Genomic DNA, 134,601 nt, shown 5'->3' with positions numbered 1-134,601 from the left:
TTATGCACTTACATAAACTATTTCTTGCCCAAAGGACACACAAGCAATTTCAGATGGAAAAGGAAACAACAAGGACAATCCCAACCTTTAAAATGATGAAGAAGCACAGCAAGGCAAACAGAAAATACCACCAGATTTTCACTGTGCACAGGGACCAGATCAACACCCAGTTGAAAAAGACTCCTTGCTCTACTTACTGTCTCCATCCGACCACCAGTAAGGGGCCGGTATGTCCAGTCTATTGTTAGACTCTCAGTGATGGGAAAACTGGACTTGAATGAGCATTTCAGCACTACTTGTTCACCCACATAACCTCGCACCTCCGGACTGGTTTTAATATCCAGAGAAAGAGCACCACAGATACCTGATGGAAGAAACCCAAAAGACAAGGATTACATTATTGTTATTTGTGATGCATGGAAGAGATGATGCCCCAGCATACTGATGCATACGCAGTATAAAGATCTAAGTCCAGCAGTGACTACCATCACTACAATGAAATTTAAAAAAAAATAGCTGATTCCCCTAACTTATATTCTCTGTGGGATTGCATCTTATCCCAAAAGGCTTTTATCTGGAAAATACCACCAAAAGTCTACAGATGTTTACAAATCGAGGTTGGTGGCCCTGCCAATGGCAAGGGCATTGGAGATTCATGATCCTTATGGTTCCTTCCAACCCAGGCCATTCTGTGATTCTGAGGTAGAAGAGGTTTTAGAGCCAAGAAATTGTATCAGCTAACTCAGAGGAATCGCACCATGCTAGCCTTAGACTGCTGCCAGGTGGTTCTGATGCTTTGCCCCAAAGTGACGGAGCTGGTGACTGGGTTCAGAGTCAACCACACTGGCAAACAATCTTCACTTAGAATTTTCAGGATGCCATGCAATTCCTGCTCTGTTTCCTTACTGCAGTGCTCCAGCCAACGAGGAAACCTGCCTCAACAACCCGAGCACTCCTTTAGTAAGAACGGATTAAGTTAGCAGGAGACTTACAGCCAGTTCTAACCCCTACTGTGGGCTGGCTGCCCCCCCCCCAGCTCAGGCTGCCCAGGGCCCCATCCCACCTGGCCTTGAGTGCCTGCAGGGATGGGGCACCCACAGCTCTGGGCAGCAGTGCCAGCGCCTCACCGCCCTCTGACAAAGGATTGCTTCCTCCTAACATCTAACCTCACCCCCAGCCCCTCCTTATAGCTTAAAGCCCCCCGCACCCCGGACACACAGCGCTCAGGAGCGAAGCCCGCCGGCAGCGCCCAGCAGACGGGCCTCCTCCCACCGCCCCACCCCGGTGCCTGCAGCGTGCGGCCGCCCAACCCCCGCAGCGGCCTTGCCGACCGCCGCCACCCCCCGTTCGCTAGTTACCGAGCAGAAGCAGAGCCCCCCGAGGAACGAGAAAGCCGATTTCGGCCGCCCGCACCGCCTCGCTGCCCCGCATCCCGGCCGCGGCGGCTCCTCTCAGGAGCGCAACATGGCGGCACACCTGCGGGCAGCGCAGGTGAGGGCGGGGGCGGCGCCAAGATGGCCGCCGCGTGTCGCCATGGCAACGAGGCCGCGCCTCTCACCTGGGCCGCCCTGCAGCGCTGGCCGGTAGGCCGAGGTCTGCGCCTCGGGACGGAGCCCGGCATGCGATGTGAATTTCTCCATAACGTTGTCACTTCTACCCACGAACCGCGTTTATTTACGATGGACACGATAGAAAACAAAACTGTACAAACAGATAACGCGGTCAGCACGTTACACGCAGAGTTATGAAGCCATAAAGTTACCCTTTAAATAAACAGGCTGACATTTTGACTTAGTGTTGGTTAAACGCCGGAATAGCTCAGCGGTTTTAGTGACCTGGGGTTCCATTTGCTTGAGGTTGGATGGGAATACAGTGTTAAACGGATGGATTTACAGGAGTACGATGTGCTGGTTGGTACGTGGGGCTTTGAGCAGCATCCAGAGAAACGGTGCTGTGCCAGTGGGAGGATGTTTTGTCAGCTACCCCATGGACAAAGCCTACTGGAGTGAAAAACACACCCACCGGTCCAGTTATCCCTAACAAGAAACAGCAGACGTTCGTTATCTGTAACACTTTCCATTTAAAGTAGCAACGACATTAAAGTACGCCGTAGCAGCTCCTCGGATCCCTCACCTAATGGTCTTCCTTTAGGTGACCCCAGACAGGGCACAATAACCTGGCAGCCCGAATGTACCTTTGGATTTTTAAGGTGCACGAGTGTGTGCCTGCTCAGACACAGCAAATATCTATCCAGTCACTCATCTCGGTGCTTTGTTCAAATCGGCTGACATTTCATCCTCACAACCAATTTGCTCACATTTGGCAGCTGTGGAGATTAAGGACAGTTCCTTGTTCACGGGGCAAGGGCCTCCTGTTGTTCTCCGGTGAAGGAAATAACACTTTACAACTTATGTTGAGGCCACTCTCTTTTCTTGCAAGAATTTCAGGTTGAGCAGGGATGCCACACTTCCAGCATCAGGCGTCTGTAATTCAGCTTTGTTCTAAGATCCAAAATTACAAGCTTTCACCATCTGCTTTAGAAGTACCTGAGAAGGAGGATTAAAAGAAAAACAAAACAGATTCATTACTCATGATTATTGTTGAAAACAAACATAGGGGAAGCATCTGTTGACCTCAGAAATTGAATGGGAGAAAATTGCGCTTGAAATATTTCAGCAAAGCCAGCAAATCTGGGAAGAGTTTCAGTCTTCCTGTAGCAATTATAAGGAAATAAATATTAAATTAATCAAAAAGCATATTCAAAACTAATGAAAGGGAATTAATTCCTCTCTCCACAAAGCAAGCACAACATGGAAAGCAGCAATAATGGCTTTCCTGCAATGATCCCCATTGATAAGGTGGAGAAATCTCTCTTATGGTTAAGAGGGAGCTCTGTCACCACTGCCTTTCAGTTGTCAGTCTTTCTCTGGCAGTTCCTCAAGAGCAACGTGTGGTCTTTTTTGCTCATATTTATGGCTACTGTGGCCTGCTGACTGCAGAATGGAAGTGAAATACATAAATAAAACTGTCTAGAAAGTCTGCAGTAACACCAAGACATTGATTAGAGAATGTTTGATTAGATACCTGCATTGTATATACTATCAGAGACCTCTAGTCTTCTAATGGAGTGATTTCCTTCTCTTCTATATTCCTCAGCTTCTCCTTTTCTCTACTTTTATGAAAAAAGTAAAAAAGAAAAAAAAAAAAAAAAAAAAGAAAATCAGCATCAGATATCCTGAGCAGCAGTGAGGTTCTGAGTTACATACAACATACATAATATATAACAGGAATTCATATGGGCTTCTACTCTCTATAAGGAGCCAACTTGAAGTACAAGAGCAAAATGAGGACTCCAAAGTTCATTCGTCCCTGGGGCTCTGTTCCGACTGCAAGTAAGCAGCCAATTATTGCTAATTATGTTGGCAGCTTTGCATTGTAGATGCTTAATATAGGGCCCAAGCCAATGATTCAGAATGTCCATGAAGATATATTTGACAAGCCTTCCCAGAAGCCTTTCTCCCTCTCCCCTCTTGTGCTTACAGTTCAGTGTCTGCCACCTCGATCGTCTTCTCTTGCTGTTTCTTCCGACGATGTCGACAGATAATCACAACTGTCACCACAATGATCATCAAACCACAGGCAGACCCAATGGCTATGGCAAGGAAGTGGATTTCGGAGAAATTCACTGCATGGAGAGAAATAGGTGAATGAACAAGAGGGACTCGCTGAGGGCTGTTGGTATGAAGCTGGATACTTATTCCCACAAATATAACCTTTTCTTAAGCACTTTTTTCCATTATATCCAGTACACTTCCTCATGCTTTCACTTTATAATCCTTTTTCTTCCATGCATTTTTCCATGTGTGGAGGAAGACCCGTCCCTGTTTTGCACTATTTTCACATGGCTTCTTGTGGTGTTCTTGGCCTCTCACCTTTCTGCACAACTCTGAGTCGCACTTCTCCAATGGTGCCATCGATGTCTCGTGGGTTCTTCACTTGGCAGGTGAATGTTCCATTGTCAGTGGGCTGTAAATTCCAGATAACGATGGAAACATCGTAACGCTCAATATTCCCATCCCAAGTGACTCGCCCTTTGAACCGTCCAGCAGATGGTGTGTAGGGCTCCTTGAGATAATAAAATACCTGGAAGAAAGAGAGGAAACTGTAACTCCTGCAGCTTATGAAGTGAAAGTGGGGTAGCACTAGCTAAGAAAGATTGCCTGAGCTGAGGAGAGCTGTTTTGGCGCTGTCTCTCCCAGATGAACCTAAAACAATTTCAAAATGCTCCAGCAGCCATGCGACCTCAGTCCTCTCAGGTCTAAGGCTTTGTTAGGCTGTTCAACAGCCTTTCAGTTATGCTACAATACATGTTGAGCTGCCTGTCCTGACATGTTGGCCAAAGAAAATCGTAAGTCATCACGTGCAGGATGTTAGCTAAGGTATGGGATTCAGTTGTCAGCAGGTGAAATTTCCTGCTACCCTGCTTACCCTAAACTAAGCAGAAAGGGGCTTTCTTGAACAAGGTTATCCAAACAAAACCTCTTGCTTAGAGTAATCCTCATGAACAGCAGAGGAAGGCTCGAGATGTCCGTACTTGTGTGTTTCAGCTGTGCATGCCCAGACCCACACCTGGCATTGTTACCCAGCCAGTGCTGGGCCCTGGGAGTGGTGTATGTGAGCAAAGCGTGCATCAATGAAACGGAGCGTAAGGGTCTCACTCACTGGCTCATGAGAGCTCAGGTCCTCGGACTGGAAGTTCCAGGTCACTGACAGCAGTGGGCTAATAGGGCTGCTGCTGGAGAAGGTGCATTTGAGCCGTACGTTAGTTCCATTCACAGCATCCACCTCCTTATAAGTATAAACTTCTATGGCTGCGACAGGCCACAGTGCTGCAGGGAAAACAGGAAGGGGTTAGAAATAAACAAAACTACTGTCCTGGAGTAATCTCATCACTTATCTCTGCTTGTTCTAGGCAGGAGCCTGCCCTGTCTGTCCCTATTAACGTTTAACCTAACAATTACAAGCATGCCGGTTTAATTACTGAGTGTGGTAGTCCTGTGTATGCAGAATCCAAAAGATCTCATGTGCTTCATGGCTTTTGTAGGTGATATGCGAGCTGCACCCTGCTGCTTTCACCGGAGTTTGCTTTCATCCGCACTGCTAGGACAATGGTTCCTTTGTAGTTTTGTGACTGCGGTTAGATACTGACAGATCTAATAACGAGTTGAGAAGGGACCTCTGAGAGGGACTCGCCTGCAGGAAAAGACACTGGTTTGTTTTAGTAAGGAATCGTCTCTTTTCAGGCGTGAGCAAACGACACCTAGGAGGTGCAGTGCTGCTGTAAATGCCAGCCCTCTCGCTGCATAAGCTTATATCTGACAGGCACAAAAGATGTCACATAACTTCATGTGTTTGTCCCGGTCACATTATCACAGGTGATTACGCCTTATTGTACTCGGTTCCCCAGGCAGATTTCTTCAGAAAAGCAGCTCTGTTCCTTAAAGTAGCACTGCTAAGCACCTATGAACAGTTACCACCTCCCACCCCTGAACTTTCTTCTATCCTCTTTGTGTTTTTCCTTTGAGTGTCTTGCACACTGCGGTGAAAACTGCTTTTACTCATGTAAGAGCTGTCTGTCGAGGAGGTTAATAACACCGCCAGACAATTATAGGCAAAGCAGGTTGAGAATCTACACAGGAAATCCTCAAGGTAAATCTGCAAACATTTGTTTGTCAAACAAACATCCTCTGTTATGAAAACCACCACGGCTGCTGCTTAAAAATAAGTTCACATCAAGGCAGAGGACATAAAGAAGAGCAGCAAAAGTGACCACAAAAGACTCAGAAAGAAGATGCTCTCATTTCCCTCTTTTTCCCCCTGTGATCACATTATTGCTTCCCTCACTGCTTCAGACCTCTGAACCGGCCAGCACAGTCCTCTGGTTAATGAGTTAATTTCCACTGGTAAAAGGAAAGAAAGAAAAAATCCTTACAGAGCAGAAAAAGAAAACACGAGTGATTTTCTATCACAGCAGGAAACTGATATAACCCACTCAGTATGACTCAAGGAAAAAGAGCTTATCAGGGGTTGTCGTAGCAAAGACAATCAATACTCCTGTATTTGAATGTAATTTATAGCTAAAGAATTTATTTCCTTAGAGGAGAAAATATTTGAAATACCAAAACAGCAAAGGAGATTGTATTTCAAAACTTCACTGGCAGAGATGATGACTCTCTCCCAAAGATCCCACATTGAATTTTCCTGTTTTCACTTCAAACTTCTTTAAAAGAACAACTGTGGGAACTAAGGGTAAAAAATACATTTTTTTATAAGACAGATTATTGAGAGTATCTGCTTTCCAATACTTCTCTTGAGGAGGAGGTGGTGTCCCCAGATTGAATTTTGATTCTGGTTACATTGTTATCAACCACTGACAATTCAAGTGACTTTTTTGCCATAGTTATTTATTGCTGTGTAAAGGACCTAAACAGCTGCTAACAAACTGTGATTGTCTGGTAACAAAGACGGAGAAAAAACACCTAAGTCCGGATTCCTGGCAAGATCAAAGAGTGAGGCAGGAGGGGAAAGGATGTGTAACCAGAGCTCAGAATTAGATCAGTGTTCTTCCTCCACCCGAACAACCTGAGCCTGTTTGTCGCAGAAATTCAATCGTGTCACTCGCAAGCGAACCCGGGACCAAAAGAATCACAGCAATCATCCACAACCAATATCTGAGACTCCTGTAAAGTCGCTGCCTTACTGAGGATGATAATTAAGGGATGAGAAGAGGAAAGTCAAGACGGCAACAGAGGCCAGACAATGGCAGGTTTCCTTACCTCGGAGCTGTGCCCCAAGGATGAGCACAGCCCCCAGCCAGGTGTGGCTAGGCATCGGGAAAACAAGTCCGTGCTCTGCGGGCTGAGCAGCACAGGGAGAAGTTTGTTTCAGGCTCTTGATAACTGGATAAAAGATGAGTTTCTCAAAGCCTTCCTGGGACGGTTGAGCAAATTCTTTTCTCTCAGCTTGGCCTGGAAGGCAATGTGAACACGTCTTCTTGCTTGAGTCACTGCCCTGCACTGAAGGAGAGGTGCGGCAGCCAGACAGCTCACTGCTGTGCGTAAAGCAGGCAGATTTTCAAGGTAAGATTAATTTCTTCTGCCTCCCATATTCCCTTGCTCTTTTGTGTTGCAATCATCCCTCCTCCCAGCTTCCACTTGAAACCACTCCCCTCTTGTGGGACGGCATTTTACACCTAAACATCGATTTGCCTTGAGGTGTTTAGAGATAGCCTGAAGGAATGAAGTCTATTTGTTTGATTGAAAAGTTGCAAACAGTACCAAAAAAAAAAAAAAAAGATAACAGATCAGCCAGCCTGTGACAGCACTGTGGGCATGCACTCAGATCGTGGAAGGGTCCTGCTGAAGCACAGGTACCTGTAATGAAGAGAGGCGATCACTCTGCTTTTTGTTGCAGCTGCCCTGTGGAAGAATTGGGAAACAGCATTATCTAATGCTGGTGAAGTTCTTGGAAAAGTCAGAAGACAACAGCCTCAGATATGAGTCAAAGCTAGTGCTAGTCCAGGCACTGCTTGGAAAGCCCCAGCATGCTTAACAACGTGATGGCACGAGGAGCTGGAGAAACTCAGTGAGACACAAAACGTTTTCCCAGTGGCACGTGAGACATGAAATTGAGTTGTGCATGTGCGTTAGCAATAGCAGGCTGTTTGCTAACCATAAGTTAGACCATAAATCATGTAAAAGCATTTAAGTTGTACCGGCTGCGACTGGGCTTGTGTCTGATCCTTGGCCAGCTTCCAAAGCAGCCATCCCAGGTTATGAACTTTCATTGTGACTGGTGCTAATTGCCTTTGCGGTGGTGCCAAAGCAGGAATGAGGTGTTTTAGCACCTGTAAGATTGATGTATCTCAGATGCATTGAGCTCACAGTGCATGCACCATCTGAGCACATTATATTCAGTGCATTCAAGTAGGGTATGCTGGAAGGATAAGCTCTTGCCATGGTTGATAGTTCTGTAGAATTGCCTGGCTTGCAGGTCTCTTACAGTCCTGGGAGAGGTAATTGCTACTCACTTACATTGTCTCAGGTCTGAACTTGAAGAGTGTTGGCACAGGCTCTTATTTTTAACCACTGGATTCTTTCCTCAGGTGAGATACAGGTCCAGTCTTTCTCGATTTGGAAGAAGCTGAACTGCTGTCATTGCAGTGGTTTCAGAGTGAGTGTTTGGGTCTCACCTGGCTCTCCTCAGTGCAGAGGAACTCCAAATACGCCCTGCTTCCAGGACATATAACTTGCAGCTCACACTTAGAAGGCACCAAAATGTTCAACATTAACTCATGTTTTCCAGACAATCAAGCCGGATTTCCTCTTTAGATTTTCAGATCCAAGTGGATCCAGGTACGCAGCTTTCCCTCACACATGTTCAGGCAGAAGCACGATTGTGTGGTTAGAGCAGCAAGACTCCACAGCTCCTTTCTCAGCCTGCCATTTGGTTTTGGCTCGCAGAGGCTTGCTGGGCTGGTTTCTGAAAGGTGTTCATGGCTTTCCCTGCAATAAGATGTCACCGATTCCATCCCCAGCAGCACAAGGATCAGTGCATCTATGTTACAGGTAATCCAGAAGTCAAGCTGTAGGAATTTCCAGTTTAAGACTTTGGTGCTTTGTTGTGCCTCATGACAACAAGGCGTCACATCAGCTCCATGTCTTCCCACAGACCAGGCTGGCAACTCTTAACTCTGTCCTGCACAGCAGCAACTTATCTTCAGGCAACCCATGCAGATTCCAATTGGACAAGTTGTATTTCCTCCTTTCACTGCCTTTGGCCACTCAGCAACAATACCGGCTTTCATGGCCACATCTGTGTAATGCACAGCACTGGGGAGGAGGGTCTGTGCCAGTCTTTATTTGCAATCTTCTACTAACCTTCAACTTCTTGTTTCAAAACATTCTGACTCCAACTGTTATGAGAACCAAGTTCAAGGCACCATTATTAGTAATGCAAATTTTTCATTTTGAAACAGAAATTAGTAAAAGAAAGGGCTGACAGCTAACGGGAGCAGCTCAATAAATTGAAAAAAGCCCCCAGCGTTGCGATTAGCCATGTAAATAAATAAGCTCTTTGCAAGGAGCACGAAGCCAGCTTCACACATCCAGAAAGGAGAGCTTTGAGATCTGAACGGCAGACTCAGGAACAAAGTGCACCCTTGTGGAGGGAGGAAGCTTTGTTTTTGCAATGCCTGTTTTGGACAGGTACCCTAAAAAATCCCCAGCATCTTTGTGCCTTTGTATGAGCAGCTCTGCCATATTTCAAGCACAGGAAAACAGAAAGATGGTGCGTTCTGCGTGTCTGCATCCCTGCTGAGAGCAATACTTGGGACGGCCCCAACCCTATGGGAATCTCTGGGTGGTTGGGAAGGAGAAAGTTCCCTTCTGCTGTGTTCCGCAGCGAGGGCAGGGGAGAGCTGGGGTGAGAGCAGGGTGCGTCGGAGGGGCTGGAGCCCCCTCTAGTGGAGTCCAGCCACTTTTACTCGGGTACTTAATCCCCAGAGTCGTAGAAAGCCTTTCAAAAGTCAACACGCTTTTTATGAGTGTAGTAACAGGGCAAGGGGTAATGGCTTTAAGTAGAAGAGGGTAGATTTAGACAGGATATTAGTTAGAAATTCTCCATGATGAGGGCGGTGAGGCTCTGGCACTGCTGCCCAGAAAGGCTGCGGGTGCCCCATCCCTGGAGGTGCCCAAGGCCACGGATGGGGCTGTGGGCAACCCGGACTGGTGGGAGATGTTCCTGCCCACAGCAAGGGGTTGGAATTAGGAGATCTTTAGGGTCCCTTCCAACCCAAATCATTTTCTGATTCCTGGTTCCTTCTCTTTGTTCCCTCAGTACGTTAGGCTGCTTGCAGAAATTTGAACTTCAGTAATACATTGAAAAATTCGTAAGGTCCTGAAGGTAAATCTAACACAGGCTTGTGTGTGCCTCCTGCTGCTGAGTGACAGCAGGTCTCCAATGGGCTGGTGCAGAGCAGCCACCCCTTGCTGTCAATGACGTTATTTGAAGACATGTTGAGCCTCCGCATTTCCTGAGAAGTTTTTCTTATCACGTGTGCTCTGTGTCTTTCTGGGCTGCTTGCAGGTTTCACTGGAAACAGTGAGTCTCCTTGGCACTGCTCCATTCGCTGCCATACACAGTTCTGCGAAAAACTCTTGGGCCTCTTTCTTGTAAGCAAGAACTTGAAGAGCAAATGTGTTCTTTCTTCCTTCGCAGCCAGCTGCAGTGATGCCAATCTGATCGGGAACGGTAGAAAAGAGCGAGAGAAGGAGGAGCACAAGGATGAGGTGTGAGGTGCCCCTGCCCCTCCTGGGCCTCCTGCTGTGTGTGGGTGAGTGGAGCTGGATGGACTCCTGCAGGGATGGGGAGGGCTCCAGGGGCTGCAGTGCACGATGCATGGCAGCACGGCTGCTTTGGTACCCGCAGCCACATCTTCTGAAACTGGTGTATACAGCTGCCACCTTCCAAAGTGAGCGTTCCTCTCAGAGGGCAAAATGAGGATCCAACCCTTTCAGGCTTGGCTCCTCACTCAGTTTCTGCTTGCTCACTGATCCGCTAAAGGATGCGGTCTCCAAAATTTAGGCAGCAGAGTGGGTGAAGCTATGAGCTGGAGGATGGGGCACTACCTCCTGCAGCAGTGTGAACTGTAAGGGTCCAAGCTTCAAATCCTTATTTCATTTTTACACTCTATCCATGCACATTTCTTAAGCATTTTGTGATCGTGGTGTATAGCTTCTACTCTGTGTACTGATCCACTGCTATCTTGGGAACAGCAGCATTTTCCATGTTACTGGTTTGAACTGAGCAGCATTTCTTTGATCCATGGCAATAAAGCAGAATTGCAGAATTCCTTGCAAGAAACTGTTTTCTAAGCGGGCTCGAAAAATCATTCCAACCTCTGTTCAGTCGTAGTCTGTTTAAAATGGCTTCCAAAGAAAGGGGCTTCATTTCAAAACAACATCCTGTCTTAGCCAACAGAATCTAATTTAGCACAAATATGAGTGTGAAGATCTTCCTCAAGCAGCTGAATTCAGGAGATCCTTGAAGTAGGAAAGGCATATAATATCAAGATCTAATTTGATTAACACATGTTATTCTTTCTTTTGTAGTTGGTGCAGCAGCTCAGGGGGGTAAGTGTATTTTACTAGTATTCATGACTAATTAAAAAAATTAAAGTAGCAGTGGTGTGTGGCCACACTGTCTGACATAGAGTTGAATATTTTGTGATGACATCTTGTGATGATTTCTGCTTAGCATTGCAAAGTGGTCAGTATGAAAACTTAAAGAAAATAGGCTTGCGTGCACAGGGAATTTACATTCTACAATTAGATTAAAGATAGAGCAGAACAAATTGGGTGGGATCATGGAGGGGGAGGGAAGCGTGCCAGAATCTCCTTGTAATTATGGTTTCTCTTCTCATTGGCCCTAAATCCAAGCTGAATTCACAGTGGAGATTTCTGGAACCACAGTGACAATCACATGTCCCTCCTCTGGAAGCAACATAAAAGTGATGCCAAAAAATGATGGGAAAACAATAAACTACAATAAGTACATGATAGAGAATCATAACAGCTCTCCTCTCAATGTGACTTGTGAAGAAAATAATGAAAAGCATGAAATGTACCTGAATGCCAAAGGTGAGTGAAAAAGCACTCAGTCTGTGAGAACCTGCCTGGGCTAAAGATAAAGCCAACACCTTTCAGAGGTGGATGTTGAGATGGGCTGAGTGAATGCTGTTCTGCAGAGGCATTTTGGGCAGCTGCTCTACATTCACTGTGTAGAATTCAGCATAGTTAGGGAGAGGATAAAGTCAGATCAGCATGAGAAGAACAGTAATGATCTAGGAGATGATTTACATTGCAGGCAATGCAGAACAGCAAAGTATAGATGGTACTCACATCAGCCCCTAGGACTGTTTGAAGACTGAAATGGAGTGGGGATAGAACGGCCCATGCCTTCCTCTTTCCTTTCTGTTTGCTCTTTGCTCCTTCTCACCCCAAGCTGTATCTTTTCTGCAAGCATTAAGTGCATGAGTAACAACCACGAACATGATGAGCAGAAAGCATTTTACTGATGTTTTGGATACGTGGCCTTTCCCTTTCACCACTGCTGCAAAGGCAGCGTGCCTGGCTAAGAGCACTTTTGTATTCCCTCCTGGCAGTGTGCACAAACTGTGAGGAGCTGGATACCTTGACTGTGACAGGGATCATCATTGCGGATCTTCTCATCACCTTGGGGGTACTGATTTTGGTCCATTACTTCAGCAAAAACAAGAAGGGGCAATCGAGAGCTGCTGCTGGCAGTCGGCCACGAGGTAAGAGCCATTTCAGATGTCTGCTCTCCGCGGTGTGCGCTACGTGCTAAACTAAGCAGTCATCCTTGCTGATGGATGGAGCACCCTCTGTCTCCCACAAAGCCCCCAGAGCCTTGCCAAACCCCACTCCTGATGCCACATGTGATGCTCTGGACTGAATTCTGTATGGGCTGCATGTGATAGAGGCTTCCTGCTCATAGGAAACCATTTCACAGGCTGCTGTGAAGCAGCATTGAGACTGTGATGAAGCAAACACTGCATCCGTCTCAGGCATTCAAAGATCCAGAATCAGGAACACGTGCAGTAGATGCATCACAATTTACTGAAACACTGAATTCAAATTTCTGGCTTCTGAGGCCTTGTTTTGGTGGCCCAGTGGGTCCAGCAGTGGGGCTGATGGATAATAATGGGATCCTGCTTTGGCAGGGGGGTTGGACTCGATGATCTCTGGAGGACCCTTCCAACCCCTACGATTCTGTGATTCTGTGATAATAAATGCTGGGGTAAAGTGATGAGGGGTTGTGACCTCATGATGCCACTTTGGAATTGTTCAAGTGTCAATGGTGATATTTGTATCAGGGGGCTGCCTGTGGGTCAAATGGGTGCTCGCCATTCTGGGTTTGTGCAGATCAGATGTTGCCACTTCCAATAGTGCCCAAAAAGCTGACACAAATCTATCAGCAGATTGAAATCCCCTGCTGTGTGCTCATCACACCTGCTGAGTGATGGGTTCAAATGCAATGCAATGTGTTCTCATCTATTCAGCTTCCTAGGCCAGAGGGGTATAGATCTGATATCCATCTGTGGGGCAGATGTCTGTGGTCACAGGGCCCTCATGTTTTCTTCTTGAAAAAGAAAGCTGATTTCCTCCTAAATGATTGTAAGATCTCACAGCTGCAGCAGTTGGATCTTTAAAAGCTCTGAGTTCACAACGAAATCACATGAGTTTACCCATGGTATGTGTTACCCTGGGATCATCTCTGTGAAAGCCCCTCACGCTGTGTTAGAAGAACCATCACCATGGATGACTCCTTTTTGCCTCTGTTGCAGCTCAGAAGATGCAGCGTCCTCCCCCTGTTCCAAACCCCGACTACGAGGTAAGGACAACCTGCGCTTTTTCCACTTTTCTTTGCTGGTTGGGGAGGGATAGGCAGAGCTGGGGATCTGTAGCATTTGTTCTGTTTTTCTCCTTTGATGTAACATCCAGTCCACCTCCAAGCTCTGCAGGGTGTGGAGGAAAATGGTGGGGAGGGTGGAGGCCCTTTTCTCTGATGACACAGGGAGTCAGAAGCAGAAATGCAGTTTCCTGCAGACTGCTCGTTGCCAAAGCATCACTCTGATCCTAGTCTCTCTGTTGTGGTTTTCTCTGAGTACTGTATGGACTAAGAGCCTGGAGTCTTGGAAGATGTATTAAGAAGGATTCCTGAACAAGCATCTCTTCTGTTCCCACAGCCCATCAGGAAAGGCCAGCGAGAAGTGTATGCAGGCCTGGAACACAGGGGCTTCTGAAATTCTCCCAGATACCAGGCTGGATGGAAAACAGAGGCAGAAGAACTGAGTGCTTCTGGCTAGCTTGCTGCTGGCTCTCTGCAGACCCACTGTGACCCAGGTGCCTTGAGGTCAGCCGAGCAGCTGGACAGGACAGGCGTCCTGCTGCCCTATGCTGTTCCACCCCATGGTGTTCCTTCAGTCTGACATTAGGGCTAAGAAATCTCTGAGCCTATTGGCAGAGAAGTTTTCCTTCTCACTAAAAGCCTGGAGCCTCACTCATGGTTTCTAACCTCCTTTCCCCTCTCTCTTCTCTCTCTGCTTCAATTGCATGCTCTGTCTTTCCCTCCAATTTCATTTTCTGTCCCAAGTGCCTGCACTTGCTTCCCTTTCCTCCCTACGTAGCTAGTGCATGAAATGAGGATTCTTCTCAGAGGGATTGGCCTCTAATGCTGTCCTTCTCCAAAAGAAGAGACAAATTGCTACCAGTACGTGCAGATAGGGCCATCCAACCCATAGCCCTTCTTCTGTGGGAAATGAGTAGGGCTGAGTGCCCTTTGCATCGGGGTACCTTTATGTCTCACATCTTCATTAAAACATCCTTTAAGGTTTAGATGAGAATTTGGCACTTACCCAAGTCACCTGAAAGCCTATTAGGAAATTTAAGTGGTTGGCTGAGTGTGAGATTTTCGTTACTATTAAATTAAGAGGCTCTTAGACCTTTCAGATTAGATTTGACCCCCACTTAGAAATGAACATCACATTTTCAGTCTGACTGAGACAGCACAGCAGGGATTTTTGTGTTTCCCAGATTGAAACTTGGACCCTTGGGTTCAGCCCCAGCACCAGCACTCCGTTCTGCAACAGCTGGAATTGAAAAGAATGTGGTGGGGCCATAGAGATACAAATTCAGGACAGCATCTAGCTCTTTTGTGAAGCTGTCCTTCAATTTTTACTGATATGTCATGTTGTCATGTAAGATAAAAACATCTATTTGAGTGGCTGCACCTTAAAGGCTGCCCAAGTGCATTTGCTGGTGCTGTTTCACTTACCTGAGCTATTGCTGCATAGAGCTTCTTGTGATCTGTCCTTTATTGCTTACCTTTCCCTCTCCATTTCAGTCTGGCACTTGAGCTCTGCTTGGGTTCTATTAGAAAGATGTCAGGCTACTTTGCCATTGGTAAAAGTCTGTTTCAGCTTTTTTTTTCAATATACATTTTCAAAATTGTAATATATTAATAAAATGAGAGCCAACATCCCCAGATATGCAGCAGAAAGGATTTTCTTGTGCTTTTTTTTTTTTTTACTTCTATTAAAGAAAAAGATTTTGTGTTGAGTTCCCAGCTCAGGAATAGACTGAGACTGTGCTTCTGTGGCTCTGGGGGAAGAGACCTACACACACAGAAATGCACTGCCATGCCCTGGAGAGCTGAGCCTCAGAGCTGGGCAGGGATGAAGAGGAGCTGGGAGTGGGATCAGGTGTGCTTTTGGGGGACAAGATAAATAGCTGGGGCCCCAAACACTGAACATAGCAATTCTCAACTGAGTGATCTGAAAAGCAGCACGGTGGGACTGGTAGTAACAAAAGGAGAAAGGCCCAAGAGGTGCTTTGATGTGTGGAAACATTTCTGGCTTAAGACTGGCTCAGAGCCACATTTCTGTTGCTCTGCAAAGCAACAGATCTGAAGAGAGGAAACAGCAGCAGTGGTGGGGGTTGTGGGTGGTTTAGCTTGAGTTTCAGCACAAGGGGTTGAACACTCGAGCAAGGACTGTGCTTCAGACTGCTGTACATACCCTGCAGGATGTGGTTTTAAAAGCAGTACAGCGGGCTTTACCATACAAAGCTCTAAATATCTAAGAGGGAGATTGCAAGACCCAACCAGCACCAACCCCCAGCTGCTCTGAAACCACTCTGGGTCACGTTCTTATCCCCAACATATCAGCACTGCCCCAAGGAAGCTTACCTGGCCCAGCCATATGGACCACAGCCACAGATGGGACATGAGAAGCACATTTTGCTTCAAGCTGTGCCCTGGTGCATCTACCATCTATGGGGCTGCATGTTTGCCTAGTGTTTGCCTCAACTAGTGCCACCCCACTTTCTCCTTACCTCAATGGAATCAGCATAAATCTGGTGACAACATCTCTCCGTGCTTAGCAGTGCTACAGAAACATTTCTGCTTCTTCCCAAGGTGAGGTGCTAAGGAGCCTCCCACAGACTAGATGGAAATGCTGTTCCTGCTCTCCCTCTGATTTGTGCAGAGCATGCCCACCATGCCATGAGTTTCTCCTGCTGTTTGGGTGTGGATAGAAACCTTTGTTACATCTGAAATCTGATGGGGATGAAAGCATTGTGAACCAGTCAATCTGCCAGTCACTTTTTTTGATAAGGCTCACCCTGATGGCTTTGTAGATGTAAGGAGGACATTGACATATTCTACCTGTGATTGCCATATCAGTCTCACCCTTCACCAGAGCAGTTGGGAGGGGAAAAGCCACCAAGATGTGAAGAGCAAAATATTGCACAAACAGCTGACATCAAAGGAAAACGGGTCACTTTGTTGTTCACTGTCTGTAAGGCTGCACCCACAGCTTTGCATGGCCTGTAAGTTGTTATCTGTGCCACAAATGCCAGATTGGAGGCCAGCTCTCACTGACTATGTAACTGTGAGTTGAGCGTGAACCCTTTTGGTACTTGCATTAAACCATTGAGTCACAAATCAGTTTGCAGCCTACTGCTCTGTAAAGCCTTAGATTCTTAGCACACAGATTCTTAGAAAAGGAGAAAAACAAATCTACAGGTGTGTGCAACTGGCATATGGAAGATGACCTGGTTTCTGAGGTTTCAAACTGCTACCTGGTGCTGGTTATAATCAGCCTCCAATTTTGGCCAGCCATTCTACAAGTCAGCTCTGCTGAGTGTTGTTATGAACCATACTGTTGGCCATGATCCCCAGCGTGGAGCTAAATGAGTCAGGAGCAGCAAGCTTCTCCCTTCACAAGGTCCCCACACTTCAGCTTCAGCAGTGGATCTGGATGCCATTTGGATCCAGGCACAGCCTTGGATGCCTGCCTGCACTGGCAGAACAGCGTCCTATCAGACAGGTAGAAACCTCACAGCTCTGCAGGGATCCAGTAGATCACAGCCAGTGCACACCTTCTCCAGTGACTGCATGGCTCCCCAGACCTTAACACAACTGATACAACAGAGGGGCCATAGAATAAGATTATCTTTAATGAGAGGAATACAGAAATGCAATGCATCACGGAGAGAGCAGATTGCTACAAGCAGCCCATCCTGGCAGGGAGCTGGAGGGCTCTCCAGGCAAAAACCCACAGTGCCTTCTGCCAGCAGCTAGTTCACAAAGCAGCACCAGGGCAGGGTGCTGGTGCTCTTTGGCACTGGCTATGGTTTCATTGTGTGAAGGAGTCACTGGCCCCAGTGCCTTCCCACTTCACTTGCGGGCCTTGGCAGTTGCCAGCTGGCTGTACTGTCCATCATTCCGCTCACCAAGGGGCTAGGGAGAAAAAAAGGCAAGGCAAGTTACAACTGTGTTTGTCCAGCCTTGTGGGGGGAAGCTGGCCAAGACTCCCCTTTGCCAAGCTTTTGGCAAGCTCCCTCCACTGCCCCCAAGCTTAACAACCCCAGAGAGGGCAGAGGGCAGCTGAGCCTGCACCATCCTACAGGTTGCTCAGGGAGAAGCTGCTGTGAACCTCCCAGCAGAGAGTGACAACACCACACTCCACCTCCCCAGCAGCTGTGCCATCATGGCCATGTCATTCCAGCCAAGTGGAGCTGCTGACACCTATGAATGCACACAAAAAAACATACACACGTGCACATGCATGCTCACCTGGTAGAGCTGGTCGTTGGCTATCAGGTTCTGCCTGTCAGAAGCTAAATAAAGAAAGACTGCAGTCAAAGATCAGGAGGCACCATGGGCAATGTGCAGTGCATTTGCAAACAAACCCAAGTAGCTGGCTGTTTTGACTTCCTCTGGTAGATATGGCAGAAAGCTGCTGTCCTGGGGATGATGTTTTGGAGAGCATTGTATATTTGATGGCTTTTCCCAAGAAGCTAAGCTAGGGGCATAAAGGGTACACGGAGTGACCCCTCCCAGGGCTGCGCTGGAGGCTGGCTGCTGGCTGGTGCCTGTGTCACACACTTACTGAGCTGCGTGGCAGTGACGGAAGTCCCCAGGTACCATGCAGCCCCAGAGCTGCCCAGGCACCCAGGCACTTCCTGTCCCCACCCATGAGCAGGCTCTCCCCTCACCTCGTGACATGCGTCCCTTATCTTGCCCGGTGATGCAATACACAGCAATTGCCAGGAAGACAGTGGCGATAACATCTGCGATCACAATCCCTGAGATGGTGGGAGCATCCACTTCAATGCAATTCTGGCACACTGGAAACACAAAGAACACAAAGACTGAGAGCAAGATCGGTACCAGGAACCTGCCCCTCGCCTCCAACTCCAGTGGCTGTCTCTGTTCTGCCACCTGAGTTGATATGAGCCCAGATTGCTCTGCCAGCTCAAGCAGGTTCTATTCTCAGGACAGCAGAGCTTGGTTTGCCTGCATGACCCAACCCAGTGGCACAAGCTGTCATGTGTACCCAGCACTCTGAGCTAGCCATTCCTGGAACAGCAAGCCACAGCATAGGCAGGAATGGAACCACCTGCAGGTTCTGGGAAATCAGTATTTCCCTTAAAAACTGGCTTACATGAAAACTCTGGAGCAGTCCTGGCTCTAGAAATTGAGCTTCAAACACTCACTTCGATAATGCACCTGGAGAGTGGAGTTTTTGTTATCCAGCATACATTTATAGATGCCTCTGGGATCATCGTAAATTGTACCCAAGTCCAGCAGTGTCATGTTTCCTAACTCAACTTCGTCTTTCCACCATTTAATTTCTTGTTTTTGCTCTCCTTTGCTTGTTTGACATTGCAGAAACACCTTCCCACTGATTTCTTTCACAATAATCCCTCCTGAAAAATAAAGGAGAGCAGAGAGTTTTGTAGCTGCATTCTCAGCCCTTACAGTGGTGCAGAGCTCCTGAGTGTCCTTCGTAGAGATGGCTGCTGTAGAAGCATTGAGTTTTTCCCTGAGCAGTGAAAAGGATGATGCAGACAGAAATCTCTGCAAAAAAGCAAATTGGCCAGTGGAAAAGCAGTCCAGCGTTCAATAGATGGTTACTTAGTGCAGCTCTGGTGTATAGATCCAATCCCTCTCAGAATGAAAACTAACTGGAACCATGCATCTGCCTGGGCTCCGCTCAGTCTGCACACATGTGAGCCTCATCCCGCACACAGAGCACGAATAACAGAGTGCCACTACGACAGAGACATTCCAACAGCGAGTGAAACGTTTCCCTTAAATGCAAAGTCAGGAGCAAAACCCAAACAGCAAAGCAAAAGAAAACATGGAGGATGATAGCGGAAACAAACATTCCTAGGGAAAACCATGCAAAAAGACCCACAGAATTGCTCCTTTGGCCCCTTTGCCATCCCCGCGTTCCCTGTGCCCCAGTAGGCAGTGGGCAGTGGGCAGCACCCAGTGCCTTTGGGACTTACCATGGACGCCCAACTTGGCCACAGCCATGCTGGCAAACAGCAGCCAGGTGCCCAGGGCCCGTCCGTTCCGCATGGCTCAGAGCGATGGCAGCTCTGTGTGCTGCTCAGGGGAGAGGAGGCGGGGAGAGCTCTGATCATGAAGAGCGGAGCTTCGTCAGGCAGCGGAAGCAGAGCTGAGGCTTCCAAACAACAACAGCCTCCTCCACCCCACCACAGCGCCCACAGGGGGCTATGGGGGAAAGTGTATTAAGTTCTTTACAGAGAGTGGTGAGGTGCTGGAACAGCTGCCCAGAGAGGCTGTGGAAGCCCTGTCCATCCCTGGAGGTGTTCAAGGCCAGGTTGGATGGGGCCCTGGGCAGCCTGGGCTGGTATTAAATGTGGAGGTTGGTGGCCCTGTATGCGGCAGGGGGTTGGAGCTTCGTGATCCTTGAGGTCCCTTCCAACCCTGGCCATTCTGTGATTCTGTGTGTGCCCTCACAGCACAGAAAGCCAACCAGATCCTGGGCTGCAACCAAAGCTGTGCGCTGGGACACCTCGCCTGGAGCACTGCGTCCACAGCTGGAGTCCTCAGGGCAGGAGAGATTGGGGCTGTTGGAGCGCGTCCAGAGGAGGGACACAGGAATGGTGGCAGGGATGGAAGCCCTCCCTGCGAGGACAGGCTGAGAGCTGGGGCTGTGCAGCACGGAGAAGAGAAGGCGAGAGAAGGAGAGCTGAGAGCGGCCTGTCAGCATCTAAAGGGGCTGTGAGAAGGGAGGGATGGACTCAGTAGTGGGGTCTGTGTGATAGGAGAAGGGGAAATGGCTTCAGACTGCAAGAGGGGAGACTGAGGCTGGAGATGAGGAAGAAGGTTTGGCACTGAGGGCGGTGAGGCACTGGCACAGGTTGCCCAGAGAGGCGGTGGTGCCCCGTCCCTGCAGACAGCCAAGGTCAGGCTGGAGGGGCTGTGAGCACTGCTGGAGCTGTGGGTGTCCCTGTGCACTGCAGGGAGGCACCAGGCGGCCTTCGAGCTCCCTTCCCGCTCAAACCGTTCCCATCCCCCAGGCTGCACACACTCGCGGAGCCGCTCCCGCCTTGCCATGTCTCCTCCCGGCCGCCGTACGGCGCTGTGGCTCCGCCGTTCCCGTGGTGCCGCGGGGCGGAAGATGGCGGCGGGCGCGGGCTCGCTGGTGGCGGCGGTGTTGGCCCATTCGGGCCGCCTGGACAAGGAGGATTTGGGCACCCGCATCGGGCGGCTGTCCCGCCGTGTGGAGGAGCTGAAGGCAGGGCCGCGGGGCGGGCGGCGGGGCGGTGCCGGTTTCGGTGTCGGTGACGGCGGTCTCTCCGCAGGGCGAAGTGTGCACCATGATCACCAAGAAGTACAGCGAGTTCCTGCCCGGCATGCAGAGCGCCGAGGAGCTGGTGGTCAGGGTGGACGGGCTGTCCCGCAGCATCGACCTGCTGAGGGCCGGCGTGGAGAACGAGGTCACCGCTTTTGTCCGTTTTCTCCGGGTTTAACCCAAGCTGTGCCTCCCCCCCCCAGCCCCAGGTGTTTGCGGAGGGCACGGAGGGGCGGCGGCACCCGTGGGGTTCGTTTGGATGACGCGCGGTGCGGAGCAGGAGCAGCCCGGTGGTGCTGGGCCCGTGGCTGAGCACAACGGGAGCACTGAGCTCCTTCTGACAGCCTTTGGTTAACGCGTCTCCCTCCCACGCCTTGAAAAAAACCTCTGATGTACACAAAAAGCAGCAGTTTGATGGAGTTTCTAGTGCTTATAAGGATCCTTATGGCAGAGAGCGTGATGGACGGCCATAGAAATTACAGACACGGTCATTATCACGTGCCACAGCAGGTGTGCTGGTAACACCAACCTGCCATCCTCCTCCCTGAACCATCCCGGGCAGTGAAGCCACTGGGTGGCAGCCAGCCCACAGCAGGGAATGGAACCAGATGGCCTTTAAGGTCCCCTCCAACCCAAACCATGATCCTGGTAACAAACATTTTCTTTCTCGTGCTTTTGTCACCATCAGGAGGAAATCTGCCCACTAACATTTGGCTGCTGTAACTGAAGTTTTTTTATTTTAGGTTCAGCGGGACCTAAACGTTGCTGTGGCTGAATTCACTGAACTGAAGCAGCAGCTGGAGCAGGACACGCTGGTTCTGAGCATCCTGAAGAAGCTGCAGGAGGTGAGGAGGGAATGTGGGAGTGCAGCTTCAAGTCATTGAGCAGTAGTCTGCTGCCTGTGGCACCATACTGGGCTTCTCTTTCAAACAGCTAACTGCAGCTCCTCTGTCTCTACCTGCATTGTTAAAAATCTTGTAGTCTGATAGTAGGTACACAGTTATATATGATCCTCCTTGATTTTTGCAGTTCGATACAGCTCTGAAAGAGTACAACACTGCACTGCTGGAAAAGAAGTACATTGAAGCAGCTCAACAATTGGAAAAGGTGATAATGATTTCTTAAACGGATGGCAAAATTGTGGAGAAATACTTTCAGTAGGTTTCGCAAGGCCTGCAGTTACCCATGGTTTGTGTTTGACATTTCCCACCAGGCACGAAGCAGCCTGAAAATGCTGGAATCCCGCAAGGGCTTTGAGCTGAAGATCCTGAAAGCACTGGGCACAGAGCTCACAGTGCAGACACAGAACATGCTCTATCATTTAGGAGAGGAATGGCAGAAATTGGCTGTGTGGAAGCTTCCTCCTTCTAAAGGTACTCAGTTCTAAGAAGGGACACAAGATGCTCAGTTCTCACTTCCGATGCTCTTCTACAGGAGCCACGTTTTGTGGAAATGGAGAGAGGTGGAATATTGCTTTAGCCACCAGCTGAGAAATGCAGTAGCTCCTCAGATCTGCTGCATCTCGGAACATGCTTTATCAGAGAGTTGTTTCTTCCTTTTCTTTAGAAACCATTGGCCCGGAGTCAGTGATGCATTCAGAATTGCACTTATGCACACTGCCATCAAAAGAGGAAGAGATTGCAGGCCCACCTGTTGCTTCTGTGCTGCAGGCTTTTGCTGTCCTTGGAGAACTGCGCACCAAGCTGAAAACTTTTGGTAAGGCAGATCTGGCTTTTTCTGTTTTTCTTTGTTTTGCATTAAAGATGCTGCTCTTTGCTGAGCCTCTGTGTGTTTTATGTAGCTAAAATGGTCTTTAGTGAAACCAGACCCAGTGTTTTTTGCCTCTTGAATATTCTCTGGTACAGCTAGTCCAGGTGGTGTTTCTTCCACTTCATGTGGAGAATCTCTGAATCCAAAATAGGTTGGGCTTCCCTGAAAATAAACCTGCCTACCTGCTGCTGTTTGAAACCATACATTTATTTATTTGCTTCATTTCTCAGGCAAGCTGTTGCTGAAATACATCCTCAAGCCACTGATTTCATACCCGTTTCTTCAGCCATTCATAGAAGAACAGTCAGATGTGGTCATCCTAAAGTTCAAGTCAGAGAAGCCTGACTTGGATCATTCTTCTCCTGTGGAGGTTTTTGACAAGATAAAGTTTGTTCTTGAAGTTCTTCACAAATACCTGCTGAGTAAGTTGTCTCCCTTTTGGCCTTAGTCTGAGTTGCATATCAACACCTTGTTCTTGTAGCTGGAGTGGAAGCTGTCTTGAATAGCTGGTTGTTAAGCAGTTGTCTGTAAGATCTAAGTAGCTTTTAATACTAAAAAGTAATGTAAATTCAGATATTGATCAGAACTGCATGTGGTTTGGATATGAAGAATATCTTCATTATGAAATTGTGGAACAGTTGAAGTACACTCTTTTAAAAGACAGGAAGATTTGAATGAACTGGTGAAGGGTCTGGTCCACGTATATTAAAACCCACTTCTGTTCTCTTCAATTCAGATGTGCCCGTTGAGCAGTGTGTGGAAGATAAAAAGGAGTGCAGAGTTACGCTGGCAGAACTGCTGGGTGATATGATATGGGAAGAGCTGTCAGACTGCCTCATTCAGAACTGTCTGGTGAATTCAATCCCAACCAACAGCAGCAAATTGGAGCAGTATATAGAGGTAGGTCTCAAAATCTTTCAGGTTTATTTAGTGGAAATACTACGTGACCATCTTCAACAGAAAGCTGCAGCTAAAAGACTATTACTGTGTGATCGTGGCCTCCAACTGAGCCAGCTTTTTCCAAAGGATTGCTGAGAGCTGTTAGGCAGTGATCTTTACAGCCAGGTTTTATTCTTTACTTCCATCTGAGTGGAAGAATTTCTGTCCAGCTTTAATTGTGCTGTTTGATTTTAAGAAACTTGCAGTCCACAGGTATCGATGGAGAATGTGTCTGCTCTTTTCAGGTGATTAAATCCACAGAGGAATTTGAAAAAGCCTTGAAGAAAATGCAGTTTTTGAATGGAGACACAACAGATTTACTGAAATACGCCCGTAATGTCAATTCCCACTTTGCCAACAAGAAATGCCAGGATGTGATTGTGGCAGCCAGAAACCTGATGACCTCAGAAATACACAATACTGTAAAGGTACTGCTGTTGAAACATCCTGTTTTTCTCTGTGGGAAAATAACGATGCTGTTAAAGAAGGCTTGTCTAGGACAGCTGAGTCCTTTTATAGAGGACTACTATCTAGTGATCCTGGCAAACCAGAGTTTCAAAGTCTTTTTGGAAGTTACTCAAGTAGGTTATCTCACCAGCTGGGTATTTCTTAAAGTACCCAAAGCTTACTTTTGTATTTTTTTCTGGCTAGGGTTAGAAAAAGAAAAGAAAATGTAGAGGTTCACTTGCAGGGCTTGCTTCTAGGCATGAAACTGTAGGTTTTCATGACCTGTGTTATTCATGAGTCATGAGACCTCCAGCAGTCTCAGGGGATTTCTGCAGCTTAATGCTTACCTTGAGGCTCAAATCAGTATTTCTGACCTCACACAGTCTCCTTTCTCTGAGCTCTAATTATAGTTATGCTTTTCTTTTGTTTTCCCTTAGATCACACCTGATTCCTGTGTAACCCTACCAAAACTTCCTGATCCTGGGTCTGGAGATCATGTTAAAATGCAAAAGACTTCTAAACTCCTTCCTAACGAGATGGTCAATTTGGAGAATGACTCTAAACTGAGCCAGTACACGTTTTCTTTGCCCACGTGCCGCATCAGTGCATCAGTGGAGAAGCTGATGGAGCTGGCTTATCAGACACTGTTGGAGACTACAGCCAGCACAGATCAGTGGTAAGAATTACATCTCAGCCTGTAACTTCTCAGATATATATCGCCTTTGGCAACACTAAGCATCTGCTAATAGATTAGAAGAAATTCATAAGAGCAAAGGGTACTTAAAAATTAGAATTAATCATTAAAGTTATGCTGTGTTTTGGCTAAAGGCTGCATGCCTGGGTTTGTGCAGGAGGTTGATGCAGCAGGAGTACTGGTTAAACAGAGCAGCCTTTCAGGCTCTGTGTTTCAGGGAGCATTCAGGTGCGTTTTGCTGTATTTGAGCTATTGCAGCACTGACAGCACAGTGACTCCATAGTGTGCACAGGGCAGCTCACAGCCTCAGTCTTCTGGGAGAAATGCTACTGCTGTGTTCACTGCAATACTTTATTCTGTGTTCTGTTTATGTTGTTTAAAAAGATAAAAGCCATTTCTTTTGTTCCAACCCAATAAGGGATGGCACCCTAAGGTTCTGACGTGAGTTCTTGCTTTCTTTTTGCATGTGTGCTGAGTGCAAGCAAAAAACTCCAGCTCTGCATCTGTCAGGGCTCTTGAAAGAAAACAGTGGAATGTTCTGAGAAGCTGCATACAACCAGTTTTAAAAACTGGAGCCCACAACCCTGAAAAGGGAGAGTTTCCCAGGTACTGAATGCCCTGCACTGTACTGTGGCAGAGAGGGCTGAGTACGTATGCATACCTACTGGGAGAAAGGACACTGCTCCCTTTGTTTGTGGGGTTTCACATATCTCTGTTCTGACATGTGGTCTGAAGCTCATCTCTTCCACGCTGAACTTACAAGGTCATCACAGCTCTTGTGAGAAGCCTTTGTGAATTGTCAAAATCAACCAGGGAATGGCAATAAAGACAAGATCCTTGACAATTTGTTCATTAAGGAGAATATGCTTTACCACTAATAAAACTTTTTTTTTTAAGAGAGGGGTGAGAGTCACTTGGCACACAAGATGTTAATTCCAGACACACTGACATGAACCTTATTTTCTTTGTAGCTGCATACAGCTCTTCTACTCCGTGCGGAACATATTCCAGCTGTTTTATGATGTAGTACCAACATACCACAAGTAAGTGTGTGATGTGTATTACTTAAGGCCTGCTTTGCAGTCAGAACAGTGCTGCTGGAACCATCCCACTTGATCTCTCTTTTGTCCACCACATCCAAAAGTTACTGAGGACTTCCTCCAGTGGGAAAAAGCTGATGCTTTTAACCCGTTAATAAATCATACTTGTTGCAAATTATTTGCTTGAGAGTTTCTTAGCTGGCGGTCTTATGATCAAGGAGATGGTTTTTAATATTTCTTTTGGCATGAATGAGATGGGTTCTGTGCCTGCTGGCCCTTGCATGGGTGGGAGCACAGGCAGCGTGAGCTGAAGTTGCATCTTCAGTATATAGCTGAGTCTTGTAAACTGGGTCTTACAGACCTCTACCATATCCAGCTATTGGGTAGCTAGAATAGAGCCCTCACCCTGGGCTTTGACCAGGGGTGAGGCTTTTAAGATTTTTCATGTTGCTTTCCCTGTAAGAAAGAGCAGCAATGAGGATTGTAAGTATACTTTTCTTCCAGCTGGTGGTTTTATCAAGCATTGCTTGCAGTGAGTTATTTGCAACATCTCTTTAAGTCAGACTGTCCATATGTCAGTTGAACAGAGCCAGGCCTAAATACATACATTTCTTCCTTTCCTCTTCTTCCTGAGACAGAGAGAACCTCCAGAAACTACCCCAGCTCGCAGCTATTCACCACAACAACTGCATGTACATTGCTCACCACCTGCTCACCATGGGACATCAGTTCCGGTACCGCCTGACCAGCATCCTGTGTGATGGAGCAGCTACTTTTGTAGACCTGGTACCTGGCTTTAGGAGACTTGGTAATTTTGCTTTTCAGTGTTGAAGTACCTTGATAGATGATGTGGTAGTTAATCCTGGGTTTTGTTGCTGAATGATTCAGAATGTATCTACTGACTCTGTAGACATCTGTTATTTATTGAGTTTGGGGCAAGGAAATCTTGATAGGGAGGTCTGGTGGAGCTCCTGGCTCTAAGCAATACAGCTGTATAGGACTGGGCTATTTAAGCAGGGCTCACCTTGTTTGGTGCATAGCTCAAAGAGCAGACTGTTATCCAGTGAGGTGTTGTGGCACTCAGATATTTGGGGATCTGCTGCTGACTCCTCTGACACTTTCTTTCGGTTATTCTTTGGAAACAAGTTCTGAAATAAGCTTCTATTAGTTTAACAGGAACCTGTCATCCACAGTGAGCCCTGCTACTCAGCTTTCTCAGAGTGCTGTAGTAATCCAAGCTGTGCAAGAGCTTATTGAATGCAGTGGCTGGGCCTGATTGAATTGGCTCTGCGAGAATGATTGGAGACTGGAAATTTCTATTAAAAATATAACACTATGGCAGGTTTATTATTCAGCACTTACAGTCTCTAAATCAGCATCAGCTGAGCAAACAAATAATTGCTTCTCTCTGTTTGTTTTTTCTCTTAAAGGGATGGAGTGTTTTCTGGCCCAGATGAGAGTACAGAAAGGAGAAATTCTAGAGAGGCTGTCAAGTGCCAGGAATTTTTCTAATATGGATGATGAGGAAAATTACTCTGCAGCAAACAAAGCCATAAGGCAGGTAGGCAAGGCAAAGCTGAAGTTGGATGTGCTGTTGTCTGTAGATGCTGTCCTTGGGCTGTGCCTTATTTTATGGGATGCTGAGTTCATGTCTGCTTGCACCAAGACAGCAGTTTCTTAATCGTGAAGTTTTTCTGTAGTACATATCTAGGGTGTTTCATTGCTCAAGGAAAAGGTGTCACGTTTCTGATAAGCTGCAGTGCAAACTGAAGATATTGATTTCTTTTAAGGAACATCTGCTGTATGTGATACTTCATTGCCTTGTGCTTCTTTAAAACTTGTTTTGGTCTGTGTGCAGTATCCTTATCATTTTGTGCTTCTCTTAACATTCTTCTTGATAACATGTTGATAATATGTAGCTGTTACATTCCAGGTATTGCATCAGTTGAAAAGATTGGGGAAAGTCTGGCAAGATGTCCTTCCAGTGAATGTGTACTGCAAGGCTATGGGCACCTTACTGAACACAGCACTCTCTGAAATTGTCACTAGGATTGCTGCCCTGGAGGTAACTGCATGATGTGGACATGCCAAGCATAAGCATGGTCTAAACAGCTAGCATTTATGACCTCCAGAAGCTCTTTACAAGCTGAGGTTTCAGGGGAGCCAGTTTTAGTCTATATCTTGAAGGGCCCTTGCATTGTCAGTTAAGTGAAAGGGCTGCTTTTCCTGTAGCAGCTGTGATGCTTTCTTATGCAGTGCCTGCCAAAAAGCTTTGCTTTCTTTGTCGTGCTGGCATTACCTGCCAGTTTCCTTGTAAACCAATCAGACCTTCTTAATAACCACTTTGCCTCGCAGTGAATCTGCTCTTGAGAAGCACAGTCCTTGTTCTGAGGTGACTGCAGAGAACTTGATTAAATAGCTATTTGTGAAATATGTTTGTTTGAGAATATTAAATGCAATCCAAACCATGGCTTTTTGTCTTCATGCACACAGCCCCATTTTGGGGTTTGAGTTGGCTTTTGCCTTCATTTCACTTACTGTTTAGTGATCCAAAATCATATCTAACAGCTCTTTTGTTAACAATTTGTTCAATTCTTGGATATTCTTTGTTCAATTCATGTATATTCTTTGTTCAATTCTAGGATATCTCTGCAGAAGATGCAGATAGGCTGTACTCACTCTGTAAGATCATGGTGGAGGAGGGACCTCAAGTTTTCACTCCACTGCCTGAAGAGGACAAAAACAAGAAATACCAAGAGGAGGTTCCAGTCTATGTGCAGAAGTGGATGACATTCAAAGAGCTGATGATCATCCTGCAGGCCAACCTCCAAGAAATAGTAGATCAGTAGGTATCTGCAGGCTAAACTGAAAAGTCTATTTTAAATACCTAATGAAGTAATTCTGGACTCAGATTGCATGCAGCTAATAGGCAACTAACTTGTTTTGCTTCCAGACTTAGTACTGTTCCATGCTTGTAAATGCTTGATGCGTTTCACTCTACTTTAACCATTCATTACAGGAGTTGGAGAACTGCTGTGGCTTGATGTGAATGCCCCAAAGGTTTGTTTTAATGTGAAGTTGCCATGCAGTTTTGTTAACCAAAGCTCTTTCTCCTTTGTAGGTGGGCAGATGGGAAGGGACCTCTTGCAGCTGAGTTCTCCCCAGCAGAAGTGAAGAGTCTGATCCGAGCCTTGTTCCAGAACACAGAAAGGAGAGCAGCAGCACTGGCCAAGATCAAATAGCTCTGTTATCTCCTACACGTTGCATCTTCTGATAAAGCGACAGTGAACTGAATCTTTTAACTATTTCTTTTAGATTTGACCTTTCTTGTACTGGACTATAAAAAGCATAGCTTTGGGTATGTGCTTCCTGGGGGCTTGACTGGGGGAGAGGTTTCCTAGCTCCCTGTATGTAGGGCAAATGGTTTGGCTCTGTGAGTCTCAGACCAGGAAATCAAAGTGAGTAGCACATGAACACTAACTGCTTCTGCTCCATCTGCCAGGCAGGTGGAATTTGGGCTTGAAAATGCCATTTCCTCCCTGGAGGTATTATGCACAGATCCTAGGTTTTGCTTTGAGCTGGTGGGTGTACAGTCCTGGTAAAGAAGAGATGCTTTCTGTGGTGTCTGCTAAATCCTCTTGGATTTCATCTTTCTGTAAGCCCAGCATAGGCAAATAAATCAAGTCTTCTCTCCAGCTTCTCTTTGTGAGAATGAGCAGTGCTGGCAGATGGGGCTGTCAGTGCAGCATGCTGTACGTCATCTCAAGCTTGTTTGCCTAAGGGACTTACAGAGGGATTTCTATTTCTCACTCATCAATCTTTTTTACCTACGCAGTTTTACATCAGGGGCCATGTAGCCCCTTTGTCTCTTACCTCGTCTGTCCCTGCGAAATACAGATGAAACCACCATTGGTGATAGCATTTGGTCTCCTAAGAATGCTCAGGTGCCAAATTTTGCTCTTCCCCACCTGTTCTGCTCAGGTTTCCCTGCAGAGCAGACCTTGAAAGAGTGAAACTGGAGGTGGGGAAGAGGAGACCTCATTCCACGTCAGCTGTTTACCGGGTCAGAGTGTTTTGCACAAGTGGCAGAATTCCTCATGGCTTTATTTCTCATAGCAAATATCTTAAACCTGACTTTCTGTCTTCAGTCTCACTGCCAGCTATGAAAGCCATTCTGCTCCTTCCTTTCCCCTTCTGTTAATGAAGCAGTAGGTCTGGCGTGTGTTGTCTTTGCAGTGGTAACTTTTCTGTCCTTTAAGGATGAGATAAACGTAGATAATCTGAGAAGGGAATTAAATGTGCACTCACAGCATTGTCTTTTACTTTAGAGAAGGCCACGCTTAAGACTTCAAGAAATGTATGTTTATTTTAATTGGAAAACTCATCAATAGCTGTTGTTGAACCATAGCCCTGAGGCCACCTGCTGCACAAAAACTATTTCCTACCATGTAATGCTTGCAGACAAAAGTTTCAATCCTTGAGAGCTAAATATTTTAATACTGTTGTATCCTTTTCATTTGGACTTTGATCTGAATTCTCTTTGCATTCCTGACCATGGGTGCAGTTCTCAGCTTCCAGCTGCAGAACTCAGCAGCTCACACCACATCCAGCCTGCAAGAAGGCAGCAGGGATGGCAGGCATCACTTGGACCTCCAGCTTTTCCTTTTTTCTTGTGTATAATTTCCCTCCTTCCCCTCCACACAATTCAGCCAAGGGCTCAGAACGTTCCCACACCTCTTGTATCTCCTGGGGAGTCCTTGTCCTTTTCCATATAGCAGTCAATAAAAAACCAAACGCCACTTCTCCCATGGGCATCATTCACAGAAATGCAATTTGCTATTTTCTTTAATAAACTATTTATACTGGCCACGTGTTCTGGTGGTGTCTGGTGCCGTTCCTTTAGGGGTTATAGGAACAGTGGGAATTAGTGCTAGGCTTTTCTTCACATAGATGTGCAATGGGCCGTGCGTTGATGCAGGAGGTTTCTCCTTGCTTCTAGTAGATCTGGATAAAGGAAAGGAAAGCATTGGGGTGAGGGCGGGGTGCTAACAGCAGTGCTGGCAGTGGGGTTTCTCTATGCAATGCGCACAGCTGGAACTGAGGCTGAAGGCGTGCTGCTGTTTGCTGCAGCCGTACCTCAGTGATGTGATAAATCCAGGGCAGAAGCTGAGCCACGTTGGTGTAAACCCCCGGGCGGTTTGGTTCAGCACAGCCCTGGCCCCAGCTGACGATGCCCACCAGGCGCCACGCCAGCTCATCCTGGCAGACCAGGGGGCCCCCGCTGTCGCCCTGCAGCAGAGCAGGGATGGGAGCACAGCAGCACTCAGCCCCAAAGCCCCTCTGCTGTGCTCCTGCCCCTGGCCGCCCATCACCTGGCAGGCATCGATCTTCCCCTGCTGGTACCCGGCGCACAGCATCCTGGCCGTGAGCTCTCCTGCATACATGCACGAGCTGTTGCACCTCTGGGTGCTGATCAACGGCACCAGGGCTTCCTTCAGCGTCTCAGTGAGTTGGGCTGGGGAGGGAGGGACAAAGAAAGAGGGGAACGTGATCTTAGGGAGCAGGAGGGGTCAGAAGGGGCCCCCAGTACAGGAAGGATGTGGAGCTCTTGGAGCGGGTCCAGAAGAGGGCCACTAAGATGGTCAGAGGACTGGAGCACCTCTCCTGTGAGGAAAGGCTGAGGGAACTGGGATTATTTAGCTTGGAGAAGAGAAGGCTCCGGGGAGGCCTCATTGTGGCCTTCCAGTACTTAAGGGAGCGGATAAACAGGAGGGGAACGGCTGTTTACCAGGGTGATAGGACAAGGGGGAATGGTTTTACACTGAGACAGGGGAGGTTTAGGCTGGATATTAGGAGGAAGTTTTTCAGCCAGAGGGTGGTGAGGCACTGGAACAGGTTGCCCAAGGAGGCTGTGGATGCCCCATCCCTGCAGGCATCCAAGGCCAGGCTGGATGTGGCTCTGGGCAGCCTGGGCTGCTGGTTGGCGACCTGCACACAGCAGGGGGTTGGAACTGGGTGAGCATGGTGGACCTTTTCAATCCAGGCTATGTTGTGATTCTATGAACATGGGGTCACACTGGGGGACTCGTGGGGCTTGAAGATGAGGAGAAGCAGTGGCAGAACTGCGCATGCAGCACAGGAAGGGCCGGCAGGGAGCATGGACAAGGCTTACCTTGGTCAGGCCTGGTGTAGCCCCAGCCCGACACCCAGCACGGCGTGCCTGGGAGCAGGTCCTGGTGGGAGGGCAGCAGGCACAGAGCTCCAATGGTGTCTGGTGGTGAGGGGATGGGTTGGGCCCAGGACTGCTGGTAGCACAGCCCCAGGTGCCTTCCCAGCAACGAGCAGCTCTGGCATCAGCCAAAGCACAGCCGGGCTGTGCACACTGCTCCCCACATGCCAGGAGAGGCTGAGGGTGCCTCACAGCAGCACTTCACCTGAGAAATTCAAGGGAACTCGCAGCTTCATCAGAGCGATGTCGTAGTCCATGCTGTTATCGTTGTACAGCGGGTGAGAAATAACCCTCTCCACTGGCACCCCGGCCTCCTGTTTGGCCGAGCCATGAGTGACACCAGCATGAACCGTCCAGCCCGATGCGCTCCGCCGCCGGTAGCTGAGGGGACAGAAGATCCCGCAGAGCCCCCAGCACAGCCTCTGAGCCCCCGCTGCAGGTCCCGTGCTGAGGGCAGCCCTGTACCTGCGCACGCAATGGGCGGCGGTGACGATCCAACGCGGCGCCAGCACGGAGCCACCGCAGCGGTGCCGGGAGCCGTGGCGGATGCTCACCTGCCAGGGCCAGCGCCCGGGGGCAGCATCCATGCCCCCCACCACGCGGCCCCCGGGTGCCGGGCGCTGCCCGCAGGCTGCAGGAGGGCCGGGGTTCAGTGGGCACGATGGGCTGCAGGTCGCAGGTATGCAAAGAGGGGGGGACCCACCTGAGCACTGCAGTGCCACAACGCGGCCCGACTCGCAGCTGCTCCTGCGCATGGAGACCGCGCTCAGGGAGCTGCCCGCTGGGTGAAGGCAGCGCCTGCCTCTTCCACCAGCACGGCCCAGGCCTGCCCTCACCTGATCTGCCACGCATCATCCAGGCTGGACCCCACCTGGGCAAACTCCTGCCCATCCTCCATTCTCACGTCCGTCAGGTTCACCCCCTTCTGATGTATCGCTCTGCAGAAGGAACAGCAGCAGCCCGGGGAGGAGTGGGCTGCTGCCCTGCCCCCACCCCTACCAGCACCCACCTGAGCGCCCCGAGGTGCTGGCACAGCCGTGTGCCCAGCGTGGGCTGCCAGTGCTCATGGCAGGCCAGCAGCCATCCGGACCGGTCGTGTGGCCGCACAGCCAGCAGGGAGGCACCTGCCTGGATCCTGAAAGACACTGACAGCACTGACCTCACCTCCCTGCAGCGCTTCACGAGGGGCTTACAGCGAAACAAACTGCACAGCAATCTGTTTGTAGTGAATGCTAAACCACGCATAAAACTTTTGAAGCGTTCTCAGCCCAGCTCTGCTGAGAGGGCGCATGCAAAGGTGGGACCACGCCGTGCACTGCGGCTGGGGAATGCAGGGGGATGCAAAAGCAAAGTGAAACCATTGCGGCATGCAGCTGAGGTAGGAGAGAGGTTCAGCAGAGATTCACTATCCAGGAGTATCTCAGGTTTAGCAGGGGCAGTGGGAAGGGGGAAACCTCCTCCAGGTGCCCCGCGGACCACAGGCTCCTCCTCCTCGCCCTCACTGCATGCTGTCACAGTATCTGATGTCTGTGGCTTGGCCAAGCCCTGGTGTGGCTGTGGACCCCCCAGGTGCCACCCTTTGGGAGAGGAGAGCAGCAGGTGAGGCGTGCGGCTGGGCAGGGTGCTGGGCATGGAGCTGGGGCTGTTCTGCAGGTACTGACCCAGCAGCCAGGCCCCGGCCACTGCTGCCGCCAGCAGCCCCATGATCCCAAGCAGCAGCAGCAGCAGCCTCCAGGTGGTACAGAGAGTTTTGGCTGATGCATTGGCAGAATCTTTAGGAAACAGAGAGAGATGAACACAGCCTCATCCATCCCTCACCCCTTCATCCCCTGGATACATCCCCAGGTCCCTGTGCCCCTATGCCTAGGACACTCCAACCTTTTGCCCCGAGGTGATGCACTGAAGCCATGGGTCCTGGAGGAGGCTGAGACCCAGGCAAGGCCCCTCGCTCCCCCTGCCCACACACAACTCACCGTGCTCCATCCTCAGCTCTGCAGCATCCCCAGTGCCAGGCAGGTGGTGGGGACGGTGCTCAGCTGCATCCGGGCCCTGGGAAAAGGAGCAGGAAGCAGATCAGCGACAGCCCAGGTGCCACAGAAGAGGACAGTTCTGCTCAGCAGCACTGCTCACCATGCCTGCACTGTGCACACAGCCACTGCTTCCCCCAGCAGCTTGGGTTTCCCTCCCCGTGCCATGCGCACCGCAGAGCTCAGGGCGTGCTGAAGGGGCTCCTTGTTTCAGCTCCCAACCCATCTCCCAGCTGCCATCCCCCTCCCCCCCCCAAAGCTCCTCAGTGAGAAGCACCCAGAGCAGCCCCACGGCTGTGGGCACGAGCAGCCAAGCTGTGTTGAGCTGGGCAGACCAGAACAGCCAGCCCACAGCTGCTGCTTATCATCAGCCCATCTGCAGCCAGGTGCAGAAGGCCCAGGTGCTGCAGGGGAACAGCCCCAAAGCTCCTGCCAGGCTGCCCCTTTGGTCTTTAGGCTCCTTTGGTCTTTAGGCTGCAGCACACCCGGAGGAGTAAAGGTCAAACAGCAGCGGCTGGTTTCCCATCTAATTTCTTGCTGCTGAATGACAGCTGGCTGCTGCCCTACAGGAGGGGGAGACTTCCCAGCCCTGCAGCTTGAAAGGAAACTTCTCTTCTTTACACACTCCTCCAGCCCAGGAGGCACAGCTGATGGCTGTTACTCAAACGATCATTGCATTTTTAATGCTGTTTACTCGAGGAAAGCCCCATGAATACTTCACAGCTCCATCCTGCAGGTTCAGGCTTGGCAGGGGACCCAGCAGAGCCAATTCCAAACACTTCATCTTATCCCTTTGCCATCTGCCTCTGCCTGTACTGCTGGGAAGCTCCTCAACTCCAGGACAGGAAGACATGTTCAGGAGACTCAATAACATCTCCTTGGTTATTCTCATACTTCCTGCCATAAATCCCAGCCTGGGGCCTGGATGCTGCAGTTGGCTCTGCCTGGAACCTTTTATCTGCAGGGACACAGTGCCACAGCATTTATTGTCCCCCACGTCTTCTGCAGGTCACCCCCCACAACTCCACTTAAGCCAGGCAGAAGAACCTCAGCCAGATTCCTTTTATAATACTCTTTTTATTTGATTAAAGAATTTGTATTCTTTGTATACACTGGAATGTGCTCTATTCCCTAGGCCATTATTGTACAGGGTTACAAAAACTGGGGTTCTGGTTTTTAAATATTACCCTCCAACAAATTTAATAAAAATGCTCCTTTGATGTTTGAACTAAACTCGACTCCATTTTAAAATCATACAGACAAGCAACTCCTGAACACAACTGAATTAATAAGATTCATTGTCTACTTCACTACAGAACAGGGTTTGCTTTCCCTCCCCCAGAACACATCACCCTCCCAGGGAAAGAATCAGTTTATTTCCTTGCTGGCGCTGTTAACAGAGGAGAGACCGCTAACTTCTTTGGCAGAGGACCCGATGGGAACCAACACACTTTCACTGTGCTCTCTGCTGCACAGTGCATGGTTTTAGGACTCCTGAGGACAGGACACCACTTGGATTTCACCTGCACGCTCAGCCCAGCAGCCCTTCCCATACAGCAGCTAGCAGACCGCATGCTGTGTTGGTGACTGCCCCAAAGCAAGTGGGTGGGATGGATCTGGGGGAAGCACAGCTCTGGGGGGACAAAGGGATGCTATGCAGGCAGAGGAACAGCTCTGGGTGCTGCTCACGCTCAGACCAACCCAGCAGACTTTCAGGAAACTACCACTTCCCTCTCCTCCGCTCCTAAGCACCAAGAAAGAACGCTAGTTTGTGACAGGTCCTAACCCCACTCCTACTGTGTGCAGGTGAAGCAAAGCAGGCTCCATGCACGCCTGCACCCTGCCAGGTAAAGCAGTTCAGCCTACCAAGACACTGCCATAGCCTGAGCCAGGACATGAACCTTGGCCAGGGAGTTACTGCAACACAGCAAACCTTCAGACAGACACCTCTGGGTGTTGTTCTCCCTGCAGGGCAGACTGGAGCACTCAGAGCCGCAGCCTGTGCCACCTACAAGCCCACGGTGACCCAGCCAACACCAGGAGAGGCCCAAAGGACTCCTACAGATTTGGGGCTGAAGTCCACTGCTGTACAGCAGGGCTGGAGGGACAGCAAGGAGCACTGCAATCGGATCTGAGCAGCGAGTCCACTTCTTCCAGATGGAAGGATCCAGAGAAGCACTGCATCACTGAGTGTATCATCTTTATGCCTATTTTCATCACCAGAAGCAAGAGTTGAAGGCTGAGGAGAAATTAAAATGGCAGCACCAGCAATGGAACAGTGATAATTAAAAACGGGTGAGTGCGATGTCTAAGTAGGCTCTGGGACTGAGCTCCAGTCATCTTCATGGGAGATGGGGAAGTATCAAAGCCAGGTTCTCTGCAGAGATCTTGTTCTCCTGCTAGCCAGTAAAAATCTGCCAAAGAAATTCGTAGCCTTTCCCCCCCATGAACATGTCAATTCTCTGCCAAAAATGTCTGTGACCCAGGACACTGCAGATGGCACACAGAGCCATGTGTCTCAGCAGAGAGGGCTGTGGCGTTCCAAACATTCAGAATAAACTTCGGCCTCTTTTTTTTTTTTAATTTAAAAATTTCCTTTGCAATTTCCCACAGCTGGCATTACAGGATTTCGTACTTGTCCACCAAGAAGGTGGTTTCAGTAGAAAACCTTACAGGGCTGTTTCCATCCACCTGGGTCACTTTGGTAACCTGTGGAGATAACACATACAGCAAGGTCAGCATTTAACATCGCTTCCCAACACAAGAAGCACAACTTTCCAACTCTGACACAGTCAAAAAGGACAGAAACAAACCAGAACTTCTGAACCACAAGTCAGTGTTTATGAAAGTCTCTGGCCAGAGGATGCTGAGGCAGCTTGACAGAAGTAAAAACCACACTGCAAAGTACTAAGCCCCTGCAGGAACCAGATACTGGTGTCGTCTGCTCTCACTCTGAAAGGCAGAGGAAGGGGCAGTCTCAAACACACACTGAGCATAAGCAAAGCAAGAGATCACAGCACTGTTAAAGAAAAAACTGTCCATGGTGGACATGCTCTTCTGAAGAAACAGCACAGCTAAAGAACATCAAGGACAGAGGCAAACATGTGGCACAAGCAGACAGTCTAATTGCAGCTACAGCACAGTCTGCAAGCACTCCCAGTGAGCACAGCTCTCAGGTGACTATACCTGTATGTTGCAATAGTTCTTTTTGGAGATGAAGGAGACCTGTACTGGAAAGAAGTCATTTGGCTGCCCTGCTATGCTGAACTCCAGGCTGCCACTCTTGTTTTTGGCATCTATCACTGGCAGGCACCACTCAAGGAGATTTCTCCGGCTGTCATGGCGATATTCACCATCGATCTCCCCAATCACCGGGGCACCAACACCAGACCTAGAGTATGCAAAGAGGAGTTACAACACCACGTCTGCACAGAGCTCAGGAAACACTTGTCAAGCACATGAGCTTGGCCTGATCTACAAACCCAAGAGGCTCAGGAGCTGACAGGATATATGAAGGGTCAGGCACAGAACATTACTTACGGTAAAGGGATCATGATGACCACATCATTCAGTTCTAGGCTCTCCTCCTGCAACTCGTATTCAATGTTTACATCACAACTGTTCCCACTTTCTGACGGCCAGCAGTTAACTGAGAGTAGAAAAAGTGTGCTGAAATATACGATCTTTGTAGGAAGAACAGCTTTCAAAAGGTTACCTACTTTGAAAAGCAAAGTAAAACTCTAACCAAGAAATTCTGTCAAATAAAATCTTTGTTTTCTTCAAGAATGGAAAACAGACATTAGTAATAACAACAGGTATTATCCAATGGAAGGCACAGAGAAGTCTTCACCCCTTCAATCTGACAACGTAGCTAACTGCGGAGCCAACCCAGCTGCTGAAAGGCAATGTGCAAGCAGGCAGCTCACAGATGGACACCAAGCTCTCCCAACTGAGCTCCTGCCTGCCCTGCACACACTTGCACTCACTTGTCAATGGAATGAAGGACTCTTCCGTCGTCTGCAACCTCCACTTCAGCACACCCACATCACTGTTAATAGGGAATGATTTCTCTGGGTTCTTCAAACCAATCTGTGATTCTGCAGTAAACAGCTTCTTGTCCACATTTGGATGAGTCTGAAATGAGAACAAAAGCCGAGGCTGAATCAGCTATGCAGTGACTTCAAGCCTAAGGCAGAGCAGTATTTCAGAAAACCCATGTTCCAGAAAGACAGCCCTATACATCCCTGAGTTCCTTCCTCTGAAAAACACACCCTGTTTCTCTATCTGGCTCATAAGCCCTACTATAGCACATGCACTTCTCAGCCTGAAATTCTGTCCAGATTTCTCAAGTGACCTTCAACCTTTCCACAGGATCTAGCCCAGTATTTACACTGCAGTCTATGGTGACTACTCCCATTTTCAATTTATCAGCTGAAAAGGCTGGGATCAGATCATAGCACACTAACACACTCAAGTATTTCTGATATTTTGCCCCAGAGAACAGTATTAGGATGGCACACCAATCACTTTACCTGTAATTGCACTCCCCTCTTGTCTTCATTTTCTACATGCAGGCGAATTCGTGCAAATTTTTCATCAGAGATGTGCAGCATGATCATGCCATGCAGCTCCATATTCTGTAAGCCCCCATCACGGCCACAAGTCAAGGAAATTTTCTCCTCTATTTTCATATGCACACTGGATAAGCAAGACAAGAAATTAATGTTCAGCAAGGACAGTCCATGTGCAGTGAACACATGCTCCAAAGAGCATGACGGCCCCTAACAGAATGACACTGACAGCTCAACAGATGCACATGTCAACTGAGGGGAACGTGGATCTATGAATACAAGTCTGGAATGAATGGAAACCCATATCAGCAATACAGCATCTTGATGTGCTGTTCACTCAGAATCCTTTTACCACATAGCAGAATGGCTCACAGCAGAAAAGAGCTTCTGATTTGCTCAAAGAAACTCTGAATACTTGTATTCTAAGATGCAGTAGGACAGAAGCTATTCGTATCTGGGTAACCAAAAAAGTGACAGCTACTTTAACTCATCTGTTGGGGAAAAAAAAAAAAAAAGAGAGACATTCCAGAAGGCATAGGAAAATTCCCAATCTGAGCAAAACAGAGGATGTGCATCTCATTTTAACTAGGGCACTTTCAAATCAAATAAGCTATCTACTCTTTTGTTGCTGTGCTTTCCCAGATTTTACCCATCATCTTTTAAAATAAAGCAGCACAGATCACAAAGCAGTGAGAAGACTGCTTTCAGAAGGAGCATAATACCTACCTCTCCATATTAATAGGTGGTGCAAGAACTTTGGCTGCTTCTGTAGAGCGTTTGCCTACAGAAGTCATGATGTTTTCTCCCTCTGATTTCAGCTTGTCCACAAAGTTGTCCACCTCCTTCCCTTTGGCACCAAGTTTCAGAGCTTTACTGGGACCTGATGGTCTAAATAAAATGCGCAAACATCTCCAAGTCAGTTCAGCACAGCAGTTTTATCCTTCCTCAGTCTGATCCTTCAAGTTTTGTAACTTGACTATCTCAACAATATTGAGCTCACTTCAGTGAGAGTACACACAGGGGAGGTCTGACCTTCCCTATCTTCTTCTAGAGATGGAGGCATACATATAACCCATAATTACAGCACAAAACGCTCCTTGCATGGCCAGGAGAGAGAAAGCTCTTGATTCCCAAAACGTAGCACCAGCCTGACAAGCACTAACCAACAACAGCAGTGCCAGCCATACGTGACCACTCCCTTATGTACTCACAAACACACCAGTTATTTCAGCACCTGTTCATCCATGAAGACTCAGGAAGAAGCCAACTGAAACCCTTCAGACAACACTAACTACTGCCAACTGCACACCTACCTGGACGGCGCTGGTGCCACTTTGGGCTTCTCTGTTTCAATGATGGTCTCTGTGATCATTGCTGCTGTTGTGCCCCCAGACACAGCCGAGCTGCCGAAGCCACCAAAGCCAGGTGCTTTCTTGCCCAGCCTCTCTGCATCCCTCCTGGCCTGCTGCAACTCCTTCGCTTTACGACGCATCTCAGCTTTTGCTTCACGTTCCTGAGTCTGAAAGAAAAGATGAAACTTGCTAAAGCTTCGCAATCTCAGTCCGTACAGCAGCTAACACTGTCATCTTACAAACACTTCTTGAGAGAGCCAAGGATGGGCATTTAGTGCACAGAAAAGCTACATATCTTTAAAACTCTTACCAAAGTGGAGTAGCACCTTTGCATGAAGTAGTGCTACCCAGAGCACCACAATTACTCCCACTCACCTCTCGGACAGCTCGGAACACCTTTTCTTCATGCGAGTCCATCTCTGTGAAGGTCCGAATTTGTGCCAAGTTTACATTCTCACGGTAGCCCAGGGCAACAATTTCATCAAAGGCAAAAATCAGGTCAAAGCAGTGCTCAGAGATCTCATTCTCCTCTAAAGCTCGACAGTACTCAGGGATCTAGGTAGGGAAAAACATTGAAAACAGATGCAGGTGTGACATCAGCACCCATTAAGCTGCTTTTCATTCCTTTATATTGTTGATAAACAAAATGGAGTTTTGTGACTGTTTGATTTTCCTCAACTAAAACACTTATGGAATATTTTAGCGCAGTTTTAACTTTGTAATTCACAGGAACCAAAACAAACACACCCTGTGATGCTAGTTAGTTTCCTGAAGATCCTTCAGCTGCACACAGATAGTTGTTTTATAGTTAATAGTTTATAGTTAGTAAAAAAAAAAAAAAAAACCTGCAAAAACTCATTAGAAATCCATTTAGAGGACTGCTACACTTCTCAATCGCATATTGTGAAGCCACAGAAGGAATGCAGTTGCTACCCAAAGAAAATAGAGAATATTTGACACTACATTTACAGCATCACCCCTTTGGCCTCACCAGTTAAATGGCAACCACGGATTTCTCAGATATAGTTCAAAATTACCACAAAAACATCAAAGGTTACTTCCAGGCCAGGAACAGGCTGTAGAAAATCAACTTGTTAGGTGAAGACAGAGTGCTTCAGCAACAGCTCACCACCAGCTTCCCTTGTCATGGCATTGTTTCAGGCTACACATGTGAACTTTGCAGTAAGTGACCCTGATGTGTAGATCCTTACCACTCTAGAGAAGAGTCGGAGTGTTTCCAGGTCTTCCAGGATGTTGCTGTTTTTCGTGGTGATCAGCACCATGTAGAGCTTCTCCATCGGCTGATACACGTAGCGCACACTCTCCGTTTCCACAAAAGTGTGCTGCTTCCCAGTGTTCATGAGTTTGGGGAACGCTGCCAGCAGCCCCTCGATGCGGGTTCGGGTCATCTCCACGAACTGCCGGGAGACGATGGCCTTCCCTGCCTTTGTGCAGACAGCTGCCGCCAACAGCACCTATGGGGACAACACAGCTCAGCTGTGCCCATCTCGGACACTCCACAAAGCTGACGCAGCGTTGTGTGCAAAGAAAGGATCACTGCCAATCACACTTTACCTTCCCAGTGAGCTCGTTTCCTTAAAACACAACTTGAAGCATCTTTCTGCAACCAGCATCAAGAATTTAACTATTCCACAAGCACATCCACCTCTGTTACTCTCTGCAGACATGCTCCAGCCCACCTTCTGTGCTAGCAGCATTTAAAGCTCTCAGTCCTACATTCAGGCAAATGCAGTAAATCCACCTCTTCCTCCATACGCAGGGGTTTGACAAAACCCCAACAATGCTTTAGGCAAAGGTCTGCGTTATTGAATTGTCTGTTAGTTCAGCCCCAGCAGAAAAGTCACAATAAATACTGGAATGTTTTGAAATGGGACATTTCTTCCCAGTGCCACGCTTACCCTGAGCCAGGTTAATAAAATATTGAGCATTATATTAATTACAGCACGTGGATGGCTCTCCTGGGCATTTCACAGATGTTATCACACCAACAATAAAAAGGCAGTAAGGCAACTGCCCATTTACATTTTCTCATTCTCTCCACCTCAACTTCTTCCTGAAATACTTCACTCACAGATTAGTTTCTTAATTAACACAGTCAAGATAAGGCAGTTTCTAAAGCTAAGATCCTCTAGCTCCCCAGCCAGTTTTATTCACAGAATTTTAACAAGAACAGCACCAGAAGCTTTCAGTACATGGAGATTTCAAACACGAACCCCAGCCAACAGCACGGCCGGCTGAGCAGCCAGCACCTGGCACAACTGCTGTACAATGAGTGGCCGCGGGGACCCTGCAGTCAGGGACATCCTGAAGAGAGCGGGTCAGGCACGAGCCTCCATCCCCAAACCGCTCAGTCCGGGACGGCACCGCTGATCCCAGAGCACGTCGGCCTCTGCTGTCTCACCGAGCAGCAGGTCGTGTTCCGGGAGGGAAAGCTCACAACTCCACGTCACCCAGAGACAACGGGACGCAAATGACCTCCACCCGAGCTGCCAGCTTGGGGGCAAGGGACGAGGCCCGGCTAAAGGTGACAGCCTTCACAGCACCCATCGCACAGCGCACCGCAGGCCGTGCCCACCAACCCCCCACGGCTGTAAGCGGCGCTGCCCGCCGCGTGAGGCCGGAGCACAGCCCTGCCCCGGTGGCCGCACGGCTCGGGGGGCGGCCGGGCCCTTCGCAGAGCCGCAGCGAGGTCTGAGAGCCCCGCGGCTCCGCCGTGCAGCCGCGGCCCGGAGATGCGGCTCTGCGGGGCGGGCGGCCGCCGGGACGAGGCCGGGGAACCGCAGCAGAGCCGCCGAGCGATGCGAGACCCGGCCAGGCCCCGCGCGCCCCCGGGGTCCCGGGCCGGCCGGCAGCGGGCCCCGAGCACCGCGGGCAGCGGCCTCGCGAGCGAACGGTCGGCGGCGGGCCCGCCCTTACCATGGCGGCGGCGCTCGGCTCGGCGCTCGCTCCCTCGGCGCTCCGCGTCCCCTCGGGCAGCCCCACAAGATGGCGGCGCCGAGCCACGTCCCCAGCCGGAAGCGGCGCCGCGCACGGCGCGCGGGGCGGGGCGGGGCGGGAGGACCCGGAGCGCGGCCCTGCGGGCGGCTCCCGGCAGTACCCGCCCCGGCCAGCAGGGGGCGATACCGCCACGCGTCCGCCAGGCCGGGCCGCGGGCGCCGCTCTCGCCGGGCAGGGGCGAGCGAGACGGGGTCGCCATGGCGACGGAGGGCGGCGTCATGGCGGAGCGGCGGCCGTCCGAGGGGAGCGGAGACGGGCCGGGCCGCGCCGTCGCCTCCCCGCGTCCCTCCGCCCAGCCTCGCCCGGTGGAGAACCAGCCGTACGACGAGAGCCTGGAGCTGCCGGAGACCGAGGAGGCGGCGGGGAGCGCGAACCGCCCGCGGGGCTCCCGCCGGCCGGGGCCGCCCTGGTCGGGAGGCGGCGGGCCGGGAGCGCGGCCCAGCGGCGCGGGAGAGCGGAGCAACGGCGGGGAGGGCGGCGGCAGCCAGGTGAGGGGGAACCGGGCCGCGAGGGGCGGGCGGGGCGGGGCGGCACGGTGAGACCGCGTCCCTCCGGTCATGAAGGAAACGGCGGCCCGGCCGGGACCCTCCGCCGCCAGCGAGGACGACGATGACGACGACGACGATGACGACGATGAGGATTCCTCCGAGAGCGACTCAGAGGACGACTCGGAGGAACGCGGGGCTCCGCTGGAGGGGTGAGCAGCGGGGGGAGCCGGGAGCCCGTGGCTAAAAGGGGCTCGGCATCACTGTGCACGCAGGGAAGCCTCTTTCAGTGAGAGCCGTCCTGCTTTTGCTTCCCTCACGGCTTTGGGGCACAGCTGGATCGGTGCTCGTGCCTTCGTTCTTGTGCAAAAACTAATACGAAGTAATCACAGAACACCAAGTTTGGAAAAGACCTCCAAGATCATCCAGTCCAACCAACACCAATAGTTCTCACTAATCCATGTCCCTCAACACAAAATCCGAACGTTCCTTGATGCCTCCAGGGTCGGTGACTCCACCACAGCCCTGGGCAGCCCATTCCAGTGCCTGACCACTCTTTTAGAGAAGTGGTATTTCCTAATGACCAGCCTAAATCTCCCCTGGCACAGCTTTAAGCTATATAATGTCTACATGAATTTCTCTTCCTCTCTTCAGTGACTACAACCTAGCAGATTATGACTACCTGCCAGTATCTGCTGAAATTAAAGAACTGTTTGAATACATAAGGAGGTGAGTTGAAGGTGTTTTTGCCTGCCTTAGGTTCTCCTTTGTCTCAAGGGTAAGTCTGGCAGGAAATGTCAGTCACCCACTGTGTAATAATGTTTTTCTCTCTCCAGGTACACTCCGAAAACAATAGAGATTGAGCACAAACTGCAGCCTTTTATTCCAGACTTCATTCCTGCTGTTGGAGACATTGATGCCTTCCTAAAGGTACAATATTTTCAGATATCCCCATACCTACACCACACAGGCTGAAACAGCAGGTGGCTTTGGTATGAGCCTGGCAGGCAGGCTGTACAGCCAAGACTTCAGACACAATGTCCTGGTGGCAGTGAGGTGCCCTTGCCCTGTGCTGTAGAAGGTCCTGTTGTAGACTCCTAGGAGATCACACGTAGCAACACTGTGACCTGGCTGGTCACTTAGGTGACATCCCACATAGTCCATACATAATTTGGTGCAAGGGTTGCCTGTTTCTTTGCCCAACACCTTATGCGTTTCAGGTACCGCTGTGCTAACAACTCATATTTTCTGCTCTTTCAAAGCAGCATGCTTTACAAATTCCTTCTTAACTGAGTCTGAATTTCTAACAGGGAGGCACTGTACAGAAAAGTTCCAGCATCCCCTGCTACTCCCATAGAGGATTCCTTCTGTGTTTTACCTGCAGGTCCCACGCCCAGATGGCAAGCCTGATAACCTCGGTCTGCTGGTCTTAGATGAGCCATCAACGAAGCAGTCAGATCCCACAGTACTCTCCCTTTGGCTAACGGAGAATTCCAAACAGCACAACATTACAGTGAGTCATGGAGAGAGAGAAGGCATTTACTGTACTCTGGCTAGAATGAAGACATTGCACTTTACTCTTTGTGGGACTATAGCAACACAACACAACTGATAACTTGGCTTTAAAAGCAGAAAAATAACCCTTTTTGACCTATAGCTTTAAACTGAAATGTATTCAAGCTCTGCCTCAGGCAAGTTTCAGAACAGACTTAAGATCTTTTGATTTCCTTTAGGTTAAGGTTTTTTGGTTTTGGGGGTTTTTTTTTTTGTTCTTTTGTTTATTTTCCCTATCTGGTTTTGCTTCTCACTTGCTGTTTTGTCTGAAGAAATCTCTTGAAATAAATACAACTACAAAAGAGAAACCACATGGTTCATCAGGAGTGAACACAGGGTATTAAAAAAAAAAAAAAACAAACAAACCACCACAAAGTGCTTCCAGGTTTATGTTTTTGTTTCTAGCAGCAGATAAAAGTGAAAAGCGTGGAGAATGCAGAGAAGAACCCCAAAGCCATTGACAACTGGATTGAAAGTATCAGTGAACTACACCGCTGCAAACCTCCTGCCACTGTCCACTACACCAGGTGAGCCATTATGTCAGCAGAACATCAGGTCAGCAGGTAGCAAAGTCCAGGAGCACTGAGCAGAATGATCAAAATGTCTCTGAGAGGGAGAAGACGTGCTGAGTTTCAGGGTAGTTGTACCGTGTATGTGTGCGGGATGCTGTTTCCCTCTTTGCACTTCTCTTTCCCTTTATGCCTCAAAACAGTTCTAACAGTTTGCATATGCAACGTCAATTTCTTGCAATCAATACTCTGTAAAAAGAAAATCTGGACAAGTCAGGAGTCAATACTTATTCTTTACCACGTCCTGGATTGAGTCTCAGCAGTTGTGGCACACCCTTCTGCCCTGACTTCCAATTCACAGCAGCTCAGCCTCACTCCAAAGGAAGTGATGGTTCTAGCACGTTTCTTTAGTCATAGTGCTAAGCACAAATTTAAAACTTAGTCCTGTTTTAATGAATAAAATGATACTTTGCAGACATACAGATCTCTCTCAATGGGTTAAAATGGTCTGTCTCATTCACAGCAGTTGCAGTAGGAAGCCATTTCAGCTTCTTGCCACAATCCTAAGGTTTCTCTTTTTCTTTCTTCGTTTACAGGCCCATGCCTGACATAGAAACCCTCATGCAGGAGTGGTCACCAGAATTTGAGGAGCTCTTGGGAAAGGTATGGCATCCAAGCGTCAGGCAGTTAGTTCAGGGCACAGCATTAAAAATGATCCCACTTGAAATCTGGATTTCTCTTCCTCTTTGACCAGTTTGCTTGCACCCTGCTCAGTTGAGATTTGTTCTTCATTTATCATTTCCTTCTGACCAGACAATGGGAGCAGCCTGAAGTCTGAATGCCTGGCTGCTGCCCAGGTAGCCTCTGTTCTCAGCTCAAGATTAGTGCATGCTCTCAGGCCTCTGCTATACAAGAGCAAAACCGACAACTTCTTCTTTTCCAGGTGGGCCTCCCAACTGCAGAAATGAATTGTGACCTGGCTGAATACGTCGACATGATATGTGGTAAGCAAGGAAGATCCCTTTCTTTCCCTCAGTTAAAGATTATCTGATTGTCCCTAGTGCAGAAACCGACAACGAAAGGAAATGTTCAGCTTTGAGAAACGCTCAAACTCAACTGAGGTTTCTCAGGCTGATCCAAAGAGAGTGTTTTGACTAACTGTTAGCTTGTTGCTATTCATCTTCATGGATTTGGGTTCTGTCTGCTCTGCTCAGCAGGCTGATGATAGTGAGCAGTCAATTCTTTTAAGAGCTTAGGTAAGAAAAAACAAAACTCAGTCCTTGTAGGTACTCTTGGTCCAATACGCTTGGATATTCAGGAAAGTCCAGCTCTAGTCTTGCATACTATCCACTACTGAAGACACAAGTGTACTGCTGGCCTGTCACTGTTATTAAAAAAGGAGACGTTCAGATGCAGATTCAGGCCTAAGTAATCAAGACCATTTTCTGTTGTTTTCAGTAGGAAGTGGACTCTTGTGGCAAAGACGCATGCAGTCATAGATGAGCAAAGGGCCAAGTAATTGGAGGCAGTGAGAAGTTCAGGGCTGACCTACAACACTCCATGCAGAGCAGAGTAGTCCTGTACACTTCTGTTTTTTTTTTTTTTTTTTTTTTTGTAGCCATTCTGGACATCCCTGTGTACAAGAGTTGGATCCAGCCTCTGCACGTCCTTTTCTCACTCTACTCAGAGTTCAAGAACTCCCAGGTAAGCAATCCCAGACAGGCACAGGTCACTCAGCTGGAAGCATTACAAAGGACATCCTGTCCTTAAATTTGGCCTTGCTGTACTTTCTGTTTGTGAAGAGCTAGTAAAGTATCATAAAAAGTGTCCACAGAACATTTTCTAAGGTTCTAATTTCCCTAGTATCTTGAAAGCCCAGGATTGATGTTGCAATATTACACAAGGAACCTCTGACTTACTGCAAGCCTGGCATTGTTTAGCAAACCAGTGTGAGTCCAGATGCTTTTTCCCACTAAAGTCATGGTGACTGTGCTGAGCACAGACAGAACATGGACAAAGGGAGGTTTGCTGCTAAGCACACAGTTCATATGGTGCTGAAGTGGCTCGGATTTACAGGTACACATGTACTCTAATCAATGGGTCTGATCTTTGCACTAATGCATTCTTTCTCCTGCAGCATTTCAAGCCTCTGGCTGAAGGGAAGAAGGCTAGGAGCCCTCCATCCAGCACGCTTCCACAGTCAGCAGAAGCAGAAGTATTAAGCTTTACTTGAAGCTTCACTTTAAAACCTCATCTCTCAGATCAACACCTGCTGCTGGACACGGATATTTGACCAAAGCAACCTGTGAAGCAACACACAGCATTTCAGAAGCCTCCCTTGGATAGATACTGATGAGTTATTCTCCATTTGTAAGCAGAGTTGTACTCTTCACATTTATAGCAGACGCTGCCTAATAGCTCCATTTTGACTCATCCCCAGGGAATAAAGCATTAAACTCACTTTTCCAAATGACAGACTCCATGTGGCACTGATGCTGCAGAGCAGAAACTCACAGAGTGTATGCTACAGCATGCAGGAATAAATTCCATGCTCTTGTCACAAAACTCTCATCTGCCCAGCGTGTTCCAAGGTCTGATATACTCTGGGGGTTTTAGGTCTCCTCTGCCCTTTGTTATAGAGCCCCTTTTTCTATTCTCTACACCCTTTACTGCTGCAAACAGCATCACTGCTTTCCATCCTTTGTACAGAAAGAGTTGGTAAAAGCCAGTTAGAGTGCTCATCTGTGCTTAGGAAAAACACAGAGGAGACCACAATAAACAGCATCTCTAAGGAAAGATGGAAAGTGTTTAGAGTTCACAATATATGAAAATGGACCTTGCCTATTTCTTATGTTCTATTTCTGCCACCTAAAGGCAGAAAAGAGCATGAATAGTTACCAAAAGAAAACAATCACTGCTAAGTGAAAACACACCCATCTTTCATCTAAAGATTTCAGAGCTTCACAAGAGCAGGACATCAGTTACTAGAGCAAGGATTTCAGGAGATCCGAATGACTCTGCCATTGCAAAGGCAAATTCATTTTGTTTTGCAACACAGTTCTGTCCTGCAGCAAGAGGTGAGGTGAGTTCATGCTTCGTCATCATCACCATGACTAAGAGCTGTTCGGGTTCACTTGCACGGCACCGACCTCTTTCATTATAAGTTTGTTTCTTTCTGAAGCATCGTACGCCAGCCATCGTCAGCAGAGATCCGAGATGCAATTACCCAGTGGCTTGTCTCAGCATAGCAAATTAGGTATTCCTGTTTACTCTGAAAATGTGAGACAGACTGGATAGCAACGACGTAAAGGCCATTTCAGCTCCTGTATGGATGCAAGCTTTTACAAGAATGCACATCTGAAGTGCAGCATAATTTCAGTTTTTCACTAAGAGCACCTCTGCACCAGAGCACCAGTTCCCATGAGGGATACTCAACAGAAGAAATCCTGCACACATTCTGCACTAGTTCTGAATATGAGTACTTTTTAAATCACTGGGCATTCGTTAACTCAAGGCCTACCTACAAAGTAAACAGTTCACTTTTAAAGAGAGCGCTATACAACGGCTATGTTTTATTTACATTCTAATCAAGCATGTGAAAACGTGTAGGGAAAAGAGCCATGCTTGCTTTCTACAGCACTGCAAATTTATCCCACCATCTCCTGATTCCTACATATTTAAAATAGTATTAATAGAGGAAATCTTTGCAACAAAGGATTTCTCAGACAAGTTAGCAGTTGGCAAAACAGCAACATCGAAAGGGAAAGACAGACAAAAACCTAGCCCAGCAAATGCTGTTAAAGTGGGTGTGTGCACTAACGAGACATGTAGCAACAAGGGATGAAGGAAGCTACAGAGCATTCATCCCGCATCCAAAGGTATAAAAGGAGCTGCACCCACTGGCAGCATAACCTGAAAGTTTACATGGAGAGAGGTTGGCAGAGCTGCCCATCGTAAATCAATCAGAAAGGAACTGTTTTAAGTACAGTTATTCACTTGGAACTTCCCAATGGCGATGGCCATTTATCTAAAAACATGACATACGTACATTTAGAAAGGGAAAAAATCCCCATGGCAAAGATCCAGCTTGCTATTTTTCCTGATGAGGAGGGGAAGCAAGACAAGAAATGCAAACCAGTCCTTCCTAAAGAGCTGCTCTAAGTATGGCCGACCAAAGCTGTGTTTTGACCTCATCTCCTTCTCCACGTGGCTACTGAAGACTTACCCAAATGCTTATACTTATGTCCTCCTCCGTCCTTCCTCACTGCTAGACATTTCCCCCTTTCTTAACTCAATGGTACAGCATAGGTTACATCACTCCAGCTATGGAAGATGATGAAAACCAAATATGCCCCAGCTAGAAAATATTTTTTCCAACCCAGGTTTTACTGGGCTGTAAGCTGAACAGTTCTGCCTGCAGCTGTGAGAATCACAGAGGTACCAACTGAAGACGTACTTACAGATCCTAGAAAGCCTTATTTACAATTTCTCTGCTTGCTGTGCATGCTGAAACTTGCCTTGCCATGGAGTTTGCAGGAGAACGTGACCAGTGGCATTCTCAGTGAGTCCAAATTCAAAATCATGAGTGAGGCAGGACAGCAGTGCAGCTGTGAGTGGACAGCTGGTCTCCAATTTGGGCTGATGTTAGTAACATTTGTAGGATAAGACTCATAAGAGGTGTATGAGTTTGCTGAAATGTTTGCATAAAATATCAGGTACCTGTTGAATTTGGAAGCAGAAGAACCACAAGATTCCCAGTTAAATACAAAGCCTTGGAGACAGTTTCTTGCAGGGACCACATTCCAAGGTTTCTGTTGCTGGTTATGCAAAACTGCTTCTCTTTTCCTGGCTACAGGAATTTGTTTTGGTCCTTTTGTGTCACAAAACCAGGCTAATTCCTGTCTTCACCAAGGATGTAATAGCATGTTATAAACAAGCATGAAAACTGTCCAATATACGGATCGGAGTATGGAAGAGAATAGGAAGATGAGAAATCTGCAGTACTATTTACAACCCAATAAATGCAATGATTCATTGCAGCAATTTCCTGTTTGCAGTCAGCCAAATTTTCCCACCTATACAAGCGTTGATCAGTTCTCTAGTGATGCTTCATCCCTCTGATGAGAACACTGATGTTCACAGAAGAAAATACCGCTTCTTGTCAGTAAGGAAGGCAGGAGCAGATCCTAGCTCCAGCTCGTCCTAGGCTCACACAACCTACAGGGCAGACTGGGTGAGACAGAAGGGAAATACTTATTGAGGCAGAGGAGAATATGCCCTTAGTCAAGAATAATTGTTACTTTTTGTGGCTGTCTCATTGTTAGAGAGGTAAATAATCTTATAACCCCTGAAATATCCTTTTACCGATCACTTCCCTGGGGCAAACTGGTTACAGTCACTAAGGGACTGGAGCAATGGCCTATTATATGTCCTTAAGCTCCAAACAACACCTACAGAGCCCCAAGGATTTCACAGCTCTATTAGCTGAGACCATGGGCAGCCAAGCAAAGAAATGGGTCTGTTAGCCATGCCTCCCCCCAGTGCACTCATGTTCTATGATGCAGTAATGCCACCATCTTGGTACCTGACTCCATGCTCATTTTACAAACACCACATCTAGTTTTGAGCACTGCCCGAATAATTCTGCCAATATTCCTAAGTCTGGAGTTTCAACAGCACAGAGGAAATGGGACACGAGAGTTGTGCAAGTCTGTAGAGAGTAGCCAGTACCCAATTTAAACGAAAGCTGTTTGTAATGCAGTTCTCAGAACTTGGTGCAGAAAGTCTGTCTGCTTCCTGATCAGGCACATACAGGGTGATTCTGCTTAGGAGTAAAGCTGGAGTGCTCTCCAGGACACAGCTAAGGGAGCTGCTGCCTCGGACAAGGTCTGCAGCCTTCCAGACAAACTACTTGAGGGAAGTACCTGTTTCAATTGAAGCGTCACTGCCCTCAAGCAGGTGTGTGAACTGCAAGGGATTTCCCAGGGACACAAGAGCAGAGTTTAAACCTTGCACTGAGGTCTCCTTGTGACCTCAGGAAATGGACTTCCTGCAAGAAGAGGATCCGTCCAAATAGATTCTTAATGTGAGTTCCAATAGTTGTGCCCATCACATACTTAAGCATCCCTCCTTGCCAAAAATGAAACAGGCAAATCCTCACAGACAGAAACACCAAAATCCTTAATGGGGCATATGCTGTGATTCTGTGATGCAGCACTTCTCTCTCTTCACAGACTCAAAGCTATGCAGAGGGTGGGGGGGGTGTTTCCTTAGCTGGATTCTTGTGCTTAAGGGAAGATTATTTTGGCTTTTGTAAGTTCCTCTTTTACAGATTTGGAAAAACTGCTTTGTTTTTTGTTTCCGACAAAGCAATTGACAAAACACTGGATCCAGTGCTCATTTGCACAGCCCAATCTATTAGTCCATTCAGAGGTCTCTTTCCCTCCCCATGCTGTTTGAATTAAATCAAATAGATTTTCATGGTTTCTATCTAAAGAAAAGCTCTTTTCTACTCGTGCTCAGACTTTTCTTGGGAAAAGCCATTTCTTCATCAGCTGCTGCTGCAGATCGTTGGGAAAGAGGGTGGGACCTTCATGCTGACGTCCTTTGGGCCGTGCCTGACTATAAAGAGCGAGGCAGTGCTGCAGCCAAGAAACTCTCCCAGGCAGTTTGCCTTTATTCTGCAGCCACTACAATTCGCTTTGAGGAACAGAAGAGGGAGTTGGGCCTAACCACGATGGAGAATTAAATACAACTGTCACCTTCTGGATGTGAAACTGGATACTTCTTTCTTTTGCAGCTCAGCGAGGTTTTATTCCCACCCTTCCTTTCTCATCTCTCTTCTACGCACGCAGAGGTAATGCTGCAAACAGTCTGCACGAGCCCTGAACTACTGGTCAACCAAAACATCACTGAAAATGAAAGCTGTGGCTACAGTCCAGGCCAGGGATCTCCGCAGCCTGGGGAAACTGCCAGTCCCAAAAGGCATTTTCAGCAAAGCCCATCGCTGCCAGACTCTGGATTAACTGAACTTAATGTTGCAAGCCCTGAGATCTACCCAGCTGCTCCACATAAACCTCCAGCGATGTCTGCTCCCACTGGTAAGATCAAACCTTTATTGGCATTTTCTGTTTTATGCTGCTTTTGCGAAGTGAAGAGGTTCACACGCCGACTTGTGACTCCGTTTGTGCCAGCAGCGTTCAGCTTCTGTGGCAGCAACGTCAAACAAAGGCTCATGGCGTGCTGCTACTCACGCCTTGTTGATATTTGGCTGTGCTCTGCCATGCTGAAGTCAGAAATTGTTCTGTTTTCTGAAGGGCAGCTCACTACTCCATTAATTCTGCCTATCTCCAATGTTTTGCTGCTCGTTCACAATCTGAATTGCAAGTTTGGTTCTGAATTTAATGGCAATGTAATATAGATACGACCTTTGAGTTGTTAATCTTACCAAATCATGTGAAAGTGTGCTTGGTCAATTGTTGCTGAGCTCTTCACTTTCAAGGATACAACCATGCATGTAATGTAACCCACTATCTAGCATTTTTACTGAGGAACAGCTTGAAAGATAATAACATGCCTGCAATTGTGCTTTTTCATATTGCTTTTCACAGAGTCCTTTGAAACAGAATCATAGAACCATAGAACTCAGGTTGGAGAGGAGCTCAAAGCCCACCCAGTGCCTCCCCCGGCCATGGGCAGGGCTGCCCCCCACCAGCTCAGGCTGCCCAGGGCCCCATCCCACCTGGCCTTGAGTGCCTGCAGGGATGGGGCACCCACAGCTCTGGGCAGCAGTGCCAGCACCTCGCCGCCCTCTGACAAAGGATTGCTTCCTCACAGCTAACCCACATCTCCCCTCTTTTAGCTTAAAGCCATTCCCCCTTGTCCTACAGTCACTATCAGACTGTAAAAAGTTGGTCCTTTTCCTCCTTGGAAGCTCCCTTCAAGTACAAGAAGGAAACACCCTACAAAGACTAAATCATTCTACTTCAAAACATCAGCCTAACATAGGAATCAGTCCCATTTCTAGAGCAGTCTGAGCAATAACCTACACTTTAGAAGTCCCAGCACTCAGTGACAGCCTGGGCAGGCACAGACAGCACAGCTCTCAGCACCAAGCATTCAGTACATCCTCAGTGCACTGGGGACAAAGGGGTGTCAGCTTTCATTGCCTGGAACAGGGCTCAGGAACAGCATCACACAGCTAGAAACCACCTCTTGTGCAGCTGCACTCCTGTCAGCACTGCTGCTTTGGGGAGCTGCACCATGCCTGCCTGCTGGGCTGTGCTGCAGCCTCGTGCTGACCGCAGCATGTGCCCTTCAGTCTGCTCATGTCATGTGTTAACTGGTGGGATGCTGCTGAGCCAATGCAACCAGTCATTTCATAATGATGATAGCTGTTACTGACTGTGTGTTATGGGAAGGTTGATCATCTTCAAGGGGAGAGGGGTCAGGGACGTGGTGTTATATAAAGGTGTTTCAAAAGCAATGCATTTAAGCTCCTAATTTGGGCAAGTCTTTCAAGTTTGGGGATTCAAGTCTAAAATGCAAGAAGAACTAGCAAACAATTACAGAGCAGCTTGTTTTGACGATGGCAAACTTGTTTGGACAATTATATATGTTCTCAAATAACTGTTTTGTTTCAATACAGAAAACCCTTGCATCCCTTTGCATCACACTGCACTGACCTCTCACAGAATCATAGAATCAGTCAGGTTGGAAAAGACCTTAAAGATCATTGAGTCCAACCATGAGCTAACCATACTATCCTAACTCTAACAACCCTCTGCTAAATCATGTCTCCCTATACACCAAGAGCCACTGCAGAGAGACTTTGTTGGACGTTAGGGGGAAATTCTTTATGGAGAGAGCGGTGAGGTACTGGAACAGCTGCCCAGGGAGGTTGTGGATGCCCCGTCCCTGGAGGTGTTCAAAGCCAGATTGGATGGGGCCCTGGGCAGCCTGGTCTAGCATTAGGTGGAATGGTTGGTGGCCCTGCATGTGGCAGGGGGGTTGGAGATTCATGATCCTTGAGGTCCCTTCCAACCCTGGCAATTCTGTGATTTGTAAATGGCATCACTATCGCAATTCTAAAACAATTCTATTCCTTCTATTTTTTAACCAATGTCAATAAAATAAACTGCAGGACAGGAAACTGCACCAAAATATTTACTGCAGCACACCGAGCAGCCCAAGAAGCGATGTGTTACAGTAATTGGGGAGCAGGAAGCATCTTAATAAAAGGCCAGAGCTAAGGAAGACGTGGGGTGGTGTGGAAATTTCCCACAAGTGATGATGAACACCAGAATCACAGCTCGCAGGGTGACCTCATCCTCCCACTGCCCTCTAACAGCTCAGAGAATTCTGTTCCTTTAAGCATCATGTGGTGACTTTTCCAGACTCGGCACTGAGCTCGGATCCCCCTCCTCGGAGGCGTTACATGGGTGTGAGGGTGAAGATGCCGGTGCGGGAGCTGCTGAGGAAGGTCCGGCTTTCCAAGGGGCTGCAGCCAGCTGCCAGCCAGGTAAGGGCTGTGGGAGGGCGGCCCTCAGAGCTGGGACAGCAAGAAGCCATCCGTGATCTGAATAACGCCCTGCAATCCATCCAAAGATGGCCTAAAGAAACAACAGCCTTTTGGCTCTAACAACCCAGGTTTCCAAAAAGGCTGTGCTCCTGTCCTTGTGTGGCTGCTGCAAATTGCCTGCTCGTGGAAATTCATTCATGTGCAGTCTCTGCTGTACAAAGTACACAGTGCAAAATACAATTCTCTTAGCTTAGGTCACACAGTTTGCCATTGTTTCACTTTCTAACATGCAAGCATCTTAAATGTAGTTTTGTTCTTATTATTATTTTTGTCTCCTCAGGAAGCCTCATTAGTGAAGACGGCAAGCAAAGGATCCTCAGGAAAAACAGGTCAGGAAACTCCTCTCAGTGACACCACCTCCTTTTCGCATAGGGACATCAGTGTTGAGTACCAAAGAGCCCCACGCCATCCCTAGGGCCCCTCCAATGGCAGGAGCAGGGCAGCCATTCACCTTCACCTGGATGTGTTTATCTGGGACAGAATACTTCTGTGTTGGCCTCCCCCTGCCCCAAACTCAAGATGGCTTTTTTCTTCCTTTCTTTCCAACAGAAAAGAGAAGAGTTCACCCTTATACAGACAAGCAGCTTAGACAGGTATGCATAACACCTTCAGCACCGCGCTGCCAGCCTCCCCAGGCGCATTTCACATATATCACCCAGCGAGAACAGGACACTTCATGTCTGATTTCCCTCCCCCATCTTCCACCCTCCCCACTTTTGTTGCTGTTTCAGAGCAAGCAGAGCATCGGGCAAACGCTAAAAGGCTTGGAGGACCTGGATATCCTGGTGGAGGTGCTGCAGGAAGACCTGAACAAAAGCCAGCTGAAGAAGGAATCTCTGCGTGCTGAGCCCGATGGCTTTTGGCAGGGCTTCCCTGCAGAGCTGCAGGCCCCTTGGTGGGGAGCTGGAGGAAGCAAGCAGGCAGCTGGCAGCGTGCAGGAAAGGTGCCAAAGCTTCACCAAGCTGCGTTCTCATTGTTGCTTTACAGACTGCAGCTTGGCATTGCAGGAAGAGGTAGAGAGCTCCTTTTGTGATGGTCAGAAAGACATGCATGAGCCTGATTCACCAGCAACGTTCTCAAGGACAAGGGAGAAAGAGAGCAGCTGGTGGATGCAGGGCGTGGGTAGCAGCACCCAGAAGGACTGCTGGGCACACCCTGCACAGAGCACATCTCCCTGCTTCGATCCACCAGGAGCCCATCCAGAGCCATTTGTGGAGGCTGACAGCGACTCTTTGGGTTCCAGGGGATGCTCGAGGCAGACCTCGATTGCTTTCACGCAGCAGGATCTCTCCGCCCTCTCTTTCTTCCAGTTCCAGCTACACAGGGAGGAAAGCTTGCTGAGGAATATTCCAGCAGACAAACTGCTTGCGCCTGATGAAAATGGCAACAGGTCTCCAGCTTTTTTTCCTATAGAAATACATTGATTTCTATTTCCTGGGGCTGTAACTTCAACTGCTAGTTCAGGGCATGCCTGTGGCAAAGGTCCATGGCGTGTTCAGATGTGCTCCAGAACCCCCAGTTTTAGACTGAATCAACATTCCATTAGTAAAATTAGAAATACTTCATGTCTGTGGTGGTATTGCTAGACTACAGTTGCCATAGGACAAATTCAGTGGGAACAATATTCAAGACTGAATTGTAAATGTAAGCTCACAAGAAAATGAAGTCAAGCAAAGCGAGTCATTGCTACACAAAAAGATTTGCAAAAGAGATCTTTTCCATGCTGCACTCTAAGGAAAATTACTTTTGGGTTCTGTGCAGTTCAGCTAGTTTGAAAACATTGGGATCAAATTCTCACATGTGAATAAAACTAATTATAATTAAGAAATTAAGACAATTTGACTGTATTTGAGTAAATGTCACGAGCTAACAATTGCAGCAAACACACATTTATAAAGTACATAAGCACCAGATGACAAGGTCAGAAGAACATACAAAGGCAAGACCACACACCAAATACACCAACCCTGAAGCACAGTTATCATGCTCTGGGATAAGAGAAAGAAAAACTAAAGGGAAAAATACCACCAATGCCTGTGTCAGTATTTGCTCCAGGCAGAAAGAAAGGCTCACCCAAATTAACAAGAATTCCAGTATGAGATTCAGGAGAAACTCACTATTTTGAGCAGCTCACTGAGACTGGAGCCAATACTCTGCTACTCAGTCCTACATAGAACTGAATTACGGTTTGGAAATAAGTGCAGGAAAGAGGTTTCCCTTCTTTGGGTTTTTCTCTGCTTTTTCTGTGTACAAAAGGAAAAAAAAAAAAAAAAGGAGGAAATCAGGTTTGGTTGGTGGCTTGAAGGAAGGGTGCAGCAGCTCCTGGATAGGAGAGGAATGGGGTAATAGTGAGAAGGGAGGACCGAGAAATCCTGGCAGACAATAAATTCAAACAAAGCTGGAAAATCAGCATTTTTTATTAATTATAAATTAATACAGAGACGAAATAAATTAAATGCTTAAATATCTCAATCTTTCGGTGTTTGTGACCCCCTAATATTTCACGCTTTGAAATCTCTGTTACTTTTGAGTAATTTAACCATTATTTTATCTTCTACTTGTTTAAAACATCTGTTCCAGGCTGCTGCACAAGGCTGTTGCTCAGGGAAGAAGAGCTCTGACTTACGCGCTAGCACGGAGATTTGCATCCCTAAATAAAATTGACGAGAAGGATGCAGAGAAACGGGTAGGATGCTGACTTGCCAAGAGTCATTTCCTATGGCATGCAGACGCCTTTCAAACCCTGATAAACACCAAGCATCATTTTGGGAAGGAGTGGCTGCTATCCTCGAGTAAAGAGGAAAACAGAAGGAGGGAGGCAGTGCTCTGAGCAGAGCAAGTCATAGCATAGATGGGCAGGGAACCCAACACCCCCACTCCCCATCTCATTCTCTAACAAGCACTGTGAAATGCAAGATTGGCTTTAAAGCAACAATGAGTTTTTCTCGTTCTTCTCTCCCCAGACAGCACTACATCTTGCTGCAGAAAAGAACCAGCACCTGATGGTCAGTGACCTTATATCCCTGGGGGCAAACGTCAACGAGCAGGATGGGCGGGGGAAAACCCCACTCCACCTGTGTGCAGAGAATGGGTACCTGCGGGTTTTAGAGGTGCGTTGATCGCTGCTGCTGTGCAGTGGGATGTGCAAAAGATGGAGCAAAAGTCAGATGCGTGCTCTTTTGTTTAAAATAGACGAGGGTTTTATGAAACCTGGAAGTTACCTTTGATCTGATGTTGGTAATGTGAGATAGAATAAGGGCATCTGGGCCCAAATCAGGATTTATCGTCTCAAAGTCTTCTTGATTTCAGGTTTTGAAAAACTGCAAAGACAACGGTGTGTGTGTAGCAGTGAACCTGACGGACCATTGCGGTAAGAGGAAACGCTTCACCATTTGGATGCTTTGTGTCAGAAGCTTCAAACAACAGATTTTACCCGGGCCAAAGGATGATCAATTTGGCATTCGAACTGCCTGCCCTTGGGGCCGTCAGCGCGGTGTGGGGTGGTTCCTGCAGTGCAGGTGGATGTGTCTGACTGCTCCATGGTTTCTGTTCAGGTTTAACACCACTGCACTGTGCTGCTCTTGCTCACACCATCTTAGCCATGGAATCTCAAAAAACCGACAGCGGCAGTGACATGGGGAGGTTCCTCAAACTACGCAAGGACCAAATTCTCGAGGGAATTAACTGCTTATTGCACATGGGAGGAAAGCCAGAGCTGCAGGTGAGAATCAGCAGCAGGCTGTTTACTGTGACCTTATGTTTTCCTGTTTGATTGCAATCACAGGTCTCACTGCAATTTGCAGGTACTACATTCGTGTCAAACTTCTGCTCCCTATTTAAAAATTGAGGAGAACACCGAGCTGATGTGTTTGCTCCAGACTCATAAACCCAAGGAACAGGACATTCTTCAAGAGGTAACCACACAGCACCTGTTACACAGGCTCTGACCTCATACCTAAGAACCCAGATTAACACAAACCCTACAGTGAGCATAGGAGATGCGCCCAGCCCTGCCACAGTTGGCACAGGGCAGAGAATCTCCTCTTCAGGGGAAAGGCCCCAAAGGATCTCATACTGCAAACGTTGCCCCAAACATTGCCAATGTCTCCTTACCTTCAGCAGTTCCTTAAAAGACAAAGAGCTGAACTGTATCCTTTTCTCCAACCCTAAGTACACCCATTCTGCACATGGCAGGTCCCAAAATATCCAAATGATCCTGTGGGCATCCATGGTTCTTGCTGTGTTTGGTACAGGACACAAGGCATCAGCACTGAGAAGTGAAAGCTTGTGGGCTCCATTTCAAAACCCTGTTCAGCTGAAATAATGCAGTACCCAGCACAGATTTCAGTATTCCTGTCCAAGATTAAACAAATATTTGGTGCTTGAAAGTAACAACAGCCCTTCCACCTTTTTCAGTGTCTTTTGACTATCAGAGATGAGCTCTCACTTATGCACATATATAGAAACTGGTAATGTAAGATTTGAACTAGGAAAACAGACTTAAAGCCACATTTCAGGTCCTTTAGGGAATCATAGAATCGCCGAGGTTGGAAAAGACCTCTAAGATCATCCAGTCCAACAGCTCTGTGAGAGATAATTCACAGAAGCAATGAAAATAATTTCAACTCAGCTCATCTCTGACTGAACTGATAAACTCTGCCACCCCTTCCTTTTTTATGGCAAGGAGCAGAATCTAGGTTTGGAATGTCAAAACCAGAGCATGGTCTTAACACAGAGACTTCTGCTGGAAATTTACTGTTCTGCTTTCCTCATCCATACAGAGTAATGGTTTGCTGGAAGCTCCAGGAGTGCAGTGTCCCTCACCACCAGATCACTTCTCTGAACTTCTGTCCGTTTCACCTTTGGACTTTGTTGACATCATTCTTAAAGGTATTTTCTGTGAGAGAATGTTTTGTCCTAGTCAGAATCTCAGTAATATAAGGGCTGTAATGTAGTGTCAAGCTCTGGTTCATCCCCTGCACTGCTATATAGCCATAATTCATGAGCTTCACGGGAACTGATGGAAAAGATGCCCAGTGATTTACAACAGACTTTGGATTAAGTCCAGAGTTCTGCACGGAATCTCTTGAGCTTGAAAATAGGGCAGTGTGTATTTGGCATGAGAAAGAAGACGTCACATGTAAACTGAACCAAATATGTGTTCATTTATTACCTTCCAGGGAAATGCTGATAAGGCTCGTTATCTGCATCTCGTGGTCCGTGTGCTGCAGCTGTTGCTGAAGAATAGGCCAAGAACAGACAGTAAAAGTCTTCAAAAGTATTACAGCTTGAACTGACTGTTGAAAATATCTCCTCGGTACCCAGCATAAAAGTAAACTGTTCAGGGCAAATCCTTAGACACGCAGTGTTAGATGCTCCAGTGAATGAATTGGTCTTAATTTTCTCCTGAAGCTGAGCACTAGCACTGCTTTTTGGAGGTCCATTGGAACTGTAGATGTTCTGCTTTCCCAATGTCTGAATTTTTTTATGCAGCTACCATTGGTTAAGAGGAAAACCTTATATTTTAGCCCTTAAGGGCCTAGTCCTGATGGTACCAATGTAAGGTCAGTCTCTGCAGTCTGAATTCAATGGCACTGGAAAAAGATAACATCAAAATCCCCCCCCCCAAAAAAAGAAAGACTAAAAACCAAAGCACAACACACAGCTATGCTGTTACTGAGCAGATTTTTTCAACAAAAGTCGAGCTGATTATCTATGCAATCAGAATTTGCTACCGGTAATGGACTTTAGGTGAAGTCTGGGATGTAAAACGTTTTGAATCGGTTTATCTGTATGATCTAACAGAGGAATACAGCTTTATAAAATGTAGGTCTGTAAGAATACTTCACAACAATAAGTTGTTAGACCGAGCAGCTTTGCCTAAAAAATTTTCAACTGCCAGATATGGAAGTATTCAATGGGATTCCTAGAAATTAGGTAATTAATGTAACGACAATTCTCTTCCCAGATGTAATATCATTTAATTTTAACTTCTGATTGTGAATTAGCTGGTTTCTATGAAACTTCCCTGTTTGCTACATATGGAGCAATCTACATTTACCTAGCTACAAAATGATTGATCCAGCAATCAACTCACAAATGTACCTCCCATTAAAGTAAATCGGGAGATTTTTCACGTGTCACATTGCAGGATCCAGCACTGAGTACTCAGCACGCTTGGGGAACTGATCTTTAATGATCTCTTTGAATTTTCTTGTCAAAAGGTTTCTTTTACTTCTTCTTGGGTATCCTTAAGTGTTAAGCTCCAAGAGCTATGTTGCACAACATGAAGCAAGTTTTGCTGAAAAGTGACAGTGTTTAAGTTCAGTGGGATTTTGGTCCTATCTTATGTTTCTCATGTTATGAACTGCTGATCAGGGTTGCATTCATGTATGTTCAGATTCTTGGGTCTGAATGAGACCTACATCAAGATTCTTATGCGTATCTTACAATTTTGTGTTGCTATTCACATAATGGGTTGTAAAGCACTGAACATCCCCCTCCTCCCACAGGTGTTCTGCATGCTTTAATCCTTTCCCCTTTTGGGTTTCACATGGAAATACAAAGATTTTCCTCTTCTGCTTTGAGGTGAAGATCCCCTCTATTACCCCTCTATTACCACTCATTCCTCCTTCATGCTGGCATTTTAACTCACATCTGAGCTCACAGCCCTTTCTCATGTGAAGAGAATTAATGAGGATCTTCTAAGTGGTTCAGCTTTCATTGGTGGGATTTAAGGATCAGATCCAAAACTCACTGAAACTGAAGACCCTTTATGTAAAGTAAAAACTAAGAGATGCTGCATCGCAAACAAAATGAACAGTGATGATACAGTGAACATAGAAGAGCATCAATAAGCATTTTAAGTGAATAAATAATGATTATTTTTATGGGATATCTTTAAAAAGTGTAGAAATCTACTCTATAAGAATTCAACTTTAATCAAGGAGGACATGAGCCTTAACCTATTGTTTATTCAACATATGCTAAACTGAACTAGCCTATGAAATATATTCTATGAGTTATATCTTAATTGCAATACCGTTAGTAGGTGTGCTTTACGTTGCTTCATTGTTCCTTCTTCAATAAATACATGATTTCATGCTGTATGAAGCTTTCTGATTTGTACGAACCGCTCTTGCTGTAACACACTCGTGGCAGAAGGGGTGAAGAAACTGGGAGGAAGTAAGAGGCTGATGAGTGTGTAAGGGTGGGCAGAAGGGCAAAGATACCTGCCAGCACCCAAAGGGCTCTGCAAGCACTGCGTTTTCCCTGCTGCCAGCACAGCTGATGCTGCGATGGTACAACAGGCAGCTGCTCTCAAAGCTGGGCTGAAAGAGGAGAAATAATTATTATCAAGTGGAAGTTCTGGGGCTGAGGCTTTCCACCCAGTGTGTGCAATGGATGTCATGGCTGGGGTGGGAAGTGTCAGTGATTCAGGGCTGTCTCAAAGGACAGGACACCACTCTGAATTAACACAACACAAGCCTGCCCACAGGTCTCATTGGTCCCAGTTCAGACACGCTCAGTTAGCAGTGGTTACAGGATGCTAACAGCCACCCTGAGCCGCAGTGACGTTACAGCTGGGCTCAGAACTGCCCAGCTCTGGGTCCCATCCATGAACCACAGCCATGGGCAGCAGCGTGAGATCCAGCACCATGCTGTGCCACCCAGCAGCATCACAGGGAGCAGGCTGCACGCAGCAGGCGTCCTCCAGCTAATGAATCCCCAGCCAGCTCCCCGTGCTTCCCCAGGCTGCAGTCACTGCCTTTGAACTGTGGCACAAGGCATACTTAGAGAAATGCTTGGCTTCTTCACCTCGCTTCTCACCCTGGGTTACAAAATGAGTGTCATGCACTGGCTCACATGGTTATTTTGATTCCGTGCTCCTTTGAAGATACGTGAGCACCGTCAAGCATAATTAGTTTGAAGTGTAGCGTAAGAGTTTCACCACTGAATTAGTAACAATTCAGCACAGGAATATCAAAATAGGTAACGAAACCAGATCCACACTCCCAGCAGCTGTCTGGGATGTTCCTGACAAGGAAAGGATAAACGAGAGATCTGCTGCAGACTGGCTGGGAGAAGGTCCTACTAAGGACAGAAGCTCCCACTGCACATATTTACCACCAGTCCCTGCACTTAGAAGTGAATGACAGAGCAACCACAGTCATTAATGGAGATGCAGGATCCTATAGTAATTCACATCACGTCTCAGGGCTGCCATTCAGGCTTGGTGAAAAAGGTATCTGAGCCAGAGCCCTACAAGCTCAAGTTATCCTGAAAACAGGTTGCAAGTTGCAGCAAAGTCTTTGTTAAAACAGCCTGAGGCCAGGCAACAGGAACTCCATCCTCCCTGTTACCTCAGCAGAGCTCTGGCTGCATGTTAGACCCTTCTCCCACAAAATCAGTGCCTTAAGGTTGAGCAGGGAAACACAGCATGATCACAGATGTGCAAAAGATGAACGTGAAATTGCATGCAAGCTCTTTGTACATGGAAATAGGAGAAAGAAAAAGAGAGCAGAGAGGGGATTCTGGCCCAGGTTTTCAGCAGCACACAATTCTGCAGCCAGCAAGAGAGCCTGTCATAGACTGCAGCTCTGGGAGATGCAGATGGCTCCTCTGGGAGCTGCTATCCGTAGGGGTGATGGCATGAAGGTTTTTGTGTTCTCCTCTCCCACCAGTTACACCAAATGGGACAACAGCACTAAGTTTCATAGAAGGGAATCCCAGCTAAGGAAAGAGTTGGGAGGAGAGGGATGGAAAGCACTGAAGAAAGCCCTCTGCAGCTCTCTGAGCATATGGCTATATATCTGCCATTTGAGGAGAAGCACTGGCACTTCCTCTTCACCACTCTGCATCCCAATTCCCACAGCTCTGCATCCCTCCACGTGATGACAACTGGGATGAGTTGCAAGCAGAGCTGGAGGAGCCAAGTTTCGGAGCCAAGCAGGAGGGAGAGGCTCTTGGCTGATTCAGATTCTTTTAGAACAGTCTCTCCCATGGAGTTTTATTTTTCCTGCTCTGTTTGTGGCTGGAGGAACTTGGAAACAAAATGATTCAGTTCAAAACAAGAGTTGTTCTGCAGCTGCACCAAGCAGATGATACAGACACAGGGGAGGGAGAATCAGCAACTGCAGCACATGGTGTCTGAGGCAGTCCAACAAAGAGTTGCAGTGGGGAAAGGTAGGAAAAAGGAAGGTCAGGGCATTGGCTCATGATCAGCCCAGAAGCAAGAAACCCCTCCTGTCCCACAGGCAGGGCTGGGGCTCCAGGCTCCCTGCTCCACGAGGAGCCAGCCACAGGGAGCAGTGCTCTCAGCTTCCTGCCTTTCCCCATCCTTCATCCCACATGGTTTCTATGAGAAGGAAGAAGTTTAAAATGAGGTTATCAGGAAAAGTTTTTCCTGAACAAGATGAGGGTAAGGGGGTTCTTAATGAGCTCCATACAATGCTCAGACAAACACTCTGCTTCTCCAGATCTCCAGGCTACAGTATAAATATATTTTGTCATCTGTTTTGAAGCCACTTCACTCACGAGAAGCCTGTCTGTCCCAGCTCTTACTTATCTCCATTTGTCATCTCTATCCATCATCACTGCCCCAATAAGTTTACAGAAGTCTCATGTTTTGGAACGAAACAAAATCTCCAAAGACAAATATTGAAGTCTGTGTGGTGTAACAGGTACATGCAGAAATCATAATGCCATCACCTGAGGCTTGCTATGTAAGCCAGAATAAATATTCCCTTTGGATTCAAGGGAAAACATACAGCACGGGCTGATACGAAAACATCAGTGACAGATTTAAATGTTAAGATTCATTGGGTTTTGTTTCATTTTAAATTAAGTCCTCTAAAGCCCTTTGCTACCGAAGAAGTCCATTTTTGAACCCTTCACCATTACTTCCAGAAGGCAATTCATATAAGCTGCTCACCAACAGCACGGAAACACACAGCAACCTGCCCTGAAGGCCAAACAAATTCCATCCTCACCAACACTGAGGCTTAACAGGGCATGTCACTGTCTGCAAGTACAGCCCCCTCCAACTTCAGCTCCCATCATCCTCACCAGGCTTTTCTGGCATCTCATTCTCTCCATCCCACACAACTCCTCCACAGCACGGGACCAAGAGGTATGTGTAGAGTGCTGCCATGAAATCACATTTCAATTCAGCAAGAGAAAAGCTGTAGGAAATGCTAGGAACATACATTATTTTGCTATGAATCTAAACAGTTTTTCAGCTTCTGATTTTATTTTGTAACATTCCAGGTGTGCATGTTTCGACTCCTAGATAAAACGGCCTTTCAATTTCACTGGAATCATTACTCACACACAAAGGCAATCTCTTTTCTGATATAAGACAAGATAAGCTTCTGCAGAACCCAGCAGTCCTTGTTGTTTGCAGCCAACGAGTTTATTTGCTCACATGACGCATGTTCACTGCTGGAGTCCATCCTGATGGTATTTATGTACGTTATGGAGGTCACCTTAATAATGGATTTCCATTTTATTTGTTCACAGTAAGCTATTTCCAGTAGCATAATGTTGTCATACAAAAGTAGCAGCTACATTCTCTTACAATGAAATGGAGCTTTGGTTTTTAAATCCCTGAGGAAACCAAAGCTAAGCCCCACTGTGTTCCATACATTCCACTGTAGCCCATCTCCTCATCCAGAAACAGAGCTCAGTTACAAAGGCACTGATTTATGTCCTGCAGGGTTTTAACATTGCAGTTGCAAATATATATATATATATGTATGTATGACTAAAAACTAAAAAAACACTAAAAGCACAGCTTCTAGTCTGCATTGTCCCTGGGACCTGAAAAAATGTGCACTCATTTACTTGAATTAATAATTCAGGAATATCTCAAAATAAACAGCCTTTAGGTGCTTTGTTTTCCAGCACAGCAGTTGAGTCCCAAGTGCCAGAAACCTCACATTCATTTGATTCCCCAGAAGGAATGAATTAGAATAGTGGTAAATGTTGAGGAACAGGGAGAAATAAATCAGGAAGGCCAGAGAAAGAGGAAGGTATATGCATAAGAATCTTGTATTTGTTTGGTCACTTTCACCACTGCAATTTAATGGGTGTTGTTTCTACGATGATGACAAATTGCCCTGAGAAACTCCAGGTTACGCTGTCACATGGTTGTATTTTCTACAGAAAAAGATTCCTTCCTCTTTTGCAGGATAAGGGGCATTCTAGAAATACATATATAAACCAACAGCACAACCACAGTACACACAAGGGGACAACACACACTGCATTGCAAAGCAAGATCTTCTCCTCCAAAGGGAAGGACATTAACTTTACCCTCCTCTCCCAATTCAGCCAGCTGGGAAACTGAAAGGGAGCACCCCAAATATCTGCCTGCCCTAACGTCCTCAGCCTGCAGCTACATGGAGCTGCTCGAGGAAAGCTGCAGTTCTGAGAGCAGCCATCTTCCAAGAGTCACTCAGGGGTAAAGCCATCGAGAACCTTGGCTTTGTCCCAGGGTACATTTGTGAAAGCCCAGCCTTTCACTGGAAGGTTTTAAAAGTATTTCAGCTTTTGCTTAATCTTTTCTTAAGAAAGTCCATACAACTGTAAATGAAACATTATCTACAGGTATCTAAAGGCCTTCTTTGGCAGAATCAGAGGCCACAGAGAGCATTACCTGGAGAATAATGCTTATACTGACAATAACGTGGTACAACTATGGAGTTGGTTGATCAAATATTTGCAGAAGAATATATGCCACTTGTGTCTGTGGGAACACACTTCCTTCATTTAGAAAACCCTCATTCGAGTTTAGGGGGAAAAAAGATGAAAATGTTGCTGGTCTGGATTGCTTTGTGCATTAAGAATTTTCAGTGCCTCTTAGTTCAGATGGCATGTCATTAAAATAACAATCAATCCTCAAACCCCGCTGACCAGAAAGAAAACCAGTAAAGCATCACGTCCTGTTTGTAATGTGGATCTTCCACACACTGCAAACACCAGTGGTTATGTTCTACAAGGAAAAAATAACACTCCTAACCAAAATAATTACATGATCTTAAAACAAACAAACTAAGAACAACAACAAAACCCACAAAATATCCAACACCTGTTTTGTTCACTAGCGATGCTTTCACTCCCATATCAGATAAGAACACTTCAGTCTCTTCAGTCAATATTTGAGAAGGTGTGAAACCTCCACTTTCTATCTTCAATAATATGCTGCTTTTCGACACTATTCACAAAATAGCCTGCTCGGTTTTTTTTCTATCTTTTTTCAAAAATTAAAGGGAAAACAAGGAGTTTGTTGCACTTGGTCTCTCCCTTTTTTTTGGTGCCCTTTTGCTGGACTGAAAAGTTAAATAACAACTAGAAGTTACCTGCCTCTGTCACCACGTCAGGCAGGGCTTTGCAGATGACTCAGGCTCCAGTTATTCTTGCCCTTGATTACAGTCACGAAACATTTTATGGGGATGTTCAACTCCAGTCTCTGCCAGGCAAATGACAACTTGACATACAGAGCAACACTGCGTATCCGTTCTGTGGAAAAAGGAAGTTGTATATCTGCTAAGAACAGCAGCAATCTTTAACCTAAAATTTCACAGGGAAAAAGCTTTGCAAGTCATTTCCTTACTCCAGACCCATCACCACTTAACATAGGCTTCTACAGCATGGAGCAGTCAAATAAATAAAATCAGTCCTGTGTGAAGGAAAGCTGCTAACTTCTCGTGCTCCTTGCCTATGAGACCTGATGTCTTGGGGAGACTGGTGCCGTTTCCTCATTCCACACACACTGCATTCCCACAGCTGAGCTCTATCTGTGCTCTGTCTGATGGGAACCCTCTCCAACCCATGGGAAATACTTCCCTGGAGAATATTCTAGCACCAGAACTCTGAGATTTACAATGGAATCCAGAACTACAAAGAAGCTGGTTGAAATATAGAAGAACTGTTGAAAGGAAGGAGTTGAACACTTAACCACAGAACTATTAATTGCTTTATTTAGAGTCTGTTGGCAGCTTCAGCTGAACAGAGTAATCAGGTTAAGCAGTTATTCTTCTCCACTCCCTCTTTTTCTCTCCTGCTCACAGATACTGACTGGCAGCAAGGCATTGCGAGGTAAGAGATATTGGGGAAAAACAAAAGAAAGGAGAAGACAACAAAATAGTTCTGTTTTATTTGGCAAGTACCAGAACTTACTGGGTGTGCTCTGTGACTAAGCACCAAGTAAAGCCCTGCAGGGGACAGAATAGGCAGCAGCAAAGCTAGTTCCTGCATTCCAGTCTGCTTTGGGCAGGACCTACGCACAGATTTCTCCAATGGGGCAGCTCCAGGCATGCTCAGAGACAGAGCTGGGTGCCTGGGGAATGCAGACTCCAACAAGGTGAGCTTGGGCACCCCCAGCACCAGGCAGCCACAGGGCAGAAACACTCAGGACTGTGATCTCAGCTCAGATTCCAGTTAAATCTAAGAATCACAGAATGGCCAGGGTTGGAAGGCACCTCAAGGATCGTGAAGCTCCTACCCCCCTGCCACAGGCAGGGCCACCAACCTCCACATTTCATACCAGCCCAGGCTGCCCAGGGCCCCATCCAGTCTGGCCTTGAACACTTCCAGGGACGGGGCATCCACAGCCTCTCTGGGCAGCTGTTCCAGCACCTCACCACTCTCATAGTAAAGAACTTCCCCCTGACATCCAACTAAAATCTTCCCTCCCTCAACTTCAAACCATTTCCCCTTGTCCTGCTGTTCTCTACCCTTTCAAAGAGTTGATTTCCCTCCTGTTTGTAGGCTTTCTTTAGGTACTGAAAGGCTGCAGTGAGCTCACCCCACAGCCTTCTTCTCTCCAGGCTGAACAAGCCCAGCTCCCTCAGCGTGTTGTTGTAGGGGAGTTGCTGCAGCCCCTGATCAGATTTGTGGCCTCCTCTGGACCCTGTCCAACAGCTCCCTGTCTTTCCTGTACTGGGGGCTCCAGACCTGGACGCAGTACTGCAGATGGGGCCATTTTAAGAACCAAAATACTTGAGTGGATGTTCTATTGCACATTCTGCTGTAAAGCACAATGTTTGCTAGGCACACCGCACATAAAGGCTGTGTGTATTTTTATACTGTGTGTAAACAAGTGAATACCAACTGATCCTTTCACTGTAAAATCAGACAGCAAATTCAACAAGCTGCGGCAACCCACACGGTGCACAATTCAGACGCAGTCCGAGCAGCTCCCTCCAGGAGCTCCGGGTCCCTTTTGTCCCACACTGCTCCAGCAGGGTCACCGTTGGTGCCTAATGCCGCGCGCAGGCCGCTTGTAGGGGACCTCCAACGGCATTTCCTAAGCCGTCCGACGTGGAATTAAAAGTCACAGTTCCGCTACTCTGTAGCACACCACGCTGCGGGTCAGGGGACGCTCAGGGCCTGCAGGAGAACCTCAGGGCCGAACCCCACAGGCACAGCCGGAAGCGATCCCACCGGGGCCGGAAGGCGTCCGCCTGCGTGCAGCCTCTCTGCTCTGCTTTATCCTGCGCCTCGACTGCCCTGGAGGACTTGAGGGTATGGCTGCGCGTAGTGCGCCTGCGCAGCAGCCAATCCACTCCTCCAGAGCAGACGAGGAGCGGAGGGGGCAGTGCGGCGCTGCTGGGGCGGCCCAGTGTGGAGGGTGGGAGGCGTAGGCCTGCTCTGGTAATTCCACAAAGAACCGCAGTCTGAAGTAGTTCAGGGGCCAAAAGGTGCCGTACGGCTGTTGACAAGAGCACAGCCCATGGTTAGCATCATGGCGTGGTTAATTTCTTGAATAATGCTCTGGGATGGTTGCCTTTTATTTAGAATTGATGAGGAGATGCAGTACAGTAAGCTTGGCAGCACAGCACAGTTAATTTAGGAGGTACTCCTGCCACAGAGCCTGGAGTTGTGCAGCATCTTGTGGGGCTCTGGTGGGCTGACAGTGAACGGTTTGTGTTTTTGTGTGTGTGGGTTTCCATATAACACCAGAGTCACTTTGGAAGTGGCCCTGTGAGGCCCAGAGGAAACCAGCAGCAGTCTGTATGCCTTTAGGGCTCCAACTGGCTCCCGGACTGGGACAGCCCTGCCTTAAGTTCCCTGTATTAACTTGTCCATAAGGAAGCAGGTGCTGCAGCTTCTGCTCACTTCAGGTCTTGGTTAGCTGAGACCTCCCATCTAAGCAAGGGCTGAGGGAGATGGACTTCTGCAGCCTGGAGAAGAGAATGTTCAAGGCAGACCTCACTGTGGCCTTCCAGTACCTGAGGGGAGCTTATGAACAGGAAGAGAGCAACTTTTTACTCATTCTGATATTGATAGAACAAGGAGGAATGGCTTTAAACTAAAAGAGGGGAGATTTAGGTCAGGTATCAAGGGGAAATTCTTTCCTCAGAGGGCGATGAGGCACTGGTGCAGGCTGCTCGGAGAAGCTGTGGGTGCCCCATCCCTGGAATTGCCCATGACTAGGCTGGATGGAGTCCTGGGCAACTTGAGCTGGTGGTTGGCAGCCAACCCACAGCAGAGCTTGGAACTGAATGATCTTTAAGGTCCTTTCTAACCCAGGCCACTCTGATCTCTCCCTGAACGCCCTCCCTTTCCACTGCTGTTTTTCCAGGCTGATGATCAAGTGCAGTAATGACTGCTGTACAAAATATATCTGGAAACCACTTTTTTATTGCACCTCTAAGAAGTCCACCCAACTCTTTGAATTAATATTTACTGGAAATACCTTTAAGAAACATGTGTTAAATAATGCCACTAACAGTACAAGCAGAGGAGAGAAATGGGGAGTGTTATCCTTAAGTGCTTTTGCATGTTTGGTTAGATATTTCACAAGGAAACAGAGGTCTCTGCTATGTGCACAATGCCTCCTTCATGACACATGCAGGCTGGGACAGCTGTCTTTTATATCACAAGGGCAAAGGTTTCAGAAGCATCTAAGCACCCATCAGTCTAAGATACAGCAGATTCCATTTACACAGATTTCAACAGGGTGAGCCACTGGCTGCTGTTGCAACATTTAAAATCCCTATGAAGAAAGGAAAAGGAGGTGTTCAAAACAAGATCCTTGAACTGTGTACTAAAATCTGTCACAGATCTTGAAAAACAGGACAAAATAACCACAAATAATTACTTTTTTTCTATATTGAACACTGAAAAAGACACAGATTGCTCAGCAGGGTTTTTGCTTTGTGCTCATCATAAATTATGCAGCCTTTCCAAAGATAGAATAAGCATATCACACATATTCATGATTCCTTATGGTAAATGAAGATGCATAGTCTTGGAAAAATCAAGGCTGTTATGGGAACCCTGAAAAGTTCAGATTACAAAGTACAGTAACAAATTGTTTGTAACCATAGATAAGCACTTATCTATGCTGCAAAAGTTGTATTTCATATGCAGTGTCTTTATGTTGGTCTGAGAACAGTTTCTGTTACACGACCTGTAGGGGAATATGATAGGCTCAAGTAGCTACCATGAATATTTTACACCAAACTTTAATATGTTTCAGCTTACACCCACCATTAAATATTCAGTGTCTGAAAAGAAAGCTCTCCTTGTGCCTTTGTCATTCACATCTGAGACTTCATGCTAGTAGGTGTAATACATGGATGGCCCTCTTCTTCATTTTGACCATTTTTTTGAGCTTTGCTTGTGACCATGGGGAGCTGCAACTTCCACACCACAAGGACTGTCAAAGTGGAGTTCACTGCAGAAGAAAACAGAATCTGACAAACTGTCCAGCAGGTATTTGGGGATGATATACCAGAGATCATTAGCTTCTTTAGAATGCTTTTCTGTCACATACAGCTCAACAACAAATGTAGCCAGACATTGATTGTGTTGAATGTTAGAGGCCCTTAGATAATGAATTAGTCTTGCAGCAATTAATATAATAAAAGGAAGTAGGCTTAATCAGCTACTATAGAGCATTCAATATTATTATAAGATTCACATATCTGAGGACTTCCTTTTTGTACTGCATTAAAAAAGCAGCACTGAAACCAGGCAGTATTTTTAAATGAGGCATGGTTCATTTTACTGATTGTGATGTTTTAAAATAAATTTAAAAACACACTTTATTTAAACTGTAGAGGCATTAACTCTATCTAATGAACATAATAAAGCCGCATTATACAAGAAAAAATGATGATATCTTTTTGGTTTTGTTGTTCACAGGCTTCTTCTGCCCTGAAGGAAGCACCTCACCAGTTCCATGTCCCCGAGGCACTTTCCGTTCCGAAGGAGCAGCACTGACAGCACACAGCTGCTTGGCTTGTCCAGTGGATTTCTTTAACCCCATGCCTGGTCAAAAAGCATGTCTCCCATGCGGCTCAGAGGCAGCACAGCCCGCAGAAGGACAAGAAACATGCATATGTCTTGGGAAAGGCCAGGTTTTTCAGGTACACGGACAGTTCTGTAGCAGCTGTTCAGTCTTAATGGAGATTACCATTTCTTCAGACTTTGGTCTTTATTCTTTACTTCAAATGTGCTGCCCTAGGGCAGGATACCTCTCTCACACTGGTATCTGCAGTCCTGCATATCATCTCAATTTACATACATTCACCAGGCTAAACGTAACATAGCAGATCTACAGGCATTCTGAGTTTCAGGGCTCTATTTGTGGTAAAGATGGTGTGAATGGACTCTCAGGTTTCCTCTGATCTCAGCCAAATAAGGCCTGATGCTTAATGTAGCAAGGTGCATAACAATAACTTCACGAGGCTGCAGGTTTCTAAATGAATTCCTGTTTTTTTTCTTCCAGGCTCGTGATGCTCACTGCACGTGCCCTCTGGGTTATCAGAGCTCTGTGAGTGGCAGAAGACATTGTGTCAGAAGAACATATGATATCTGTCGAGATTCAGCCTCCCGAAATCAGGAAGGACGGTGTCTGACCAAGAAGGAATGGACTCACTATTGCTCAGAAAAGGTGTAGTGTTTTTCCATCAGTCAAATCCAAGATTCATGCAAACATTGCCCTAAAAGCCAACTGCCTAGCTCTTCCTTTGCTAAGTACAGGCAGCATGAGAACCAAGCATTATTAGCATTTTCACGGGACGTTTTAACTCTTCTTCAAACTGAAATAAGAAGCCTAGCAGTAAGCCCAGATTTCCATCCTCGCATAAGGAGGATGGGTCATTATTTGTCTTTTTTTATTCCTTTTTTTTCTCCTGCAGGTTTGTACTATTCCCAGGGATTATCAAGGCTATGACAAGGTTCTTGGCCTCTGCATCTGTCAAACTGACCGTCTGGAGAACATCTGTGATTCTCAGTGTAGGAGGCAACAAAGAGAAACCCTGCAAATCGCCTGTGCAGAGGAAAACCCTCAGCTTTTTATCACTTACAGAAATGGAAGCAAGGTAAAAGCTACTGTTATTTTCAAGATCTACCTATTTTTTGCTAAACTTTTAAACTTTGAGTAATTATTTTATCAAATAACATCATGGTTTTTTTATTTTATTATTTCCTTAGAGAAGTACAAAAAGCAACAAACAAAAACCTCAGGCACTAGTCTGTTATATACAGCATATTTTTTATACTTGGCCTTGCATTGCAACAGTGTGAAAAACTCACATATATTTTCTGAGTTCTTTTTCTATTAGGCTGCCATTCTCTTTGAAGAATTACGAACAGTTCTACTAGGATCATATTTCCCTTTAAAAGATGTCTGCACTTCAGAACAAAGCAAATACTTTCATCCAGCATACATCGTGAAAGCAAGTGGTAAGGAAAAGGATAACAAAAGTGGGTATAGAGGGTATATTATTAAATAGGTATTAAATATATATAGAGAGAGATAGGTATTAAATGGCTTTTATAAATTACTGGCCTTTCCTTCTTGTCTTTAACACAAACAACAAGAAATTTTGATTCTTACATCCTGGCAGGATGAAGTTATGCTAAGTCACTACTCAGTCCTAAAACGCTGATCTGAATTCTATACATTTCCAGTATTCCAGGAATGGACAGATAATCAGAGATTCCGTCCCACTCTCACTTTCTAAAAAGAGATGCATGTCAAAGGGCTTCTTCTCACAATCCTTTATCTGTATAGATTTTCTTTTGGGCTTCACATTTTAATATGAATTTATCAGGTAGAATTAGAAGGAGTTAAACATTCTTTTTTAAAATATTCTAGAATCAAGCTGTGAGCCAAAAGCTTTTTGTACAACTTTTTATGCAACTGCATGAAAATTTAATAAGAACAATAGGATGCAATCATTTCTCTACGGTACCTTGACACAGTTTCATTGACTACAGCCAAGTTAAACCAGTTGCTGCTTAAGGAACAGGTCTTGCAACACCAAACAAACCCTAAAGCCTTTGGATAAGGCCCAAGTGTTTTAAAGCACTGCCCTAGAATAAGAGAAATGAACTGAAAAACATGTAACCTGGTTTGAGGCTTTGTAAGCTTAACTTGTGGAGTTTGTGAACTGATACTTTATAAACTAGAAGAAAAACTAAAGTCCAGCTGGTTGAAAACCAGAAGTAATTGATATTTTTTATATTGCTTTAGGGAGAGGATTTTTAGGAGTGTATAATCCTGACCCACAGCTGTTTCATAACTTCATCATGCTGAACAAGGCTTCATCACTTCACAAAAACAGGTCTTCCTCCCCAACAGCTCCAGGTAAGTTCTCACATTTGGCTACAAAGCATATATTTAAATACAGTTTCACTAAGGTTTAATTGTGCTTCAACCATCTCTAGTACCAAACTAAATAGGAAATAGAAACCAACAGACCTTACCATCTTCAAATAGCCAGAAAACCTTTTCACACTAAGCATAGTGAAGTGAAAGAAAAAGCTGACTTCCCTGCGCTGCACATCAGAGCCTCTTGCTTTGCAGCCCAAGCCCATGAGCCAGCAGTTACATCCTCCTGGCCCCTGCCTCTTCCCCAGGGGTGATGAGGAACAGCCAGGTTGTAGCTGGATGCCTCCATCTGTGTGCACAGAGCTGGCACGTGGCCCCCTCACTGCCACCATGTCCTCAGGTCTGCAGGGAGGGTAGAGCCCAGGAGGAAATGTCAGGGCTGAGCTCTCTTCCATTCCTCTCACATCTCTCCTTTGGTTTGATCCTCTCTTTTGGTTCATTCTGCAATTCTGATTTACACCATCATCTGCATAACTTTTGGCATTTCATATTGCTTTCTCATTAGTTCTACTTGCATTCTTCTTGGAGAGCAGGGCTTTAGTTCCTCTGTGCCTTCAGAGTTATCCTCAAATCCATAGCCAAGCCATACAAGGGGATGGATTCCTTAAATTCTGCTTCTTTACCAAATGTGCTTCAGCAGAGCCGTTGCAAAAAAGATATAAAATGTAGTGCAAAATCATCCAATGTCAGGAAGATGTCAGTGGCATTGTTGTCTTGACAGTATGCCTTACTCTGGAAGCCAGATTTGTGTCTATAAAGCTTAGTCATAAAAGCAAATAGGAAATAGTGTATCCTGCAGCAGTTCTGTAGATGGAAAATCATTGATAAAGATCCAAACATAATGATCCAAACCTGTGCTTTTACAGTTAATTCTGACCATGAAGAACCCAGATCTTTCCTCATACGAAGCCTGAGACCTTCAACCTCCACATCAAAAATCATATTTAGTGGCATCTTAAATCCTACCACATGCATCAGTGCTAACGTTACCATTGTGTTCATTGTCTCCAAGGAGCATTACCCAGTTTATGATGTGTAAGTACAATGTGGAACTTAACTAATGCATTTTTAGGTGAGCTACAGAGAAGATGGCTGAAGTCTTCACTTTTCTCAACGTAGAATTCAGAGGAAACATGACTAGGAAGAGTAGAAATCTCATTATCAAGTGTGCTTCAATGTCTTTTTGACAGAAAAGACATCGTGTATTTGGAAACTATGTGTAAGACATCAGGAAAACAATATTCTGTCGTTAAAATAAGTAAAACCAAATATATGCATGCTGTTCCTGTTCCCCTGCTGGTGCTACTTCTGACCCACTAAAAGGCAGACCTGTCTTAATACTTTTGCAAGTTGACTTCTCACTGGCTTATGCTTTATATTCCCTCTCATTCATCCTAATTTCTTTTCCCTTTCTGTAACGATTGAGCTAAGGTTTAGGTTTTGGTAAACTCATCCAAATATGAACAAGCACATTCTAGTGCACTGCAAACCTTAGGAGCTCTGCCTTTGCTGCTTTTGTTTCTGTGGGCAGTTCTGGAGATTTCTTCCCCTGTGGCCTATTTTCATTTCATTTCTGGAATCCATCCACCTTGATAGCAAAGAAGTAACAGAAGGGACAGGTAATGAATTATAGCACTTTATGTGTGGGTTCCATGTTGGCATCTCTGGTGTTGAAACACTTAAAAAGGGTCCTAGTGGCTATTTTCTTCAGTTCTAAATATCTATTCTTCTTAGGGTTAATTCCTGCTGCATTACATTACATACACCAGTCTGGGGAGAGCTGGTTGGAACAGCCTCAAACACAGTGCCACTGTGTGGACAATTAGATGTTCAGCACTCTAGCTAATCCTCGGGTATTTAGTGGTGTAGATGAATCCTAAGCAGCAACCAGAGCTCAATAAATAAACCTACATGTACACACACACAGACACACACACACACAATCCAGTGACAAGAACAGACTCTTGTACTTTTGCTTCTAGGAACAACTTGTACAACACAAACACCGACTTTGACTGGGGGGACTTTCGAAGACTTGCAGAGGAAATAAGAGCTGTTTCCCAAACCTTCCTCTTCTTCCTTTTCCAGTTCCAGCACCCTGGTACCTATGTGTTACAGCTGAGCAGCAATCAGCACAAAAAAATGGTTTGTATTGAGGAATGCTGTCTTTGCATTTACAATATCCTTCTTAGCAAAGCATTTAAATGCTCCAAATTATGGTTTGGAATTGAAAGGAAATAGTAAATCTATCACTGAGCATCTTTTCATTTTTACATGCCATACTGCAGAGGTGAGTACAGCAACAAATGCAGGTGTTTTTGTGCACAAGCATTACATATGAGTGCAAAATGGTACAACTGCTGCAAAAGTTTGACTCAGTGTCATAGCCAAAATAACACTTCAGATTTAAATCACTATGCATACTTAAATAATTTGCAGTGACAGTGACTGGCATTTCTACTTATGTTCACTAAGTACATTAGGGTCATGCCACTTGGAGGACAATGTTATGAAGAGGGGCCATTCTTCCCCACAACTCCCAGATATGCTGTGCAGGTGGGCATTGCCAGAAAGCAAGACCTCCTACTGAAACCTGACTGGACAACCATTATTGGAGTGATCACGGGACTTCTCACATTGCTTATTACCTGTGTGGTGTTGACAGTAAGTAACAGTTACATTAAGTCTCTTCTTGAAAGATTTTGTGCAACCCACTAGCCACCTGTTTCCTCAGGCATCCCCTATAAAACTGAAAATTTTGGCTCAACCTTATGTTTTATATATGGGTTAAAATCATCCCTATGAATTTATCCAGCCCCACTGACACCCCAGGATATTTACCTGATGCATAGACCACTTGGAGACACTTAAGGTACAGGTGAATTTCATTTCTATTCTCTGGTTCATTAGATGTGATCACATAATGAAATTCTCCATGATATGCATCTCTTCAGGAAGGACGGATGAGATGACAATTATTTTTTTTTAACATAAGCACAAACTTGTCTCAAAATAAAGAAGCCATAATTAAGTCCTGTAAAGTTATTATAAAGAACTGTCAACTGCTGATGAGTTTCTGCGGTGCTCATTCATGTGGCTTGCAGTTCACTAATTGTTCAGACAGAAGTCCCTGTGAGCGCAACATACCTGAGATCAGAGCTTCACAACAAATGAAATGGTCCTTCATACTGTGGTAGAAGATGGGATTTATTCATCCATCATCAAACAACATATAACTGTACTTCCTTCCCCTTGGTTTCAGCCTCATCTGCTAAGATTAGTAATTCTGCCTTAGAACAGACCACCCTACCGAGGTACTTAGAAAACAGACTCTCAGGGTCTTTGCCTAATGGCAGAAGTAATGGTGCATCCTGCTTGTTGAGTGACTAACACATGAATCACAAAATACAACTTGTCACAGTGAGAAAAGGAATTTATGTGTTCATTTTTGTTGTGTCTTGCAGCTTCTTTGTCAGGGACTTAGCTGGTCACAGAAGGACACTGCCTGCCCTCCATTTCGAAGGCAGCAGCTGAAATACAATCTGGACAGATATTCCTCCAATGTACCAACAGTCTTTCCCATCAGAAAGTATCACCCCTGGCTGCAGAACAAGGGTAGCATGGATGCTGACTCTTGCAACACTGGTGGAACAGGTCAGATAACAAAAAGCTAAATAACAGTGGAGCTGCCTGGTTTCTTATATATATGGAGCCAGGATCCCATGTCTAGCAATGTGCAGTGGCCCAGATTTATTGATTTGCATAAAGAAAACAGTCATGGAGTGAAAAACACTAATAAATGAATATTCGTGTTTCAGCCTGCTCCATGAAAAAGGGTGGTGTTTGGGAACCTGAAGTACAGATAGACCTTGAGTTGTTTAACACCAACGTTTTCTTCGAACTTTTGCTGAGGCAGTCACAGTCAGTCACAGCCAAACTGGGCCATTTCAAAGAAGAGGTAAAGTGTGTTTGGGGGCTTACTCATTTATGCAGAAAGAGTCTGAAACAAGTAACATTGCTGTTTCCTATTATCTATTTTGTATGTACTTTCTTTCAACTTCAATGCTTTTAGAATTTGAAACACTGACATGTATCCATGTTCTTAAACATGTTGTTTATACCATGTCATATAGTGTGAAGCACAGTGACCTTAAGGCAGAACATTCTGATTTTCTTATGAATCTGCTCTGCACATTTTTGGAAAAGGACTTCATTTCCCAGCCCCAATTTTTCATCTGGAAAATAAAAGTAATACAGATTACCTGGTCAAACATCTGAGAACCGTAGATTAAATTGAGGAGAAGTAAATATAAATGAATATGTGGTGACACAGAAATGGAGTCTCGCTCTGTTATTTGAATTTCATAATAGTTGAAATCAGTGGGATAGCATTTCACTGACCTACAGTAACTATGATGGATCTGTCTGGAACACTCATCTAACTGCATGTTTGGCTTAAGGGACAGCAGAGGGAGCTGCATTGCAGCGTGCAGTTAGCATGGAGAGATCGTTGTGCCATAATCTCAGGAATGCTATCATGAAAATGGTTTGTATTGAGGACTCAGGGGCTGCCATGTACTTTTGTTACATAAAAAGGCACCGATGTTATAGAGAAAACTTACTGCCTTCATATTATCTCTTACAGTCCTAATTTCTTCTTCTTCTTTTTGTTTTTTTCTTTTTTTTGCCTTAGGTGAAAACATTTTATCACAAGCTTACAAGTGAAATATCTGCACTGAAAAGCCTTTGGATCATGACACTAAATATCCCAGAAGAGATGGAGTCTTATGAGAGCACAACGATGGAGAATTACTTAAAAGCAAAACAGCAGGTAGAGCTCAGCTCAGCACCATTAACACGTGGAATAGCAAATGACATCTGCAGCACTCTCTTTTCATAAATGTGGGTATGGTCATTTAGAACATCACTTTTGTAATTGTAAACATTTCATACGTCATAGTCTGCAAAGCAGTTTACAACTGCAAACAACAGGCTGTGCTGGACCTTTTAAGTCTTTTGAATTTGGTGCTACTGCCTCATGCTAACACAGAAACATCTCTGAAAGATTGTTCACTTATTTTGTTTTCTTGATCTGTCTGATGGACCCATACATCTCAGCTCTTTTGGAGTCTCTTTAGTAGCAGAGCTTTCTGCTTTGAGAACAGCACACATTGGTTTGCATTAGCACGCATAACATCTTTTTTCCACTTTTGTTTGTTTACATTCTTACAAAAGTTCTTAGAATGAAATGATTTTGTGCCTTACAAGCAGATACACACTCACTGTTTCACTTGGAAAAATGTGTATGCTACACAGTAAGTAGTTATAAAAGTCACCTTTATTATGTGACTCCTAGAAGTTCTGCATCGCTTGTTAAAAGGATATCTTAAGTTATTATTATTCAGATCTGGATACTTATCACCTATGTGCTGGATAATTGCAGTTCAGCATATTAGAGTTATTAGCATAGATGTCCTCCAATTCAAATGAATAGATCAAAATTATTTGTAATTTCTGATTTTTGTTACTTTAATAAAAGGCAGAAAAGTTAGAATTTCTGCTTACATTTAGATAAAGCAAGAGAAGACGTGTTTGGATCTTATATCCCACCTAGGCAGAAGAAGAGATGCAGCACAGGAAGCAGTTGGCTGCAGAATATGAGGAATGTGTGAACAAACAGATGCAGTTACTGCAGCATGATCTGAAATGCCAGGAAGAGCATTATGTCACGTTCAATTCTGCCCTGCGAGAGGCAGTGAGGTTGGCAGAGATGCTGACAAATAAGATGGCTTGTAAAAGAAGCCCAACCACTTGGTCCCAGCCAGACTGTAAAAGGTAATAAACGTACTGAAACCTTCTGCTACAACTTTGTATTTCCTAGCTGGAAGGATTTGTGGCAGGTGATTAGGTTGGCTTGTATTAAGAAGAGATAATCTAACAGAGATTATGAACAGCTGTTTTAAATCTCACACAGTGCCATATAGTGAAGAGACCCCCATCTGAATCTAAGGGACAACAATCTTCTGAGGGTGTTTTCTTTCACTGCCAAATGCTTTCTATTGTGGTATTATGCCAGTTAAGGTCAGTGTACAAACCATGCTCTGTCAGGACTTTGAATGTTCAGAATCGGAATTCCGTGATTAAGGAGAAAACAGAAAAAAAGAGAAATTGGTATTTTTAATGCAGTAGCCAAAGCAAATACTCATAGAGATCTTCAGGTTCCAAAGTGCAGAGATCATTTGCATGTCCTTCCAAGCTCTTCCTGTACTGCTCCCTTGAAATTATTTTATCTTAACTTCATGTGGCAAGTAACCACCTTTTAAATTCCAGCCTGTTAGCCCAGATAGATGCTGCAAGCAACAGGATGTCAAGCTTAATAATAACAGAGAGCCACCGCCTGAAAGCATGGGGAGTGCTGGGTGAAGGAACAGGAGCTCACCTTCTTAACAAAGATAAAACCAGGATCCTTACCAAACAGGAGCTTGTGGGTAACTACAACCTCTAGAAATTCTTTTCAAAATGATGCTAGAATGTAAGGAAGTGTAGTCAGGAAGGTGCACATCTGCTCCTCTTGATGCTTTAATAAATAGGTGACAAAAGCACCAATAGCAAAGTGAAGAGAGATGTTCTTTGAAGAAAGTGTCCTCATTGAGTTCTCACTAACAACTCATGAAATAAGGGGTTGCTCCAAAAGCAAAGTAATCAGTATAACTTTCTTCTGCACTGTTTCTCAAAAAGAGTGGATTTCTGAGAGGGTAACAGGCTGCTGTTTTCTTCCTCTCCTATTTTTGCATTGTTTTTAGACCCAAAGGGCAGTGCCCGAGCACCTGATGTTGTCTCTGTGGATCCTGTCACTGGGCTGTTAATTCCCAGCCCACACTGTGCCATGCTGCTGAGCAGCCAGTGCTCTGGGCCAGTGCCAAGCAACCATTTCCTGCATCCAGGCACTGGGAAGGTGCTTCACATAGCGGGCAACGTTGGTTATGATCCCATCAGATCTGGGCTGGTCTGTACTGTTGATTCTGCTTCAGGTAAGAGTTACTATGAAATAATCAATTGGTTCAATTGCTTATTTGTGGAATACAGTTTTAGTGGTGTAAAAGAAAGAAAAAAGCCAACACGAAACACCTTGGTATGCTTGCATGTATTTTAACCTTAACAAAATCTAAAACTAAAGAAAATCTGAGAAGACTTCTCAGTAGCATCGCACTGGAAGATATTTTTCTTCATCTAAATACAAGACTCAGTGTGAGTAAGAAGATGTTACAAGGCTTATATACAGTAAACTATTGAAGTATTCTTTATTTCCGATACATTTCTGTCAGTCTGCTCTTTAAACCATAAAAACCATTATATGCCTCACTCTAAGGAAAAGGCCAAAGTACAAATTAAGCCTAAAGACAAACAAACAACAAAACAACCATAAAGCTGGTATAGAGGGCTTACAGTCATTCATTTAACTCTAGGCCTAAACATTGCAAGCCTTTAGTATGAGCACTCTCTGAAAGCTCCTTAGACTTTGTTCTGAGCTCTGATGCCTCCTTGCCTTTAGCATTAGTATAACCATGCTGGATTTCTTCTGGTTTTACATGTAGGTGAGCGTCAGAAACCTGAAGTGCCCATATTTCCTTACATTCCTTACCCACTTTGTCCTGACACTGGCCTACCTGTGAAGACAAAACTTCCAGTCCTGTGTCCTGAAAAAATATTTGGTCTTGGAGGACTCATGGCAGATCCAGTGACAGAAATAGAAGTACCAGTGCTTGGGGTTACGATCCATCCTCACACTGGGCAAAAGCTGGCTGTTGGTGGGACATACCTCAACCCCATCACCAGCACACTGACACCGCTGGAGATCGGGGGTCCTATGACAGAGCCAGAGGGAGGCAAGATTGTTCCGATCCTCGGGGTTGGTTTGGATGGTAACACTGGTAGGTGAATTCTTCATGAACTGGTAAATGAGGTATGCACTGTACATTTAACCTGCTCTTCACTCACTGACTACAGGCTCTGGAACAGAGGGAGCCTAAAGCCGTCACTTTCACTTTCCACCTTTGCCTTGCCCCGTCAGGACACCTCCACACCTTAGTCTTTACTGAAAGAAAACCTTCTCTTTTCTGTAGTTGTATTTTATCACTTTAAAAGTCAGTAAAACTGCTGAAACTATGAGAGATATTTGAGGTACTACATTAATGAATACAGCTATGACGCAAGAGATTGAAGTTGTTTTGGACTAGATCATTATTTGAGGTCCCTTTCAATCCCTGACATTCTGTGATTTGACCCAGAGATGGTCCAGTTGCTGTGTTAAAATAAGAAAAGCAGTAAGAAATACATAACTTAGGGGCTGAGGTGGCTGAAGTTCTAGATTTTTTAAAAGCATCTTCTAAAGTAGAAACTAGGATACTTCATTTACAAACATTTTGTGGGCAAATTATTTTGTAATCAGCATTACAAATGTTTTTGCTTTATTTTTTCCCCATCTCATTAGATCTATTACTGCTTTCTTGTACCTTTTTCTGAATGGAAATACCAGACTGTCATGACCAGCTGCCAGATGATACCAGGTGATGTCCTGACTCTTTATTTCCTGTTTCACAATTACAGGAGAAGTTATACCTCTAGGTGGGCTGACGGATCCTTCTGGAAACTTAATGCTTATTGGAGATTCCTTCATTGAGCCTCTGAGTGGGAAAATTGCCCGAGTACAGGGAGCTCACCTGCAGCAAGACAAGGTTCTGCCCCACGGTGGCAGTTACCAAGCAGTGCTGGAAGCTGAGTGGCTGCTATCCCAAAGTCGTGTGGTGGATGCTCTAAAGAAGCTTAAGGCATCAGTTTTGGAAGATACCTGTCTAGCAGCAGACAGATTGGCAGTGCTAAAGGCTTCAGTAGAAGATATGAAGAAGTCTTTCACTGCTAGATTTTACCATGCAATGCACTGCTTGAAAAGCCTCAAGAAAAAACAAGAAATAGCCTCAAATGTCAAGAGTAATGGTGGGAATCTGGGTAGGTGTACAACAGTCTGTTTTAAAGAGTAAAGGGGTGTCATTACAATTATGGCTACAGTAATGAACACATTTCCATCACAGGATTTGGCCAAAATACTAGTAGTTAAAACCTTTGTAAGGTTTTTGTTAAAATAGCCTTTGTTAAGCAAATCATAGACTCAAGTGGCGTGGGTTGGAAGGGACCCCAAAGATCATCAAGTTCCAACCCCGAGCCACGAATACTATGATGAGCTCAGCCAACATTATTTGGAAGGTGAAGCAGAAGTAATGGCATCCATCCTGCTTTTGTCAGCTACTGAAGATCTTTCCATCACAAAACGTCAGTCTAATATTTTATGTTTCTCATCTTCTCTTCTGGGGGACAAACTAGGTATGATCAAATATCCGGGCACAGAGATGTGGATCCCTGCAGTGTTTGGAATGAAAATCCCAGATCCCGGAGGGTCCAGTTTGATGGTGCCAATTCTGGGAATAGACTTTGACTGGAATAACAGGCAGCCTTCCCCACTCGCAGGGACCATGGAAGATGGAAATGGAAAAGGTAGAATGGGAAATTGAATTTGATTATTTTAACAGTAAAGAGGAAAGGACTTCTCTGTCATCACCTCTATTCATATTACTTTCAGAGCCAAGAAATCATCCTAGCAGAGGAGATCTGTTAATGTCTCAGCAATGAATGGAAAATATCAGTGTGCATGGTGCTGACATTCAAAACAAGCAGAGCCAGAAAAATGGTGAATAGGAGCTAGGGCTGAGACAAATCACACTGCAGCTTTCAGCCATTTAAAAAAATGTGATCATTAAGGTTGCGGCTGGAACAGTTGTATTCATGATGTGCATTCTAAGGACTATATCTGATCTTTCTTTACCCACAGGCCTTGTCCCTATCGCTATTGGTGCCAGAACCATAAGTCCAATTACAGGTGAAATTGGACCTGTTATTGGTGCTCAAACCCACCCCCAGACACACAACGTAATTCCTGTTGTTCAGTCCTTCAGAGCTTTACCAAGAGCCACGGATTCAGAGCTGGTAATTTCTGCTGCAGGTTTGATAACTTTGGAAAACTCTTTGCTCATGATTTTCCACTGCTGTTAGGCAATTTCAGCTCTTCCTATGCCCCACAAATAATATTTTCTTACAGTACAAGATGAACTGAAGTATATGTATGTCATTTTACTTTTCATTATCCATTTTTCTCTCTTTTCTATCTGTATCTTCTGCTGCTGCTCTTCATACCTCCTCTTCTATGTCCTATCCCAAAGTACACATTGCATTATAACTTCAAACAGGAGTTATAACATGCACAGATTCAGGACTGCAAATCCCCCTGTGACAGCAAATTTGGGTATGTGCTGCTGTTGAAAGCACTGAATGAAGATTTCATAAGTAAGGTTCAATTAAGTTTGTAATCTTTCACCTTCCTGCAAATGTAAGCTATTTTTTTCTGTCACTGCATTTCAGCTGGACCTCCTAGAGAAGGAAATAAATTCAAGGCAAATATACTGGCACTGCAGAATAAAAAAGGAAGAAGGGCTCCTTAAGGAACTGAGTTCTCTATTTCTTCATGTCCTTGATGCTGCAAAAGAGGGAAAGGCACAGAAGGTATGTGCAGTTTTTGCAGCTGGCTTCTGTAAAGTTCTCTATGAAGGATTGCCCACAGGCATCCAATTGAAGGATTACTGATGCTGCACCCAGGATGGTGCCAATCTGAATTCACATTACTTCCCTTCTCACTACGGTGCAAATCCAAAATGTGAATTGATGTGTTGTTACTTCACTGCAGCCTTTCCCACCTTAGAAATTTGTTGTGTAGTCTCATAACAGAGCAACCACTGGTTCAAAGTCAGAATTGTCTATACACAGTAGGGACAACTATTCTTAGTGGTATCAGAAACAGATGAACTGCATTCAGGGTCTGCACAATAAAGTAAAATTTTTAAAAAGGCTAGGAAAAAGCTGTGATCTGTCTTCAAATTAGACAATCTCTTGCTTTCATCCGTCAAAGGAAAGAGCTTCACAAGAAGTCACTGTTGTACAAGTTTGCAATGCTATCTTGAAATCCTCTCCTATTTCTTACAGATAAAATACAGGGGAGAAGTGAAAGACATTGAGGAAATGTGTCATTTTCTTGAAGGGTCCTCTCTGCAAGAAGCTGAGAGAAGAGCTTCAAAGTATTTCAGCAGCCAGCTGGGCACTGCATTACCCTTACTATTCAAAGGTATAGAATGTTAGCTACAAACAGAAAAGAGGGGAAGCAGTGTGTGTGATGTTTGCTCCCTCCCAGCATGTTAGCTTAAACTTCAGAAACTACTCATGCCCCCATGAAGCAAGACATAGGATCTGGTTATTTGGGCTGTTCTAAAAGATAAAGAGCAGAGGTGTGGTGAAACATATTTAGGAAGCATAGTATTTCAGGTTTGCTCTGTGAATTTCCATTATCAGATGGGCACTTCTGCTAATATTTGCTGCTTACAGGTGACAGAGATGAAAAAGAACAGGAAATACAGGTTCTGCTGGAGATCAGAAAGGCACTGGAAAAGCTGATGCAGTTTGTTAAGAAGATACAAGAAGAAGAAAAGAGAATATGTGTGCAGATTACACAGAGAGAGAAGCAGAGGGGATGCACATCAAGTACAGAAACAGTAACCAATGTGATGCTCAGACAGGTGAGGTCACTGCTGGGTTAGGCTGAACGTTCCTGGGGTCAGAGGACTTGTTAACCTTTGAGTAGCACAGACATATTGCACCCCGGGGTCACACTGTCCCATTTATTTCCTCCACTGTTTCTCTTGAATCCTCCTTTTTTGAACTATTACCTTTAGGGTGGAGTTTTTGGCCCCTCCTGTCATCAGCTGTAGGTTTTGTGACTTCTGTGATGAGTGCCCAGACACCAGTGCCACGTAGCTGTCACACTAGCTTTGTAGCCACAGTATGCAACAGAAAATGAAAGCTGGAACTTGACGTACTCTTATTTGTCTCATTTCTTCCAGGTTGTACTCGCTCTAGCCTCTGAATTTCAGGAATGCATGCTGAAACAACAAGCTAAGGTGGAGACTGCATACACTAAGCTGGAATTTTTGAGGGACTTGTCAGATATCCAAACCCAGCAGGCAAAGGTACTGACCTCACTCTCAGGCAAATGAAAAGCAGTCATGCTACTTACTTTCTAGCAAAAGCATGAACAGTTGCCATGTTCTGAGAATAATCCCCGAGAGTGCAAAAATGATTTTCAAATACACTTGACTAGAAAAGCCCACAAGTTCCCTTCTCTTAAAGAGACCTTTCACCTCCCATCCTTTGACCTGTAATGTCTCATGAATCGTAGACCTACATCCTCTTGACAAGTGAGTCTTCCCATTAAGTCAATAGACTCAGAATCCGCTCTTCATATTAACTGGATTCCATATTCCATTTTGGTCTTCTTACATTAAAAAGCATAAAATTAACAGTCTTCCCTTTTCTCTGTCCTCCTCTTCTACTCTTACATCCCCACGAGACAATAACCATTGACTGAATTTCAGCTTATTAATATAACTGACATAGAATTATTAGACCAGAACGTTGAACAGAAAGCTTTTTATTACACGTATTACACTTACAAATGGATTCTGGAGAAGCTGAGGATATTAAATGCAAGAAATTCAGTTCAAATCATTTGTCTTACAACATTTACAGCAGCTTGAAGGATGTAGAAGAATCAGAGTTGGGTGCTCCAAGACTGTAACCACTGGAAAAGACTTTAAGCTGCTGAGACAGGCTCCTAGTAGAACCTTATTGAGTCACCAGTCAATCTGCATGGGATGTCTGAACAAACAATTTGAGGTTTTCACCAGAAGGCAAGGAATGCCAGGATGCTTTTCCAATGAGATTTTTAACATGCGTAAAACACAAGTTACATGTATTGTCTTGTGATGTTTCAGATGCTTTTCTGTGGGTCACAGCACTGTTTTGAAAACTATGAGACAGTCAGATACTATGGCAGTAGTGGGATCTCACACAGTACATGCAAGGCCATCGATCACAGTGTGATCCCACTGCTCAAGTCTATGGTTCAGATGCTGGAGGAAGATAGCAGAAGTTACGTATCATCTGAGACACCTGGTAAGAGAGGAGTTAAAGGTACTGTCAGTTATCTTATTTTACTCTGGCCTTTAAAAATATATAGGAACCTTTCAACTTTGAAAGGCTAGAAAGAGAGATTCTCCCTTCTGGCAGCAGCTGTCAGATACTTCAGTGAATCTGTGCTAAAGTAACAGTAATTTCACTGCTTTTACCATTTTTCTATCACTTCTAGATCCCTCTTGAAAGCATTGATGATTTTAGCTACATTGGGAAGCCTGCAGAATAGAATGGCTTGGTTGGAAGGGACCTCAAGGTTCATCAAACTCCAACCCCCCTGCCACATGCAGGCCGCCAACCTCCATATCTAATACTAGACAGATTCATCAACACTTCAGAACTAATCCGTGATTATTTTAGATGAGACTGCAATAAAATAATTGGCGCATGGAATTAAATAGCCATTCTTTTTTGAAGCAGTATTGATTTTCTTTTCAGCAGAAGTATTTTAACATGTGCAACTTGGCTATTTCCACCACAGATGAAGACAGGATTATCGCTGCATTTCCAGTTCAGGTGTAATGCAGAGATGTTTGTTTCATCATTCAGGTAGCCTGGTTGTTTTTATTCTAAAATCTTGCAGAGCAGACAACTTAAATTTACTGTCCTCTTTGGAGGAAACACTGTAACAGTGGAGGACAGACTTCAGAATACAGAATCACATCAACTCGGCTGTTGATCGAGCCTGAGCTACACAAGTCATCACTTTTCTAGGCCTTATTTGAAATGTTTAGGAAGAATGAAGTTTTAGGGGTTGCCTAAGAACACTGAGCTCTGCACTACTCTTGAAAGAACTGATAATTCATCATCAGCTTTGGTTTTATACTGAAGAATGACAGAAATGTTATGAAGTGAGAAATGCAGTGAAATGAAGACACTTGAAACAAAATGAATTAGTCTAACAAGATTCTGTTGTTCTTTGTAGAAACAGCACATTCTTCTCAGAGTAAACAAGATGCCTTCTCGAGTCAAGAAGGAGAACTAATAGTAGTGGATTCTGCAGCCCTATCCACGAGGGAGTTTGTCATATATCAGTATGGCATCTCTTTGCTGCAGTTTCTCAGACTTCACATTGATGTAAGTTTTTAAGATGCTGGTATTTAGTAATCAGTTCTTCAAAAAGAACAGTGCTCTAAAAAATCCTCCAGCCAACAAGCTGCAAAGCATCTGTCAATAATAAGTAAAATCAAGTTGAAAAAGACTAGTCTGCAGACAGCAGGAGGCAGAATTTGTGTTTTCTCCACAGTGATGTAGGACTGTTTTGAGATCAAATTTCTGTTGCCCAAGATCCACGGTCAGTTCTTGTATTTGCTGTGTAATCCCTCCTATGCACGTCACCCAGACCTTGCATTACCTAATTGTTGCATACTGAATGATATTAGGATAAAGCATATTTCTTCTCTAATTTGGAGCAAGGCATTTCTTATCTTCATTTTACAGTTCGTAGCACAGTAAGGCTTCATTCAATGTAGACTGTCCAGGATCTTTCATAGAAATATAAAATAAATACTAATAAAAATAACAATGCCTACAGTCAGAGCTCGGGGACAAGAGTACACTTTAATTTACTTCATTAGAAAACTGGCAAGATGAATTGCTGCAATATGAGAGGGCTTTTTAAACAGTTCCCATTTCTCTGTGGTATTTGTTGGCTCTTTGTACCTACTGCAAATCAAAGGTGACATGTAAATGAATTTATATCCCATTAACCCCTCTTACTTTGCAGGTCTGATGTGCATGCAGTTTTTACAGAAGCAATTTGCTTTCCCTTTGCAGGCTCCAGAAGTTAACCTGTGTGTTGCCTCCAGTATTCCTCTCTGTAATGCCACAGGCAATGCCTTCAGGAACTCTTTCTTTTATCAGGTTTGTCAACTTCACATCTAACCAACCTATGTAATACTTTTATATTCATTAAGTTATGGACCTAGGAAGTGAACTGCAGGAAGGTTTCATATCTTTAAATTATTGTATGTTTGATATAAATGTAGGACTCTTAAAGGTTAATGGCATGCTCTGGATTTCTCTGAATGTGAACTTAATAGAGCACTGTAGAATACAGAGATTTAATAAGTGTCTCATGTGCAGGTCATACCCAGAGCACATTACTGTGGTTACTCAGTCTCTCATGTTCAAATTACACTAAATTTTCTATAGGTCACCTTTATAGAAGTGAACAATTCATCAGCATTTTATTTGCCATAACCAGATACACAAAATAGATTTTGTATTTCTAAAAGGGAAATATTAGAGAGAAAAGCTTTCTAAAATTCACAGAGATACAACTGTCTAGAAACACAGTGTGAGAATGCTTTAGATTTCACACATAAGAAAGTGTCCCAAAATGAAGAAATAGTGCTGTATTGTTTATTATATGGATATTCCCCATATTCTCTGAATTGAATCTTATAACTTCTCTGAAATCAAAACCAAACCTCTGGCAGAGTTATATCTCTTCAGCTGACCATTGGCTGTGCTCAGCTCAGGATATTTGTTCTTTTTCAGACTTCCAAGAACAAACTGTTCATCCTGAGGGATTGCCTGGGTTCTGCTGGAAGTTTCCTCTTGCTTCTTGTGCACTGCTTTGCTCACATCACTGCTGCTGACTTCAGCCAAGACACCAACCCAACCTTTCTGAGGCTTTTTTATCAGGTAGCTCTGTGTGCTCCAAATGTAATTACGCTACAGTAATATTTGGAAAACATGTACCAGAGATATACATATGGATTTATCAAGAAATAAAAATGGAATAGCAGTGTTCTTCCCTTAGCTTCTCAATACAAGGCAGTCCTTTCCATCCAGCCTTCAAAAGAGTGCATTTTGGTATTGCAGGAGATGCACAGTCATCTTTTTCCTCAAAGATATCCCTACTGTGCACAAAGTGATCTTAGGTCCCTGCCAAAATCTGCCTTTTGTAAATGGTGATTTTCCTCATGATTGTCAAGAACAACCTTACATTGCCTAAGGGCCAACACAGCAGAAATATCCCAGCTTTTGCTGATGCTGGGTACCATATCCTCATCCTGCTTCAATCTTGAACAGCTGCATGTTAACCACACTACTGAGCATATCTGTGGGCTACATCAAATACCTATGAGACCAATAATGTTTTGGAGGTGATTTTTGAGATAAAATGTGCTTCCACAAGTAATATTAGGATATTTAGACAAGTTTTTGTTTGACTTGCTCTACCTCTCATCCATACTAATCTCTGATCAGCAGGTAGTTCTAAATGTCATGTTCAACTGCTTCCAGGTATTCAAAACTGTTTCTCTCTCTCTCTAGGCACTAAAGACTTGCCTTGGTGAGATGTTTTCTCTTAGACTTCAGCTGTCAGCAGTTCTCCAAGATAATAAATCCTCTGGGATAACTGAGATGTTGCTGAAGGAAGAGCCATTCTCCAAGGAAGAAATAAGCCTGATCTCCCAACTTTTTGAGGTGAAAGGGAAAAACCTCACAGAAATTGAAGCCTTGGAGAAGATAATAAGACAGACTGACTCCTGGTCTGGTTGAAAACTCACCATCCTTTTTTTCCATACTTCATTACAAAATGGCAATTAAAAGCTGCTTATAGATATTAGGGCTCCCTATTTGCAGCCATCAATTCCTAGCAAACATCTGTTTCAAATCTAACAGCCTCACAAGTATCATTTTTACCTGGAAAAAAAAACCCTCATAGCACAAAAAAAATTATTTGGCCTCATACAAATCACTAGGACAGCATCAAAAGCAGCACTATGAAAAATGTATGTAAAGAGTCTATTAAAGGCCTTTAAAGTTACTGATCTGCTCTCTGCATTTCTGTGCTTACTGAATGACAAGTTTGAGGAACCACTAAATGACAGCTTGTTTGAGAAGAGAAAAAAGCATTTCCTTCATGCCTTAGGCAGCTATAAAAAGGGCAGGTTTGGATGGAGGATGTGATTTGTGATGGTGTAGTTGAATACAAAGCAGATCATGACACCTTTTCATTATGACCTCACTTTACACTACCAAAGCCAATCTTCACAACCTGCTACATCTGGGCAGGTTGGATGAAGGGCAGGTCAAATTTGCTGACCTGCCCTTTCTGACATCAGAAAGACTGATTACTTCTCCCTAAACTATCACCACTTTCTGGATAACAGAAGTTACATTTCAGTGAAATTAGTGTAACTTGGTCTCATGAAAAGCCTACTGCTGTCACTAACAGCAGCATTTCTATTGGCTGATTTTAAGCACTCAACGCCTTCAGTTCAGAAGAGGAAATCTGTACTTATTCATTTCCTTCAGAACTTGAGGATTAACTGAAAAGATACCATAGAGAATGAACACCATCTTTCAACAGCAAAACCAAACATTTGCTTTTACCTTGAATTAACTACTTTAGAGAAAGACCATTTGGCAAAGCAAATAAAGGCATTAGAAGAAAAAATAGCCCAAGACAAGAAGTTTTAATGATCCTCAAAAGACAACTTGGTGGATTGGTTCTGAATTGGCCATCTGCTTTTGTCCCCAGGCTTTACATGAAAATATTGTATTGTCACTTTATCAGGCAAAATCAGGAGCCAAAGTGTGAAAGACAACCTTTCTTATTCACTGATCATCACCTCTTCTGCCCCCTGCAGCCTCTGGTTTAGATAACAAGTAGGAAGAAACAGACGCCATACAAGAATCTATGAAAGAGCAAGAACTTTAAATCAGGTCATGACCCACTGAGTATCCTCACATTAACGCTGTTGCATCGTTCAATATCAAGCATTCAACACTGAGAAGTGGGTGGGTTATTACTGCTTTACAAATTATGCACTCATTCTGTTATCTTCACCCTACACTGAGGTGTTCACTTAGATCTCACTAGGAGAGAAAAAACATTAAAATAGATGGATTAGGTGGAAACACTACTGCTGATACTGCGACTCTCAGTGATGAAGAAGCCTCCCATCTCGCATCTCCTCCTTTATTCAGTGCCATACAGATCACAGCATTTGCACAAAAGACTTCAAAACAAAGTCTTTTAAAAAGGAAAGCCTCTATAGTGTGAGAGAAATTGTTGGGTTTTTTTAATCTATCTACTACATCCTATTAATACCAAGTTTGACTTGCAATGTGATTTTTTTCTGAAGAAATACAACAAGTTGTGGTGAAGCACGACAGACATTACCTTACTTGAGAAGAGGAATATAGAACTCAACCTTATTAGTTATCACCATCCATGTTTTATTTGAAAGTTAAGATAGGATCCAGTTTGAGTAACTGTGGCTTAATACAAATGTGTTGTTTTTTAATCAAACACCAACTATGAAGCTACCTGAAATCTACACTTACTATTTTAATTGTTTGACTTCATACAGGCAGCCCTCAATGCTTGAAATGGCTCCTGGTTGTCTTCTACAAAGCCTCTCTTTCAGAACTGCACATTAGTCATTTTCATCACTGCTTACTGGGTAGCAAGAGGAGGACTACAGCAAGAAGAAATGACTGCAGTAAGCAGTCAGATGTATTTACAAGAGCTATTTTGACAACAAGCTTGTTGAGCATTTAAAAGAGATTAAGCAGCAAGACAAGCTACCACCATGGCTTGTTACCCTCGTGGCCAAGTTTGAGGAGCAGGAAACGTTGGACCAGGAGACAAGTCAGTAGGAAAGGCAGAGCAAAGCCATTGTGTTGAGTGGCTGCCAGGACTGAGTTAAATAAAGCATCCTAGAGCACAGCTCAGAAGCCCAGAAGCATTCCAATGAGCCCTTACTTACTGAAAGCATAGTCTCCATCTCTCCAAAGTTCTGACTGAGTGAGAGGACAGCTAAGGTGACTCACGTGGCATAGGAAAAGCTTCCTGGGGGACACAGTGCTGCAGAACAGACATCCTTTGTTAAACGCTCCGTCCATGGAGCAGGCGATGTTTGCTGTGCTGCTCACAGCTGCAGAGAGCTACACCACCATCTATCCATCCCTCTCCTGTCCATGGGCTAGCTTCTTCTGACAGGTGAGCTATCGACAGAGTCAGAAACCCAGATGGGGGCACAGGACCATCCTTCACAGCTGCACAGAGCAGAGCTTCACCCATTGTGAGCTGCAGACATTTTGCTCCCAGTGCAACTAACGCTGCTGCCCTTGCTACCTCTGCCAGAAGGAAGCAGTATCCTCAGCTCTAAGGGTGTATTTATTTATTGCCAATCTTCCTTGAGTCATGTTTTGACCAAAACCTTTTTTTAAACTCCCTTCAGGCACCAAGAGGGGATTGGACAGCTTTTTAAAAGAAAACATGATTAGATTTATTGATATATATGCATTTCCTTTTTAGCTTACAAGTAGCATCTCATGTTAATTTTCAGTCTTGTTAACATTGTTAAAATATTAAAATGTTATTTAAAAACCTCAGAGTTTCAATAGTACAGAGTAAGAGGATAGGGAACAGACAGTAAGTTCATTCTCTTTTCATGAAGCTCTGTAGCACCAGCTTTCATCCCACAGCACAGCTCAGCGTTGGAGGCTCTTGGAACAGGGACAGCCACAGATCTAGCGCTTGGTATTGATCCAGTGGTATCTATCAACACGTGGTCCTGGGAAAGCAACAGCTGGCCTGAAGGCTTTGTAAGCCCTGTGCTGGGCATAGGATGAGCCACTCGTGTGCATCTTCCTATGAAGATACTGAGACCAGGACTGTAAGGGTGTCTTGCAGTAGTCAAACTAGGCAGCAAGAAATGAGATAACATCAGAATGTGTTTGGGCAGGAAAAGGGAGATAAGCCTGGCCAACAACTGTTAGTCCATCACACCTTTGTGAAGGAGCCTCCGGGACACAGACGGTGGCCTTCACCAAAAGGGACAAACCATTCCCACGTATTTACCTGGTAGACACTGTTAGGATTGCTGACAGTAGGGATGGCTTTTGGTTCCCTGTTGAAGCTCTCCTCATCCGAAGAGGTGCCAGAAGGACAGTCGAGTGCTGCTCTGTCAACAGCGTAATTGATCTGCTGGGAAAGCTCCAGGTTCTCCTCTCCTTCAAAGTGAGCAACTGTGAACGGCCGGTTCTTCTCTCCATACCTGGAAGCAACTGTCTTTGTGCCACACAGCTCTGGACCAGCAGGTACTACTCACCTGACACTACCAAGCACAGCCTCAGCCTCTACTGATGGGCTTGGAGAGGATGGGGTCCCCACAGAACACCTGACAGACGGTGATGTCAGTCACAGGTTCGACTCACCTGCAGCACACTTCAAATGGATCAACCCACAGCGTCATCTCTTTCGGCAAACCAAGCTTGTTGAAGTCCACATTACTCTCCACACAAGCTTGCTCCAGCAGTGGATCTCTTGCCTGATGTTTGTTTATCCTTATACACCTAGGTAAGAACACAAGTGCAGGTGGAACATTAGATTTCACCGCCACTTTGCAGTTCTGCTCCAAGAAATAGGATTAAGTCCACCTCATCTATAACACAGCTGGCCTGGTGGTGCAAACTCCCATTTATAGAGGCTATCAGAAAGTCAGCCAGCAACTCCACCATCTTCAGAAGCTGATTATAGAAATCAGTTTGAGGCCACCTGTCCAGCACTCAAGAAGCCAGGCTCTCTCCCCTTCTCTTAAGGGCCTCTCACCTGAAGGCCTGTCCTCGGGATGGATTGTCCAAGTACCAGTGATTCTTGTACTTTTCAAACAGCAGTGTTGTCAGCTTAGCTGCAAATCTCTCTATTTTGTGCTTGCTCAGCTTGTCTTCCCTTTTTATCAGCCTCGTGATGAAGAAGACCGTAGCAGCAATTTCATCCTTCATTTTAAATCCAAGTGCTTTAACTGTTGGAAAGTCACCAGGAGAGATGAGGCACTACACAGGATCAATTTAATGGCATTAAGGTGCTATCAAGTTCCAAGGAGAGATGCTAAAACCCATCAGATAAAACTTAAATAAGCCAAACTACCAAGTAAGTGGATACTTCAGTTCAGGGTACCACACCAGTTCAACAGACTTCTAGAAAGCACTCACAGTGCACTTGTTAAAATGTAAAAGCTTAAAAGGTTTTAGTCCTTAACAGCATTTATGCATTGCAGTCAACACCCAGCAGCACCTGCAGAGCTACTTCACACACCAAAAGCCCACAAACGTTACCTTCTCAGACCAAAGTGGTTGAAAACCTGAGATATATTTAATGTACAACTTCAGACAGCCACAAAAGAAACAGATTTAATGCTACAAAAACCTATATAGCTTTCACTTGACTTTTTTTTTATTTAAAAAAAGAAGAAAAACATAAGAAACCTCCTCCCCAAAACACCCAACCCTTCCCTCACCATTGCACCACCACATCTTGCTCAGGCTTTATATCCAGGTGGCCCTGAGGGCTGTAACAGCATTCAGCTGTGCTCCATTAGTCGTTCAACATGCAGGGCTCCAGGCTACATCCACCCTGGTGGTTTTACCCCAATATCAGCTTCCTCTGCTAAGGTACGTTTAATGGGTTTTCATCTCCATCAGTCTGTTAGTTAAACACCAGTTTAATGCTTAAGTGAGTAAATTTAATGAGTTGTCACAAGCTCATTTTGCTGCCGTTAGTGGAATTTGTGCAGCACTGCTCCTTTCCCCATGAAACCCTCGTGTTTGGTGGGAGGTGGTGGAGTCACCAACCCTGGAGGTGTTCAAGCAACGTTTAGGTGTTGTGCTGAGGGACGCAGGTTAGGGAGAGCTATTGGTGGTAGGTGGGGGTGGGAATGGGTGGTCTTGGAGGTCTTCTCCAGCCTTGGTGATTCTGTGATTCTATTCAAAAGATTGGATGACTCTGTATTTATTAATGTTCACGTTTTCTGATGACTGCAGTTGTGTTTGTTTGTTGTGTGGTGTTTCACGGCGGATGCGAATGACTCTTTTAAAGAGCTCTTGGAGTGCGAGTGCTTCGTTACTGGCCTCAAGTTGTGCTGGGGGAGGTTCAGGGTGGATGTTAGGAAATATTTCTTCCCCAAGAGAACAGTCAGGTGCTGGAATGGGCTGCCCAGGGAGGTGGTGGGCTCACTGACCTGGAGGTGTTCAGGAAACATTTAGATATGGCACTGGGAGCTGCTTTAGTGGGAAATATTAGGCAGACGGTTGGACTGGATGATCTTGGAGGTCTTTTCCAGCCTTGCTGAGTCAATGATTCTATGCTTCGTTGTTTGAAGTTGTAGGCAATAAGCTGCTGGACATCAGAAACCACTCAGACAAAATGACAAGTTAAGGTGAAAAGAGCTGAGCATTTACACAGGTTCTGGATGTGGCTGTAGGTGTTGCAGCCAAGCAATTCGAGCGCTCGCAGGGCTGGCTGGGGTCTGAGCAACGCGTCCATCAGTGGGTTTGCAGACTGTCTCCTGCCTTCCTCCTTCTCCAGCTCTAACTTGTTCAGGCAGGCCCTGTGAGTTGGGAAATTCTGTGGTAAAAGAAGGGGGCAGGTGGCACAAAGGACGGTCAGGGAGGCCTGAATGCCTGCAGCACCTCCACCGCGCTGGGTTCATTGTTCCCACAGCTAATGAGCCGGCCGTAAACAAACTCCTCACCTGAGAAACCAGACTGGTCATGCATTAAGTGCTGTTTCTTGCATGTCAAGGGACCAAACCCAGGACTGTACCAACTTTCTGCATCAGACAGGGAAAGAAAAAGAAAGAAACATGAAGCAGTTCTTGGCAACCTGTCCAGCTGGCTCTAATTATTAATGCTGCCATTGAAATAAGGCTACGAGAATGCTTTAACTTGGTGTTTTTACAATCCTTTGTGAATTCAGAACTTCTGAAGCCAGAATGGCAGTGGGCATTTCTGAGCTCCCATTTCACTGACGAGTAGAACTATCTCCTTTAATTAGGCTTAATCATTGAACGAAAATCCCTCCTTCTGCTGTCAGTTGTCACTGAATGCATGAAAGCACAGCCTTGGGTCTCCTGCTTGGAGAATAAAGGAAGTGTCAAAGAGAAAATGTGAGCCCTCCATCCCAACGTGAGATTTGTAAAGCAACTCAGCCAGTTGTGCTCCCACCCATTCCCAGCTGTGTCCAAGCTGGGTCTGTTGGCATCCCAGCGGTCCTGCAGAGCACTGTGAACAGCCAGGAGTTCTGATTGATGAGTTAAATGAATGAGCAGACGTGGATGCTTTGGGTAAGGGGGGCTGCTGGGTTCTTTAATCATTACTGGGAAGAAGGAAATAATAACACTAGAAAACACTGCATGATTATCCCTGGGTATTCATGGGATCATGGAATCATATCATAGAACCATAGAATGGCCTGGGTTGCAATGGAGCACAAAGCTCATCCAGTTCCAACCCCCTGCTGTGTGCAGGTCCCCAACCAGCAGCCCAGGCTGCCCAGAGCCACATCCAGCCTGGCCTTGAATGCCTGCAGGGATGGGGCATCCACAGCCTCCAACTCTGGAAGCATTCAGAGCTCACTGAAATTGATGGAAATCCGTCCAAAGGCTTGAAGTGGAATTCAGGTCAGGCCTGAACTCAGCACCAGCATTCTTAGCTAGATTAAATTGTGGGTCTCCTGGTCACCAGGCAAGCCTAGGCATGAAGTGCAAAGGGAAGAGAGTCAGATGCAGTTTCTCTAGTAACTGCAGGCCAAACCTAGAGCAAACAGTTTCCCTTCGCACGCTGCTGGCAAGAGCAGCTCTGCAGAAGTTTTTGCAATTTCCACACCGAGTACCAGCAGAGCTGAGTGCAGCTTGCCAGTGGCAGCCTTCCTTCTGCACCGCCTGCTTTTTGTAGATGATCAGCTACAGACACCTTCAGGTAAGCAGCTGAAGTCACGACTTGATGTGAAATCAAGGAGCGTGAGTTGTTTCGTTATCCCAGATGACAATCCCTGAGGGAAAAGGCCTCTCCATCTGCTGTGTCAGAGCTGTGGTCTGTCTGTCCTGAGGCCTCCTTCTACGGCACCTCAGCCCCTCTATGACTTAAAAGCAGCCTGAGGCTGCAGGTATCACCCAGAGCGATGTGCCGGACCGCCAGATGGAGCATCAAACCTGAATCACAGCCCCTGCAGCCCTGGCCCAACCCGCAGCCATCTGTCCCCAAGAGAAGGCAGAAACTTGTGCTCCGTATTGACTTTGCCCATAGAAACCTCTTCTGCAACAAAGCTCCACATCCCAGGAGCCGTGCAGTCGGTTCAGAGCTGGGTCCATCCTCCAGGCACCAGCCCTGAGTGCCCATGGTGACAGAATGTACACAAAGGGCTGACCCACACCCGGCTGGGGCCACTCCAGCACAGCCATCCCATGGGGAGAGATGGGGACGCAGTGCCCCTGTAGGGTCCAGCCCATCCCCACGTCTGCCTGGGAAAGCGGTGCCTGGTGGGCTGAAAGAAAGGAAAGAAGCAGCGAGCCCTTTGTCTCATCCTGTTAATTCTTTTTGAGCATTTTCTTACAAATTCAGCCCCTAGCAGGATTTTCACAAGGTAAGCTTCTTAAGGGTAAGTCCTGAATTCCTTTTTTCTGCATTTTAAGAATATGGCAGTTATGGTTGAAAGCTAGCAAAAAAAAAAGGTTTAATTTGCAGGCAAAGTTCTCCTGTAACCTCACGGGCTCTGTCTCATTGCTGAGTTAGCAGCAGCCTGATAAATCTATAAGAAGTAATTTGATGGTATTACTAGTTGCATACACATACATTAGTCACGAGGCACAATTAATTATAACTACTTCTGCCTATTCTGACTGACCAGATTTTCCTATTTCTTTGGTAGCACTGCAGTGTTTGAGCAGCGTGGGGGCTGACAGCCACCTCTGCCTCTGTTCCTGAATCTCTGGGGAAAAGAGAGCTCTGGATTTAGTGGAATAGCACTAAGGGTGGTATGACCAACGTTTTCTGACACTGCCAACTGTTGCTATAATAACACATGGAGTACTTTAATATTATTGGAAGTGCTTTCTTCTTTTTCCAGGTTTGAATTCCACTGCACCTTCACGAGAGCAGTGCTTGGTTTGTAGGCAGTGTAGTTAGCTGATTGTACCCAGTGCCCCACAATCACTAAATTCACTGCCATCAAAACAAGGCACAGGAGCCTTGCATTACAGCCTCACTGCATCCTTATTCCTAGCGCAAAAAGGGTTCATGTTTCTTTCTTTGCATCCTTATTTCCAGTAATGTTAGCTGCCCAACAGACAGGTATATGGTATATATTGGTATATGTTGCCAATATCAAGTGAAATATTAAATTTGCTTAGATGTATGGTGTGATTTTTGGTTGGTCCTGTGTGGAGCTGGGAGCTGAGCTCAGTGAACCTTATGGGTCCTTTCCAACTTGGGATGTTTTATGATTCTGTGCTAAATTGGTGCTAAAATCCTTTGGGACGTTCCTGGGACAAGAATGCTGTCTGCTATGCTGAAATCACTCCGTTGCATGAAGACTTTTTGTAGACTCGATTGTTGATGCACCAGGAATGGGCTGAGAATGTGTTCTGTTGTTCTGTTCTGCCTTTGGTTGATCTGGCAGCTACAAAGAAAACCATTTGCATTCAGCTTTCATGTCTGACTTCACAAGCCAGTAAGCCAAGGGGGTTTTAAGCACTGATTAAATATGAAGCTCAGTGAACACTACGAGTGGTTTTGACCATGCCCACTTTGCTTAACGTTCCTTAACTATAATAAGGTGGAAAATACAAACTTAATAGTGTTACAACCTACTGTAATATTGGGGGGAGGGGTGTTGTTTGTTTTCTTTTTTAGAAAAACCCAAATGTCACAAAAGTAGGAAGAGGAAGGGAGGAGTTCATCCATCAGCCTGGTTACTAGGCAGTGTAGTTAGCTGATTGCCACGAGTACCAATCACTAACCACACGGCCAGGTAAAAAGGCTGGGGAGATACCCAGTGGGAGCACACAGCAACTCATCTTGCCCACAGGACATCCCAAGCGCCTCTGAGCAAAGCAAATCTTTTCTTCTTCCCAAAATTTGTAGACGTAGGCTGGGCTCATCTCAGCCTTGGGTTTGCCAAACTGTGCGTCCGCCTGCACGTGTTAAAGGTACGTCATTCAGCCCCATGAGCATTTTAATCAAAACAAATGTTTTTATCACCAGTCTGAACAGCAGTGCCCCAGCACGGGGCGACAGGAGCGTGGCAGCAGAGCGGGCAGCGCCGTCCTCAGGCTGTGGGGCAGGATTGGGGCCGCCAGATGGAGAGGGGCCGTCAGAGCACAGCCCCACGTGGCCCCATAGAGCCTGATGGGCTCCTCATCTTTGCTGGATCGAGCCCAGCTGATGTGGAGTTCGCCCGCATCTTCTGGAGCACAGCCGTGCTGCCGCCGCTGTTTGAGTCCTCCCTGGGTCCCACCAACCTGTCTCATGAGGGACCTTCATCCCCTGGGCAGACCCTGGCCCACAGATGGACCCCATCAGCAGCTGACAGCGTGCAGAAAGCCGAAGCAAAAGAAAAATACCGTCAGCAGGTAAGAGCTGCTCAGCCCAACTCTTTTCTCATCGCCATCCCTGATCTTTGTGCGTCCTTTGGTGGAGCTTTGGAACTTTGGCAACGACATGAAGAGCAGTTCCAGAAGCAGCCTGGTGCTGGCTAACAGTTGTGCAGACAACAGTTGGGTGTGCTTCCAAGTCACTGAGGTGATCTGTGGATAGAGCCTTTTATTGAAGCCACATTACTCTAACCCATGTATTAATGTCCCACGTATGTATCACAGATGCACACAACCAGTGGAAACGAAGGCAACTGGCATTAAGTATGTAATAACATGGCCTGACTCTGCAATGATACCATGTTATTTTTTGGTACAGGACATGCTATGAGCTTCAGGTATCCAGTAAGAAAATGAAAATTTATGCTGGATGATGCATGTGGCAAAATAGCCATTGTATTTACAGCTTCCCTTCCACCAGGCTGAGCTGCACATCAGTCATTCTCATGGGCTTTGGAGAGCATTTCATTGTCAGCAATGAAATTTCAAAGTTCTTAACACCGTAAATCTGAGAAATCAGTGCAACCCATTTAAAATAGGAAGCCCTGGCATTGCCTTACTCTTGAAAGCTCAACATGCTCAGGCTGGCTCTCAGCTTCAGTGAAGAATTTCAGGTTTACACCATGAGCATCGTGTGCTTTTAGCTCATTTTTTTTCTGAGCTCATTTTGGTAAACGTCTCTTCTTCAGGCCAAGAAGAAAGAAGAAATACTGGCTTTGCTGAGGAAACAGAGAGAAGAAAGAATTGCGGTACGTCTGATTGCTTTGGGTCACGTCCAGGTTCCTCTGGTCATGTCCTGGTTCCTTTGCTCCAGCTGTGCCTCCAGGTGTGTGCATCCTTACTGTGCAGCTCCCAGGTTTGGTTGGATCTGCTGGAAGAATCCTCACAGCCCCTTTGCTGTGCTCTGAGGGCTGAGGTTTCTCCCACTGTTGTTTCCTTCAGCTCTGATTCACACAGCACAGATGGGTGAGGGTTTTTTATCCCATACAAGGTTAAACTTCTGTCCTTCTGCAGGGCCGTGTATCCCAACAAATACAACTGAATTACATTTGATTGAAGCAGGTAGAAGTGGAAAGAACTAATGATGATCAGAGGCTCTTTGTCTTTTCAGAAAGAGCTGATTTCTCGTCCACATAAACCAAAGATGAAAAGCAACCAAGTAAGGTAATGAAAACACCAAAGCTCTCCTGTCTAAATAGTCAGGATCTGTGTTGGGAGAAGAGATGTTCCATCCTAATTGTTCTTAATGTTGTGAAAATAACTCGGTGTTATCCTATATTAACACTTGTCATGACAAAACTTAGAAGTGGAAAGGTGGGAAGTGCTGCTGCTGTTCTGTTCTTCACTTCATGTGTGCTCCGTTTGTTTATCAGTAGGTCGTAGAATCGTTTGAATTGGAAGGAACCACTGAAGTCAATGCACAGCTTCATCAATCTCTATTCTTTGCAGCAGGCAGAAGGCGTTTGAAGCAGAGCGTGAGGACCAAGAAGCAGTGAAGGCCCTCACATAGTTCAGCCCAACTCTGGAGGTGACGACCTGCTCTGCTCAGGACTTCAGGCTGTGTACATCCCTGCTTTGGTCACATTTCTTGTTGTTCACATTGAGACACAGCACGACTGCCAGCAGCTGGGATGGGATTGCAGCAGCTTCTCAACCTAGCCCAAATTTCCCCGTTCTGCTGAAGTTAAAATGAACTCTTAGTTTGGAAAACTTACTGAGCTGTGGTGCCCTGTTGTGCTGGTGGTGGTTTGGAAGCCCTCTCTCTTGCTCCCATGTCAGAACTGCTTTGTGTCCTACAGCACTTTGTTCCCAGCTGGGTTCGTCTATTGGAAGAGACCAAATGCAAGCAGCAGAATGTGCATCCACCAGTAACTGCAGAAAACATAATGCTGCTGCTTTGTGGATGTATTCCAATGCTTGCTTTCCTTCAGAGCCAGCACAGAAATGTTTTCCAATGGATTCAGCAGACGTACATCCTGACGTAGATGATTTCCTTTGTGTTGGGTGCTATTCTGAGAACTCCTGATGTACTGGTGGAGCTTTAAGACCATGTCAAAGGCTCACGTTCAGCCCTAAACCCAGGCCGTGTCAGTTCAGGTGCTCAGTTATTCCTTGTATTAAAGGCATTTCCATATGATAATAGTAATGGTGAAAATGGGTCATCTTTATGGATATGCCATGCTTTGAAGTGTTGTTCCCTTCCCTTCCTTTTTCCCCTTCCCACCTCCCCTTCCCTTCCACCTGTGATTTGTGTTTGGAAAGTTACCCAGCAGAGAAGTCTGGGCAGTGATAGTGTTACCCCAGTGCACTTCAGTACAAGACAGTGCTGCCTTTCGCCTTTAGATGCTGAATGATTTTCTTCCACAAAAGCATGACACATTTGCTTCTCGTTTTCACAGCAAATCTAAATGTTTTGCACAAACTTTGCCTTTTTTCTTATTTAAAGACAGGATGCAGAGTCTTCTGGGGGAAGAGATGTGGAGAGGAGGAGGAATGGGGACTCAAGGGGAGTGGGGTCCTGCAGTGTAACCACAGCCAGTGCTGGGCTGGGGGTGAGGGCAGCCCCACAGCTGCTCCCTGTTGGCATTTTGTCAGCTGAGGCTTCAGATCCTCCTCCTGCCCTGCAAGCAGGCAGGGACACAGCCAGCTCTGCCTGGGGGAGCAGCGCCTACAGGGTGTGAAATGCACAGCATCTCCTCCGACCCAACAGAGGCAGCACACAGCAGGAACCATGCTGGGAGTGCAGCAGGGCAAGTGCCCCCTCAGCTCCAGTCCATCCCCATTCCACCTCCCCTTGCAGCCCAGGATGGCTGGGTCTCCCTGGGGCCTTTCACCTCTCACTCTTTTCCCCCTGGTTCAGTTTCTGGGTGTTTTTGCACAGGAAGTGTGTTGTTTTGTTTTGTTTTTTTTTTTCCTGGGGATGTGGGGACTCAAAGCACAGTGGTTGGCACATGTACATGTTCTGCCTTTCTGGTCAAGCTGAAAACAAGCCAAGCCCTAACTGTTGGGTGGGAGGAGGTGGATTTCCTTCCCCGGAGCAGCTGTAAATGTGTCTCAGTCCTGAGCTGCTCTGTCTGTTGCCCTCCCTGCCACCTTTCTGCCCAATTTAGCAGAGCCCATCGTCTCTGTTGGGAAAGAGGTGAAGGTAAAATGGGAAAAGGGTGACCAGCACCCACGGGGCAGCCCACCCTGCCTTGGGATGGGCACCATTATTGTTGATCTGACTTTGCTCCTCACTTCTGTGGTGATGGGGATTCTGATTTCCCTCTCCCAGGGATGGATGAGAAGGGAGGGCATGAAGCTGACAGCACCAGGCTCTGCCAAGCTGGGAGGTCAAAGGCACAAACCAAAACACCAAGCAAGCACAGAGCACTTAATTGGTGGTCAAACATTGGCACTGCCATTACAGACAGTTAATGCTCTCCACTTAGAGAGATATTTAAAGCCCCAGCAGAGAGCATGGATAGACAAGGACCCCACCATGTACCCCAGCTGCTTCTATTTTCCTGAAGCAGCAGTGCTGCTCTTACACAAGAGGGCAGAGGAGGTGCACGGTGTGCTCCACATCCTCAGGCCATTTTAGTGCTGCAGGCAGCCCCTGGGAGCACAACAGGAAGCTGCTGGCTCAGCCCATGGTGGCAGCTCTATTAACCATGTAGCTCATATGAGAGCTGAAGAATAAATGCAGCAGGGCCTTTGGCAAACCATGTCATCCCTGCAGCCTCTGCTCAGCTCTGCTCCTGCCTTGGATCCAAGTGGAACAGAGAGCAGTTGCTCAAGCGTTTCCCTGCAGAGCTTCACGCTGCTATATGACAAAGCTCAAGCACCCATGCTGGGTGCTCAGCTGGATCCTGCAGTGTCAGGCACACAGGAGCACCAGTTATACTCGATTAAGTCATAACTGTGCTCCTAACAGAGACTGGAGCAGAGTCCACAAGCATGTGCCAAGCAGCATGCATAGGGCTGGCCTCTCAGCCAAGGCAAGGCTCCCTCACAGCACAAGCTGCCAAGAAAAGAAAAGTTGCACCACCAGCCTCATCCTTCTCTCCCCCCCACCAATTGCATTCTTCTTCCCCCTTTATCTAAAGTTATCCCTCTTGTGGGGACCTTCACCAACTACATCAGCATCCTGCAGGTCAAGCAGATCACTGATACGCCCCAGGTAAGGAGGAAAAGAAGGCAGACAGCACCCAACACTGCTGCCTGCTGACTGAGCTCCTGGCAGCAGCTGCTGGAGATCACAAACAGCTTCACCCAGAACAAGGGTGGGACCTACAAGCTCTTCAAGCACCCCAAGGTAGAGAGCCTCACTGAGACACGTGGGTAGCTGGAAAAGCAGCCAGCCAGGCACCAGAGCTCAGGACCTTCCTCAAAGCAGGATACAGTGAGCTCTCCTCCCACTCCCCACCCCGGAGATGAGTTCCCCCAGCCCACACCTGGCCACCATCAGAGAGGAGCCAGCCCCCCCCAGTGGCCAAGAGGAGACAGCTCTGTAAAGAAAACTTTCCCCAGCTCAGCAGCAGCATCACATCAAGGCCTCTGCCTGAGTGATGGAGCACTGCAGGAGCTGCAGAACACTGAGCACAGCCCCTCCAAGCCCTGCCTCCCACCTTCCAACATGGGGGGTTGAGTACCACCAAGAAGCAGCCCCCACCTTCCTCACAGCCCCACCCCGGAGGTGCTTCTCCCCCTGGAATCTGCCACCACCTCCTTCACCCAGGAAGATGCTGAAGAAACACAAATAAACTGAGAACTGAGCTGCCACACCTGCACGATTCAACAGCACTGCTCACCATGACGCTGCTTCTCCACACCCAGGAAAACAGGCTGGAGGAGCTGCACCCCACCCACACAACACCCCACCCAAAGGGGCAGCCTTTGGCCAACCAACACCAGCAAGGGAAGCCACTGCTTCTGCCAGCAGCCAGAGGGAATGGGGCCCTGGGGGGTACAGAGCCCACACCAGGCAGGGTGGAGGGGATTGAGGTTCTGCTGCATCCGAGGACCAGCGTGCAGCACTCACCTGAAGAGCTGAGGTCTGCCTGTTGGGTCAGCTCAGCCTCCGCCTCTATGTGGAGGGCACACTGCATCCTCCAGCAAAGCTCCATCACTGCAGCTCCTCAACAGGGAGATGAATACAGGGCTGGTTGCCTTCCTCTGGGAGAAGAGCTGCATCAGGACATGAGGAGAGGGGCAAAGAGAGCAACTGTGGGGTGCTGAGCCTCTGCACCCCATTGCAGGAGAGCAGGGAGTGGCCCAGAGCAGGAAGCAGCACCAGGACCCCCAACTCCAGCAGGGAAGGGCTGCTGGAAACCCCCCCACCAGCAGCACCTCCTGCACTTCTCACTGCAAGAACCCCATCCTCCAGGGGAGCAGCAGGCACACACCTCCTCTGTGGTCCTGTTGTCTCTAGAACTGCTCTCAGGTTTGGGCTGATCCTTATTGCAGCCCTCACTCACCCTGCAACAGGAGACAAAAAAAAGGAAGTGAGATAAAACAGATTTCAAGCATTTCTTCTATTCTAGCAGCCCCTTGTGTTGTTTTGTATCCCCAGAAAGAAGCACTGGGGCTGGAGGAGCATCCTGCTCACCCCCATTGCTACAAGCAGAGGGGGTTGCAGCACCCACAATCCTGTTTTACAGAGCTGAGGGCACCCCAGGGCTGTGCTCTGCCTCAGAAAGCAGAGCAGAAAAAGCAGGGTGGGAGCCTAATAACAGGAACCCTATAAACAGCCCCCAATGGGGGTTAAGAGGCTTTGGGACCAGCCCTGCCCTGGGCTCCCAACAAGGCACAGATATGCCCAGGCAGCCCCAGCCCCACAGCAGGTGGGAGTCACTGCTTTGTTAGCACAGCTGGGACTCATTAGAGCCATCCCAGGGCCCCGACAGCCATCCCAGACCAGCATGTCCCCATGAATGTCCCACTGCATGGCCAGGCAGCCACGTGGCTGTGCAGGATGTGGTGGCAGGGGTGGGATGAAGGATGCAGGAAAAAGGAGGGTGAAGGATTTGGGGTGATTGTGTGCAGAGCCAGGGGGGACTCAATGATCCTTCATGGGTCCCTTCCATCTCAGGACATTCCATGATTCTGGGATGCAGAAGGGCTGAGGGATGCAGGGTGCAATGAGATGGGTTTGGATGTGTGGGCAGAGGAGGTGAGGTTCAGGATGAAGAATGTGGGATGAAGGATATGATTTATTTTCTAACAGTTGAAGTATATGTAGACCCAGAAAGGTTCTTTTAATATGAGTACTTTAGCATTAAACACAGGCTAAGAAAAAGCATCACGCTACACTTGCTGCAGGATTCACAACGATGGGGTATTTACATCAGGAACTGATCAGGGAACAAAGGTTGCCTTCTCCCACCTGCAGTGCTGACTGTGGCTTTGTGACCAGTGACATCTATGAGCTGCGTGGAGAGGAATGAGGACTGGAAAGCTTTCAGCAGGAGGGTCAGACTCCCTGATCTCCACGTGTCCATCCCAAGCCCTCTGGTTCTGGTGCTCATTGCACCCAGTACAGCCCAAGGGTTTCTCCATGCACGCTGGCACCATACAAAACCACAAACCGTGGGGCTGGATGCTGCTGCTGCAGGGCATCGTGTAGCACTGGGCTGTGTGTGCAAGGCAGGAGGTCGGCGTGGTTTGGGCTCAGCACCACTCAAAGAAAGACGTGAGACCATGCTGGTGTTCCAGGGAGCTTTTATTGAGTTTAAATCAACAAAATCAGGATTTTATCATGTCTTATTTTTGCACTCTGAACTCGTGAAACTCTCCCCGAGTCGGTGCTGTGACACACACGTATCCAGAGAGAAATACATTCTCAACCAATTCTCAGCTCCGCTGGAGAGTTTGCCAATTACCAATTTAACCAAAAGCCAATTTTCCCCTCCCCCCCAAACGTTTGCAATGATTTGTCCGTGTTGTTCACTGATTAACAGTAACGTTCAACTTCTTGACTAGGGAGCGGTGGGTTACGATACCCCACCTGAACTGCAATAATTTTTTCTTCAAATAAAGTTCCATATTTTTTTTGTGTAACGGGAACAATGACTGTTTTCTTCTCCTGCCACCCCTTCCCTTTAATTATTGGTTAAAATACAGCAAGGCTGTATCTTAATAAACCCATCCCTCCCACCACCCCTCCTTACCCTTCCCTCACTTTGTCTGGAGCAGAATTTAAAAATGCTTCCATGTAGACACGTCAGCAACACAGCAGTGAGCTGAGCAAAACGCACGGGATGATCCAGCAAAGCCTTCATGTGAAGGCCAGATGCATGCTCTTCGGTCCAGAGCCCTCATTTATTATCAACTCCAATTAAAAGAGACTGCAAGTTCACAGCAACTGGAAACACCTGCTGTGCCCAACCTTCACAGCAGGACTGCCAAGCACAGCAGCAGGATAAGGGAGCTGTGATGCAGCTCAGCCCACGTGCTGTGGCATCCTGCAGAACGGGAGCCATTGCAGGACAGCCCTCTGCTCCAGGCTTTCACCCTTCCCATCATTTCAATCACTGCAACATGTGAAGCATTTTTAAATCCTTAGAGCAGACACCCTCCCCCAACCCAAGTAAAAAAACCAAAATCAAAATCAGAATGAGATGATTTGATACCAACATGTATACAACAAATTCATATCGAGCTTCCGTGTTCTTACCCACAACAACAAAAAGTCCCAGAGCGCAAAGGAAAGATGCTCCCATCTCATTCTGGAAATTAAAATACATATTTGAGACCAACCCACCCCCCACCCCCCACTGAGGGAAAGCCCTACAGAACTGCACTGCCCTCCTGGCAGTGTGCACCCTGAGGCCAGCCTACAGCTTATCTGAATAAAGTGGCTGCGGATTGGTGTCAATCTCTCTGCAGCCATTTCACCTCAATTCAAGGAGTTTTAGACATCTGGGAGGAAAAAATGCAGAATTAATCATATTATTATTGATGCCATCTTTGTCAGAGGAAGTATTTGGCCCAAGGGCTCCTCCGCTGAAGGAAGAGACTGGCTCCAAGTAATGCATAAATGTAAAGGCTGGCGTGTGACTAGAAAAAGAACAGGGTGTCACAAGGAATCTCAAGAAGCCAAGGTTGATACACAATTAATCTTGGGGAGAAAAACAAACAAAGGAAAAAAAAACCCTAGGCTTACCCTAGTCATTTGGAGCATCTTTCCATTTGCATCTGTTTGAGATAGCCTATTAGCACCAAGAATAGGCTGCTTCCTTCAGTACTGGAAGCCACCTAAAAATGGTGCCCCCGATAGTTCAGGTAAGTGCCAATCCTCAATAAGAGGCCAAGTTTAAAGTAATACTTTCCATTTAAAAGTTCTGTGCTTCAAGAGGGACCATCAGAGCATGGCACCAGGCTCACCTACCCCACATCCAAGCAGAGCACACGCACCTCACTCAACACTGCTATCCTGTTCTTGTTACAAGCGTGTGCCCTGGCAAGATACAAAACTTTTATTTACATTTTTCATGTCTTTGTTGCACTAAAATGATCCCTCTTCTGACTCTGGAAAAATCATAAGCTGGCTGCAGTACAAGAGCAAGATTTTACTTTTGGTCAAAGTTATCACCCACAAAGTCCCACCCCCACCCCCCTCCCAGCACCCCAAAGTTGTTTACATTTAGTACCTGCCAGTCAAATGTAAGCTGTGTGGCTCACAGAGTGTCTGTGACCAAGCTCTTGAGTTTGTACTCTAGTGCAGCATTTGCTACAGTTATGGAGTCACTGCTGACAAAAAAAAAAAGAAAAAATAAAAAAACATCCTTTCGATCATCTTGTAAAGCTGTTGTCAGGAGGCACCTGGTTTGGTTGTGTGTTCCTCGAGAAAAAGGACAGGTAAGTCTGCCTTTTGGTTCCAAACAATTATACTCAAAACAAAAGAAAAAAAAAAGTGTGGGAGAGGTCAAAAAAAGGGAGAAATTAAGACAATTAATTAATTCCTGCCTCAAAGTAAGCAAGCATAGTGTGAGTGCAGCATCTGTATACACAATAAATGAGCAAAAGGGATTGCATTCGTCCAGGTGCCTCCTGACGCTGTTGTTGAACAGGCTAAAAGGGAATTTTAAAAGTTTACAGTTTGATTTGTCTCACTCCTTTTGCCTGGAGATCAGGCCAAACATCAAGCATGTTGGGAGGGGCACAATTTAAAGCAACACCGTTTGACCAGAAAGCGTGTTCCAGCAATATACAACGCAGTGACAGACAGCAATTCGTGCCTAAACAGAGCAGATGGCAAGCAGCTTTCTGCAGCTCCTGACACTTACAGGGCTTTGCCCTTCCCTGCTCACCAAAAGTCTGTATTGAGGTTGTGTTGGGCAGAAAATACACAATGCTGCAAGAAATCAATCATTCCCATCGAGCTCCAGAACTGTCCGTTTATGCATCTCGGTTTCCTATGGTTTCTTTTAAACCCAAATCCACAGCTTATGCATATCCTGCTCAGCAGCGCTGACACCCGCTGGATCCCCCTCGTGCCACGCAGAACGCAGCTCATGGCACCCTTCAGAGCTTGCAAAGTTCCTGAAGTTTCTAAGGGGGAAATTGAAGAGCGTCTCAACCAAGCTAAGCAACAGACTTCTGAGACCTCAGAGCCTCGCAAATAATCTCTTCCACACAAGTGGCACAGACAGTGTTGCTAACACCGGAGCAAACCCACCCTGACCAGGGACACACATGGAGGCCTGCCCTGCTCAGAGCATTTCTCATCGCTTAGTGTTGCAGAAAACTGAGCCCCTCTCATCTTTAGCTGCTCCCATAATCAGTCAAATCCCTTTAACCCCAGCAACCTTCATCAAAAAAAAAAAAAAAAAAGAACAAAAAGTTATATATGAACCCAAACAGGAAAAAAAAAATATTTACAAAGTTTGTACAATATACACATCTGATTTTCTATGGGACACACTGCACCAGAGGAAAGAGGGCCACGGCTCTGAAACAAGTCTACATATCAAGTGCTGGAACTACTAATGGAGACTTATGGTAACCAGTCTTTAGTGTTTTGCTAGAGCATAGGGGTTTTCTTATGGCTCCTGCAAGAGATGACAGGCTACTCTTTCCTTCTGGAGCTACGATGCTGCACCTAATCAGCCCAGATTTTAAGTTGGTTTTGTTTTAAATACAGGTATTTACAGTGTGGGTGAACTGCAGATGCATATCAACTCCTCCAACTAAAAAAAAAAGAAAAGGAAAAAAAAGGTTGAAGACAAAGTAGTATTACCAATAAGTTTCACCTCACAGCCCTGGCCTCGAGTACTTGGAGAGGAAGAGAGGGGGAAGAGAGGGGAACTTTGACCTGAAACCAAAAACGGCTGTTGACTCCTCGGGCTGTCGGAAAGGTGATATTCTGAATGGTCTCATAGCATAAGGCACTTTGCACGAATAAGTAACAAGCTCTTTAGCTTAAAAACAGATGAGTAACCAGGGAGAAGTTGAAATGCACTCAGTCGATGGTTGGAGAATTTGAAATCGCAGACAAGCTCGTGTTCAAAGATTCTTCTCTTTTCAGGGTTTCTCTTCTTCCCTTGCTGCCCCTCCCACCCAAAGAAAAAAAAAATTTAAAACCAGCAGTTAGTGCAACTAATGTTCAATCAGCACACAGTGCAAACAAGTGGAAAAAACAAAAAGACATTCCTCCTTTCATCTTCTTTCTTCCTTGCTGCCAAATTTAAAAAGAAAAAAGGCCGAGCTCTTTAGTCTTCATAGTTCCAAAATGAAAAGACGAAGAAAAACCCACAAAGAGAAGGGTATCCCCAGAGAAATGATGTGTCACAGATGTGGATCAAAGGGCTTCACCTTCTGGCATATGTAGTCAAAGCCTAAATGAATAAATACATAAATAACAACACCTGCAATTAAGTCAGCTCTGTGCAAAACCAGAACCTAAGAAATGAATCATGCTGACTGTGGGGCAGCTCCAGAAAAGCCACTGACATCGGGTGCAGTTCAACCACTGTACCTCAGATGTGCCTCTATGACCCAACTTCTCTCCCCAAGGAAGCCACCCAAAACCTTGCCCAGGTTCACCGTTTGATTTGCTTTATTTATTTATTTTAAAACATGGAGAAAGCTCAGCCAGCAAAGTAGAGGCCACAAGTCACCTTGACATGACCAGCTGGCTAGGGCTAGCCTTCAGTTATTTCATAGAGATACAGGCTTCATTTTGATTTTCATTTTAATTAACAGACTGTTTCTTTGGCAATTTTTTTTTTTTGTCAACTGAGGGTAATTTCAGCGGCTTTGATAGAATTCTTAATTCATGATCTCTAAGGGAAGATACACTACAGAACTCCTTTCAACCCAAATGGTTTGTAGCAACTCAACTAGTAACAGATCAAATATTACCCTCTATTTGCTGTGACTGTGAGAATAACAGTTTCCTTGGATTGTGAACTGACTCAGCCTTTTTTCCTCAGATAGCAATCAAAAAGTCACACTTCCAAAGTCCTTGCCAAAGAAACCTCATTTTCTTTTTATGCTATGTAGACCTCAAGTGGCAATGAAGATGAATTACAGCTCTGTTACCTACTTTGCTTACTTGCAAAAGTTCTATGAATCAAAGAATGCAAAACAAATATGAGGCACCTATGGCTTGAACCTTCTCTCAGCTGCTGAGGTGATCAGGCTGTTCTGTCAGTGCTATGTTCTCTCCTCACCTTTCTAATTATCACTTAACTTTCTGCCTCTACTTCTCTTCTTAGCTAAGAAATACAGAAAGAATTCATTACGCTGCTCATAGCCATCCTGTCTCCAAAAAGGATTCTCCCCATCTCCTCTGACAGCCTATTTCAAACCTCTGTTTTCACATTCCAACACTTCAGCACATCAGTTTCCCCTCTTGCCCCACAATGACATTCCAACACAACTACCAGGTCAGCACATACGCACATGGTTACTGTTTCTCATCTTCTACAGGTTCACTGTGGTATTCTGCCACGTAAAGGCTCTTGTCAATGTTGCTTGGTATGGGTTTTATTTCAGTTCCCAACTGCTCCTCAATACTTTTCAGGTTGAATCGATCATCATAGGTGATCAAGTTGATGGCCAGGCCGAGATGTCCAAAGCGACCTCAAAAAAGAAATTTAAACTGAGTAACAGAAGGTCAATTGAAAAGCCTGCAGATCCTGCAGATGTTATTAACATAGCTTTCTCATTATAAATGTCAACCCGGAGCCCTGCAAGCTTCACAGCAACATCTGGTAAGGACTTTCTACTACCAAGTAAAAGTCTTCCACTACTGCAGCATGGAACTTGAAGTAAACAGAATTCCATTCTTCACTGCCATTCTCAGGGATGTATCTGGCAGCTGTCCAGATACCACAAACATACCTTGGAGCACATGCAAACCAACAAACAAAAGCCACTACGCTTAAAAAAAACCATGGAAACTAAGTTTTCAATATAGAATCTTCCCAAACTGCAAACAATAAACATCAGCAAGTTTCATGAAATTAAAGCAAAAGGTGCTTTTTTTCCTCATTTTCTTTTTTTTTTTTTTTTTTTTTTTTGGACCAGGCTCTTCAGGGTAGTTTAAAGAGCACAGCCATTTACTTGGGTATTTGGGAAGAAAATCCTATGAGATGGTGCCTGTAAGTAAGCATCAGAAAAAAAACAAAGCTACTCAAAATAATTATCAAGTACAGTAACAGAAAGAATCCAATCAAAGCCTAAGGGACATTACAGTCATCAGCACAGCTGTCCCTAAAAGATGTTTTTTCCTCTCACCTGATCTGCCAATACGATGGAGATAAGTCTCTGCCAGCTTTGGAAAATCAAAGTTTATCACCACATTCACAGCTTGGATATCAATACCTCGGGTAAACAGATCTGAAAGACAACCCAGGTCATGAAGAACGTTAACTTCCACGAAATCTAATGCTGGGCTGGGAAATTTAGCATTTCTGAACATTGGTTAGGACTTGTTTCTAAAGATAAGCTTTCTGTATACCAAGACATTTTATATACAGTTCTGTTACAGCCTCTTCCTCCTCTATCCATTTTAAGGATAATAAAAAAAGAATGATCAAGACATGAAGTCTTCAGATCTAGGTCAAAAGAAGTAATGCACACCAAGCCAGTTTTTGCACATGATGACTATTTCTGAGCTGGTCACCTTATATAAGCATCTCATCAAATAAGGCATTCACTGCTGTTATCACAACAGACTTGAAATGTGAGCTACATCCCACTAACTTAACTATTTCTGTATCATTTCAAGTGAGTTTTATTAGCACCTCTAAGAGACAACTCAGGTCATATACAGACTGATAAGAACTGCAGAGCTTTTAGAAAATATGAATTACGAACATTTATAGAACCAGTAAATCATTATTCAATAATCCTAGCCACAGTTCCACCTACAGCTCTCCTACTATTTCATATCCAGCAATTTACAGAACACTCACATATTAGAACATACAGAAAACATAACTGAAATACAAAGTATCAAAATGAAAGGATTTGTTAACAAGCTGCACCACCACGGTTTGTCTAAAAGAGAAAGCCTGTATGCCTGCAGGCTCTCCATCAGCAGAGGGGTGGTCAGGAGGGACAGGGAGGTGATTGTCCCTCTCTATTCTGCCCTTGTGAGGCCCCATCTGGAGTACTGCGTCCAGGTCTGGAGCCCCCAGTACAAGAAAGACAGAGAGCTGCTGGAGAGGGTCCAGAGGAGGGCCACCAATCTGATCAGGGGCTGCAGCACCTCCCCTACAACAACAGGCTGAGGGAGCTGGGCTCGTTCAGCCTGGAGAAAAGAAGGCTGTGGGGTGACCTCACTGCAGCCTTTCAGTACCTAAAGGGAGCCTACAAACAGGAGGGGAATCAACTCTTTGAAAGGGTAGATAACTGCAGGACAAGGGGAAATGATTTGAAGTTGAAGGAGAGAAGGTTTAGGTTGGATGTCAGGGGGAAGTTCTTTACAGAGAGAGTGGTGAGGTGCTGGAACAGCTGCCCAGAGAGGCTGTGGATGCCCCGTCCATCCCTGGAGGTGATCAAGGCCAGGTTGGATGGGGCTCTGGGCAGCCTGGGCTGGTATTAAATGGGGAGGCTGGTGACCCTGTGTGTGGTGGGGTGGGGAAGGGAAGGGGGGTTTAGGGGGACTGGAGCTTCATGATCCTTGAGGTCCCTTCCTACCCGGGCCATTCTGTGATGCTGAGATACAGGAGCACTGCAGCCTACTACACACAGGTATGACAAAAATTCTCTTACTAAAACAGATTAGCTTTATCACTAAACAATTTATCTATTATACCTGGGCTAATGGCTACTCCACCACAAACTTAAGAAACAGAAAAATGCATAGGAACTCTTACCAGTGCAAACAAGATTGCGGCATAAGCCATTTCGGAAATCGTGGAACACGCGGTTGCGATGCTCCTGGAAACACATCAGTAAAAAACCAATTAAAGAACAGCTACGACCTCCAGCTGAGTACTCAATTTACAACCACTAATCCCACCCTCACCTCCTCATGAATATCAGCTGACTCAAAGTTCCTCATTCTACTTCTTAACACCAAAAAATTTTGGTGCCCAAAGCACATCTTCATTCTCAATGTTTTGACTATTATCTCTTCTAGCCCCATGCCAAATTCTATATATTAATATCTTACATCCTAAAAATGTATTTGTGAGCATTTATATAAAATCTGGAAACATCCTTCCTTTAAAACTTGAAGTAACTCCATTTTCCAAGGCAGAGTATTTTCCACCACTGAATCAGTCAGGGATGGTATGAGCCATGTGTCTGTGCAGACTCTTCTCTCATTAACAAGCCACTCTTGACCATACAAAGATTAAGTTGTATCATTTCCAGAGAGTGAAATGAACAAGTTGCAGCATCCCATCAAACAACCATACCTCCATTTTTACCAGAAAGATGAACTACTGACAAATCAGAGAAATGAAAAATCAGGTCTCAAGCAATCCACCTGCACATCTGTGTCCTCAACACTGACATCACCTCCACTTCTGCTTCAATTACTGCCCCACACATAGCCCAGCAAATGTTTGTATTATTTGTCAGTCCAATGAGCAGCTAGGTTGCCATTAAAGCTGTTGTTTTAATTTGTTCTAGCTTCAACCTCTTCGCAGTGCCCCAGTTCACTGGCTAATAACAAGGAAAGCTACAGTATGAAGCCTGAGGATGTGAGATACTCTGTAAGTACCATAAATCCTTGTGCACCAAAGCCACGTTGATATTTTTCATGGTTTACAGCAAGGCCATGGGTGCTAAGTTGCTATGCATGCAGTAGTTGGCACTTTCACTAAGAGCTCTGATCAAAGCTGTCTCTCTGACTTCTCAGATTCCCCTACAGCCACAGAACAAGCTGTGTTCCTTGCAAAGTCATGCGGTGTGCTCACATCAGCTGAGTATTGCTCTGTTTGTATTCCTGAACACCAACTCATCAGTTTGGAAGAAATGAAAACGTCTGGACACAAACTGGAACCAAACAAAATACATTTTCACAGGACATGTAAATTTAAAGCAAGCCTGAGACTTCATTCACAGCTATGCAGTAGAGCTGAGAAGAACTCAGGCAGCAACTGCTGTAACCTCATACTTACCTGCCTCATTTTAGCATGGATATAGAAGCAGGAATAGCCCAACTGGGAGATCTTTTTGGCTAGCAATTCAACCCGCTGAGAGGAGTTGCAGAAAATGATCGACTGGTTGATCTGGAGCTGGACATATAATCAGTGTGTTCAGTAAACACAGAATTTTAACAGCAAATCTAAGGCATGCATCTAAATCCCTCTCAAAAAAAAAAAAAAAGAGCTGCAAGCAATTCATATCATATGTATTTCTGAACAACAGGGGAAAAAAATTGCAAGGTTCTGTACCACAGAAGTGCAGGATAAGAATCATTTTTAATTTCAGCTTATACAGTACTATTAGTACATCTTGTCAAGGAAAAACCTCTGTCACCTTAAGTCTTATTATTCATTTTGAAGGGGAAAAATGCTTTTGTAGGTTCTTAGCCCTATCACTTACCCTGGAAAACAGCGTATTGAGGCAGTGAACCTTCTGACGCTCGGTTACATAGGCATAGTACTGGGTAACTCCCTTCAAGGTCAGCTCCTCCATCAGATTAATCTCATAGGGTTTCTGCAAATGGGAATTCTGAAAGACAAAGAAAAATAAAGCAGGCGTATCTACATGCAAAACAGCATAAAGACTCCCTATCCCTATCTTCTGGCACACTTAAATTCCTCCAAGGCAAGAATGCAGTACCCAGCCACTCTGTATATGCCATGAGATAGGGCAGGTAAAATTTCAAGAAAGATTACTTATAACTCCAAGGCATCAGACCACACTAGAAGCAATTACCTTCTACCCCATATTTAGGCTGATATATTAAACCAAGAAAGCATGGGTGCATAAATAATAGTAACAACCACACACCACTCACTCGTGTACCCTATGTACAATGCCACAATCGTGTGCAAGAGATTCCAGCTGCACTCACCATGAACTTCTGTACACTCAGAGGGAAAGTGGCTGAGTAGAGCAAAATCTGTCTGTTTTTAGGTAGCGTGAGAATAATGTCTTCCATTATTTGAACAAAATCTTGAGACAGCAACTTATCTGCCTGTAACATCAGAAGTACAAAATAAGACATTAAAGAGATTGGACAAGATTCCAGACTTCTGGTAGTGTTACACTGCAGAAGGAAAAAATCACCAGGAATAGTCTCTTCCCCAGCTTCATGATGGGATCACTCCCTTTGGAGTAAATACTACACTTTAAAAGATATCTGATTTAGCTGCTGGAAACAGGATTCACCACTTAAAGGAAGTTTACATTTCCTGGTTTTCAAAACAGAATCAAATTAAAGAAAAATAAATAGAATCCAAGAGCTTTCACACAATTATTTTCTCAACCTTCTCACTCAGAAGCCTGTAATCCTCTCAGACGTTCACAAATCATATGCCCCATCCCTGCAGGCATTCAAGGCCAGGCTGGATGTGGCTCTGGGCAGCCTGGTCTGGTGGTTGGTGACCCTTGCACATAGCAGGGAGGTTGAAACTGGATGATCACTGTGGTCCTTTTCAACCCAGGCCATTCTATGATTCTATGAAATCAGTTTATATGAACTTGTGGTAAGCACCACTCACTTGTTATACACTGAAACTAAACAAAATGCATTCCCTCCATTCAGAAGTGACTGTTAATCTGTTCCACAGCAACAAAAAAGTAAACAGAGAAGTAAAACTTTCTTAGGCTGCTTTCTTAAAAAATTCACTTCTTCTGCCAAAATACCTTCTCAAAACAACAAGAAATGAATTAGCTTGGTATCCTCAAGCAAAGCTATTTGTTGCTGTGCATAATGAGGTGGTTGGCTAAGACACATCACTGCTTTAACTTATTAAAGTGAAAAAAGTTTTAAGGTGAGCAACTTGCCTCATCCAATACTATCATCTGGACATGCTCAACTTTTGCTACTCCTTTCTTGATGAGATCGAGAATTCTTCCAGGGGTAGCTATCACCACATGCACTGTGGAGTTAGAAGAGCAAAAAAAAGTTAAGACAATTCAGACAGTGTTTCCAGCACTCAGAGACATGTTTTATACCAAGGGTTTGAGAAAATAACTATATACTGTGACGAAGACACATCACAAACTATTTTCTAACAAGCAAACAGTAACAAGTTTTGAGGCATAAGAGAAAAGTACAAATTCTCTCACTCAGGATAAAAGCCCCTAACAAACAATAATTGTAATGCAGCAAAGTGCTCCAACCTGTATCATCAAGCCTCATTATGTCATCTCGCAAATTGGTTCCTCCTGTTGTTGCCATCACTTTGGCACCTCCCATATGTTTGCTGACTTGGATACAGATTTGACTGACCTGCAGGGCTAGTTCACGGGTGGGAACAATCACCATTGCTGAAAGTTAAAAATACCAGCATGAATTACTATCAACACACAGTCTTAAATACCTTCCTGTAGAACACGGAAGCTTCACAAAAGCCAGATTTCAAAGTGTTGCAGTTCCACTATAGATATCCTGATAGAATCCTTAGAGAAGTCCTAGAAGCTGCTTAAAATAAGATAAATGCCACACACATCCCTTGACACTCATTCCACACAGCTCTCCCAGCCACCATGCTTGTTTATTATTCCAAATCCACTTTTTGGGGCAGGAAAGTAAAGTCTGGAAGATACCTTCCAATTCAAGTTCCTTAAAAGAACCGTGCAACTTTTACAATTCCACCTTCCCTCCACCACTCCCCACGTACTTGCTTTACAAGTATAAGCAGACAACCTACATCACTGCTTTTCATCAACCAGCTTTAGATTCAGGTCTAGATAGTGAGCAACAATACCACCACCCGGATGCAGCTAAGGCAGACCCATCCCAACTGACCTTGTATGTTGTCCTTCTTTAAGTCTAGCCGTTCAAGTAAGGGAATGAGGTAGGCTCCACTCTTGCCTGTTCCATTTTTCGCTCTAGCCAAGATATCCCTACCAGATAAAGCAATGGGGATGCTCTCCTCCTGAAATGACAGTCAGTGCATGAATAATCATGAGCTAGGCTCACTAAAGAGATGAGCAAAATATACCTCTCCTCACTAACAATATAACATTGCATGTTTATTCTGTGAACAGAACATCCTGTAAGTATTGTGTACTTACAGTGGGAAGAAGTTAAACCTATCTGCTCCCAATAACCCAAATAAAGTTCTCATCCCACCCTACTGGATACTGCAGACATGGAAAACCCATACTGACATACCAGCAAAAAGTAATAAAAAAAAAATCAGAGAAAAAAAATTGAGGAGACAGCGACAGACACTTGCAAACTTCTCCAACAGAAAAAGATACACGTCTCTTAACACTGGAAATGCATCAGCCCATGTAATTTCCAACCTGCATGCCTCTGTGACAGACTTTTTAAAAGGAAAGCCTGCTGGTTTTGAGACTTCAGCCATTCAGGTACAGGCCACAGGTATTCTTCATTTTGCTTTCTTTTACAGCAACATCTAAACAACCCAAGTATCTACAATCTTTTCACTTGGAAAAGGTGATGTGTTAGAATCTGTTTCAAAGCAGATATATTAGAAATAAGCCCTAGCTTCCTCCATTCCTTACAGACATAAAGTAGCCCAGCTGTCAATGATAACTCTCCAAGCAACAATTAAAAACAAAACTAACACTATCTTGCCTCCCAACAGCAATTTCACACACATCTACAATTACTCATAAAACAACTTTTAAAAGCAAGAGGGAGGGACAGAAAACTTACTAACACATTAATCTCTCTCCTATAATCTCCATTATGACTCCTTCCAGATGCTTACGATAAAAAAAGCCAAGAATGGGTGATAAAGCCATACAGAAACCTCTGTAACAACTGAAGGTATGCAATCTACAGCAAATCAAAGTTTTCCAGGAAATGTATAAGAACAGTCCTGTTCTCACTGTGACTGCCATCACTGATGCTACTGAATGAGGAACACACTGATGCCTCCACAGTGAAAAGGAAAACTGAAGTTAGTTTCTCTAAAATCTCAGTCAATCCCTCTCTCTTCATCAGCCAACAGCTATGATTTACTTGGACATCAGTGTTTCTTCCCTTCTACAGTCACAAAATCCTGCTGTTCAAACCCCCAGTTCCCCAAGCCATGACACAAGAGTTCACCATTTAAGCACAAATAATACCAATGAATTTATAAAAATAAAGCTGCTGCTTAGAACAAGTCTGTTTATTTTAACAACCTGAATAGGAGATGGCTTTTCCCAGCCCATTTCAAAAATTCCCATCAGCAACTCCCGTTTCAAACAGTAATCTTCAAACTCATTTCCTTTTGTGGAGGTCACGTCCTGGATAAGCAGAAAAAGCACATCCATAAGATTAGGACACACAACCACAGTCACGCATCAGTCAGACCCAAGGAGAGGCTGCTTATGCAGGAAGATCAGAAAGCATGTTCCATTACTAGACAGGAGTTCTCACTTATCTATGCAATATCATACAGTGGAGAAGTAAATATCAATTTTCCAAAACCCAAATACGATCCTGTGAATATACAGGACATCTTTTGATTTCTGCCTTGCAGAAGACATTGGACCCTGCCTGGAAGCTACAAGAGTAACAAGAAATACATTAAACTAAGTTATTGAGCTTCACAAAAGAAGCACCTAATGCTAAGAAGCAACTAATTTTAAGAGACCAAATTAATTTTACACAACAATTTCTCATTTAAAACAGCTAAGCAAAAGTTTAAGTGCTTTTGAATCTTATACGATTGCTTCACTGTGGCTTCGCCCACAACTTCCATTCCTGCAATTCAAGCATCCTTACAGAAGTTTTGATTCTCAAATCCTTTGGAGGGAGTTTTAAAGTCTTCTTCCAGTCATCGCCAGGTCTACAGCAAAAGAAACAAACAAAAACAAAGGCTGGTTTAGCAACTCTGTTTTGCATTCTGATTTTCTTGGCAACAGTGATTAACATGTAATATTTTCAGCTCCTGTATGCTAAAAGCATCTACAAGCACAAGCTCAAGTCTTTTCTGAGCAAAGTGGGATGTAATAGGCAGGAAATGGTAAACAAAGGCACTGAGCAGCCTGCCAAGTGCAAAGCAAACTTGGGAAATCTTTATCCTGTCATGATTCAAGCCCCATTTTTGGGCCACTGAATCAGTTCACAAGAACACAGATTTCAAACTGAGCACTGACAGAGTGATGTTAAGGAAGAGTAATAAACTCACACAGGTATAATTCTACTACTGGTGCTAAAAATAAAAAAAAATTAAAAAAAGACCCACATTTCTGAGTTCAGGAACTGTCTATTTTATATCCATAAGTAAAATAAAATGAAAATATTTCTGGGGAGAAAACTAAGTGAAATGTACAACACTGTATGTTGAACATATTCTGAATTTGACTCTCAGTGAGATTCAGACACTTTTCCCCTCTGAAAAGACCCCATATGAAAGAACAAGTTCTCCTCCCCAAGTCCCAGTTAGAAGCAAGTTCTGATGACCTCAGTTTGGGTAGTAATCCAGTTTAAAAACACCACAACTGAAAATGAGTTAAGCAAACATTAAGAGTCAGAGCATCCCATAATGCACTCTCTCAGGCACAGATTTTCTTCACCAATAACCGAGCAGCAAAACAGAAATTCACGTTTGCTTGGGAGGAGTGGCAACTGTGGGAGGAAAAAAGTAACATTCAAATCTCACAGATGTGAGGGAATTTCCAACCAGTATGTATTATTAGCACGCTTCCAACAGCAGTGTGATAGAAGAGAAACATACAAGAGTGTCATAAAGGTGCCACCATATCTTGGCTTAGGCTCTGACTAATTGAAATTGGAGCGTTACACCAGGGAGTGCACACACCACCATTTAAGTTCACTGACAAAAGAGAACCAACTGGAAAGAGTTTCTCACCACAAGAGATCTGCAACAACTAACCCCAAAGCAAGCAAAACTGGACTAAGATTAGGCTGTGCTTCCTCCTTTGTCTTACATTTCTGTTCCTTCCCACACCACTTAAAATGAGCAAAGAAAACAGGATGCTGCTGCTCAGTGGGCTACCACTGACAGGCAGCTACATGTTCTGAAAAAGCAAAGCATCAAGTTCAATTTTCACAACAAATAAACTGCAAAGGTAAATGTCAGACAGAAGCTCACACCTGGAAATACAGCTTTCTTTTCATATCACACATTCCAGGACACTTCTGTCATCAGCGTCATAAAACAGAAGCAAACTTTCTAAAAGTACCCAAGAAGGCATTACTCATGTAAGCATTACTCTTAAGGCACTCGATACGAATACTCACTTAATAGTGGTGGTCATACTCTGTGCTTGCTGTTGGGTGCCATTGTTAATTGTGTTGGCATTTTTCAGCTGGTTCATCTGTTGCTGAGTCTGTGTGCCTCCACCTCCTGGGCCCCCGCTGGGTTTCACAGGGCCTCTCAACTGCCCGTTCTGACTGGATAGACCCATTATAACAGGGTTCTCTGTTCTGGCCGTGCTCATGTTTCTATGTTTAAAGATGTCTTTTTAGACTTCAAAACTTTGAAAGTCAGTACAGAAACTGTAATAACAGTTTATTAGACTCTCCAAAATGAAGAGATAAATAAGTCTTGCTCAATATATGAGTCCTTTATTGCAATGCAGGCAAGCACCTGTAAGTCACTCAAAAGTAAAGTAGTAACTTGCTCTGATGCACTGTGGATCAACTTTTTTTTCTTTAAAAAAAAAGCCCTCTAACAAAGCTGAGTTATATCAGAATTCACTTGCTTCAATCTGAAAGAGAAGCAGACAATCACAATTAATACACGGACTTCTGTACACACACATCTCAATCAGCCCACAACACAGCACGTTATGCAAACATCACCTCTTTGCAGGCAGCACAACACAGTTCTTGCTTTTCTGTTTCCTCAGCACAATGAGACACATATCAAACCTTTTCTCCCCGCTGTGAAGCTGAGCTGAGGTCACCAGAGATGATTCTGTAAACAGCTGTGCTTTCAGTAGCCTTGCAGGGACTGCTTGAAAAATACTACCTAGGCACAAATTATCTCAAGTGCTTCGCCTGTTCTTCAAGTTCCTGTACTGCTGGGACACAGAAAAACCACCATTCTAAGCAACAATGTTAGGCACAAGGCTTTGACAGAAAGCAAAATGACAGCATCAAATGGAAATTAACATCAGGCCTAAAAAAACATTCGACTCCTTTTCACATAAGAAGTGAAATCAAAATGATCTTTAAAACTAAAAAAGAAAGAAAACCCTCAACCAACTTCCTCCAGTTCTCAAGTTCTGACAGCTTATTCACAAACTTTTAAACTGGGTACTGATTTAACTCCATTCAAACAGAGAAGCCCATGGTATCATCAAGCTGAACAGACACAGTAACTTCTCACTGAATCTAAGCAACGATGCCTAAAAGCAGCAGTCGGTAAAATACATTTATAGCATGTATCTAACTCCATGCTCACACGTTCTGCATGACGTTCTCTTCCAGCTGCCAGCACAAACTGCACTCAGGAGCTGGAAGCAGATTGTCTTCAAAGGGCTCCTCCAACCTGAGCTGCTCCACGGTCTGGTACACGACTCAACTCTGACACTGCATTTGCTAAAGCCACAGAGACAACACAAAGCCTGCAGCTTACAGACAGAAAGCAAGTATGGCCCAGAGACTGATAGCTCCTTACACCACGTTGAAGGAGCCAACTCACTTCTGGTTCAAAACCTTCCAGAGGAACAGAAAGTGGTGCTGCTGGTCTGGGCAATTTGTCCTCACAGAAAGAAAACGTAAAGGAAAAACTGCTTGCCCCTCCCCCCACCCCCCAAAGCATTTCTACGGAAAATAAAAGGTGTATTACAGAGCATTTCAAGAGATTGGAAAAGAAACTCAGATTCCTCTCACACTGCCCGGCTGTTTCCAAGTGCATCAATTATAATTTGGCAGTGAAAGTTTAAAATCGGGTGCTTTTCCTGCTTACCTTCCTGACTAAAACCAGTTTCAGATTCTCTTTGGAAAGAGCATTCTCCTTCCCATTAACTTGGTAAAAACCACGTGAACCAGGAAAGTAACGGCAGGCACGGATCGCACCCTGATCCGAGCAGCAGCAAATTCTCAAATATCTGCGGCACGGAGAACCTCTCGGCTCCTTAAGGCTCAGAGCCACGCTTTAAAAGGACGCAGACCAAAGCAGAAAACAACACCTCGCCAAAGGCAGCGAATCACCGCCCCGCTCGCCAAGAAGCGCCACCATTTCACAAACGGCCCGGCGGAAACAGGCCCCGCACAACAACTTTCCCTTCGGGCCGCCCCCACCCCACCCGCCCCGGGATCGCCGCGGAGCCGCGCCGGGCGGGCCCCGCACAAAGCGGCCGCGCCATCGGGAGCCGCACGGCGCCCATCGCGTCCGCCGGACCCGGGCCGCACTGCGGCGGCCGTCCGGCGCGGCACGGCCCGCCCGAGGCAGCTGCGCCACAGCGGCACCCCCGCCCGCGAACAATGGAGCGGCCCCCGCCCGCGGCCCCGCCGCTCGGGCCGGCGGAGAGCGCCGCCACCGCCCCGCCCCGAGCTCCGGCCCCGCCGCTCCCGCCGCCCCGCCGCCCCGATCGCGGGCCCTCGGCGCCGCCAGGCCTCGGCGCTCCGCGGCGCCCCGCAGGCCGCGAGGCCCGGTCGGACGGCGGCGACCGCCCCACCCGCTCCCCCGGGCCCGTGCCCACCCCGGCGCTCCGGCCCGTCCTCACCGCCACCAGCCGCGCTCCCCCTCGCCCAGGTAAAAAAATCCTCTCGCTCCCACTGGGTGCCTTGTTATGGCGACTCGACGCTCCAAGATGGCGGCTTCCTCCTTCCTCCCGTGCGCCCTCCCCCTCCCGGCAGGGTTGGGCACGGCACGTCGCCCCGCCTCGCACGCACGCACGCACGTTCGTACGTCCGCACGCACGCCACGCGTAGGCTCCCAGGCGTTGCTCCCTCGGTCACGTGAGGGGAGCTGAGGCGGGGTCACGGCTAGGGGCGCACTTCCGGTCGGCCTTCTGGGTGGAACTTCCGGCGGAGAGCGCCGGCTTGAATCGCGCTGCGGCGCTGGTGGAACTGCAGCGCTGGGTCTTCCCACCCACGTTTTTTTTCCCTTTTTTCTTTTTTTTTTCTTCCTTTTTTTTTTTTTTTTTTTTCCTCTTTCCCTTCCCCTCCTCTTTTTCCCTCCTTTTTTTTTTTTCCCTTTTTTTCCTTTTTCCCCTCTTTTTACCTTTTCCCTTTTCCCCCCACTTTTTTCCTCCCTTTTCTCTCCTTTTTTCCTCCCTTTTCTCTCCTTTTTTCCTCCCTTTTCTCTCCTTTTTTCCTCCCTTTTCTCTCCTTTTTTCCTCCCTTTTCTCTCCTTTTTTCCTCCCTTTTCTCTCCTTTTTTCCTCCCTTTTCTCTCCTTTTTTCCTCCCTTTTCTCTCCTTTTTTCCTCCCTTTTCTCCCCTTTTTTTTCTCCCCATTTGTTTTTCTCACGTCATATTTATTTTTCTCCTTGTTCCTCACATCTACCACCAGTTTTAGATCATTGTTTTATCTCTGCCCTCAAAACCACTGTGCACACAGCATATGCTGCTGTTCTGTTTTCCAGAATAGATGAGAATGACTTGACTTCTTTTGGGGCTGTTTTTCTTCACAAAGTCTGGATGGGGCTGAGTGATTCCAAATGGAGTCCAACCTCCATCAAAGCACTGAAGATAGAAGCAGAGAATCTCAATATTTTTTTTTCTTCAGTTATTCCATTTAATTTGAAAGAAATTACACTGTTTCTGCCACAGACAGCACAATCATCTCTGCCATGTCTGGAGCCCTTCTCATGTAGTCATTCTGTATTCTCACCAAAAAGAAGCCTCATTATTAAGTTATTATTCACCCCCACACCACTCACTCTGCTGCAGACCCCTTGCCATGTCAGCCATCATCCCAAGGCAGAGAGCTCCCCAAATCCTTTCTCATCCTCTCTTCCACATGATGTCCTTTTTAAGCTTCCCTTCCGTGCATGACGAGAGAAGCGGGAACCTGAAGATAGATTTTGTGCCTTCCTTTGCCAGGGGATCGTCTCACCCATGCCGTGCTGCTGGCTGGCCACTGGGCACAGCAATCACTGCTGGCGAGGTCTCTGCTATGCCACATCTGTGCTGCCTGGGTGCTTTTGCTCAGCTCTCAGCAGAGCCAGGCATTGTGCTTTGCAGAGAGAGGTGCAGGAAATAGGTTGGTGCACCAACCTTAAAAGAGCAAATGAGAGCAGTAGTTAACAGATGGGTAAATCTGACTGGGTTTGCAAAGCTTTATTTGTGATGATAACAACGAATGAGATGACTGAAAACATCAGAGAGAAGATCCAGGAGTCAGAACAGGTTTGGCTCAGAAAGTCAGTATAGTGTCAAACCGGTCAGTTGAAATGCTTGGTAGTTACAGAGTAGATCATCCTCAAGGAGTGCATTTTGTCATCTTTTTGTACAGCTGATTTCCTACTATCAGGAAACCTTATACAAGTTAACATTTTCTGTTAGTCATCATATACAATCAGTTCTCAAGCTAGAATAAGTACCTGCAGCAGAATGTCAGAGTTCAGCCAGGAGCTGCTATGCACAAGCACCAAAACAGTCCTCAAACTTTATTGTTGAATTTAATTATAGTTTTATTCAATTATGGGTCGCATACCTGCTAGTGTCCTGTAAAACAGCATTGTTTTTAATTTAAGTGTATTTTATCTCTACTTATTTTTCGTCCATGTTTTCCTCTCTGTCACTTTTCCTGCATCGCATGGATCCTGTGCTTCATCTGTGGCAGCAGTCACACAGTGCAGTATGTACTTGCAAGGGAAATTGTTGCCTGTGACCTCAGTGTGTTCCCTGAAACCTGCTCATCCCCAGCCTGCTTCTAAGGGCTGGACTCAGAGCCTGGGAGATGCCTCCTGCTAAAAACCACAAAGAGACAAAATCCAATAGTGACTGCCAGAGTAGTGTCTCCTTCCTGACCGGTGTGACTCCTGTCAGGCTTTTTGCTCGAACGGAGGCTCCAGCACACTTGTGCCTGCCTTCCTCAGATTAGAAACTTTCAGTTAACTTCTCAATTAGTTAGAAGCCTCTGCCCTGCCCCAGAACTGCAGCGCAGCCACTGAGGCAGCGCTTTCCATCAGCAAGGTCCCTGAGTGCAAGAAGGGATGAAGCCACAGGAGGAGACAGAGAACGGCTGTAGGTCCCTGAGGCTGAAGCAGCCAGGAAGACCCCAGCAAAGGTTAATGGTTATGCAGATGTGATTAATGGTGTCTGCAAAGTCTTACAAAGCTCCACAGGGCATCCAGACCTGGTGAGATTTCGGTGGGGCACAGAGCTTTCAGACTGCCCTGGACAGTAGCAGCCAAGAGCCATGGAGGTTTGCAGGATGGAATTATGGACCTCATGGATCTTCTCGTTACAGGCCAAAGGAATGTGGATTTTTCAAGCTTCACTGTGAAAATCAAAACACTTGAGAAAAAGTGATAAAGCGAGAGGCCAATCTTTACATCATATAGGTCACCCTTCACTTGGAGCTCATTTGCCTTGCAAATACCGTATTGTTACTTGCTGCGTCCCTCCCTGCTCACTTAAATGACTAACTCCACCCCGAAAAAGAAGAACTTTTGCTGACCTGCTGGAGGAGAGGCAGATCCTGACACCATGGGGCCTGTCAGCTACTCATCAGAGACCTATGACTTGGTGAGTTTGGCCTGGCTTTGCTTGTTGGAGAGAAGGAGGGGGTAGAGCAGGCAGAGCTGTGGGTGGGCTGAAGGACCTGGTTGCAATGTCACCGTCTTCTAATGGCTTCTGTTAGAAGCAAGAGGACCTGAGCAATTACTTACGTCCATGCAATTAGACTTTATATCCCTTAATTCTGGAACTGGAGGGATGGAGGAACTGAAAAGTAGCACTGTTGTGTTTGTGGAGCGCTAATACAGTGCAACCCCACACAGTCAGGGGGTGCAAAATGTTCCCGTGCATAAGCCCCCAAATCCCCAACTCCTGTGGGAATGGCCAGAGCCTTCCCAGGACATCCTGACCGATGCCAGCTTCTGCTCCGTGCTGCCCATTGGTCCGAATGCTTCCCAGCCAGGATCCCATAGGGAAACTCATCTCTGCTCTCAACACAGTTGTTGGCATGGACACAGCATAGGGTAAAGCCTGCCTTCCCTGTGAGCAGGCTGCTTGAGGCTCTGCTGGGAGGGAAATATGCACTTAACTTACGAGAAAGGAATTAGAAAACGAGGAAGATAAATTGCAAACACTTCTTCTAACTGTGACTGATGACACCATATTCTGCCCTGTAGTTCTCTGTGCTAAGGTTGCAGGTCAAAGACAGCAGCTGTACCTTTTAGAGCACGTTGTGCTGTCTGAGGGGAAGTCCACAGCAGTGCTATCATTAGCCAGGTTCTGTAACATTGCAACTCAGAATTTCTGTTTTCATATCGTGACTCTGTGCAGCAGATCTCAGTTTTTGTTTATTTTCTGTCTCAGAGAGAAATGCGGGATTTAATTTTTACCTATTTTGCTGTCTCTTTCCTATACATGGGGGAAAAAAGAGAAGAACTGGGTGGGAAGGAGCCTTCCCTATCCTTTTTATTTGTTCTAACTTATCCAGCATAAAAAATTCATGGCAAACAGGGTTCGTTCCTCCCTGGAACAGACCGTAGATCGCACAGAGCAGTGCCACGTGTGGTTTGGGGGTGCCTCACATTGCCACATGCAGTGATTGCATCAACAGCGTGTCCAGAGAGATCTGCAAAAAAGGCCTCATGCTGTTCTAACAAAGCAGCGACACAAACCTGCACTAACAGGAAAGGAGCAGCTGACCAGCAGGACAAATGCAGGCTGAAAACAACTGGAATGTTTGCACTGAGTGGGCATTTATCTCAGTATTGCCCAGCAAGTGCAGCAGAAGCCCTGACCAAGCTTTGCAAAATTATGACCCCAATTCTCCATAGCAAGAAAACTTTGCCTGCTTAACCTTCCTCAGCTGCACACTACGCAGAGAAAAATGCTGCAGAAGGACCTCTGAGATCTCCATGTGGTCTTCCACAGTACTGAAGGCCAATTCTTATCAAGAGGCAGATAGGCGTCAGCATGGCAGGAGTGTGGTGCTGGCTCTTATGTATGTGTTTCTCTCCTTCAGCCCCTAGAGAGCTGAGGAGCAGGATTGCTGTCAGTAGCTTGCAGAGCTGCACACCAATGTGGGCAATTTCTGTTTTAAGGCTTTGGGAATGCGAGATGCTTCTCCTGGCTCTGGATGGGCTAGAAGGGAATGAGTCACTTGGAAAATCCCTAATAGCACACAGACTGCTGCTGCTCTTCTACAGGCAAATGTTTTGACTGCTGGCAGTTGTGCAGAACTGAGAAAAGCAGCTGACGTGCAGAGGAGGCCTGCGTGACTCTGCAGTGTGGGATAGAGGGGATCCCTGAACAAAGAGTGTGACGGGATCGTGCCTCCCAGTGCCACAAATGCAGGCATGCGTTTTACTGCTTAGTTTCAGGAAAAGGCCCCACTTTACTTTTGTGTTTCCCCAGCAGAGCACGCACACAAAGTGCTCTGGCTGTTACTACCTTTGCAAAGGTGCCCACGTGTGGATTATTCCCAGGCCAGGTGGCCACATGCTTCCAGTCTGAAAGCAGCAATCACAGCACAAGCCTTGGCTTGTTGCATTCGGTGCATCTCCTGCAGCTCTGGTCATCTGCCCTTCCAATCTGAGCCTGGATACACACATTTCATCCTTTCATGTTCATCTTCAACTCATCTCTGCCTGCTCCCACCCACACTCGTTGCTCGGAGATGCACATGAGAGGATGCCTCAGATACAGCTCTGCTCACACTTCCTCTGCCCGCAGCGAGTGGCTTACAGTAAGAGCCCTACCTGCCATCTTATCTGCAATCAGATGGTGGCTGATAGTGGCCTCCGCACCTCCAGCTCTGACTGTAGGGTGACACTGGAAACCATTCTGCAGCCAAAGCCATTTAACAACAAACACACCTCTCACCTGCAGTGCCAGCATTCTGGCCAGCACACCCATCCGCTGCCCATCATTTCATTTTTCCCTTTAACAACTGGAGTTGTTCAACCTCTCTCCGGTTAAGCTATGCCCATTCCAACATGTTCCCCTTGGGATTCTCCAGCATGATCACCCCAAGCCCTGAGCAGCCCAGTTTGGTCATTGTGTCAAATTGCTCAGAGATGTGGCAGATGCTCCATGCCTGCAGACAGCCAAGGTCAGGCTGGAGGGGCTGTGAGCACTGCTGGAGCTGTGGGTGTCCCTGTGCACTGCAGGGAGGCACCAGGCGGCCTTTGAGGGTCTCTTCCAACCCAAACCATTCCATGATCTGACATTTTCCCCAAGGAATTGCTTACCCTGCTGCCTTCCACTACCTGAGGACCATCCAAGCCTTTTGCACACATTCAGTAATGCTCTGTAGGCTTCGGCTTCTTCAACACCGTCAGGCTCCCCTTGAAGTCACACACGTGGTTTCAGCAGTGCAGCAGTTTGAGTTGAGCACTGCCACATCAGCTCCTTACCTGAGAAGTTGCTTGCAGAGGCACCCAGCACATCACACGGGGAAGGATTTAACTGAGAATAAACGCAATCACCCTTTCTAACGAGTTACGGTGCAGGACTTGAGGTTACTTGCAGTCACTTGACTTAGCACATGCAGGGAGAGGAGGAAAGGGCAAAAAATCCCCCCAGATTAGCTCTAAGGCTGTCTAAAGCAGGGCTAATATTTTTAGATGGGAACTTTGGCTGCCGAGTGAAGGCGCAGCAGGTGCAAACAGCCACAGCTGGCAGTGAAAGGTATGAAAGCAGCAAGCAAAGACTTCCTCTGTGGTTGATGCTGAAGTCTCAGGGCTGGTCTCCAGAGAGGCTGTGGGTGGGGGAGTGCAAAACAACTATTGTGGAGCTCTTCCCGTTTTGTCAGTGATGGCTGAGCTTGCCACAAGCCTCGCGTGCTGAGTGTACATCTGAGCCCTTTGCTTTGGTTAGCAGCAAGTTTCTGCTAAGTGCCTGAGGACAGAGCACGCTCACCATCTGCAGCAGCTCTGCCACGCTTTCCTTACCGGCTGTCAGCCCAAGGTCTGAGCGGTGTTTTCAGATTCCCTTTCTGGCTTTGACTGCAATTAATTCAGAACCACAGGGTTCACCAGCAGAGCAGATTTCCCTGCCTGGAATCATCCCCGTGGCTGTGGCATCCCGGTGCCTCTGATGCATTCACTCCTCCAGTCATTTTGTACCTGTCAGCAGGCAGGACAGGCTGTGCTACAAGTAGGTGGGAAAAAAAGTCAAAGAAGAGTTCTGTGTGTTGTAAAAAATCAAATCTCCAGCAAGTCAAGTCTCCAGCGAATAGCTCAGCAAAAAACAGAAGTTGAAAGTGGTTCTCTGACTGGAAGCCAGAATATCCCCAGGTGTGCTAGCTGATGATCAGGGAGCGTGCAGCCCCTCACAGTGGGAGATTTTGGTGATTGGGTTCTTCTGTTCAGAAACTGCCCTCCTGTAACCAGACTCTCTGTTCCGCAGAGCCAGGTGGAGCTGAGCGGTTACTTCGAGGCTGAGAACACCACTCCTTCTTTGGAAGGCTACTTTTGCTTCAATCCGGCCTCATCTGTGGTTGGCAACCAGACAGACCCCTTCAGGAAGGTCTTCATACCGCTCGCCTATCTGCTTATGTTCGTGTTGGGAACTGTGGGCAACGCCCTGGTCCTGGTCATTTTGGAGAGGTTCAAACGGTCTCGAACAACCACTGAAAACTTCCTCTTCCACCTCACCCTGGCCAACCTGGCACTGCTGCTCACCTTCCCGTTCAGCGTGGTTGAAAGCCTGGCTGGGTGGGTATTTGGGACTTTCCTCTGCAAGGTCCTCAGTGCCGTCCACAAGATCAATTTCTACTGCAGTAGCATGCTGCTGGGCTGCATCGCGGTGGACCGCTACCTGGCCATCGTGTACGCGATCCACACCTACCGCAAGCGCAGAGCTCGCTCCATCCACCTCACCTGCACGGCCATCTGGCTCTCCTCCCTGCTCCTGACCTTACCCGACCTCATCTTCATGGAAGTCTGGACAGATGAGAGCAACCGCAGCATCTGCTATTTTCCAGAGGCTGGGATTCACGGCAACAACGTGTGGCTGGCAACTCGCTTCCTGTACCACAGCGTGGGTTTCTTCCTGCCCCTGCTGGTCATGTGTTACTGCTACATGGCCATCGTCCGCACTCTGTGTCACTCCCAACGCCTGCAAAGGCAGAAGGCTGTCCGCGTAGCCATCCTGGTCACCGGCGTGTTCCTGCTCTGCTGGAGCCCGTACCACATCGTCATCTTTCTGAACACCCTTACCAAGCTAGAAGCCTTCACCAAGAACTGCCTGCTAGAAGATCAGCTGGACACTGCCATCATGGTGACAGAGGCCATCGGCTTCACGCACTGCTGCCTCAACCCCATCATTTATGCCTTTATAGGGGTCAAGTTCCGCAATGATTTCTTCCGTATCCTGCACGAGCTGGGCTGCATAAGCCAGGAGACCCTACAAGAGATCCTAGAGGTGACAAGGAAGGGCTGCGGAATCGAGTCTGACAACACCACCTCCATCTCCACTTTCTAACTCAGAAAGGTTGCTGCAGGACAGAAATGGCCTGCCCAGTAGCATATGTGCTGTGTCCCACTCCTAAGTTTCACAAGTGTCCCCACCACTCTCTTCATTCCTCGGGAAACCAAGGTCTGATAGCCACCTAACACCCAAATCCCACCGCATTGCTTCTGTGGTTCCTTCTGGTTCACATACATACCAAAATCTGTCTGGCAGCTGTTGGCAAATGCCGACTGTCCGATTGTCACTCTGGCAGGGATGGAGGAAACAAGCAGGTTGAACCTGTTGTTACCACATCTCCATCACCAAACTGACTGCAGGAGTCCTGTGCACAGAGCCAGATGCAAGGCTGAGTCACAGGGTGGGGGGGGGGGGGGGAGGCACAGCCAAATGGAAGTGGAGCTGCTTCAGCGAGTGAGGGCTGAGGAAAGGACAAAGCAGGTTCCCATCTCACCTGCTCACGTCACTGAAGACATGCCCAAAGGAAGCAATGGGGGACAATTGCCGTGGTAGCTAGAGCAAGAGATGCAGGTAAGAACATCAGGGTAGCCAGAGCTCATCCCAGTGACAAAGGCCACGCGGTCTGTGGATGGAATATTGCTCCTCCTGCTGCATGACGTCCTGCCATCCCATCACAGCACATTGCTTTTCCCAGCACAGCTCACCCCAGGAGGCCTTGGACTCGGGTTTGACTGCTGCAGATTCCTGTCCTGACATCAGCCACATCCTTCCCCGTTCACTTGATTTGTTCACAGCTACAGCGAGCGACTTGCTGAAGCAAATGCCTGAGTATACAAAAGCTGTCTTTTAAAGAAGATGACTGTCTGAACAGATGGCTCAGTCTTGTGACTGAGCACGGAGAAAATGAACCACACATCTTTGTGAGGCTGAAGGTGTAACCTTTTATTTTTTTTTCCCCCCCTTTTCCTTTTGCAGCTCACTGTACATCGCTTTGTGCATTCTGCCCCACAGTATGGTAAAACATAGAAGAAGACCTAATTTGCATCATTTCAGTTTGTTTTCAGTGGGCTGAGAGGCAGCACTGCGTTTTGCTTAGAACTGTGCTTTCAGATATCCTTGCTCCACCTGCACACACAGGGCCTTTGGAGATGGGGTGCATCCAATATCCAGGTTCACATAGAACAATCCTGAGTGCTGATCTTGCCCTGCACCATGGGCATCCAGCAGCATCAGGGCTCCTCAATCACAAGCTGGTTCAAAACAAGAGTGGTAGCTTTGTACCATCGTTAATGATGGCACTGTGAGCTGGCACACAGGGCAGCCCCAACAGACTTGTGCAGCTTGCTGCTTCCTACTAAGCCTTGTCAGAGTAACGTGTCAGCAGGTACACAGTGTTGCTTCCTTACGTTTTTCTCATTA

General features: G+C 46.1%; 14 protein-coding genes across 39 annotated transcripts in view; 7 read left to right on the top strand and 7 right to left on the bottom strand.

The window, feature by feature from the left end:
* Window positions 1–1,559, bottom strand: part of MPZL3 (myelin protein zero like 3) — a 5,960-nt gene extending 4,401 nt beyond the window's left edge. Inside the window, exons 1-2 of the mRNA XM_031599917.2 lie at window positions 1,359–1,559; window positions 198–364 (exon numbers count right to left, since the gene is read on the bottom strand). Coding sequence (XP_031455777.1) covers window positions 198–364; window positions 1,359–1,431 — 240 coding nt within the window. The 5' untranslated portion in view covers window positions 1,432–1,559. The remainder of the gene's footprint in view (window positions 1–197; window positions 365–1,358) is intronic.
* Window positions 1,560–1,647: 88 nt separating this feature from the next.
* Window positions 1,648–7,133, bottom strand: MPZL2 (myelin protein zero like 2). 2 transcript variants are annotated; one of them, XM_031599919.2, is made up of 6 exons: window positions 6,837–7,133; window positions 4,723–4,889; window positions 3,933–4,143; window positions 3,541–3,685; window positions 3,085–3,172; window positions 1,648–2,546 (listed from the first exon to the last, which is right to left on the bottom strand). In XM_031599919.2, exons 1-5 carry the CDS (start codon window positions 6,889–6,891, stop codon window positions 3,112–3,114), a joined length of 639 nt encoding a protein of 212 aa, XP_031455779.1. In that variant the 5' UTR covers window positions 6,892–7,133; the 3' UTR covers window positions 1,648–2,546; window positions 3,085–3,111. The 2 variants fall into 2 exon arrangements, with proteins under 2 accessions (XP_031455779.1, XP_089979593.1); XM_090123467.1 differs by having other exon boundaries at window positions 3,085–3,169; window positions 6,837–6,917.
* Window positions 7,134–10,042: 2,909 nt separating this feature from the next.
* CD3E (CD3 epsilon subunit of T-cell receptor complex) lies at window positions 10,043–15,144 on the top strand. 2 transcript variants are annotated; one of them, XM_031599920.2, is made up of 7 exons: window positions 10,043–10,161; window positions 10,279–10,393; window positions 11,172–11,192; window positions 11,499–11,699; window positions 12,224–12,376; window positions 13,427–13,473; window positions 13,829–15,144. In XM_031599920.2, the coding sequence occupies exons 2-7, from the start codon at window positions 10,345–10,347 to the stop codon at window positions 13,883–13,885; spliced, it is 528 nt and encodes a 175-aa protein (XP_031455780.2). In that variant the 5' UTR covers window positions 10,043–10,161; window positions 10,279–10,344; the 3' UTR covers window positions 13,886–15,144. The 2 variants fall into 2 exon arrangements, with proteins under 2 accessions (XP_031455780.2, XP_031455781.2); XM_031599921.2 differs by lacking the exon at window positions 10,043–10,161 and having other exon boundaries at window positions 10,168–10,393.
* Window positions 15,145–17,081: 1,937 nt separating this feature from the next.
* CD3D (CD3 delta subunit of T-cell receptor complex) lies at window positions 17,082–19,598 on the bottom strand. The gene is made up of 5 exons (XM_031599923.2): window positions 19,440–19,598; window positions 18,642–18,854; window positions 18,141–18,272; window positions 17,719–17,762; window positions 17,082–17,382 (listed from the first exon to the last, which is right to left on the bottom strand). The coding sequence occupies exons 1-5, from the start codon at window positions 19,510–19,512 to the stop codon at window positions 17,320–17,322; spliced, it is 525 nt and encodes a 174-aa protein (XP_031455783.1). The 5' UTR covers window positions 19,513–19,598; the 3' UTR covers window positions 17,082–17,319.
* Window positions 19,599–20,545: 947 nt separating this feature from the next.
* On the top strand, window positions 20,546–30,512 carry ZW10 (zw10 kinetochore protein). Its single transcript, XM_031599914.2, has 16 exons — window positions 20,546–20,698; window positions 20,766–20,900; window positions 21,499–21,600; window positions 21,785–21,862; window positions 21,969–22,128; window positions 22,322–22,471; window positions 22,756–22,947; window positions 23,262–23,425; window positions 23,710–23,892; window positions 24,349–24,587; window positions 25,577–25,648; window positions 26,284–26,453; window positions 27,076–27,206; window positions 27,579–27,710; window positions 28,288–28,490; window positions 28,767–30,512. The coding sequence occupies exons 1-16, from the start codon at window positions 20,582–20,584 to the stop codon at window positions 28,885–28,887; spliced, it is 2,349 nt and encodes a 782-aa protein (XP_031455774.1). The 5' UTR covers window positions 20,546–20,581; the 3' UTR covers window positions 28,888–30,512.
* On the bottom strand, window positions 30,499–34,853 carry LOC116233178 (transmembrane protease serine 5). 7 transcript variants are annotated; one of them, XM_090123462.1, is made up of 11 exons: window positions 34,005–34,853; window positions 33,848–33,923; window positions 32,884–33,019; window positions 32,711–32,812; window positions 32,578–32,621; window positions 32,340–32,505; window positions 32,080–32,255; window positions 31,818–31,916; window positions 31,018–31,160; window positions 30,782–30,934; window positions 30,513–30,649 (listed from the first exon to the last, which is right to left on the bottom strand). In XM_090123462.1, the coding sequence occupies exons 1-11, from the start codon at window positions 34,125–34,127 to the stop codon at window positions 30,641–30,643; spliced, it is 1,227 nt and encodes a 408-aa protein (XP_089979588.1). In that variant the 5' UTR covers window positions 34,128–34,853; the 3' UTR covers window positions 30,513–30,640. The 7 variants fall into 7 exon arrangements, with proteins under 7 accessions (XP_089979583.1, XP_089979582.1, XP_089979585.1 ...); XM_090123457.1 differs by adding an exon at window positions 33,536–33,646 and having other exon boundaries at window positions 30,499–30,649; window positions 30,782–31,160; window positions 32,080–32,621; window positions 32,884–33,451; window positions 34,005–34,056; XM_090123456.1 differs by adding an exon at window positions 33,536–33,646 and having other exon boundaries at window positions 30,499–30,649; window positions 30,782–31,160; window positions 32,080–32,621; window positions 32,884–33,451; window positions 33,848–34,126.
* A 105-nt stretch (window positions 34,854–34,958) lies between these two features.
* On the bottom strand, window positions 34,959–42,870 carry ARCN1 (archain 1 coat protein complex I subunit delta). Its single transcript, XM_031599929.2, has 10 exons — window positions 42,762–42,870; window positions 41,036–41,299; window positions 40,200–40,379; window positions 39,786–39,991; window positions 39,199–39,360; window positions 38,434–38,599; window positions 37,888–38,035; window positions 37,442–37,550; window positions 37,088–37,292; window positions 34,959–36,610 (listed from the first exon to the last, which is right to left on the bottom strand). The coding sequence occupies exons 1-10, from the start codon at window positions 42,762–42,764 to the stop codon at window positions 36,521–36,523; spliced, it is 1,533 nt and encodes a 510-aa protein (XP_031455789.1). The 5' UTR covers window positions 42,765–42,870; the 3' UTR covers window positions 34,959–36,520.
* Window positions 42,871–42,968: 98 nt separating this feature from the next.
* Window positions 42,969–47,858, top strand: IFT46 (intraflagellar transport 46). Of its 2 annotated transcripts, none has more exons than XM_090123499.1 (10): window positions 42,969–43,330; window positions 43,406–43,539; window positions 43,982–44,056; window positions 44,164–44,257; window positions 44,712–44,840; window positions 45,290–45,408; window positions 45,987–46,053; window positions 46,334–46,394; window positions 47,009–47,094; window positions 47,528–47,858. In XM_090123499.1, the coding sequence occupies exons 1-10, from the start codon at window positions 43,040–43,042 to the stop codon at window positions 47,621–47,623; spliced, it is 1,152 nt and encodes a 383-aa protein (XP_089979625.1). In that variant the 5' UTR covers window positions 42,969–43,039; the 3' UTR covers window positions 47,624–47,858. The 2 variants fall into 2 exon arrangements, with proteins under 2 accessions (XP_089979625.1, XP_031455791.2); XM_031599931.2 differs by having other exon boundaries at window positions 42,970–43,330; window positions 45,287–45,408.
* A 100-nt stretch (window positions 47,859–47,958) lies between these two features.
* Window positions 47,959–62,209, top strand: LOC116233183 (uncharacterized). The gene is made up of 13 exons (XM_090123498.1): window positions 47,959–51,475; window positions 52,190–52,490; window positions 54,786–54,910; window positions 55,251–55,299; window positions 55,520–55,563; window positions 55,702–56,360; window positions 57,551–57,656; window positions 57,934–58,080; window positions 58,280–58,340; window positions 58,525–58,691; window positions 58,774–58,884; window positions 59,752–59,860; window positions 60,151–62,209. Exons 2-13 carry the CDS (start codon window positions 52,250–52,252, stop codon window positions 60,159–60,161), a joined length of 1,830 nt encoding a protein of 609 aa, XP_089979624.1. The 5' UTR covers window positions 47,959–51,475; window positions 52,190–52,249; the 3' UTR covers window positions 60,162–62,209.
* Window positions 62,210–69,399: 7,190 nt separating this feature from the next.
* Window positions 69,400–91,773, top strand: LOC116233184 (uncharacterized). Of its 9 annotated transcripts, none has more exons than XM_090123429.1 (29): window positions 69,400–69,499; window positions 71,460–71,695; window positions 72,128–72,351; window positions 72,714–72,878; window positions 73,126–73,308; window positions 73,552–73,672; window positions 74,466–74,579; window positions 75,470–75,638; window positions 76,586–76,748; window positions 77,079–77,267; window positions 78,068–78,257; window positions 78,422–78,561; window positions 79,297–79,434; window positions 80,218–80,438; window positions 80,934–81,091; window positions 81,407–81,634; window positions 82,199–82,534; window positions 83,211–83,609; window positions 83,982–84,152; window positions 84,487–84,641; window positions 85,074–85,214; window positions 85,692–85,830; window positions 86,088–86,278; window positions 86,603–86,728; window positions 87,533–87,713; window positions 88,657–88,808; window positions 89,508–89,594; window positions 90,234–90,380; window positions 91,014–91,773. In XM_090123429.1, the coding sequence occupies exons 2-29, from the start codon at window positions 71,560–71,562 to the stop codon at window positions 91,239–91,241; spliced, it is 4,992 nt and encodes a 1,663-aa protein (XP_089979555.1). In that variant the 5' UTR covers window positions 69,400–69,499; window positions 71,460–71,559; the 3' UTR covers window positions 91,242–91,773. The 9 variants fall into 9 exon arrangements, 7 of the variants coding, with proteins under 7 accessions (XP_089979555.1, XP_089979554.1, XP_089979556.1 ...); XM_090123428.1 differs by lacking the exon at window positions 69,400–69,499 and adding an exon at window positions 69,569–69,710; XM_090123430.1 differs by lacking the exons at window positions 69,400–69,499; window positions 71,460–71,695 and adding an exon at window positions 69,569–69,710.
* Window positions 91,774–92,144: 371 nt separating this feature from the next.
* BTG4 (BTG anti-proliferation factor 4) lies at window positions 92,145–97,732 on the bottom strand. Its single transcript, XM_031599933.2, has 6 exons — window positions 97,229–97,732; window positions 95,814–97,101; window positions 95,308–95,500; window positions 94,914–95,051; window positions 94,558–94,753; window positions 92,145–94,397 (listed from the first exon to the last, which is right to left on the bottom strand). The coding sequence occupies exons 3-6, from the start codon at window positions 95,478–95,480 to the stop codon at window positions 94,227–94,229; spliced, it is 678 nt and encodes a 225-aa protein (XP_031455793.2). The 5' UTR covers window positions 95,481–95,500; window positions 95,814–97,101; window positions 97,229–97,732; the 3' UTR covers window positions 92,145–94,226.
* A 1,151-nt stretch (window positions 97,733–98,883) lies between these two features.
* On the top strand, window positions 98,884–103,271 carry HOATZ (HOATZ cilia and flagella associated protein). Of its 6 annotated transcripts, XM_031599936.2 has the most exons (6): window positions 98,893–99,117; window positions 99,403–99,508; window positions 100,737–101,104; window positions 101,815–101,874; window positions 102,237–102,289; window positions 102,575–103,271. In XM_031599936.2, exons 3-6 carry the CDS (start codon window positions 100,832–100,834, stop codon window positions 102,633–102,635), a joined length of 447 nt encoding a protein of 148 aa, XP_031455796.1. In that variant the 5' UTR covers window positions 98,893–99,117; window positions 99,403–99,508; window positions 100,737–100,831; the 3' UTR covers window positions 102,636–103,271. The 6 variants fall into 6 exon arrangements, with proteins under 6 accessions (XP_031455797.2, XP_089979564.1, XP_089979563.1 ...); XM_090123438.1 differs by lacking the exon at window positions 99,403–99,508 and having other exon boundaries at window positions 98,887–99,117; window positions 101,815–101,951; window positions 102,578–103,271; XM_090123437.1 differs by lacking the exon at window positions 99,403–99,508 and having other exon boundaries at window positions 98,887–99,117; window positions 101,815–101,951; window positions 102,575–102,618.
* A 4,539-nt stretch (window positions 103,272–107,810) lies between these two features.
* DDX6 (DEAD-box helicase 6) lies at window positions 107,811–125,603 on the bottom strand. 4 transcript variants are annotated; one of them, XM_090123542.1, is made up of 15 exons: window positions 124,591–124,936; window positions 123,480–123,697; window positions 122,916–123,385; window positions 121,434–121,497; window positions 120,848–120,952; window positions 119,496–119,625; window positions 118,868–119,014; window positions 118,525–118,623; window positions 117,594–117,712; window positions 117,119–117,247; window positions 116,692–116,808; window positions 115,438–115,501; window positions 113,852–113,953; window positions 113,015–113,194; window positions 107,811–111,945 (listed from the first exon to the last, which is right to left on the bottom strand). In XM_090123542.1, the coding sequence occupies exons 3-14, from the start codon at window positions 123,113–123,115 to the stop codon at window positions 113,019–113,021; spliced, it is 1,452 nt and encodes a 483-aa protein (XP_089979668.1). In that variant the 5' UTR covers window positions 123,116–123,385; window positions 123,480–123,697; window positions 124,591–124,936; the 3' UTR covers window positions 107,811–111,945; window positions 113,015–113,018. The 4 variants fall into 4 exon arrangements, with proteins under 4 accessions (XP_089979668.1, XP_089979665.1, XP_089979669.1 ...); XM_090123539.1 differs by lacking the exons at window positions 123,480–123,697; window positions 124,591–124,936 and adding an exon at window positions 125,351–125,602; XM_090123543.1 differs by lacking the exon at window positions 123,480–123,697.
* A 2,411-nt stretch (window positions 125,604–128,014) lies between these two features.
* CXCR5 (C-X-C motif chemokine receptor 5) lies at window positions 128,015–134,220 on the top strand. The gene is made up of 2 exons (XM_031599943.2): window positions 128,015–128,322; window positions 132,160–134,220. Exons 1-2 carry the CDS (start codon window positions 128,284–128,286, stop codon window positions 133,234–133,236), a joined length of 1,116 nt encoding a protein of 371 aa, XP_031455803.2. The 5' UTR covers window positions 128,015–128,283; the 3' UTR covers window positions 133,237–134,220.
* Window positions 134,221–134,601: the final 381 nt, after the last annotated feature.

Source organism: Phasianus colchicus, chromosome 23 (genome assembly GCF_987193195.1).
Source record: "Phasianus colchicus chromosome 23, bPhaCol1.hap1.1, whole genome shotgun sequence".
Taxonomy (NCBI): Eukaryota; Metazoa; Chordata; class Aves; order Galliformes; family Phasianidae; genus Phasianus; species Phasianus colchicus.
This window is presented reverse-complemented; position numbering and strand designations above follow the sequence as displayed.

Coding starts and splice junctions, on each gene's coding strand:
- MPZL2 (XM_031599919.2), bottom strand. CDS start 6,891: ATGCCTAGCCACACCTGGCTGGGGGCTGTGCTCATCCTTGGGGCACAG. Junction 4,144..4,722: donor ACCTGAGCTCTCATGAGCCA/GTGAGTGAGACC, acceptor TCTTTCTTCCAG/GTATTTTATTATCTCAAGGA. Junction 3,686..3,932: donor ACTCAGAGTTGTGCAGAAAG/GTGAGAGGCCAA, acceptor CTCTCCATGCAG/TGAATTTCTCCGAAATCCAC.
- CD3E (XM_031599920.2), top strand. CDS start 10,345: ATGAGGTGTGAGGTGCCCCTGCCCCTCCTGGGCCTCCTGCTGTGTGTG. Junction 11,193..11,498: donor TGGTGCAGCAGCTCAGGGGG/GTAAGTGTATTT, acceptor CCTAAATCCAAG/CTGAATTCACAGTGGAGATT. Junction 11,700..12,223: donor AATGTACCTGAATGCCAAAG/GTGAGTGAAAAA, acceptor CCCTCCTGGCAG/TGTGCACAAACTGTGAGGAG.
- CD3D (XM_031599923.2), bottom strand. CDS start 19,512: ATGCGGAACGGACGGGCCCTGGGCACCTGGCTGCTGTTTGCCAGCATG. Junction 18,273..18,641: donor TCTCCAGGTGCATTATCGAA/GTGAGTGTTTGA, acceptor TTGTGTTTCCAG/TGTGCCAGAATTGCATTGAA. Junction 17,763..18,140: donor TAAGGGACGCATGTCACGAG/GTGAGGGGAGAG, acceptor TTCTTTATTTAG/CTTCTGACAGGCAGAACCTG.
- ZW10 (XM_031599914.2), top strand. CDS start 20,582: ATGGCGGCGGGCGCGGGCTCGCTGGTGGCGGCGGTGTTGGCCCATTCG. Junction 22,472..22,755: donor CACCAAGCTGAAAACTTTTG/GTAAGGCAGATC, acceptor TTCATTTCTCAG/GCAAGCTGTTGCTGAAATAC. Junction 23,893..24,348: donor AAATACACAATACTGTAAAG/GTACTGCTGTTG, acceptor GTTTTCCCTTAG/ATCACACCTGATTCCTGTGT.
- LOC116233178 (XM_090123456.1), bottom strand. CDS start 33,119: ATGCGTGGTTTAGCATTCACTACAAACAGATTGCTGTGCAGTTTGTTT. Junction 32,813..32,883: donor CAGCACCTCGGGGCGCTCAG/GTGGGTGCTGGT, acceptor TTCCTTCTGCAG/AGCGATACATCAGAAGGGGG. Junction 31,917..32,079: donor AGTTCCCTTGAATTTCTCAG/GTGAAGTGCTGC, acceptor CCTCACCACCAG/ACACCATTGGAGCTCTGTGC.
- ARCN1 (XM_031599929.2), bottom strand. Junction 39,992..40,199: donor TGTTCCGAGCTGTCCGAGAG/GTGAGTGGGAGT, acceptor CTTTTCTTTCAG/ACTCAGGAACGTGAAGCAAA. Junction 36,611..37,087: donor AGAACTATTGCAACATACAG/GTATAGTCACCT, acceptor TTATCTCCACAG/GTTACCAAAGTGACCCAGGT.
- IFT46 (XM_031599931.2), top strand. CDS start 43,040: ATGGCGACGGAGGGCGGCGTCATGGCGGAGCGGCGGCCGTCCGAGGGG. Junction 44,258..44,711: donor ACATTGATGCCTTCCTAAAG/GTACAATATTTT, acceptor TTTTACCTGCAG/GTCCCACGCCCAGATGGCAA. Junction 47,095..47,527: donor CAGAGTTCAAGAACTCCCAG/GTAAGCAATCCC, acceptor TTTCTCCTGCAG/CATTTCAAGCCTCTGGCTGA.
- LOC116233183 (XM_090123498.1), top strand. CDS start 52,250: ATGCTGCAAACAGTCTGCACGAGCCCTGAACTACTGGTCAACCAAAAC. Junction 55,564..55,701: donor CAGACAAGCAGCTTAGACAG/GTATGCATAACA, acceptor TTGCTGTTTCAG/AGCAAGCAGAGCATCGGGCA. Junction 58,341..58,524: donor GAACCTGACGGACCATTGCG/GTAAGAGGAAAC, acceptor GTTTCTGTTCAG/GTTTAACACCACTGCACTGT.
- LOC116233184 (XM_090123429.1), top strand. CDS start 71,560: ATGGCCCTCTTCTTCATTTTGACCATTTTTTTGAGCTTTGCTTGTGAC. Junction 71,696..72,127: donor TCTGACAAACTGTCCAGCAG/GTATTTGGGGAT, acceptor TGTTGTTCACAG/GCTTCTTCTGCCCTGAAGGA. Junction 84,153..84,486: donor GGAAGATGGAAATGGAAAAG/GTAGAATGGGAA, acceptor CTTTACCCACAG/GCCTTGTCCCTATCGCTATT.
- BTG4 (XM_031599933.2), bottom strand. CDS start 95,480: ATGAAGGATGAAATTGCTGCTACGGTCTTCTTCATCACGAGGCTGATA. Junction 94,754..94,913: donor CCATTTGAAGTGTGCTGCAG/GTGAGTCGAACC, acceptor AGTTGCTTCCAG/GTATGGAGAGAAGAACCGGC. Junction 94,398..94,557: donor ATCCTAACAGTGTCTACCAG/GTAAATACGTGG, acceptor CTTGCTGCCTAG/TTTGACTACTGCAAGACACC.
- HOATZ (XM_031599935.2), top strand. CDS start 100,832: ATGGAGAGGGGCCGTCAGAGCACAGCCCCACGTGGCCCCATAGAGCCT. Junction 101,105..101,814: donor AAGAAAAATACCGTCAGCAG/GTAAGAGCTGCT, acceptor TCTCTTCTTCAG/GCCAAGAAGAAAGAAGAAAT. Junction 101,875..102,236: donor AGAGAGAAGAAAGAATTGCG/GTACGTCTGATT, acceptor TTGTCTTTTCAG/AAAGAGCTGATTTCTCGTCC.
- DDX6 (XM_090123541.1), bottom strand. CDS start 123,115: ATGAGCACGGCCAGAACAGAGAACCCTGTTATAATGGGTCTATCCAGT. Junction 118,624..118,867: donor AATGAGGCTTGATGATACAG/GTTGGAGCACTT, acceptor CTAACTCCACAG/TGCATGTGGTGATAGCTACC. Junction 113,195..113,851: donor CCATCGTATTGGCAGATCAG/GTGAGAGGAAAA, acceptor TTCTTTTTTGAG/GTCGCTTTGGACATCTCGGC.
- CXCR5 (XM_031599943.2), top strand. CDS start 128,284: ATGGGGCCTGTCAGCTACTCATCAGAGACCTATGACTTG. Junction 128,323..132,159: donor CATCAGAGACCTATGACTTG/GTGAGTTTGGCC, acceptor TCTGTTCCGCAG/AGCCAGGTGGAGCTGAGCGG.